The 142,489-nt window shown below is 41.3% G+C and overlaps 1 protein-coding gene, 1 non-coding gene and 1 pseudogene across 5 annotated transcripts; 2 read left to right on the forward strand and 1 right to left on the reverse strand.

Moving 5' to 3' along the window:
• Window positions 1-3,093: 3,093 nt before the first annotated feature.
• FKBP5 (FKBP prolyl isomerase 5) lies at window positions 3,094-119,241 on the reverse strand. 4 transcript variants are annotated; one of them, XM_030929658.1, is made up of 11 exons: window positions 119,054-119,241; window positions 71,153-71,276; window positions 65,429-65,573; window positions 52,463-52,605; window positions 51,432-51,546; window positions 28,271-28,427; window positions 22,104-22,194; window positions 18,107-18,190; window positions 9,803-9,988; window positions 6,498-6,737; window positions 3,094-5,439 (listed from the first exon to the last, which is right to left on the reverse strand). In XM_030929658.1, the coding sequence occupies exons 2-11, from the start codon at window positions 71,255-71,257 to the stop codon at window positions 5,332-5,334; spliced, it is 1,374 nt and encodes a 457-aa protein (XP_030785518.1). In that variant the 5' UTR covers window positions 71,258-71,276; window positions 119,054-119,241; the 3' UTR covers window positions 3,094-5,331. The 4 variants fall into 4 exon arrangements, 3 of the variants coding, with proteins under 3 accessions (XP_030785518.1, XP_030785519.1, XP_030785520.1); XM_030929659.1 differs by having other exon boundaries at window positions 119,090-119,214; XM_030929660.1 differs by lacking the exon at window positions 119,054-119,241 and adding an exon at window positions 118,344-118,457.
• On the forward strand, window positions 38,139-38,747 carry LOC115897052 (annotated as a pseudogene).
• LOC115897188 lies at window positions 81,004-81,125 on the forward strand. Its single transcript, XR_004057117.1, has one exon. It is a non-coding gene; the product is annotated as a small nucleolar RNA SNORA40 (small nucleolar RNA).
• Window positions 119,242-142,489: the final 23,248 nt, after the last annotated feature.

Consider the following 142,489-nt stretch of genomic DNA (forward strand, 5'->3'; position numbering starts at 1 on the left):
GGGAGGCAGAGGTTGCAGTGAGCCGAGATTGTGCCATTGCACTCCAGCCTGGGCAACAAGAGCAAAACTCCCTCTCAAAAACAAAAAAAAGAAAGGCTTAGCCACATGGTGTATTTGCAATGTGTCAACTAAGCCAAGATGGAAACACACATCCCAGAATTCCTTCCCTGCTTAGTCATGGGTTAGCAAGGACCAGTGACCTTGTGGAGATTTGAGAAGTGGAAATAATGTAGCAGCCACATTTTTTTCTTTCTAATTTTAGAGACAGGGTCTCACTCTGTTGCCCAGGCTGGAGTACAGTGGCATGATCATAGCTCACTGCAGCCTTGAACTCATGGCCTCAAGTATCCTCTCACCTCAGCCTCACAAGTAGCTGGGACTACAGGCATGCACCACCATGTGTAGCTAATTAAATATACATATATTTTGTAGTGATGGGGTCTTGCTGTGTTGCCTAGGCTGGGCTTGAACTCCTGGCCTCAAGCAATCCTCCTGCCTCAGCCTCTCAAAGTGCTGGAATTACAGGTGTGAGCCACGATCCCTGGCCCTTAAAGTGTATTTTAAAAAGATGCCTCTGCTTAACACGCTGGCGAGCTTCCCACCATAGCTTTGTTCCAAAGTAGACTATGAGGCCTGTGGCTCTGCTGCCATTTCAGTTCCACCGAATGTGTGGGAATTCTAAGGAAGTACCAACATCTCCTTCCATACACCAAGAGCATCACTCATCATACTAGAAAAAGACCTATTTTAAGATGGTACAAGGGCATCAGGTGACCTGGATGGCCATGGGCTGGCTGTATCACCATTCTGGGTCCTCCCCATTCTTGATTCTCCAAGGTTCCCTCATCTTTAGAAGACAAAGAATCCCTGCCTTATAAACTGTGCTTGAATTGTTCTAACTATAGGCTGCAGTTACCCAAACAAGATGCTGTCAAAAATCTTAGGAGTTGTATTTAACGATGTCTCTTTCTTGCCATATATTAAGGTCACACGTGGAGATTCTGGGCAATTACAGATAGTGCCTTCTCCTCCCACAGAAATCTCCACGTCAGACATGTAGTAGAGAAAAATCTGAAGGAAAGTACTGAAAGTCTACCAAAACTTTTCAAGCCATCAGAGCCCATCCTTTTATGCACTTTTGTCAGCCGTTGTCATTCAAATGCATAAGTAGCCAGCTGATGGAAAAAATATACAGCTGGGTTGGGAAAGTCTGAGTTTCAGGATTTTGACTAACTGGCTCCAATTCAATGAGTTTTGTCACCAGTATTGGAGATAGTCTCCAGTCTCAGAGAATACAGGGTTCAAATGTACCATACTAAAAGCGGAGTTCAGTATGCTGCTAAGGCCAAGTATAGACAAAGCCCTTCACTGGCAGTCCTCATGTTTGGAGGTTGTGCAGGCTGCCTCTGAATTACTGAGATCACAGATTTACAGCCAGGAATCTTCTCTGGCTCATCCTCAAGATCCCTAGGGTGATCATTATTTTCTTAGGAAAAAAAGCATGCAAATAAAGGGAATTTATTACTGTTGAGATAGGGTCTTGCTCTGTCACCCAGGCTGGAGTGCAGTGGCGTGCTCATGGCTCACAGCAGCCTCAACTTCCCAGGGCTCAAGTGATCCTCCCACCTCAGCCTGTAACTGGGCCTAAAGGTGCAAACCATCACGTCTAATTTTTGTACTTTTTGTAGAGACAGGGTCTTGCCATGTTGCCCAGGCTGGTCTCGAACTCCTGGGCTCAAGCTACCTGCCCACCTCAGCCTCCCAAAGTGCTAGGGTTATAAGCACAAACCACTGCACCCAGCTAGGAATTTATTTCATCACCAAATAATTTAATAGCCAGGAGGGAGAAATATAATTCAAATCCAGAGATGAAGCCAATAATTCAGAGGGAATAAAGGGTGCCTAGAACCTGCATCAACCTGTCTGTAGACCTCAGAGGTCCTAGTAAGTACCTTTCCAGCACTGTGCCACTTTCTTTTGCAGTGTGAAAATTAGGATTTGCAGTATATGTGACATCTCCTTACGCCTTGAGAGTCTGTGATGATGGGTATTGATGATACATGCTACTTAAGAAAATGTATGCTCAATACGGAACACCACCTGAGATATGCTTACTTATGTTTCATATATTTATTAAAGGGCACAATTAAATTTTATTTTGCAAATTGAACCTACCTTAAAATCAGCTTAAAAAGGTGAAATATCCACTGGCTAATGAAAAAACAGAACCCTTTTATTTTTCTGATTACTTGGTTCTCTTTAGCAATGATGCATTGTTCTGCCACTTTCACCCCAATGTTGGTTTCAGGTGCGCCTTAGAGCAAAGTGTAGGACGATACTGTCCATTGCCAATTTTCTTTTTCTTTTTTTTGAGACGGAGTCTTGCTCTGCCACCCAGGCTGGAGTGCAGTGGCCGGATCTCAGCTCACTGCAAGCTCCGCCTCCCGGGTTTACGCCATTCTCCTGCCTCAGCCTCCCGAGTAGCTGGGACTACAGGCGCCCGCCTCGTCGCCCGGCTAGTTTTTTGTATTTTTAAGTAGAGACAGGGTTTCACCGTATTAGCCAGGATGGTCTCGATCTCCTGACCTCGTGATCCGCCCGTCTCGGCCTCCCAAAGTGCTGGGATTACAGGCTTGAGCCACCGCGCCCGGCCGCCATTGCCAATTTTCTGATTTTTTTTTTTTTTTTTTTTTTTTTTTTTTTTTTTTTTGAGACCAAGTCTCACTCTGTCACCCAGGCCAGAGTGCAGTGGCACAATCTCAGCTGACTGCAAATTCCACCTCCCAGGTTCAAGTAATTCTCCTGCCTCAGCCTCCCAAGTAGCTGGGATTACAGGTGTGCACCGCCAGACCTGGCTAATTTTTGTATTTTTAGTAGAGATGGGGTTTTACCACTTTGGCCAGGCTGGTCTTGAACTCCTGACCTCAGGTGATGCACCTGCCTCAGCTTCCCAAAGTGCTGGGATTACAAGCATGAGCCACTGAGCCTGACCTCTCTGATGTCTAATTTCTTCAAGTTGGCCCCCACCATGGTTTTTTAACCAATATAGCTTTCCCTGAAAATCACTTAAGCAAAACCAAAAACAATGGGAGGTCACATTTGTTTTTTTGGATTTATTTAAAGAACACACAAAAAAGTGCATCTAAATGATTTAAAAAAAAAAAAGTCTTTAATTCGTCATATGCTGACTTGGCAATCCATATGCAGCCTAAAAGGTTGAAAGATGCCTGTGGACTTCTACACAAATTGTTTAAGATGACTGAATTTGGTACCAGAATACGTGAAGTGTCTTCTTGAGTGGTAATGGGCACCCTGTAGTTATTTGCTCAGAACCACTCACACACCATTTCTCTCCCCACACACACTCTTGCCAGTTCCCCCGGTGAACCATAATACACACGTGAGAGACAGCTGGCATCATCTGAGTCTTGGAATAGCTTTCTTGTTTGTTATCTGCAAAAAGCGAGGTGGCCTTTTTAGTATCAAATTTCAATCTTGGCCTTACTGGAACCATACTCTACAGAGCTTTCCAAACAGTTTAACGAGTAAGCAAAATCAGCGTTTGCGCTTCATATTTCATAGGTGAGACTAGGGCTTTTAAAAGAAATATTTCATAAAAAAGACAAAAGCCTAAATGAGAAATTAGAGGCATTTTAGTTATCATTAAAGAAAAAAACTCACAAATTGATTCCATTCATTCCATGGAGAAGAAAAGTATTATAAAAGGTAATAACTTGATTTTTAGGTTTTAAGGGGGTCCTAATCTAATAATAAAAGTCTTTTGATAAAACCACCATAAAAATAAAAACTAATTTAAAATATAACTGCCAGTGTTTTTTAGGATTTAAAAAAGTGAGATGTTCCAGGTTTAAGCAAATGGTTCCTTGGGTTGCCAAATGCATTCCCATGAGTGTTTCTTAGGCTGACGGAATAGAGAGCCATGCTCAATCTGTTTACCCGTAAGGACTGAAATTCAACTACATGTACACATTTATTTTAAGACTTGCCCTAGTTCAATGCTCAGCTCAAGTACTGGAGTTTGAGGCTGCTGGCTGGGTCCTGGCATGGGAAGCTGTCTTCAGCTCTTTCACAACTCACGCCAGAACAGAGAAGCTTGACAGGGCAAGAAAAGCGAGCAACTGCGTGTCAAACCTGCAGGTGAAACCCCTACCATAGAAGAGCAACTACTTATTTGTCAACCCTATAGATTTTGTTTCTTAAAAATTAAGCTTAGTACTAAAAAGTCAAAAATTTTTTGCATGATAGAGGAGTGTAAATAAAATTCCATAAACCAGTATACATATGCTTATGAGCCAATAATCTTAAAAAGACAAAAAAAGCTGCATGGATCCTAAATGGCTATGTAAATAGATCCACTCCAGGTCAAAAATATTGTAAGAACAAGTCTTAAATTCTTAATAGCAAGGATTAGAATGAAAGAAGCAGCTGAACAGTAGCAATGCTGGGAGGAAGTACTGTGCATTGAATATGATTTCCTAAAGGAATAGAGGAGGGAGAAAAAGCACAATTCTGACTGCTCTTTTCATATTTCAGTATCTCAGAACTTCATCGAAAATAGGAAAAGGTAATCCAGAAACTCATCTGCTCATTATCATTGCTGAAGGTGTTTTAGGAATGACAGAATTACTCCCCCAGGGAAGGCTGCGTGCGGTAGAAACCCACTCTCACAAGGAGGCTGGCTGAGGAGGGGGACTTTGGGAGGTGGCTAAGTCAGCAAGCAAGTGGCCTCTGAGGTTCTGGCTTTCACGTCTGTGACACTGCTGTGGAACTGGGGAGACATGAGACCCCTCTACTGTGGGTTCTGTTGGTTAAAAATGCAACAGATGACATTTATAGCACTTCAGTCATTTAAAAAAAACAAGCTCATCCTCCTTCCCCTACCCTACACCCAACTGTAGGAAAGAAGAAATTCATGACGCATTTTTTTAAAGGTTTCTGCAGTGCTATTAAAGTTCAAAAGTAAAACCTAACAGCCCCACATTGTTAGGATGATCTCAAGGGACCCTGAATTGGATACTGAAGGTTGATAGAAACTGAAATGAGCTGGACTTAAGCTGCTGGCTCACTCCCTCCACACCACAGTCATTTCTGTTTGTTCCACCTGGAGTGGTCCCATGCCACCCCTCAGTGAACCCTCCGGGCAGCAGCAGGGGGGCTGTTTTTGGGAAGCTACTGGTTTTGCCATTTGCTTCCAGAATCACATAGACTATAACAAACTTTACATTAAACACTGTTCAGTCCTGAGTTGGGGGAAAGCCCATTGAGGAGAGGGGCGGAGTTCATCGGGACTCTTCCCTCCTTGGCGTGGCGTCATACGTGGCCCTCAGGTTTCTCTTCTTCCACTGCTGGACTGTCTGTTCCTTTTTCATTAGTGACCCCTTCTGAAGTCTTCTTGCCCATCGCTTTATTGGCCTCTTCCTAAGGAAGAAATAAGCAATCAAGAAGGTCAGAGAAAAAAGAAGTGAAATAATTCCTGGCTCCTCCGGACTGTGTATCAGGTCCCAAACACAACGGTATTGCAACGATTTTCTCTAGGTTATCTAGCTGGGTAGGTCAGTGCTGTGCTACCAATAGTTACAGTGGGAGCTTCACCTTTCTTTGGTTGATACACAGGACAGCTGTGAGATAATGAAGCCTGGGCATTCCTGGAGACTGGGGACGGGACCAGAGTGCCAACTATGCTGTAGGGAGGCCACCCTCTCTCCAGACAGACCTCTCCTGCCACACTTGCCAGCCTGGCTGCCAACCCTCAAGATAACAGGTGTGGTGATAGTGGGGCTCCTATAACATCCCATTTCCTAGGAAAATCAGAAGTCTTAATGAGGAAGTATTACTTGAAAAAAAAAATTCCTGATGGGTTTACAATTTTTCAAAAATGACAAAAGGACCAGGCATGGTGGCTCATGTCTATAATCCCAGCACTTTTGGAGACCAAAGTAGGAGGATCCCTTGAAGCCAGGGGTTCGAGACCAGCCTGGGCAACAAAGTGAAACCCTATCTTTACAAAAAATAAAAAAAAAATTAGCCGGGTGTGGTGGTGTGCTTGTCCCAGCTACTCAGGAGGCTGAGGTGGGAGGATCACTTGAACCAGGGAAGTCAAGGCTGCAGTGAGCCATGATAGCACCACTGCACTCCAGTCTGGGTGACAGAGTGAGACTCTAACTTGGGGGTGGGGAGTTGGTGCAAAATTGCTGTTTTTACCATTGAAAGTAATGTTAAAATCCACAATTACTTTTGAACCAATCTCATACATCTGAAGGGAATTTACTTTTCTCATCTCTCACGACGTGTGCCTTTGGTGACTAGAACTGCCCTACTCAACCTTTGGATCCAAAGCATCCTCAGCCTCAGATCAGATTGGAAATTGTTTTTCCTACTCTTGAGCCTCTTGGGTTGTTTAACTGTTCCTGTCCCCTAAAATCAAAGGGGCACGGCAGGCTCTTGATCCACCTGCAGTCAGCGGGCTCTGCACACACCTTGGCATCCTGCTCTGCAAACTTCTTGAACATGTTGGCGTATATCCTGCGGTCCCGCTCGTTGTGCTCCTTGGCCTTTTTCTGGCACATGGAGATCTGCAGTCTTGCAGCCTTATTCTGGGGGTTTACTTCCAGCACTTTCTCAAAGTCACCCTTGGCTGACTCAAACTCGTTCATGAGCAGCTGGGCTTCACCCCTCCTATACAAGCCTTTCTCATTGGCACTGTCCAGTCCAAGGGCCTAGGAATAGATGGTTTATATTTTAGAAAGGATGAATTTTAATAAATTCAGCAAACAGCTTACCAAAGTTCTCTTGCCAAAGGAGATGGAAAAAGTGTATTTAAAAAATGGGGCTCAAGATAATTATATACTACTGATCAAAATTTACTACCCAAATTATTTTCTGCATTTAATGCAATTTCTAGAAAGATACCAAGGAGATTTGAGAGGGGGCTCTTGAGAAGTTCATTGGAACAAGTAAGTGCCCAAGAATGGCTGAAAAAAAAAATGGGAAAAAAAAAAAACTAAGAGGCACTTGTCCTACCAGAGAAAAAGACAAACTTGAAAACTACTGAAATTAAGACAGTGTGGTTACTAGTATGTGGACAAACAGCTCAGTGAAGCAGAATGAATCATTCAGAAACAGTCACATGTCTGCATATAAAAACGTTTGAAAATGACAAGGGTGGTAATGTGAATCAGTGGAGAGTTAACTTTAAAATAAATGGGGCCAGGACAGCAGCTATCTACGTAGAAAATAAGAGTTAAGGGTGAGTGCAGTAGCTCACGCCTGTAATCCCAGCACTTTGGGAGGCTGAAGCAGGTGGATCACCTGAGGTAAGGAGTTCAAGACCAGCCTGGCCAACATGGCGAAATCTTGTCTCTACTGAAAATACAAAAATTAGCCCGGCATGGTGGCACATGACTGTAATCCCAGCTATTTGGGAGGCCAAGACAGAATTGCTTGAACCAGGGAGGCGGAGGTTGGAGTGGGCCGAGATCATGCCACTGCACTCCAGCCTGGGTGACAGAGTAAGACTCTGTCTCCAAAAAAAAAAAAAAGTTAAATTCTAACCTCATATTGTAAGCATAAAAATAAATTCTAGATCAATCATATTTACATATAAAAAACCATAAAATGTTTCTATTGTTTTTTATTTTAAAATATTTAAAATCTAATTATTTTTTTGAGGCAGAGTCTCACTCTGTCACCCAGGCTGGAGGGCAGTGCCTCAATCGCAGCTCCCTGCAGCCTCTACCTCCTGGGCTCAGGCAATCCTCTCGCCTCAGCCTCCGAAAGTCCGGGGGGGTTACAGGTCACAGGTGTAAACCACTGTGCCTGGCCTCAGTTATTTGTATAATCTTGGTGTGGGGAAGTCTTTTCTAACTAGAAAGGAGAAGATAAATTTGACTACATAAACATTAAAACCTTCTTTAAAGAGAATGATATAATCAACAAAGTTAAAAGAAAATTGCTGGGGTGCAGTGACTCACACCTGTAATCCCAGCACTTTGGGAAGCTGAGGCGGCAAATCACCTGAGGTCAGGAGTTCGAGACCAGCCGGGCCAACATGATGAAACCCTGTCTCTACTAAAAATACAAACATTAGCCAGGCATGGTGGTGGGCACCTGTGGTCCCAGCTACTTGGGAGGCTGAGGCAGGAGAATCGCTTCAACTTGGGAGGTGGAGGTTGCAGTAAGCCAAGATTGCACCATTGCACTCCAGCCTGGGTAACAGAGAAAGACTCCATCTCCAAAAGAAAAAAAAAAAAGGAGAACAGGCTTCCTATTGCCAAAAATAGGGTTAACAGTGACACTATATGACTGCTTCTCTCAATAGAAAACAGACAAATAATGTAGTCAAGGCTGTGCTGGGTGTGGTACCTCACAACTTTAATCCCAGCTCTTTGGAAGACCCCCATCTCTACAAAAATAAACTTAAAAATTAGCAGGGTGTGGTGGCATGCACTTGTAGTCCCAGCTACTCAGGAGGCTGAGGTGGGAGGACAGCTTGGGCCTGAGAGTTTGAGGCTGTAGTGCATTATGTTCATGCCTATGAATAGCCACTGCACACCAGCCTGGGCAAAATAGCAACACCTTGTCTCTAAAACAGAAACAACACACACATACACACACACTCTCTCTCTCTCTCTCCACTGTGTATGAAAAAAATGAAAAAATATGTATAAAATTAATAACCGGTCTTGGGAGACAGGATGCGATAGGAAACACTGATCCACAAAATTCAAAAATAATCTCACAAAGAATGTACAAAATAGTTTGCCTTGTTTTTCTTATCCTTTTATGTCTACCTTTAAGATACATCCAATGATTAGTTTTTACTTTTACCCACAGTATAATATACACTGTTCACTCTGAGACCAGATACCTAAAATAGTATCAGCTGGTGTATAAATATATCAGAATGATACATAACAATACAGATGATAAACCATTGTAATTACTGTGTGTAAGCACTCAAAGGCCAAAGAGAGTATTAAGAAGACAAATGTAAAAATGAAAGGGCTGGGCCGGGCGCGGTGGCTCAAGCCTGTAATCCCAGCACTTTGGGAGGCCGAGACGGGCGGATCACGAGGTCAGGAGATCAAGACCATCCTGGCTAACATGGTGAAACCCCGTCTCTACTAAAAATACAAAAAACTAGCCGGGCGACCTGGCGGGCGCCTGTAGTCCCAGCTACTTGGGAGGCTGAGGCAGGAGAATGGTGTAAACCCGGGAGGCGGAGCTTGCAGTGAGCTGAGATCCGGCCACTGCACTCCAGCCTGGGCGACAGAGCAAGACTCCGTCTCAAAAAAAAAAAAAAAATGAAAGGGCTGCTGATGCTCTGTGGACCTTTCAAATTATTTATGTATATCAGTAAATAAATGATTATAATAAAAATTGACCTACAAATATGCTTTATATGAACAGCTGCAGTCTGTTAAAGTCCAGAAAAGCTTAAGTTAAATCTGCTCTTATTAAACTGAACCTGAGAAGTTATACATCTACTCTGATATACATACTACAGTTATAAGGAAGGTCATGGATAAAAATTATTTAATTTTAATCAAAACTTTTCTTCAGAATGCATTATGCAAACAGTCTAGGTATCATAAAAGTCTGCCTATAATAAAAATCTTGCTGAATTTCCCAATTCATACTGAGAAACAAATAATCCCAAACATTCAAATAAACAAAGCAAAATGAAAAATCCTTCAATCTTTGACTGAGAGGAAGCAAAAGACAGAGATGGAGAAAAGATCTGGACTATCTCAAGTCTATCTCACAGGAGACACGGTGTTACCTTGTCACAGCATTCGACAGCTTTGGTGTATTCTCTAAGCTTCAGGTAGCACATGGCCAGGTTCAGAAAGGCAGCAAGCAGAAATGATTCAGAAGCTTTTGATTCCTTTTCTGATAAACCATATTCCATCTCTAACCAGGATACTATCTTCCCATATTGAATCACCGCCTGCATGTATTTGCCTCCCTAGGAGAAAAAAGTGTCATTACTTGTACTCGGCTCTTGAGGGCGTACAAAAGACAAGCAAATCCTCAAAGTGAAGCAACCCCTCCAGCAAACCCTGGTACAGCTGGTTTCTTTCTTTCCTTCTGGAGGTGGCTCTCCAGGTACCTTTCCCACTCCCTTGGAGGCCTCCGTGGCCTGTGAGCTGGTTTGGGGCAGTGCCTGAGCAGTCTAGTGCTTCTCTCCAGCATTTCCATCCGTCCCTTTGGCGTAGTACAGCCAGAGTACTACGGTTGTACTACCCTTTGGTGTAGTACAGCAAGGCTTCTGGGCTACGTTCTTTGATGCCAATATTCTTTAGTCTTTTTTTTTTTTTGAGACAGTCTCGCACTGTCTCCAGGGCTGGAGTGCAATGGCATGATCTCAGCTCACTGCAACCTCCGCCTCCCGGGTTCAAGCGATTCTCCTGCTTCAGCCTCCTGAGTAGCTGGGACTACAGGTGGCCGCCACCACGCCCAGCTAAGTTTTTCATATTTTTAGTAGAGACAGGATTTCACTATGTTGGCCAGGCTGGTCTCGAACTCCTGACCTCATGATCCGCCTGCCTTGGCCTCCCAAAGTGCTGGCATTACAGGCATGAGCCACTGCTCCTGGCCTATTCTTTAGTCTTTCAAAAGGACTGTGAGCAGTTTCAGACCATGCCACTAAAAAAATGAAGAGGAAGTTACTTTTCTCTTCAGCACTTCACTGCAAATACTACATTCTGGCAAGTGCTAGTTCCAAACACAGCCAATCTTATTTGAACCAGTCTCTGTTGCAACTACTAAACTCTTGTCATTCGTAGTGCAAAAGTTGCTCTAGACAGTATGTAAATCAACAGGTGCAACTGTGTTTCAGTTAAACTACACTTAAAAAACAGGCAGAGACCAGATTTGGCCAGCAAACTGTAGTTTGCTGACCCCTGTTCTATAGGCAATGGGAATACAAATAGTTGGATAGTAGCATACAACATAAATCACAACTACAAAACAATATACATCAGAAAGGTCTTTCAGCTATGTGAGAAAAATCTTCCTCCTACTCATATTTTTGTTCTTACCTGATTAGAATTAGAATTCTAACAATTTTAACAATCACATCAATAAATTATATATACATATATATATGCATGCTCACATAAGAAACTCTGGGGGCTGGGCGCGGTGTCTCATACCTGTAATCCCAGCACTTTGGGAGGCCAAGGCGGGCGGATCACTTGAGGCCAGGAGTTCGAGACCACCCTGGCCAACATGGTGAAACCTCTTCTCTACTAAAAATACAAAAATGAGCCAGGTGTGGTGGCACATGCCTGTAATCCCAGCTACTTAGGAGGCTGAGGCACGAGAATCGCTTGAACCCTGGAGGCAGAGGTTGCAGTGAGCCGAGATCATGCCACTTGCACTCCAGCCTGGGTGACAGAGCGAGACTCCTTCTCAAAAACAAAACAAAACCAAACCCCTCTAGGGCTGAGACAATGTGTTCACTGAGATTTAAGATGAATGCAAGAACTGGGGGATCGCTGGTAAACACAAAAATAGAAACAAGAGTGCAAGTGGGGATTCTCCTTTGAGGAGGTGATAAGCTCAAAACTACAGAGGACACATCTTGCCAGATGGCAGAGGAGCAGCCAGACCTGTTAGGACATTAAATTCAATGCCTGACCAACAGTGATAAGACCATGTTACTAGGTTTTATCACCGTTAAAGCAGCATGTACATCTCACCGCCGAGTTGTCTCTCCCCACAAATACTCCAACCCTCCCCCAAGGACTCCTGAGTAAGAGAAACCATAGAGCAGGTGTAAGAGGATGCACCTGTGACACAGGACTCCAAGCGGGTGACATAAGAAATGAGCTCTGGGCTGGGCGCGGTGGCTCGCGCCTGTTATCCCAGCACTTTGGGAGGCCGAGGCAGGTGGATCACGAGGTCAGGAGATCGAGACCATCCTGGCTAACACGGTGAAACCCCATCTCCACTAAAAATACAAAAAAGTTAGCTAGGCGTGTTGGTAGGCGCCTGCAGTCCCAGCTACTCAGGAGGCTGAGGCAGGAGAATTGCTTGAACCTGGGAGGCGGAGGTTGCAGCAAGCCGAGATCGCACCGCTGCACTCCAGCCTGGGTGACACAGCAAGACTCTGTCTCAAAAAAAAAAAAAAAAAAAAAAAAAAGGAAACGAGTTCTGCCTGTAGAAAGGAAGCCCCAGTGTAGATTTTCTGGTGACGAAGATGGGGCAGACCTGTTCCAGCTGGAGGGCCTGGGTGTGAATGAGGGCCAGGCTACATCCCTCGAACATCCTTCTTCCCAAGTCACTCGCTTAGGAGAGGGGAGACTGGCACTAAAATTAAAGTCTGTCACCCTCTCTGCCTCAGAAATGTGTGATACAGGTTATTCATAAGAACATGAAACCAGGGCATTTTATTATAAATGCTGAAATTCTTGAGGAAATTAGATTTGCTATGGACTGAATTGTGTCCCCCATCCCAAATTCCTATGTTGAAGCCCTCACCCCCAATGTGACATTTGCAGATGGAGTGTTTGGGGAGGGAATTAGGTTAGATGTGGTCATGAGGGTGGGGCCTCATGATGGGATTAGAGCCTTTACAAGAAGAAACACGGTGCTTGCTGCCCTCTGCCCTCTCTCCACTCACGTTCACGTGGAAAGGCCATGTGAGGTCACAGCAAGAAGGGAGCTACAAGGAACCAGAGGAGAGGCCCTCCCCAGACACTGACCCTGCTAACACCTTGATCTTGGACTTACAGTCTCCAGAAGTAAATTCTTGTTGAAGCCACCCAGTGTAGGTATTTTGCTGTGGCAGCCCAAGCTGAGTAAGACAATACTTACATTTTGTCATAGCCTTAGGCCTACCCCCTCCTTTTTTGGATGCTACAAAAAAATAAGAATAAAGTCCTCACCAGTTTCAGGTTGAAATTTTCTTTCTGTCACTGCCTATTCTCTCGCTGGTCTTTGAGGACAGGCAGCATTCTCCTCTCCCTTTTGGAATATTCAGGGTTTAGCACCAAGAAGTCTTTAATAAAGGTTTGTTGAGTAAATATTGAAATCAAAGGAATGTAAGTATGGAAACAAAACTTTTTCTAAAGTGGTGTGGTGGCTCACGCCTATAGTCCCAGCACTTTGGGAAGCTGAGGCAGGAGGATCACTTGAGTCCAGGAGTTCGAAGCTGCAGTTAGCTATGCTTGTGCCACTGCACTCCAGCCTGGGTGATAGAGTAAGACCCTGTCTCTCTCTAGAAACAATACCAACAACAAAACCTTTTGCTATCATTGGGAGCAAAAACGTGTGGGTGGGAATGAAAGGTGCTGTTTCATTGAGATGAGATGGGAAGGACAGGCATTTCCCCTGTCATGCCTCATTTCTTCATCCTCTCTCCTCCTCCATCTGTAATGTACCTATTAACTTCTCTGATTATCTCCTAATATATTGTGTAGGGAAAGAAAAGAAGAGCCAGGGAGGAAAAAAAACCTAGATCTTATCATTTCAGTAAGTTCTGAATAATCAGAATGGTAGACGGCTATGGTAAAACAAAACACAAAAAAACAGGTATTAGACTTCTTAATAGTTCCTTTACATTTATAGGGCATTTAAATTTTTTGAAAGCTCTTGCATATATATCATGTACCTTTATTTAGACTTGAACTTCCAATGAGCGAAAAGTCGGTCTTGTACTCCCCGCTTCTGAGGCACTAAAGCAGTTCTCAACTAGGGGGTGATTTTCCCCCCCCCCCCCCCTCCCCCCCAGGTAACACCTGGCAGGTCTGGAGGCATTTTTAGTTGTCGTAACTGGGTAGGATGCTACTGGCATCTAATGGGCAGAGGCCAGGAATGCTGCTAAATATTCTACAACGCACAAGACAGCCCCATACAACCGAGAATTATCCCACTCCAAATGTTGACAGTACCGAGGTTGAAAAATTCTGCACTAAAAGAAGAGATAAAAGAGGGTGGACTCCTCTTAGGAATTTTTTAAAACCTCAAATTCTAGAGTCATAAATGGCTTGTTTCTAAATCACACTACTGGTATCTTGGAACAGCAAGGGTGGTGAAAATATAGCAAAGCCCGATTTATCTGAAGAGTTCAGAGGTTGAACCATTCTCAATTAGTTTTAGAAATGCTTTCTTTCCAGGAGAAGCACAAGGGGGCGCAAGAATCCTTAGCCTTCTTGCCACTCTGCTGCCAAGTCAGAAAAAAAAAAAAAACAAAAAACACCGACCAGGTGTGAGTTAATGCTCCTGTCCTGCAGAACACTGTCAGCTATGAGGGCAAAAATTGTGTCTGTTTAACTGGCTTGCACAATGCCTGGCTTAATATTATGCTGTTACCTGTACTTAATAATTATTTTCAGAACCAAATAAAGAGTTCTCTATTTTTCTTCTCTTTGGTAGTCAGAGGTTGAAATGAGGATTTTACATCTTCAATGGCAAAATGATTCCCACTTAAAAGCTGAGTACAATTCAACCCTACTCAGGAGAGAGACTTTACCCATTTAGGTATAAACCAAACCAACAGATCAATGGAAACAGAATTCCAATATGCAGATGGCAGGAAATAGACTTTTAGTTCAGCCCATCTCTGTTCTCACCTACACATCTGGACTCTGTGCAAATGCATACCATGCCAAGTCAGACACCCTGGAAAGACAGGGCCCGGGAGGGCAGTATGGCAGATGGAAACCTTCCCTGAAAGTTGGGAAGGGAATATGTACAGGAAACTATCTACTAACCATTTTGAAGTTTTACAGCTAAAGCTAGGACTACTGCTGGGATCTTTTACCTATAATTATAAAGGTGCCTCCAGGGAAGTTTTTAGTGGTACAAAATGTTCAGAGACATTCTGGGAGAAAAATCTTAGGTCAGTGGTTTTGAACCTTTCATTAATTTTTCCCCCATGGACTAATGTTTTGAAAGATTTTGCCTATCAAATTCCATGCTAAAAATAATTTGTTCCGTATGTGTGACTGCTGATCCAGATTTTTATCCAAAGATTGGTAATTTTAAGAAGGTTCATAATAGTATCACTCTTGCAGTTGTGATGCTAATAAGCAACAAAGTTAAGTAACTGTCCAGACACTTACTCATTGCTTTCTGCTACTGATTACTAATTCTGGCCATCTCTCTGTACATATTCAGAACACAGCTATATGACACATGGCTTCGTCACATTATTTCATTACCAATAATGTTCTCCAAAATTCTATATCATAGCAACCAATTAGAGCCTTTGAATAGCTGAGCTGTTTTACTACACTGAATCGATATGATTCTACTCAAAGGCCAAAAGCCTCAAGTCTTCCCAAACTGTTAATATTCTATTTAGAAATATTAAGAAATATGTAAAATACAGTTCAGGATTTTTACGGACTTCAGAAATATAGAAAATACCATTAAGGACCCATGATCTTAAGAAATTTTGTAGAAACATTTTTCACTCTAGTGTATTATATATTTGGATATACAAACAACCCATTTGGAATCTTACTTGAACAGTTTAGAAGTATCCAATATACCTCAATTAGAATTAAGAACAGGCCAGGTGCGGTGGCTCAAGCCTGTAATCCCAGCACTTTGGGAGGCCGAGGTGGGCAGATCATAAGGTCAGGAGATGGAGACCATCCTGGCCAACACGGTGAAACCCCATCTCTACTAAAAATACAAAAAATTAGCCGGGCATGGTGGCAGGCGCCTGTAGTCCCAGCTACTTGGGAGGCTGAGGCGGGAGAATGGTGTGAACCTGGGAGATGGAATTTGCAGCGAGCCGAGATCGCGCCACTGCACTCCAGCCTGGGGGACAGGGAAAGACTCCGTCTCAAAAAAAAAATAAAAAATTAAAAACAAAACAAAACAAAAAAAACCCCTTGTTCTTGAGAGTTTAGAAACTCACAGAAATTCAGGCTGGAAGGAAACTTGAGGAACATCTAACTCCCCTATTTTTCACTTGAAAATATAACCTCTTTGGACCTTAAACGACTTTAAAATAAAGTCCATTTTCCCCAATTCCGAGCTTATTCTATCATACCCCAATGCTTTCTGGTGATCCGTAAAAGAGTTTAGTACCCATAGTAAATAATGATAAAATAAGTATAAATATATAAATGTTATCTAAACCCATGATTTTAAATTTGTTTGAATATGACCTACAGTAAGAAATGTGCAATCCAGTACTTACTCATATACACGTAAAGTTTTATGCAACAAAACTGATCCTTATATTACAATACACTTCCACAAAACTGATTTCACGACCCAATATTGTCTTGGCTCAAATTCTGAAAACACATGGTGCCCTCTGGCTGTGTTAATTTTGGGTTGATTATATATTCTTACATAATTCTCTAGTTGTTTCATTTGGATTAACATTGCCACCCCTCCCTCCTGACAAGGTTGTAACTTAATAATAGCTTGGCTTATAGCAGATGCCCCATAAAGACTTGTTAAAGTACACTTATGCCTCACTGCTTTTTTTTTTTTTTTTTGAGAGGGAGTCTCGCTCTGTCGCCCAGGCTGGAGTGCAGTGGCCAGATCTCAGCTCACTGCAAGCTCCACCTCCCGGGTTTACGCCATTCTCCTGCCTCAGCCTCCCGAGTAGCTGGGACTACAGGCGCCCGCCACCTTGGCTGGCTAGTTTTTTTTTTTTTGTATTTTTTAGTAGAGATGGGGTTTCACCGGGTTAGCCAGGATGGTCTTGATCTCCTGACCTCGTGATCCGCCCGTCTCGGCCTCCCAAAGTGCTGGGATTACAGGCTTGAGCCACCGCGCCCGGCCATCCTCACTGCTTTATACTGCTGAAAAACACTGCATGTACTGCAGTGGCAGAAAACGAAAAAAACCTTGACAAAACTCCCATTCTCCCTCTAATTCTCATCACTAAGCCCTTTCTGCTTGACATGGAGAAGGCATATATTTGGGGTGGGGAAGCAATGGGTAGAACACTGATTAAAACAGAATGAAGTGCAGTTTCTTTTCTTCTTACATCTAGAGGTTTAAGATCTAAGTGAGAAAATATCACACTCCAGATGCTCCAAGAAGGGTTTCTGAGAAGCAATCTACGATGAGTATCATTCAGGAATATCTGGAGATTCCTCACAAAAGCCAAGTGTGCAGGAATCATCTTGGCCGTGAGAAGCAGTCAATACTCTCCTGGCAGTTCTTTTTGAAATCTGTATATGTTCTCTTTCCCTTTGTCATATGCTCTAGTGACTTCATCAAGACAGTATAAAGGAAGATGGGCTGGGTGCAGTGGCTCACGCCTGTAATCTCAGCACTTTGGGAAGCTGAGGCGGGAGGACTGCTTGAGGCTAGAAGTTTGAGACCAGCCTGGGAAAGAAAAGGAGACCCTCCCTGTCTCTCATACAAAAAAAAAAGGAAGAAAAATGATGAGAAACTTACCCCTATGAATTCCATTCTTTGTTAATAATTATTCTATTCATTCTTTTTTCATTCCCAAAACACTTGTTGAGTGCCAAGTATGTACCAAGCAAGATGCTTTAGGAGTGAGTGATACTGTGGTGGGTGGGGATGCCAGACTGGTCTGCCTGTGTGGAAGGTTACAATCTAGAGCAGAATGTGTAAAAGAGGAATGTGTACTTTTTTTTTTCCACATTATTCTTTTTTTTTTTTTTTGAGACGGAGTCTCACTCTGTCGCCCGGGCTGGAGTGCAGTGGCCGGATCTCAGCTCACTGCAAGCCCCGCCTCCCGGGTTCACGCCATTCTCCTGCCTCAGCCTCCCGAGTAGCTGGGACTACAGGCGCCCGCCACCTCGCCCGGCTAGTTTTTATTTTATTTTATTTTATTTTTTAGTAGAGACGGGGTTTCACAGTGTTAGCCAGGATGGTCTCGATCTCCTGACCTCGTGATCCGCCCGTCTCGGCCTCCCAAAGTGCTGGGATTACAGGCTTGAGCCACCGCGCCCGGCCCACATTATTCTTTTCTCACCATTTTTCATATTGAAAATGACAGATTTGTAAAAATTCCAGTTTATTCTTACCAAGCGGAGTGTTGATAAAATTCAGAGTAGGGAATATCAGCACAATTCACTGACACTTGAGTAAATTATTTGAGATGGAAAGGATTGTACAGGGACTCACACACCTTGAAGTATACGGTTCCCTTCTCTTTGACAATGGCAGCCTGCTCCAATTTTTCTTTGGTATCCATCTCCCACGATTCTTTGGCCTGTGTGTAAATTTGTGACAATTGTTAGATGAACAGAGAGAAAAGCATCAGTTTAGCCCTATTAGAACAAAGAGCAGCTAATTCTAGAAGATACTCCAAACTGAAAACACTCTGGCTGTTGAAATTGTGTGTCAGTGCCAATTTATTGCTAGGCCAGTGCTTCTTTACACTGTTTTAAGAACTCACTTTCCATTATGACCAAGCTGCAGCTTGAACAATGTTGTTCAAGAGGGAGGAGCCACAAAAACACAGCAAGGAACACACTCTGGTAAGCACTGCTACAAAGTGAATCTTTAGAAATATAAGGTGAAGGCACAAAGTTAAGGTCATGCCTTATCTCCTCCCTCTTGCAAGCCTCTCCACTAGGCTGTTTCTCTCAAGCCTCAGTTTTTCAACTCTAAAATGGGAACATGACTGTAGTCAAGTTGTAGTTTGTATATTCATACAGAATTTTCAAAATTCTGGGTCAGGTTGTCTCGTCACTCTAAAACAACCAGATATACTAATACTGCTAAATCGTATCAACATGCAGATGTATACTGGGGGACTTCAAGCAAAACATAACTGGGAGTTAAAGCTCATGCAAAAATATCACTTTAGAGCCATAAATAAATGATTTCATTATCACCTGCTAGCTTGTATTGTGTGTATTATTACTTCCACCATTATAGATACAAATCCAGAAATAACTGCACTTGCCATTTAAAAGCTGGATTTAGAAGGATCATAGAGTCAAGAGAACAATCTGGGAGCCTTTAGGAAAAGTGACAGTGGGTGTGGTCAGTGCTATTTACTGCATATAAATTATGAAGTTTAAATGGGTAACTAAAATTCTCTCTATTCAAAAGACAAGAAGTGTGTGTTCCTGGTGTCACAGCCCCTGTTATCCTCTACTTTTATTATTATTATTATTACTATTATTATTTTTTGAGATGGAGTTTCACTCTTGTTGCCCAGGCTGGACTGCAATGGCGTGATCTCAGGTCACCGCAACCTCCACCTCCCAGGTTCAAGTGATTCTCCTGCCTCAGCCTCCGGAGTAGCTGGGATTACAGGCATGTGCCACCATGCCCCACTAATCTTTTGTATTTTTAGTAGAGACGAGGTTTCTCTATGTTGGTCAGGCTGGTCTCAAACTCCCAACCTCAGGTGATCTGCCCACCTCAGCCTCCTAAAGTGCTGGGATTACAGGCGTGAGCCACCGTGCCAGCGACTATCCTCTACTTTTTAAAAGTGAATAATGAAAGGGTTACTCATCTTGCTGGTAACTCATATAATTCTGCTTCCTAATAATGTAGCTCAATTATTCAAAAACCTAGTTATGGTTCAATTCCAGGTTTTAGCACCCAAAAAAACAAAAACAAAGAACACTTAGTTAATAAGTCTCTTTGTATTCCTTAGGTTGGCTTCAGTCTTTATGGAATATAAGTATACTCTTCTATTTTTTTTTTCTGAGACACCATCTTGCTCTGTCGTCCAGGCTGCAGTGCAGTGCCACGATCATGGCTCACTGTAGCCTCGACTTCCCAGGCTCAAGCAATCAATCCTCCTGCCTCAGCCTCCCGAGTAGTTGAGACCACAGGCGTGTGTCACCATGTCCAGCAAGTTTTTTTTTTTTTGTAGAGACAGGGCCTTACTATGTTGCTCAGGCTGGTCTCAAACTCCTGGGCTCAAGCCATCCTCCTATCTTGGCCTCCTGAGTAGTTGGGACTACAGAAACGTGCTACCACACCTAGGAAAATTTTAAATTTTTTTGTAGAGAGGGGGTCTCACTATGTTGCCAAGCTGGTTTTGAACTCCTGGGCTCAAGTATTCCTGCCTCGGCCTCCCAAAGTGCTGGGATTATAGGTGTGAGCAACCATGCCTGGAATATAAGTATATTCTTTTTTTTTTTTTTTTTTTTTGGAGACAGAGTCTTGCTCTGTCTCCCAGGCTGGAGTACAGTGGCACGATCTCAGCTCACAGTAACCTCCACCTCCTGGGTTCAAGCGATTCGCCTGCCTCAGCGTCCCGAATAGTTGGGATTACAGGCACCTGCCACCACGTCCAGCTAATTTTTGTATTTTTAGCATAGATGCGGTTTCACCATGTTGGCCAGGCTAGTCTCGAACTCCTGACCTCAGGTGATCCACCCACCTCGGCCTCTCAAAGTGCTGGGCTTACAGGCGTGAGCCACAACACCTGGCCAGGCCTAGTCTATTCTTAACAAGGCAAAGGATTAAATCACATTGCCCCGAACAACATCACATACCTTCATGTGATTTCAAATATACCAAGCAGCAGTGCATGAATATACTCTTGGAGTGATGACAGAGCACAGGCTTGCTGTGGTGTCACTGGGAGAGTGCTCCTAAATAAGCAATGTCCACTGGGCCATGAGAGGGAAGGGGCAAGAGGCTGCTTTATCAAAATGGAAATAGTAAAGCCAGAGGTCTAAATAACCACATGCTAAAGATTATCTTCTCTCTCTTTAACAATAAAAAAAACACAATATGCAATGATGACAGCATTGGGGCACCAGTGCTGAGCTAGCAGGTTTTCAGAAGAGGTTACATGATAATCAGTGGTCATAACCAGAGCATATGTCTGTCTGGGGGAATATGAAATGGAAGGGGTATGATTAGGAATGTCATTGTTGGGGGTGAATCCCAAAGCAGGCCTCCCCTCACTTTCTTAACCCAAAGGTACAAGCCCACAGGACAATGATTTCCTTTCTGAATCTAACAAAATATAAGTGGTCATGTTTCCATTTATATTAATGTGCTTAATGTGGCCAGGCACAGTGGCTCACACCTGTAATCCCAGCACTTTCGGAGGCCAAGGCAGGAGGATGGCTTGAGCCCAGGAGTTTCAGACCAGCCTGGGCAACACAGTGAGACCCCATGTCTACAAAAAATAAACAAAATTAGCTGGGCGTGGTGGCATGTGCCTGTAGTCCCAGCTACTTGGGAGGCTGAGGTCAGAGGATTGCTTGAGCCCAGGAAGTCAAGGCTGGAGTGAGCTATGATTGTGCTCACTGTATTCCAGCCTGGGTGACAGAGTGAGACCCTGTCTTGAAAAAAAAAGGAAAAAAACAACAAAAAAATCCTTAATGTACAGAAAGTGGAGGTAGCACTGTGCAGGAATAAAAAAGGAACACAAATGCAGTCCTTGAGGAGCTCCACAAAGGGCAGGGCTTTGGAAATGCCAGGGGCATGTGGCCGAAGATGACAGCATACCTAGCTCAGGTATATGCTGTGTGTGTCCAGTTCAGCTGCTGCTGGGAGCCTCCAGAGTGAAGCTGAGATGGAAATATGTTCAAGGAGTCATACTGTTTCTGGAATCCAAGGCAATTGACAAATTCTCTCTCTTCTCTACTTGGAGAATATGAAAAAAAAAAGGCTTCGGGTTAGCTGGTTTCTTTCTTGTATCCCTGGTCACACAGCCTAGAGGCCTTCGAGGACTTGCAGTTGGGATAACAACTTGGAGCCACAGTGCAGGCCTCTTCGTGACTCCTGTGAAGGGTACAATCCGTTCAGCTCTGAAAAGCTGCACCCCACTCCCCCAAGGAGCCACTTGGCAGAACGTGAACCTTTCTGTCCTCAACCCAGGAAAAAAAAAGTACAAAAAGAACAAGTCTAGGAACAAATAAGGGAACAAGTCTTGGATTCTACCCAAAAAAGTTAAAAAAAAAAAAAAAAAAAAAAAAGCTGACACATAGGAACAAAATAAGAACACGGAGCTCCTTCGTTGTATATCAGCTGTGCTATGTCAGTTGTCCTATTCTTCAGCAGTAGTGTTGGAGGCAAGAGACAAACTTGATAATGAATAAACACCATCTATCTATACCACCTACTAAAATAAGATACTGATTTATAGGAAGTGGATGGAGAAGAAATCTACTATGATTTTAAGGAAGTTGGTATTTTCTCACCTTTTCGAAGCTCTTAAGTGTAACTTCATATATAAGCTCAGCATTAGGTTCAATACCAAATTTAGGCTTCCCTGCCTCTCCAAAACCATATCTGAAATGGAGAGTAAAAAATAAAACTTTAAAAGAATTGGTGTATTTCCAGGCACTTCCTTCAGTATTTTGAGGCATCAACAGAGCTATCATTTGCAAGCTACATGTGTCAGAGACCCTGAAGACAAACCAGATGTTGACCAGAAGATACAGTGTGAAGTATCTTCACTGCTACAGTTTTCTTAGAAACCAGGCTAGTTTAGTTTTCTTTTTTCCTTCACAATCACACGTAATGCAACACCTGTACTCCTTGGGGCAGCTTGATTCATGGGATTTTAAATGTCACTGCCTTTTTCTCTACTTGATTTTATATCTAGTGGTTTTTTTTGTTTTTTGTTTTTATAAAATGGCCATGATTTAGCTGCCAGGAATTTTCCCCTAAGTTTTATCAGCAGAAAGGACAGAGAAGACACAGTCTCTGTAATTGTTAGAGTGGTACTCGTTGGAAGGATGTTTTAATAAGCTTTTAACTTTAAAGTGCTGTCACCTTCTAGTAGTATCACCTCCAGTCATGTAAGTGAAGGGGAAAGGCTCACACATCAGGAGAGAAAAGTTTTCACACTATTTAAGTTTTGTAAAAGCACATGAAGAAACACAAATAATATAATGATACACTCAAAAATAGCTGCCCTAGCAAGTTCTGACACCTCGTCTAGAGACATATTCTTATGGCTTGTAGCTATTAGAGTGTAGGATTCTATACCTTTTAGCCAAAACTTACTGAAAAAAATAACTGAGGACATACAAATTTGCTTTTTTGGGATCATGTAAGATCTCCAGCAAATTAAATGTATTCCGGAAGCAGATATTTACTAGAATGGCAGCTGCGGCAGAGCTCTGTCTGGTTCCACTGTTTCCCAGCGTTTAGAACAAGGCCTAGCATATTAGTCAAGTGTTCACCGAAATATATTCTGTTCCCATTTGTTGCAAGTCAAGCTGTTCTTTAATATATGAAATGGTATTACAAAAAACTTAGTAAACTCAAGCTTTCAGGGTACAGGTTGAAAGATGTCAAAACCGAGTTATCTAATACCTCCAGTTTTCTCTGGGGCAAAGGGACTAGAGTGGGAACACTCAAATTTTGTTGCTTGCACCACTTTATTTACCCTTTGCCTGAATTTTCCAGGAATAAAAATGCTTACTCACTCACCTCCACTGTTACACAGAAAATGGAAGCTGGCGCCAGAAAGAGGAAGAGAGATGCGAGAGCTGCTAGGAATGAGGAGCTGGGCAAAGGGTATCTTCCGCAAAGACATAAAAAAGGACATAATTACCAATGACCAATTTTAAGAAGTGATGCCTAATTTTCTACTTTGAGATCTTAGATGTATATATCTACTATCTTGTTTCTGCCATCTGATAAATTAAAAAAAAATCCTTAACTACCCAGGTAGGTAGGTGAGTCCTTGCTAAGCACATGTTTACCGACAGCATGTTATATTTGGAATCTTGTGCTAAGCAGTTGCAAATGCAACAAATGATCTGGCATTTGCCTTAGACCAGTGGATCTCAACCAGGGTGATTTTAACTCCTCTTCCCTCCAGGAAACCTTTGGCAATGTCCAGAAATATTATGGGTTGTCACAACTATGGGGGTGCTACTGGTGCTGGATGGATATTCTATAATGCACAAGACAGCCCCCTATGACCAAGAATTAGCAAGCCCAAAGTGTCAACAGTGCTGAGGATGAGAAAATCTGCCTTAGAGGAAGGCGGGTGGGGAGTGTGGGGTTGAATGAAGAGAGGCACCAAGTGTCCTATTATTGATGGGATGAAAGAAGACTAAAGAAAAATATTATTTCTACACTCTCTCCCAGGTTAAAATGAAGCGATTCAGTCAAGATACATGTGGCGCACATGATCTTGCAGAGGTGAAAGCCCACGGCAAGATATTCTGGCAGCACCTATCCTGACTTCCATATTACACAGAAAGTTGTCAGCCTGGGTAAAGAAGGAACCAGGGCACTCAACTCATCTGACTGAAAAACAAAACACCACAAGAGGAATCCCAGGACCCAACCAAAAGATAATCTAAACTACAGTAACAAAAGGAATTCAGTGTTAATGCCCTTGAATTAAGTTTCCTCCAGAGATTAGAGATACAAATAATGACTTTTAATGACCATTAAGCCTTAATGTGCATATAAGAAGCACTTGGACTAGGAGCTCTTATCAATCGCTCCATTTTTACAGATAAAGAAACAGAGGCTCAGAGATAAGTGCTTCCTGAGAAGTCACACAAAGAGGCAGTGGTAGAGCCAGGGTTTAAATTCAGACCCTGTGTGTCCCCAGAAAATCAGTTTTTTTTGACTCATACTGCCTCATAACTAGACACTATGGCTCTCAGTAGCCTGTTTTTTTTTTTTTTTTTTTTTTTTTTTGAGACAAGAGTTTCACTCTGTCACCCCAGGCATCGTGCAGTGGTATGATCTCAGCTCACTGCAACCTCTGCCTCCTGGGTTCAAGTGATTCTCCTGCCTCAGCCTCCCAAGGAGCTGGGATTATAAGCATGCGCCCCCATGCCCAGCTAATTTTTGTGTTTTTAGTAGAGACGGGGTTTCACCATGTTGGCCAGGCTGGTCTTGAACCCCTGACCTCAAGTGATCCTCCTGCCTCGGCCTCCCAAAGTGCTGGGATTACAGGTGTGAGCCACCTCGCCCGACCAATAGCCTGTGTTTTTGTTTGGAGTTCATGCATGACAGAAACATAAGGAAAGGAAGGAAAAAAAGTTAAAACTATATACACTTTACCTAAAACAAAAAAGATTTATTAGTCTCAGTATTTAAAACAATACAAAGGGAAGCTATTGTCCCAATGAGGAGAAAGAAAAACGGATTGTCTGGAAATGTTTTATGAATTTCTTACTATGAAGACATTCTAGGCCAGGTGTGGTGGCTCACACCTGTAATCCTAAGCACTTTGGGAGGCTGAGGCTGGAGGACTGCTTGAGCCCAGGAGTTTGAGACCAGCCTGGACAACTTAGTAAGACCCTGTTTCTACAAAATGAAAAAAATTAGCCAGGCAGGGTGGAGCATGCCTGTAGTCTCAGCTACCTGGGAGCTTGAGGTGGGAGGATCCCTTGAGCCCAGGAGTTCGAGGCTACAGATTATGCCACTGTACTCCAGCCTAGGTGACAAGAGTGAGACCCTGTCTCGGGGGGTGGGGGAGGGAAAGAAAGAAAACATTCTTCCCAAGAGTCTATCAGAGTATCAGAGTCAAAGAGAAGGTCAGTCTTGGAAATTTTCTGGAGAATGAAATACAGATAAAACTAAGAGCTATTTGCAGATATTTTCTGCAACAGCCATACTTATAGCAACATTTAGCTGCAATGTTTTATGAAAGTGGGAACCTGAATAAAAGAAGTAAATTCACTACATGCACTGAAAACATGCATAGCATGTAGGGGTTTTCTATACACACACACACAGGGTATGCATAAAAGTACATATATATATACACACACACATATATAGCATGTAGGGGTTTTCTACATATATATGTAGTACTACGTAATGCATATGCAGCAGTCTCGTATTACAGAGAATGCACTTCACATAATTCTTCAACATACCAACCAACACCTTGAACAAAAATAATGTTCCTTTCTAAATATGCTAAACTATTTCCATAAAACACATGAAAAATTTTTATACCTAGAAATTTATGAAAACCTATTGACAACTTTTATGCCTGAAAAGATCTGAAAAATCGATCTTATGTTAAACAGGATTTCCTTTTTCTTGTGGTCCGAGGGTAAAATGGAAGAGAAGACAAGCTGTCACAACAGCAACAAAAGCTCACACACCGCAGGCTCACTTGTGCCCTACATGTGCAGGATTTCATTTAGCTCTCCATAACTTTATGAGGTGGATACTCTCATCCCCATTTACAGAGGGGAAACTGAGGCTTAGGAGGGTTAAGTGCCTTGGCCAAGTGCACAGAGCAGGGTCTAGCCACTAATGAGACAACAAACAGTTTAAATCTGAAAAGAACTGTTTGTGTTAAAAAATATAAAGACAATTTCTATTTTTCTTTGCCATTAAACTTGAGACATCTGTCCCCACAACTGCCTTGTCAGCCAGGCTAAAATGTAATGTATATAAACTGGTTCATATAACATTACATTGTCATAATACATACAGAATTTATCCTAAGGGAGCTTAAATTTTGAAAACATACATTACGCATAAATTCACCTCTCTGAGTTTAGAACTACTGTAATTTTGAAATGCTGATTAAAAATAATCAGATATAGCCTGGCGCAGTGGCTCACACCTGTAATCAATCCCAGCACTTTGGGAGGGTGAGGCAGGCGGATCACTTGAGTCCAGGAGTTGGAGACCAGCCTGGGCAACATGGCAAAACCCTGTCTCCACAAAAAATACAAAAAGTAGCTGGGTGTGGTGGTGCACACCTGTAGTCCCAGCTACTCCAGAGACTGAAGTGGGAGGATCATCTGAGCCCTGGAAGCTGAGGTTGCAGTGAGCCGTGATTGTGCCACTGCACTCCAGCCTGGGCGACAGAGTGAGATCCTGTTACAAAAAAAAAAAAAAAGTAATTAGAGATTATTTGGATATGGAAGAGATAGCTTTTTCTATGCTCTATCTGAATTTTAAGAAGTATCTCCTAGAAACAGAATTAGTTTTACCTAAGAATAAACTACAAATATAAAGTAAATGTTAATATAAATAAGACACATTGAAGTGGCGGCTATAGTTAGTGGAAAGAGGAACCAGGTAGAGAAAAAGAAGGCATTATACAAAGGGTGCCTCAGTGAGGGCTATAAAGAGTTCAAGGTAGAGCATTTTGGAAGGATTTTCAAGTGGTAGTTGCATGGCTAAAACATCACCTCAAAAATATGATTATGGGCTGGGTGTGGTAGCACTTTGGGAGTGCTGGCCTCCCAGCACTTTGGGAGGCCGAGGTGGGAAGATCACTTGAAGTCAGGTGTTCGAGACCAGCCTGGCCAACATAGTGAAACCCTGTCTCTACTAAAAATACAAAAATTAGACAGGCATGGTGGCGAGTGCCTGTAATCTTCAGCCTCAGCTACTCGGGAGGCTGAGGCAGGACAATTACTTGAACCCGGAGGTAGAGGTTGCAGTGAGCCAAGATCATGCCACTACACTCTAGCCTGGGTGGCAAAGCAAGACTCCATCTCAAAATATATATATATATATATATATGATTATGGATCAAGTGCTGGGGCAAAGGTAAACTGCCGTTGGATTACTACAGAGTCTACAAAATGACACCACCAAAGGCATAACATCACCTACTGGCAAGTGCAGGTCATCAAGATTCTCAGTAACTCAGAATCCCACTGTCTGAAATCCATGGAGCCAGGGGCAGGATACACTAGATAAGCAGATGCACTCTCATGCAGACAAAATCAAAACACCCTGGGTTCTCTCAGGGGTCTGTTTCTCAAGACAGAAGGGTTGGATTCATGGTATAATTTTAGATCTAAAAATAATACTAAACATGTTTTCATAAGAGAGACTGTCAGTGTCTGATGGTTCTAAGCTTGGAAGTGCTAATGGATATCCTTATGATGGGAAAAATCTAGGCAAAAAATGAGTCATCTCCGTTGTCTTTAGATCCAGGAAGAATGTGCTTTTTTTTTTTTTTTCCAGGGACTCTGTATAAGACCAAGTGACACAAGTTCAAGTGGTAGTAAATCATCCAAATGCTTCTTTGACTCCCAACCCCCATATTTTCCTGCCTCCTGCCTAATTTAGAGAAAAGGGAAGAGGGGGTGAGAGAACCACATATGAGAAGGGTCCATAACTGCCTGTCTTGGCAATAATGCAGACAAAACAAATCATCACAAAAGCAAAAAGTGCCTGTAAGTCCTATTCTGAACATATATCAATCAAGTAAACATGCTCACAAACCTCTATGATATTGTAAGGTCCATTAATTTATGTGATGACTAACTGCAGCCTGATTTAATTGTTTCCGTTGTTGGATTAACTTCACTGAAAATGCCAAAACACTGAATGAAAAATTTTGCAAGCATATTCCTGTCCTTTAGGTGACTTCCTAAACTGTGTTCCAAACTGGTATGCTGCTTACCTTGGTCCAAGATATAAAATACACTGTTCTTCCCGCTGCATTTTCTCCAGAGCTTTGTCAATTCCAATTGGAATGTCGTGGTCTTCTCCTTCACCCACAGTGAATGCCACATCTCTGCAGTCAAACATCCTTTCACCACAGCGGCCTTCCAGGTGGACTGAGGGCAAGGGGACAGAAGTCAACAGAGCTGCTTCTTAGGACTGGCTAATTCAGTGATGTGATAAATGAGTGGCCGACAATGTAGCAAATACCATTTCCCCTTTCTCATTTCATCGAGAGACACACACAGTATGTCTTGGTGAAGCTTAGTCTACCCAGTCTGAAAGTTTAGGAGCAACCATATTTCTGTTTTGGGTTAAACTTGTAATTACTGATATTTGTATCAATAAGACAGTTTAGCAGGTAACAAACCAGAAACATAGATTTATTCTAAGCCTACTATGTGACAGAAGTTTCCTCACCTATAATACAACGTCAAGACATGCTGGATTATTTAATAGTTATCAAATGCCACAAATTTAATATCAAATATATAATGGCTTAAACACCTATAACTGCATCTTGACTTCAGATGCCAAAAAACCAAACTAAATGGCTATTTCTCCAATGATATACAAAGGTTAAATGAATAAGATGCTCCTTCTTCTTTAAGAGTCCTAATCTCATTCACAAATATATCTGAATAAAAATGGTAAATCCAAAGATAGCAACATCAATAACTATCTTAGCTATATCCTTTACTGGAAATAATAAATGTAAAGTGTGAAAGAATCAATAGTCTACTATAACTTCACAAATCAAATTACTTAATAACCTCCCCTGAAATGTTAGGAAGCCAATTTTGGGAGGCCTAATTTCTTGTTCCACCCCAATTTACTAAGCTCATTACCAGGGTAATTTCATATTAAAATAAGAGGCTTTTTATCTTATTTTAAGACAAAATAGGAAAAATGCATACAGATATCTATTTTTTCTTGATCAGTTAAACTCTTTTTTGAGACAAGAGTCTTGCTCTGTCTCACCCAGGCTGGAGTGCAGTGGCACAATATTGGCTCACTGCAGCCTCCACCTCCTGGGTTCAAGCAATTCTCTTGTCTCAGCCTCTGAAGTAGCTGGGATTACAGGTGTGAGCCACCACACCCGGTTAATTTCGTATTTTTAGTAGAGACAGGGTTTCACCACGTTGCCCAGGCTGGTCTCGAACTCCTGACCTCAGGTGATCCACCCGCCTCAGCCTCCCAAAGTGATGGGATTTCAGGCATAAGCCACCATGTCTGGCCTAGACTCTTTATTTCTAGGAAAAACAATACTCTGAAACTTTACAACTACTTTTAATATTAAGGGTATTTATTCTTTCTATTTAAGTTTTTGATGTAATAAGAAAAATGGATGGCTGGTAATATAGCATAACAGTCACCAAGCAATATGATAATTTGGATTTCATAAGAAAATCCTGACTAGGCGCGGTGCCTCACACCTGTAATCCCAGCACTTTGGGAGGCCGAGGCGGGCAAATCACCTGAGGTCAGGAGTTTGAGACTAGCCTGGCCAACATGGCAAAACCCCATCTTTACTAAAAATATAAAAAATAGCCAGGTGTGGTGGCACGTGCCTGTAATCCCAGCTACTGGGGAGGCTGAGGCACGAGAATCACTTGAGCCTGGGAGGCGGAAGTTGCAGTGAGCCGAGATCATGCTACTGCACTCCAGCCTCCAGCCTCCAGCCTCCAGCCTGGGCAACACAGGGAAACTCTGTCTCAAAAAAAAAAAAAAAAAAAAAGAAAATCCTTTATTTCTACTTCTGTAATATAACAGCCTATATTCAAAATTAGAGATTTCCTAAAATGCTTCTAACACTGGCTGATCTACTTTAGATCAACGACTTGTAGAGAGACTAAAAATCACTCGTTCTGTTATACTCATTTCATGCCCAATAAGACAACTATTACCTCCCAAATAAAAATTCAAATCTAACTCATTCTACTTTTGAACTACATGATCTCAATGAAGCTCTAAAATTCTATAATTCTATGACCTGGTAATATCACTCTCAATATCAATATAGCCCAGAAACCAGCTTCAAATCGAATTCCTGCAGTTAATCATTTAATTGAATTACCTCTAGCCCAGGCCTGAGAAATGAGAAAAACTGAAAAATGAACAGGAATGGTGTAGACACTAGGTGCCAGAATGTCCGCAGGACATTTATGCTCTAAAGCTTTCTACCCTTTTCTTCTCTTTTTTCTTTTGATTTGCTAAATCTTCTCTGTATTGTTCCAAATGTGTGCTGCCGAAGTGAGTGCTCACTGTCCTTTTTTAACTCACCAGTATTAACACCATCTTGACGTGTTTCCCTTGCAGACACAGAATGGGGTCTAGGAAACTTGGGCCAAACTAGAAAGGGCCTAACTCTTGAGTCAGCTCCTCCAAACAAGGGCTAGAGCTGGAGTGTCTGGGTAGAGCTGGCATACAGCATTTTAGTTTATGTCCCACAGTCATGAATGCTGATAATTCCTTTTGTTATACTTACTTTTAGAATGCTCTAGATAAAATTAACTTGTGGCAAATTGAAAGTTCATTCTGGATTGGAAAACATTTAAAAAATAAATTCAACTTTAAAATTTTCAAATACAGTCATGCTTCACTTAAGGATGGGGATACATTCTGAGAGATGTGTCATCAGGTATTCTCATCGTTGTGGGAACATCTTAGAATATTCTTACACAAATCAAGATGTAGCAGCCTACTATAACCTAGGCTAAGTGGTGTAGCATATTGCTCCTAGGCTACAAATCGGTATAGCATGTTACTGTACTGAATATGGTAGGTAACTGTAACACGATGGTAAGTACTTGCGTATCTAAACATTGAGAAGATAGAGTAAAAATAAGGAATTATAATTTCATAGGACCACTGTCCGATGTGCAATCTGCTGTTAAACAAAATGTTATGCAGCATATGACTGTACATGCATACTAGAGAGGTTCTACAGGGAGTCTGAAGCTTAAGATATTTTTACTCAATTTGTTGAGGGTGGTGACACACCCCTATAAGTCCCAGCTACTCAGGAGGCTGAGGTGGGAGGACTGCTTGAACCTAGGAGTTCAAGGCTGCAGTGAGTTGTTATTGCGGCACTGCAGTCCAGCCTGGGTGACAGAGTGAGACCCTGTCTCCATTAAAAAAAAAAAAAAAAAAGATATTTTTACTGAAGTAAAAATTGATGTTTCTAAAGAGGTTATGAGTTCTAAATATTTAAAACTCTGCCCAAGAAATTTAGACTAATAACGTTTTTCATAAAAAAAAAAAAAAGATTTGCTGAGCAAAGTAAATTTCAGCTCATGTATTGTGGAATGTCTCAAGCATAGAGATTTATTGTCCTAGTAGCTCACAACTTAGTTAACAAACAGATTTTTTTCGTCTGAAGTTTATTGTTGGAAGTATCATCTTCCTCCCTTAAGGAGAGTACATTTAGTGGGGGAGGAAATTATCAGTACATTTGTTGTGGCTTTTGGTTGATCGAGTTTGAATGTTTTCAAAACAGGAAATCCAGAGACTCTGCAAGGATTCCTGCCTGTGCGTTAGTTTCCCAGGCTGTTTTTCAGCTTGATGTATGTACTTGATATTAAAATGATATAAGCAATCTCAGAAGTTCTCTTTAGATGTGATAACCCATCATTAGTGAGGGAAAAAGACTGGCTACTAATAAACATGTTGGGAAAGATAAATGAAGTAACCGTGCCAAAAAAAAAAAGTCAAACTGTAACAAAGGCATAATTAAGAAAGCAAAACATTCATTGTAGCTCGTCTTTCTCAGAGAGACAATAAATGACAGAACTAGTGTCTGATGCTGTAATAGGACAGTAAACATTTGTGGTAGCTCTTATAAATATTTTCTACTTTACATGTGGACTAATCTTTTTTTTTTTCCTGGTAAATCTAACCCTTCAAAATTGGACCCTGTAGTACTATAAAATCTTAAATGGATACACATCCAGACACATACACCCCAGTTTATATAAAAAAAACCAAAACCATCACTTTGTAATACTGACAATATTCGGAATGTCAGAGTAAAAGGAGGTATCACAGCCTCATGGTGAATACAGCCCATTGATTCTCTACATGTACAAGGGCATTGCTGGGTTAACTGGTTTCTAAACTTGGAACACTGATGTGACAAGTTCTACAAGACTGCTGACAAGAACTCACATACTACTTGGAGCCACCAAAGACTGCTGATTGCCACAGTAGGGGCCCCGCTTGCGGTAACAGATGCAGATGTGCCTAGTTCCTATAGCTCCATTTATTCTTTTTAATGTTATCTTTAAAATTGCTACCAAAAAAGCCAAAACAAAACAAAAACCATGGCAGCTCTGGCTGTGGAAGACCTGTGGTTGCTTTTTGACCTGGCATCTTTTAGTGCAAATACTAACTTAATAAATATTTAATAATAACCATCATGACTCACTGGGAGTGCAGCCTCTAGGGCTCAGGAGGTCTGTTGCTAATCCCAACCAGCATGATTTACGGGAAGTAAATCATCTATGACGTGCCCAAAGAGAATAAAAGTACATACAGGATGCTTCTACTTAGGGCTTTTTTGGTAGAGAAAGAAATAAACAAGTTAAAAAGAGACAACATTTTTTTCTTGACTTAAAGACTATGTAACTTAAAAGGGGAGGGAGGTCCTCCAAATCCCCACAAACTCAAACCAAACCAAATTACCCAAGCTTAGCTGCGCAATCGGAGTGTAACCACATCAAGCGAGCTGCAAAACATCACTTAAACTGGAGCTCTGACTTATTGTTCTCTTACTGCCCTAGAGCAATTTTGTTTTGAAGAGCACAGAACACCCTGTTCTGAATGTGGCTGGCACATGAACTCGATGTGCTGACAGCAATTTGTACTCCGATTAAAATAGGGGGGAAAAAAGGAAAGAGAGTGCACAGCAGTAACAAAAATGAAATGCAAGAACCCCTAAACCATGCAATTTGTATTTTAGGAAGCAAAACTGAGAAAGAGGCTCCATAACTTAAAAAACAAAAAAACAAAAAGCTGTAAATGCTCCAGCCTAAAGATATTAGCTCTGGTAAGTGTCTATTTTCCCTTTTCTAATTATAGTAGTTGGTGTCTGATAGCTTTGCACTCATTCTCAAAACAATTACTGGGTCATGGGGATCTGAATGGGAATATTGTAATGGCATTACTACTAGACAAGACTGGTTATGTGGCCAGAGAAAACCAGGTTGTGACAGGTTACTCCCACTGAGCAAAGGTTTTCTCTGTTGGTTAATTCATGCCAAGTGAGCTTCTCTCTGCCTGTGTCTCCTGCCTAATAGAGCATGGTATCCAAGAGAGTAGGATCTTAATAACCCCCTAAAAAAGCAAGCAGAGATGGCTTTCTAAAAGCAGGAGAACAAGAGAAACGCTTCCATCATGCATGGTGGTCAGATTTCCCCTAAACTGTCCCCCTTCCTCCTCTGCACTGTTTTGTATTACTTAGGATGAACACACACCACTGTAAGATTGCTTCCGGAACTGACGGACAGATGCTAGATGCTAACAGGCATGGAACTTGGCTCCTGGAACTGGGTAACATTTATGCAAATGATTTCTTTTCCTTAGTCTAAACAAGAAGTACACATCTGGCAACAAATTCTCCATGAACACCAGCCCTTACCAGTCGTCCATTCACACCACTATAGCACTTGCGTTAGACCTGGATTCCAGTTCCATTCTGGCACTTCGATTATGACTTTGGGCAAAGTAATTAAAGTGATTTGAACCTCAGTTTCTTCATTGATAGAATGTGCATAATATACTAGCTAAATGATAATTGTGGAGAGGATTAAATTAGATACTGAATTAGAGCTTTTAATCTAGCACCTGATATTCATTCATTCATTCATTCATTCATTCATTCATTCATTCATTCATATGTTAGGGTGTCTATCATGTGAAAACGCTGTTGTAAAGTGTGGATATACAAAGATGAACTAAATGAATGTTAGCTATAATTATTTTCCTCCACCTAGTGGTAAATTATACCAGATTAAACATGTTTGAGAGCTCTGTGTAAGAAAACATTTAATGGCTTAACACAGAAAGCTGTCAAAGTATGAATAAAATTCTTAGTAAGCAAAGGCAGTATCTTGTACTTCTTTTGTGCCTCACAGTACCCAGCACAGAGTTCAGGGCCAGCAAGTAAATATTTATTTAGTGACTAATCTTAAAATAGGGCATTAAGGACAGGGTGGTAATTTTCACTAATTTATACAAATTTTCCTTTTTGAATCTATTAGTATTCCTATTTTAATAAATTCTAGGAAGCTATACAAATTCCATATTGACATGGAACCTTTGTTTTTTAATACTATTCTAAAATAAATGACCAACTGGCTGGAATTTTTTTTTTTTTTTTGTAACAACAGCCCCAGCAGCAGCAACAAAAGACTGTTTTCTTTCTTTTTTTGAGACAGAGTCTTGTTCTGTTGCCCAGACTGGAGTGTAGTGGTGTGATCTTGCCTCACTACAACCTCAACTTACTGCAACCTCTGCCTCCTGAGTTCAAGGAATTCTCATTCAGACTCCCGAGTAGCTGGGACCACCATGCCCAGCTAATTTTTGTGTTTTTAGTAGAGACAGGGTTTCGCCATGTTGGCCAGGCTGGTCTTGAACTTCTGACCTCATGTGATCCTCCTGCCTCGGCCTCCCAAAGTGCTGGGATTACAGGTGTGAGCCACTGTGCCCGGCCTCTTTATTTTTTTGTTTTGAGTTGGGGGTCTCACTCTGTTGCCCAGCCTGGAGTGCAGTGGTGTGATCATGGCTCATTGCAGCCTCACACTTGTAGACTCAAGCTATTCTCTTTCCTCAGCCTCCCTAGTAGCTGGGACTATAGGCACACACCACCATGCCTGGCTATTTTGTTGTTGTTGTTGTTAAGAATGGGGTCTCACCATATTGCCAGGCTGGTCTCGTACTCCTGGCCTCAAGCAATCCTCCCACCTTGGCTTCCCGAAGTGTTGGGATTACAAGTGTGAGCCACCATGGCTGGCCAGAAAGACTTATTTTCTACTATGATTTTATTCTACCTGAAGACTTGAAGATACCTTTTTGGAAGAAAGAAATTATATAAATCCAAAATATTTGAAAGAATGAACACTGGCCACTTTAGACCAAGTACCGTTATTACATTATTTTGTGAAAACATATAATAAAGTGGTTCCAAGAATTTGCTCTCTATTCCTGGACTTATATCCCAGGACATTCATAAATACTTCAAAAGCATATGAAAAACAAAAACGTAAAGTCTCACAGCTCCATCAGATCTCAATATGGGCAGATGTAATCTTTCCTCTATTTTCAATTTTTGGTACATTTTTGGTGTTTCATTTATAAAGAACACGTAGCTAGACATTGTTGTTGTTCTCACTTTATAAGACCTTTTGCCTTTAATAGGTGACTTTATCCCATTCATATTTTTTGTAATCACTGACATGAGTGGTTTTATTCTTGTCTTAGGTTTTCTACACAATGTTTTTTCTTTTTTTTTTTTTTTTTTTTTGAGACAGAGTCTCGCTCTGTCACCCAGGCTGGAGTGCAGTGGCACGATCTCAGCTCACTACAACCTCTGCCTCCCAGGTTCACATCATTCTCCTGCCTCAGCCTCCCGAGTAGCTGGGACTACAGGCGCCCGCCACCACGCCCAGCTAATTTTTTGTATTTTTAGTAGAGACGGGGTTTCACCATGTTAGCCAGGATGGTCTCAATCTCCTGACCTCATGATCTGCCTGCCTTGGCCTCCCAAAGTGCTGGGATTATAGGCCTGAGCCACCACACCCGGCCAGTGTTTTCTCATTTTTTTAAAACAACTTTCGCTCAATTGATGAAGTTTTCCTTGTTCCTCTATTTCCCCACTCTACATGGAGTGGTTTGGAAATTCTACATGCTATTCTTACTAGTACTTTCCATTAAAGTCTGAACAAATCATTTAAAGATATATATATATATATATACACACACATATATTTATCAATGTTCAGAATCAATCAGCATAAAGCATTCAATAAAATCCAACATCCCTTCATTATAAAAAAAACCCTCAATAAACTAAGCATCAAAGGAACATACTTCAAAATAGTAAGAGCCGCCTATGACAATATCTTTTTTTTTTTTTTTTTTTTTTGAGACAAGGTCTTATTCCATTGCCCAGGCTGGAGTGCAGTGGTGCAACCATAACTCACCGAAGCCTCTATCACCCATGCTCAAGTGATCCTCCTGCATCAGCCTCCCAAGTAAGCTGGGACTACAGGGGCATGCCACTATGTGCGGCTAATTTTTTTTATTTTTTGTAGAGACAAGGTTTCACTATGCTGCCCAGGCTCGTCTTGAACTTCTAGGCTCATGCAATCCTCCTGCCTCGGTCCTCCAAAGTCCTGGGATTACAGGTGTGAACCACCGCACTGAGCTGTCAATATCATACCGAACGGGCAAAAGTTGGAAGCATTCCACCTAAGAACTGGAACAAAAAAAGGGTGTCCACTCTTACAACTCCTATTCGGCATGGTACTGAGCCACAGCAATTGGTATACGGCAAGTCCTAGCCTGAGCAATCAGGCAAGAGAAAGAAATAAAAGGCATCCAAATAGGAAACCAGACCCTCTACCTCTCACCATATATAAAAACAAACTCAAGACGGATTAAAGGCTTAAATGTAAGGCTTCAAACTATATAAATCCCAGAAGAAAACCTAGAAAATACTCTTCCGGACATTGCCTGGGCAAAGAATTTATGACTAAGTCCCCAAAATCAAATGCAACAAAAAAAACCTGACAGTTGGGACCTAATTAAACTAAAGAGCTTCAGCACAGCAAAATAAACTACCAACAAAGCACACGGACAAACTACAGAATGGGAGAAAACATTTGCATATTATGCATCTGACAAAGGACTAATATCCAGAATCTATAAAGAACTTAAATCAACAAGAAAAAAATAAATAGCCCCATTAAAAAGTAGGCAAAAGACACGAAGCAGCAGTCAACGAACATGGAAAAAATGCTCAACATCACTAATCATCAGAGAAATGCACATCAAAACCATAACGAGATACCATCTCACACCTGAGTCAGAATGACTATTATTAAAAAATCAAAAAATAACAGATGTTGGCAAGGTTGTGGAGAAAAGGGAATGCTTAAACACTGTTGATGAGAATGGAAATCTGTTCAACTCCTGTGGAAAGCAGTTTGGAAATTTCTCAAAGAACTAAAAATCAAACTACCATTTGACCCAGCAATCCATTACTGGGTATACAACCAAAGGAAAAGAAATCGTTCCATCAGAAAGAGAGCTGGCATTTGCACTGACATGTTTACTGCAGCATTGTGTGTGTGTGTGTGTGTTTGAGACCGAGTTTCACTCTGTTGCCCAGGCTGGAGTGCAGTGGCACGATCTTAGCTCACTACAACCTCCACCTCCCAGGTTCAAGCAATTCTCCTGCCTAAGCCTCCCAAGTAGCTGGGACTACAGGTGCCCGCCACCACGCCTGGCTAATTTTTGTATTTTTAGTAGAGGCAGGGTTTCACCATATTGGCCAGGCTGGTCTTAAACTCCTGACCTCAAATGATCCACCTACCTCGGCCTCCCAAAGTGCTAGGATTACAGGCATGAGCCACCGCATCCAGCTTGTTTTGTTTTGAGATAGGGTTTAGCTTTATTGTCCAGGTTAGAGTGCAGTGGTATAAATGTGACTCAAATGATCCTCCCACTACAGCCTCCTGAGTAGCCGGCACTACAGGCATGCACCACCATGCCTGGCTTTTTTTTTTTTTTTTCTGTAGAAATGGGGTCTTACTACGTTGCCCAGTTTGGTCTCAAACTCCTGGGCTCAAGTGATCTTTCCACCTTGGCCTCCCAAAGTGCTGGGATTACAGGCATGAGCCACCATGTCCAGCATAGCACTTACTCTTAAGTACAGTTATATTCTTAGTAGCAAAGACACAGAATCAACCTAGGTGTCCATCTACGGTGGATTGGATAAATAAAATGTGGGCTTCCTTCCACTATGGCCACCATTGGAGAGCAGCAGCCATGGCTCTGTGCTACCCTATGGCCGTGGGCTTCAATAAGGGCCACAAGGTGACAAGAACGTGAGGAAGCCCAGGCACAGCCGCCCTGGCAGGCACCTTACCAAATACACCAAGTTCGTGCAGGATATGATCTGAGAGGTGTGTGGCTTCACCCCATAGGAGCCGTGCACCATGGAGTTACTGAAGGTCTCCAAGGACAAATGGGCCCTCAAGTTCATCAAGACAAGGGTGGGGATGCACATCCACACCAAGAGGAAGCGGGAGGAACTGAGCAATGTCCTGGCCACCGTGACAAAAGCCACTGCCAAGAAGGACAGAGCACTCTGCCCTGCCCTCTCTCCAAAGTAAAGAATAGCTTGACAGACTTGAAAGAAAAAAAAAAAAAAAGAAAGAAAATGTGGTACATATACACCATGAAATACTATGCAGCCATAAAAAAGAATGAAAGGATGTCCCCTGCAGCAACACAGATGCAGCTGGAGGCCACTATCCTAACTGAATTAACACGAAACAGAAAACCAAATACTGCCTGTTCTCACTTATAAGTAGGAGCTAAACTCTGAGTACACACAGACATAAAGATGGAGACAAGAGACACTGGGGACTCCAAAAGCGAAAAAGGATGGAGGGGTAGGTACAAGGGCTATATTCTGTGTTCACTATCTGGATGATGGGTTCAATAGAAGCCCAAACCTCAGCATTATAGACAATATATCCATGTAACAAACTGGCACATGTCTCCCCTGAATCTTAAAAATAAAATAAAATAAAATAAAAGAATCAGCATAATCTCCCCTGGAACAAGAAATTAAGACAGCTGGTTGTGGTAGTACACTAGCTTGTAATCTCAACTACTTGGGAGGCTGCAGCAGGTGGATCGCTTAAGCCCTGGAGTTCAAGACCAGCTTGAGCAACATAGCAAGACCAAGTCTCTAGAAGGATAAAAAAAAGTTAGCTGGGTGTGCACCTGCAGTCCCAGCTACTCCGGTGGCTGAGGTGGGAGGACGGCTTGAGGGCAGGACGTTGAGCTGCAACGAGCCACAACTGTGCCACTGCATGCTAGCCTGGACGACAGAGCAAGACCTCATTTCCAAAAAAAAATTTTTTTTTTTTTTGAGACAGTCTTGCTCTGTCGCCCAGGCTGGAGCGCAGGGGCATGATCTCAGCTCACTGCGAGCTCTGCCTCCCGGGTTCACGCCATTCTCCTGCCTCAGCCTCCCAAGTAGCTGGGACTACAGGTGCCCCCACCACGCCCGGCTAATTTTTTGTATTTTTAGTAGAGATGGGATTTCGCCGTGTTAGCCAGGATGGTCTTGATCTCCTGACCTCATGACTCGCCTGCTTCAGCCTCCCAAAGTGTTAGGATTACAGGCGTGAGGCACTGCGCCTGGCCAAAAAATGTTTTAAAAAATAAAATAATCTTAGACAATTTTGCCTTCCCCTCTTCATTTCCTACCCTCACCACCTTTTGTTAAAATAACCCAGAATCCAGACTGTTATTGTTTTATTATTATTATTTTGAGACAGAGTCTCCCTCTGTCACCCAGGCAGTGGTATAATCTTGGCTCACTGCCACCTCTGTCTCCTGGGTTCAAGTGATTCTCCTGCCTCAGCCTCTTGAGTAGCTGAGATTACAGGCATGTGCCATCATACCTTGCTAAATTTTGTATTTTTAGTAGAGATGGGGTTTTGTCATATTGGCCAGGCTGGTCTCGAACTCCCAGCCTCAAGTGATGCACCCACCCCGCCCTCCCAAAGTGTGGGGATTACGGGTGTGGGCCACTGTGCCCAGTCCAGACTGTTTCATTATTAATATTACTTTTAACATTACAGCTCTACTGCTTCAGAGATCTTTCAGGACAAATGTATCTGATATGGGAATTACTTTTTTTTTCTCGCTACTGTTTCTTATGCCTTGAGTTGTTGCTTCTTATTTTTTTGTTTGTTTTGGTACATCTCACAGTATTTTTTTCAAAAATAAGAGTCTGCAAATTCCAAAAAGTTAATTTTGTTCTCGTACATAAATGATAGTTTGGCTGAGTATGGAATTCTAGGTTCAAAATACATATAGCTATAGACAATGATCAAAAGCATTGTCTTTGGTGTAATGAGTAAGATTCTTATTCCTTTGCACATAGCTTGTTCTTTCTTGGAAGAGTTCAGAATTTTCTTGTAAGCTACAGAATTCAGAAATTTCACCAGGATGTATCTGGGTGAAAAATCACTCCTTCCTCCTGGGTACCACTATCAACTGGCCCTTTCAATCTTAAGACTGTTTTTCTTTCATCGCCTATAGGAAATTTTCTATTAGATGTTTGATTAGATGCATATTACCTCTCCTGGATTTATTATCCATATCTTCTAATTTCTTTTTCACTATTCATCCCTCTTTTTTCCTGTGTTCTGAGAAACCCTTGGCTGTCTTTCAGATCACCAGATTTCAGGGACTGTCCATTTTGCTCTTCAACCCTTCCTCTGAGTTTCAGTTTTGATTAATCATGCTCTAATTTCCAGAAACTTTCTTGTCCTCCCTTTCCTTTTTCAGGGAAGTTGGCTTTTTTACTTGTGAATTTGATGTCCTGTTAACAATTTCTGAAGACAATAATTAGTATTTTTAAAGTTCTCTTCTTCTGTTAGTCCACTTTAGTGGTGCTTTTTTTTCATGAGATTTGCTGATGATTCTTTGTTGTCTGGCTGTATTATAAAGGAAGGATTTGGGATGATCAAATGACTATAGTTAGCTGGCACCATTTTTCTAAGCAATTAGATATGTTTCCATGGCAGGCCTTTCTGCAAAAGGATGGGCTGATTGAGGAGATCTACGGGTGAAGATTTCACAAATATTTATTAAGCATTTACTATGAGCTGGGCATGACGGCACAGGAAAGTTGACTTCAGGAGCAGAACACTTTAGCATTATTTACTATGAAAAGCTGTCTTTTCACTTTTTTCCCCTTTAAATTTGTTTTAAAAGCTCAAAAAAGGCCGGGCGTGGTGGCTCACGCCTGTAATCCCAGCACTTTGGGAGGCCAAGGCAGGTGGATCACAAGGTCAGGAGATCGAGTCCATCCTGGCAAACGTGGCAAAACCCTGTCTCTACTAAAAATACAAAAAAATTAGCCAGACGTGGTGGCAGGCATCTGTAGTCCCAGCTACTCGGGAGGCTGAGGCAGGAGAATGGCATGAACCCAGGAGGCGCAGCTTGCAGTGAGCTGAGATCGTGCCACTGCACTACAGCCTGAGTGACAGAGTGAGACTCTGTCTCAAAAAAAACAAAAAGGTTTCAAAAACTACATTCATTTTCCCTAGTCTAAGTCCTAACACTTGGAGTCTTTTGAGGCACATTTGATTTTATTATTTATTTTTAAATGTATTTTATTATTTTTCTATTTTATTTTAGAACCTGGTCTTACTGGTTTTAGCTTGGGAGAAAAAGTCACAGCCAGACCCTAGTCTAGTAGTTTTCAGTCCTTGCCTGCAAACTAATCTGGGAGTTAAAAAAAAAAAAAAAAAATACTTGTGCCTAGAGTTCCATCTTCTGAGATTTGAGATTCTTATTTAACTGGTCTAGGTGTCAGAATTTTTAAAAGCTCCCTAGGTAATTCTAAATTCAGGAAAAGTTGAGAACTACTGCACTGGAGGTTTACTGGCCCCGCTGTTCCATCTTGTTTTATAACAACCCTGATGACTGCTGCACAGCCTGCTTGGGCTGCCTCATACCAGCTAACTATGAGCTTGGAGTTCTGCCTAAGCCTGTTGAGAGGAACAGTATGTACCTCTGCATAAGTCCTCTTTACACCTGTCTTGGGTTGGATTTGATGAGACTAGTTTCCATTGGTCCAACTCCATCAACTTTACATATTCCAGAAATTCTCCATAATTTCTGATCCACTGTTACATTCCTCCCCTTTCCAGCACTATTATTGATTTCTTCTTCTTCTTTTGAAAATCTTTGCTCCCTCCATCTATCGTTTCAGTGAGATTTGGAGAGGGAAAGGAGGTATGCCAACAACTGGAACCTGTAGAACACTCTGTTGAAAATTTCACATTTAAAAATACTGCTGACTATCTGCATTCTTTGCATTCAAATGTGGCTGAAAGTACTGAGAGGCAAGAGAACCACATACAGCCAGCATTTTGATGGGCCTCTTCCAACCACTAAAGTTGACAAATCAGACGATGTGAGAGACTGGGGGATGGGGAAGAGTAATTGGTAACTATTTAGAACCTTATGTAAGTCAGATTTGATTTTCTAAGAACGCAAAGCTTAAAAGTAGCAATGTAGCCATGACTTGCAATTAAACTTAAGTATAAGGACTGAAGTATCAGTCATCATAATCATATCAATTAGAGTACTTTAGAACACAGTAACTTTTTAAATGAAAGGAAAACTTTGAATAAAAATTAAAAGATGGTCATCTTAACTGACATAAGAAAAAGTGGGACAGATTCTAGAAACTGATTTGCAACCATTAGGATCCTCATATAAAGAGTAAAAATCAAAATTTCTTTGAGAAAGAATAAATCCCATCAAACTAACCTAAGTTATCTCCTCCATACACAGACGAATCATGAAAAGGAAGTTTACAATTCAGAAAAGCCTTTTTGAGTCCATAATGTTATTCTTCCCCCAGAACCTAGAGAAATATAAGTTAGATAACATTACTATTAAGATATATGATTGGCCGGGCGCGGTGGCTCAAGCCTGTAATCCCAGCACTTTGGGAGGCCGAGACGGGCGGATCACAACGTCAGGAGATCGAGACCATCCTGGCTAACACGGTGAAACCCCGTCTCTACTAAAAAATACAAAAAAAAACCCAACCGGGCGAGGTGGCGGGCGCCTGTACTTCCAGCTACTCGGGAGGCTGAGGCAGGAAAATGGCATAAACCCGGGAGGCAGAGCTTGCAGTGAGCCAAGATCGCGCCACTGCACTCCAGCCTGGGCGACAGAGCCAGACTCCGTCTCGAGAAAAAAAAAAAAAAAGATATATGACTAATTTGAAGATGGTTATTAAAGGCAAATGAGGTCTCTAATAACCATGGTAGAGCCAAGAGGATTTGCTGATGGATGACATGTAGTAGATAAGAAAAAGAGGAGACAGCCAGGCACAGGGCTCACGCCTGTAATCCCAACACTTAGGGAGGCCAAGGTGGGTGGATCACCTGAGGTCAGGAGTTCAAGATCAGTCTGGCTAACATGGCAAAACCCCATCTTTGCTAAAAATACAAAAATTAGCTGGGCGTGGTGGTATGTGACTGCAGTCCTAGCTACTTAGGAGGATGAGGTGGGAGAATCACTTGAACCTGGGAGGCCACAGTTGCAGTGAGCTAAGATGTGCCATTGCACTCCAGCCTTGGCGACAGAAAAAGAAGAAGAGGAGTCAAGGATCTTTTTCCTTACATCAATTAAAAGGAAGCAAAACAAATTAGTGAAACACAATATATAGGGCAGAAAAAATTAAGTGTCCACTAAATGTCTGACACTTTTGTTCATAACTATTTGTATTAGTCCATTCTCATGCTGCCATGAAGAACTGCCCGAGACTGGGTCATTTATAAATAAAAGAGGTTTAATTGACTTAGTTTCACATGGCTGGGGAAGCCTCAGGAAACTTACAATCATGGCAGAGGGGGAAGCAAACATACCCTTCTTCACATGGTGGGAGGAGACAGAAGGGCCAGCAGGGTTTCCCTGCCAGACACTTGTAAAACCATCAGATCTCGTGAGAACTCACTCTATTATGAGAACAGCACGGGAGAAACTGCCCCCATGATTCAGTTACCTCCCACTGGGTCCTTCCCACAACACGTGGGGATCATAGGAACTACAATTCAAGATGAGATTTGGGTAGGCACATAGCCAAACCATATCACTGTCACACAACCTGTGGGAGTGAAAATTATTCCCATTTTACAGATTTAAAAAAAACTGGATGCTCCAGGTAGTTATGCAACTTGTCTAAAGTCATAAAAATATCAGGGAGCAATTCCAAGATTCAAAACTCAAGTCCATCACTTTCAAAGCCTATCTGTCCCCTCCTCCACACCACTTCATTGTCTCTTTACACAGAAATGGCAGAAATTTAGTAAATCACGTATCTATAACAACATATTGTAATGGGTGATCAGTGTCTATTGTTCTTGTTCACTCTACAGCTGACTTTAGTTCCAGGTTTTATTTTATTTATTTATTTGAGACGGAGTTTCACTCTGTCAGGCTGGAGTGCAGTGGTGCGATCTCCGCTCACTGCAACGTCCGCATCCCAGGATCAAGTGATTCTCCTGCCTCAGTCTCCCAAATAGCTGGGATTACAGGTGCCCACCACCACTCCAAGCTAATTTTTTGTATTTTTAGTAGAGATGGGGTTTTGCCATGTTGGTCAGACGGGTCTTGAATTCCTGACCTCAGGTGATCTGCCCGCTTCGGCCTCCCAAAGTGCTGGGATTACAGGCATGAGCCACCGCACCTGGCCTAGTTCCAGGTTTTATATCTGGTTTCACATCTAAGTGTATCTGGTGATGCTATAAAGAAAAGGCAAACCAGTAAAGACTGAGAAGATTTCAAAAAGAACAAGGTGATCTTGGTTTTGAACAGGGACCACCTTTAGGGTAATCTTTGTTCTCCTCCCCTAGATAGCTAACTTGTTTAAAGGAGGAAAAACCAGGACATTTTAACCTTGACAAATGAAAGTATATCACAATAAATTTCTATAAAATAGATTTGTTCCAGAAAACCAAGGAGGTCTTTTGAGTGAAAAAGTAAAATCAACCATTTACTCTAAAATTTCCCAGGAAAGTACATTCTATCAAGATGAAAGACAAAAGATTAGTCATTGCCCTTTCTTTTGTTCTTTCTTTTTTTCTTTTTTTAAACGGAGACAGAGCCTTGTTCTGTTGCCCAGGCTGGAGTACAAGTGGCATGATCACAACTCTCTGCAGCCTTGAACTCCTGGGCTCAAGAGATCCTCCTGCCTCAGCCTTCTGCGTAGCTGGGGCTAGAGGCATGTGCTATCACACGTGGCTAAATGTTAAATTTTTTGTAGAGACAAGGTCTCTATGTTGCTCAGGATGGTCTCAAATTCTTGAGGTCAAGCCATCCTCCTGCCTCAGCCTCCCAAATTGCTGGGATTACAGGTGTGAGCCACCATACCTGGCTCCCTTTGTTGACAGAAACAGAAAAAATAAAATGACATAAAACATAATAAAATACAGGAAGAAAACCCAGGATCTAATGATATAACTAATGAGACTGGAATAGGGTGGAAATAATGGGGAAATGGGAACAGGTTAATAGGGATGAGGGGGGAAATGACACTTTTGAGTATATTGTTTTTTGTATAGTTTAAAATCATGATAATGTTTCGAATCCAAAATATCCAAAATCCATTTGAATATTTGGATATTCAAATATCCAAAATAAAACAAATAATTAAAATTAACCAGAGCATGGCAGGAACCCAAAATGGAATATAAACAGTAACAAATGAACAATTTGTTACAACTGAATAACACAATCACATTGAAGGGGGTGGGGAAGAAAGAAGTTACCTCAGTTGGAAAGCAAGTGTTTTGAATATACTATAAGGCCAATGACAAAAGGTACTATACACAAATATTTTCTAAAGTCAGTTTGTCACAGGGGTCTCGGTTAGCAATTCTAAAACCACCTTACATATACACTAGGATGGAGCCATGAGTATGCTGTGGAGAATAAGAGCACTTTCTCACTTCTGGAGAATGGAGTTTCAAATGAGCAAAGGGCAAGTAAACTTGCGGTGCTGGATTGGAACTGGAACTGCAACTGCCAGTGAGTATTCATGGTTTTTCACATATATATACAGGCTGGCCAGGTGCGGTGGCTCATTCCTGTAATCCTAGCACTTTGGGAGGCCGAGGCAGGCAGACCACGAGGTCAGGAGTTCGAGACCAGCCTGGCCAACATGGTGAAACCCCATCTCTACTGAAAATACAAAAAATATCTGGGCGTGGTGGAGGGCACCTGTAATCCCAGCTACTCCGGAGACTGAGACAGGAGAATCACTTGAACCTGGGGGGCGGAAGTTGCAGTGAGCTGAGATTGCACCACTGCACTCCAGTCTGGGTGACAGAGTAAGACTCTGTCTCCAAAAAAAACAAAACAAAACAACAACAACCACTATACACACACACAGGCTGATGTAGAAATACATACAGATGTATATGTACGTATGTTGAGGTTCATATGTTCTCTATCTCTCTGTCTGCTAAGAGGGTCTAGGAATGATGACATCTCATAGCAGGAGCAAACCTAGCACTCAGACCTTAGTTTCTAAATGCCTTTCTCCAATAAAAGGAATCAGGGCTCTTTGGAGAAATGGTCAGTTCCAGGTGTGGGGCAGGAAAATTTTAAGATGAGCCATGAGTGTCTTGTGGTACCAGAAAGTAAGGAAGTGCTTTAAAAAAATGGGGATAATATTGAAAGGACACAAAAACAAGCTCAAAGGAGTTTCCAATGGCCAAATCTGGGACAATCGGATCAACAAAATAAATACGAATAGTAATGCATAATAACTTACAGAATAAGTATACACAGGTCCATAATGGTATCAATCAACTGAATAAATATACGGTAGGATTCAAATTAATGTAGTGAGAATAACAGCAATAGAGAATTTACCATTAGTCAAAAGGCACAGTAATAACTGTTGCATTCAAAAATCAACAAATGTCAAAATGAGTGTGTAAAGCTGTGATATAAAACAAGATAGTACTTCCCTCCTAATGCTTTTAAATTACAAAAGGAAAATAGTAACTTTGCAGTAGTGAAACATGGTTTCCCACCTTAACCCAGTGTTCTAAGGTAACATCACCAGTAATGAGACATCAGTATCATGTACCTCTTGATAATGATGAAAGGCACAACATCACTTCAGTGGTATTTTTAAAAAATGCATAACCTCAATCTAATTAAAAACATCCCAGAAACCCAAATTGAGGGATATTCTACAAAATGGTCAGTTGTATTCAAAATAGTAGAGTAGGCTGGGTGTGGTGGCTCACGCCTGTAATCCCAGCACTTCGGGAGGCTGAGGCAGTGGATCACCTGAGGTCAAGAGTTCGAGACCAGCCTGAACAACATGGTAAAACCATGTCTCTAAAAAAAATTAAAAATCGGCCGGGCGCGGTGGCTCAAGCCTGTAATCCCAGCACTTTGGGAGGCCGAGACGGGCGGATCATGAGGTCAGGAGATCGAGACCATCCTGGCTAATACGGTGAAACCCCGTCTCTACTAAAAAATACAAAAAACTAGCCGGGCGACGAGGCGGGCGCCTGTAGTCCCAGCTACTCGGGAGGCTGAGACAGGAGAATGGCGTAAACGCGGGAGGCGGAGCTGGCAGTGAGCTGAGAGCCGGCCACTGCACTCCAGCCTGGGCGGCAGAGCAAGACTCCGTCTCAAAAAAAATAAAAATAAAAAAAAATAAATAAATAAATAAATAAATAAAAAATAAAAAATCAGGCATGGTGGCGTGTGCCTATAGTTCCAGCTACGTGGGAGGCTGAGACAGGAGAATTACTTGAACCTAGGAGGTGGAGGTTGCAGTGAGCTGAGATTGCATCACTGCACTCCAGCCTGGGTGACAGAGCAAGACTCCATCTCAAAAAAAAAAAAAAAAGGAAATACAATCTTGATCTTGAGTTTGATCTTAGACCAGAAAACGACAGTAGTGTAGTAACTGGTGAAATTCAAATAAGATCTGGAAAACAGTTACTGGTACTACATCAATGTTAACTTCCTGATTTTGATAAATGTACTGTGATTAGGTAAGATGTTAACATTTACAGGAAGCTGTGTGAAGCATATAAGGGAACACTCTATACTAGTTTTGCAACTTTTCTGTAATTCTAAAATTACTTCAAAACAAAAAGTTAAAAAAAATTGACTCCCATCACAAGGATTACCAAAAGCAAGATTTGATTAATTTAGTCTGCTCTAAAGTTGTCTCCACAGTAGTAATGTTGTGGTATTGTCTATAATTGGGAAAAGTTTTTCCTCTTAGTTGACAAAACCCTCCAGTTTAAAAATATATATTATAAATTACTGAATCTAGGGAGTTCCTGTATCCATAGGAGTAAACCTCTACCTTTGTATATACATTTGAAATTTTTCATAATAAAAATTTAAAATACACATTATAGACAAGCTTAAGTGCTTACTAATAAAGTGAAGATGATTTTCTATCATTCCTACAACTTTTGTAAATGTTTAGAATTCTATGATGGAGTTTTAGGGCTAGTAGGACCTTAAAAATTAAGAAGTTCCACCTTGCCTCACTGCATAGGAAGGATGCTAACGCCTAGAGGTGAAGTCTACTTGGAGCCAGCCTGAGACCAGGGCTGAGGCTGGAACCCTATCTCCCAACTCCTAGTCTGAAGCTATTTCCCTGATATTCTACATTTAAAGCTCTTCATGTATTGTAAAACTTATCCCAAATGACAATTTGGGATAAGTAATATTTATAACTGCTTCCCAAAACAACAGAATTTTAACTGATTTTCCAGACTCGTAGAAGTGAAATATGGGCTGAAAATAGTATATACTTTAAATATAAGAAACTCAGCTATTCTTGTTTTCTGTTTAAATGAACTCTATTTTAGTTTCTTTTCTTTTTTTTTAAGAGTCAAGGTCTCACTATGGTGCCTAGGCTAGAGTGCACTGGCTATTCACTGGTGTAATCACAGCATGCTATAGCCTCGAACTCCTGGCCTCTAGTGATCCTCCCATCTCAGCCTCCCAAGTAGCTGGGACAACAGGTGTACACCATTACACCTGGCTTTTGAAATCTTTATTTTAAACAGAACTTTTATAATAATAGTTCATGTTCCCATCCTTGTTGAATGATTTGATTTTTGTTCTTAATGGAAGTATTTCTCTGTTTTCTCACAACTCTCTTTTGAAGGATTTCAGCTCACTAATGACACTTCTCAAGCACTTATCTATGCAGAAAGCCTTTATTGAACACCAAATGTGTGTCAGGCACTGCAGGTAATGCTGAAAACAAAAGCCATGAAGAAAGATTCTGGTCCTCAAGCACTCACAGTATACTGGGATAAATGGGCAAATACTATTACAATGTAAAGTGACAAGTAGTATACACAGTGGTATATATAATTTGCTCTGGGAGGAAAGAAGAGTTAGCTATCTCAGTCCTCAGAGATGCCCCTTCTCCCACTTAGCAAATGAAGAAACGGAAAAGCTTCAGGTTACTCAATAAACACCAAAGCAGGACTTGAACCTAGGTCTACTGATAGGGAATAGAATGAACATTATTATCGAATATTGATCTAAATGATGAACTATTTTTTTTATCTTGATGACAGCTGATAAGATGGATTTGAGTCCTAAAGAGGATTATAATCTACTGCTCTGTTTAGTAACTCTGTAACCCTGGGCAATTTATTTAACATCTCTGAATTAACTTTTTTTTTTTTTTTTTTTGAGACGGAGTCTGGCTCTGTCACCCAGGCTGGAGTGCAGTGGCCGGATCTCAGCTCACTGCAAGCTCCGCCTCCCGGGTTCATGCCATTCTCTTGCCTCAGCCTCCCGGCTAGCTGAGACTACTGGCACCCGCCACCGCACCAGGCTAGTTTTTTGTATTTTAGTAGAGACGGGGTTTCACCGTGTTAGCCAGGATGGTCTCGATCTTCTGACCTTGTGATCTGCCCGTCTCGGCCTCCCAAAGTGCTGGGATTACAGGCTTGAGCCACCGCGCCCGGCCTGAATTAACTTTTCTTATCTGGGGACAGGAAATTTTACCTCTTAAGGCTGTGAGAAATAAACGAACAAATATATCGGGCAACTAATATAGTTGTTGGCACACCAAAGAGTTCATAGATTGAGAATTTCTTGTGGATGGAATTACTTGTATTCATTTTTGAGTTGGTAGAGGCTGGCAGCATGCCTGGCACGTAGATGTTAAATTAATATTTACTAAATAAAATTATTAAATAAATGTTGAACCTGAAACTATTTTTTTTTTTTTTTTTTTTTTTTTTTTGAGACAGAGTCTCGCTGTCTCCCAGGCTGGAGTGCAGTGGCGCCATATCGGCTCACCGCAAGCTCGGCCTCCCAGGTTCACGCCATTCTCCTGCCTCAGCCTCCCGGGTAGCTGGGACTACAGGTGCCCTCCACCATGCCTGGCTAATTTTTCGTATTTTTAGTAGAGACGGGGTTTCCCCGTGTTAGGCAGGCTGGTCTCGATCTCCTGACCTCGTGATCCGCCCGCCTCGGCCTCCCAAAGTGCTGGGATTAGAGGCGTGAGACACCGCGCCCGGACTTTTTTTTTTTTTTTTTTTTTTCCCCACAGAATCTCGCTGTTGTCCAGGCCGGAGCGCAATGGCACAATCACGGCTCTCTGCTGTAGCGTTTATCTCCAGAGCTCAAGTGATTCTTCCACCTCAGCCTCCTAAGTAGCTGGGACTACAGGGACGTGTCACCACACTTGACTAATTCTCTTGATGCTTTTTAGTAGAGATGGGGCCTCATTATGTTGCCCTTGCTGGTGTCGCATTCCTAAGCTCAAGAGATCCTCCCGCCTCAGCCTCCCTAAGTGCTGGAATTACAGGCGTGAGCCACTGTGCCCGGCTAAGACTATCTTTGAGATATATTCAACACTTTTTTTTTTTTTTTCTGAGGCAGAGTCTCGCTCTGTCACCCAGGCTGGTCACCCAGGCTGGAGTGCAGTAGCACCATCTTGGCTCACAGCAAACCCCACCTCCCGGGTTCAAGTGCTTCTCGTGCCTCAGCCTCCCAAGGAGCTGGGATTACAGGCGTGCACCACCACGCCTGGCTAGTTTTTTTGTATTTTTAGTAGAGATGGGGTTTCGCCATGCTAGCCAGGCTGGTCTCAAACTCCTGAGCTCAGGCAATCCGCCCGCCTCGACCTCCTAAAGTGCTGGGATTACAGGCGTGAGTCACCACGCCCAGCCAATATGTTCATTTCCATAAACATATTTTTTTTTAAGTCTCCATTTCATCCACATAAATGGTCCAACTTTTAAGGACTAGTTCCCTCTTACTTTAATACTTACTTTCTACTGTTGCTCCTTCGTTTGGATTTGAATATCCCTCTCCTTTCCGTTTGGTTCTCCGGATAATGCCTCCATCTTCAAATAAGTCCTCTCCTTTGAAATCAAGGAGCTCAATCTAGAAAGAAAAAAGGAATTCAGCTGAGAAAAGACCAAATAAAGCCAATTTAACATATGTGAAGGCAAGGGCAACCAATTATTTCATTTTACAAAATAAAGCTGTTTTAAAATGTATACATTCATTTATGCATCTTAATTATTGGAAAAGTAGCAAAAAAAAAAAAAAAACCCCACTATACTTTTCCATACTTGGAAAGAATTTCACATAATGATAATGTCTAGGACTATATCCTAAGGGACTGCAGTGCAAAGATAGGAAATACTAGGAACACTACCCTGTGGGCAAAAAGCCAGAGCTACAAGGTGCTGGTGTAGAACATTTTGTTTGAGGCCACAACTTTCCCACCCTGGATTTATGGAGTTCCCTTCTCAAAATGTAAGAATAAATTTCATGAATGTGGCCTACGACTGATTAAAGGTGTATTTTACCTAGCTGGGGTGGTTCTTAAAAATCAAGTTTTGCCAAATATATGTAATTTCAACACAGGTTGAATAATGTTTTATCACCATCAAACACTTCTAGAGAAGTGAGATCTGTGACATAAACCTTTATAATATGAAAATACCCTGCAACTTGACATAGGCATATTTCAACATTTATTGCCAACATTTCCATCCTGCATTCTCTGGTCAATTTTGAGTATGTCACACTCACACCATGGAACAGAATCCTTATTTCTAAGTGTAGTGTCTTTTGTGTATTTGGATATGACCTTTTTGTGCTGGAAACACATTTCTCAAAAAGCACTGGCACGTGCACCCTTGGGTTTGTGGGAAACAATTCAAGAAGCCGTGCTCCAAAATAAGTAAGTTGGATCTGATTCTCTATGGCTCCTTTTCCCACTGCCTGTTGCTTCAAAGCCATTCCTATTGTAGAGCAGATGCTGACAAGGCAACATCACACACATACTTGCCTCAAAAAAGAGAGTTGCATTCGAGGGAATTTTAGGGAGACTGCCAGCCGAGCCATATGCATATTCTGGTTTGCAGAGTAAATGGCATATCTCTCCTTTCTTCATGGTAGCCACCCCAATGTCCCATGCCTTTATAACTTGGCCTAAGAGAAAGGAAAAGGTAGTTGAAAGCTATAAGCCCTATTTAAAAATATTTAACTTTCATAAAACAAAAGTTCAAATTTCCAGTTTTTCATACTACATACTCAGCTAGAAAGTATGGGCTACAAGATGACAGAGTGCTACATACAAATAAATAAATTATTATTTTTTTCAAGGCTATCATAAAAGATTCCCTGTTGATCGGCCCAGCACTTTGGGAGGCTGAGGTGGGAGGATCGCTTGAGTCCAGGAGTTTGAGACCAGCCTGGGCAACACAGCAAGATCTCATCTCTTAAAAACAAAAACAAAACAAAACAAAAAACCCAAGGAACACAGCTGGGTATAGTGGTGCACACCTATAGTCCCAGCTACTCCGGAGGCTGTGGTGGGAAGACTGCTTGAGCCCGGGAGCCCAGGAGGTTGAGGCTTCAGTGAGTTATGCCACTGCACTCTAGCCTGGGTGAGAGTGAGACCTGTCTCAAAAAGGATTCCCTGCTGAAAGGGATGAAAGTAGTATAAATTCCTAAACTACTCAAAAATTAAGTCTGAAAACTGGTGGTAACATTATCCATGAAATATGGCTGTGTTCCAATTGTTGCTTAATTTATCATTTCAACTATAATAAGCACACATTTTCTAGGCAAAGATAGAACAAAAACAGTATTGAAAAATAGAGTTTGTCCTAAGGAAGCTTATAATTTAGTTGGGTAGACAAAAAAAAAAAAACAACAAAACAAGAAGTAACCAGAACAGTATAAATTGCATAAAACGGTCTATGAAACACATTTCTTCACAAAATTTAGAATCAGAAAAAGGTTTCTTTAAACAAAAACATATGTGACTTTTTGTCAAACCACAACTACAGAACTTAAAATGTTTTATTTTTTGCCTACTTCCAGGAAACTAAGTTAAATTTACTGCTCAATTGTAGGACTATATTAGGCTATATAATTGTAATCTCAATGTTTACAGTTCCTATGATGTGCATCATTATCTTACTGTAAGCAGTATCAAGTCCTTTGGGAAACAATAGAAAATTCAGGCAATTTAAAAGGCTAATTACATTTTGGTGGGGCATGGTGGCTCACGCCTGTAATCCTGGCACTTTAGGAGACCAAGGTGGGTAGATCACTTGAGGCCAGGAGTTCAAGACCAGCCTGGTCAACATGGTGAAACCCCGTCTCTACTAAAAATACAAAAATTAGCCAGGCATGGTGGTGTGTGCCTGTAATCCCAACTACTTGGGAGGCTGAGGGAGGAGAATCACTTGAACCTGGAAGGCGGAGGTTGCAGTGAGTAGCGATCATGCCACTGCACTCCAGCCTGGGCAACACAGCAAGACTCTGACTCAAAAAAAAAAAAAAAAGGCTAAATTACAAATGAGGTACTTTGTTAATCAAAAACATTAAGTATCTGGGGATTGGGCACGTTGGCTCACGCCTGTAATCCCAGCACTTTGGGAGGCCAAGGTGGGCAGATCTCTTGAGCTCAAGAGTTTGAGACCAGCCCAGGCAACATGGTGAAACCCCATCTCCACAAAAAAAAATATTGAAAAAATGAGCCAGGCGTGGTGGTGCCTGCCAGCTACTCAGGAGGCTGAAGAGGGAGGACTGCTTGAGCCCAGGAGGTCGAGGTTTCAGTGAGCTGAGATCATGCCACTGCACTCCAGCCTGGGCAGCAGAGTGGAGACCCTGTCCTGTCTCAAAACACAAAAACAAAAATGTAAGTATTCAAAGTGGGATCAGATAAGAGATGAACCCCAGAGGAAGTGAATTTGAAGTGAGCTGGTGGTAGGATATTAGGACAAGGGAAATCCTACATAACAGTATGTAAGCAGGGATGGATAAACCATTTGGCATTCACGATTTTAGCTTAATCTTCATTAAATATTACAACTTTTCCAAATGTCAGCTACATTTATTTCAGTTAAAAATATATGTTAAGTGGCCAGGAACAGTGGCTCATACCTGTAATCTCAGCATTTTGGGAGGCCAAGTGGGAGCATCCACTTGAGCCCAAGAGTTTTAAGACGGGCCAGGGCAACACAGTGAAACTCCATCTCTACAAAAATTTAGAAAATTAGTGCAGCATGGTGGCACATGCTTGTAGTTCCAGATACTTTGGAGGTTAAGACAGGAGAATAGCTAGAGCCCAGGAGTAAGAAGCTACAGTGAGCAATGATGTGTCACTGCACTCCAGCCTAGGTGACAGAGCAAGACCCTGTCTCTTAAAAAAAAAAAAAAAAAAAAAAAAAGTTATTCAAGTAATACATGCCTATTATTAAAACACCCATGAAAGAGATGGAAAGTGAAAGCGGAAAGGCCATCCATTTGTTCCTTATAAGTCACTGTTTTGTTTCTTTGGTATCCTACTGTGTGCTGTACCTTTTTAAAAAAAATTTAAAACACAAATGACAGTGAACTAGACATTCAGTTCTGAACTACTTTTTCATTTAATATATATCTTCATCCTCTTTCTCCAACAGTAGAAAGGAGGATGTACATTTTAGAGGTCAAAAATGCAGCATACTCTAACCTCAGACTACCTGGATTTGAATACCCAGTTTGCCTTTTACTATCTGTGTAAACTTGTGCAAGTTACTTAATCTCTGTGCTGCAGTCTCCTCACCTGCAAAATGTAGATAATAACAGTACTTGCCATATATTTTCAGTTGTTTTAAGAATTATTAGACAAAACACATCAAATGCATGGCATGGTGCCTGGCACATAATATGTATTTGATAAAGGAAAAACATTATCGGGTGTATAATACAACAATCTCCTATTGATGCATATATTACCAACAGTAATCTAATGAGACTACTTGTCCATTTATGTTTGCCTACTTTGCATAAATATATTTGGAGGGTAAATTCCTGGAAGTGCAAAGGTGATATGCATTTTAAATTTGATAGTTATTGCCCAACTGTCTTTATAAAACGGCTACTTTTTTTTTTTTTAAGAGACAGGGTCTTGCTCTGTCACACAGACTGGAGTGCAGTGGTATGAGTATTGCTTACTGCATCCTCAACCTCCCAGGCTCAAGCAGTCCTCCCACCTTAGCCCCCCAAGTAGCTGGGACCTCAGACATGTGCTACCACATTGGGTTCATTTTCTTCTTCTTCTTTTTTTTTTGTAGACAAGAGTCTCACCATGTTGCCCAGGCTGGTCTTGAACTCCTGGGCTCAAGATAACCTCCTGCCTTAGCTTCCCTAGTAGCTAGGACTACAGGTGAATACCACCATGATTTTAAATTTTTCTGTAGATACGGAGTCTTGCTACATTGCCCAGGTTGGTCTTGAACTCCTAGTCTCAAGTGATACTCCTGCTTCAGCTTTCCAAAGTGCTGGGATTACAGGTGTGAGCCATTGCATCGGCCCAGTTTTTTTCATTTTTAAGAGACAGGGTCTTGCTATGTTGCTCAGGCTGGATTCGAACTCCTGGCTCAAGGGATCCTCCCACCTCAGCATCTGAGTGGCTGAGACTATAGGCACTTGGCTTCAACTGATTCTTTTTTTTTTTTTTTTTTTTTTTTTTTTTTGAGACGGAGTCTCGCTTTGTCGCCCAGGCTGGAGTGCAGTGGCCAGATCTCAGCTCACTGCAAGCTCTGCCTCCCGGGTTGACGCCATTCTCCTGCCTCAGCCTCCCGAGTAGCTGGGACTACAGGCGCCCGCCACCTCGCCCGGCTAGTTTTTTGTAGTTTTTTAGTAGAGACGGGGTTTCACCGTGTTAGCCAGGATGGTCTCGATCTCCTGACCTCGTGATCCGCCCGTCTCGGCCTCCCAAAGTGCTGGGATTACAGGCTTGAGCCACCACGCCCGGCCCAACTGATTCTTAACAAGAGTTTGAGAAAGAAAAAGTAGCCTCCCCAACATCTGGAAACTGCTTGAACACTTACAGCTAGACCTCGGTGTTGTTCGAAGCTGGCCTAGGGATCACAGGGAGGCCATATTATTCTCCTGTGGGACATAAACAATCTCGCAAAATATCAACATGAGACAAGGTCACTCTGAGACTGTGTCCAAGTGAGACAAAACAAAAATACTTCAAAATTTTGTCTGGCTGGGCGTGATGGCTCACACCTGTAATCCCAGCACTTTGGGAGGCTGAGGCGAGTGGATCACCTGAGGTCAGGAGTTCGAGACCAGCCTGGCCAACATGGTGAAACCCTGTCTCTACTAAAAATGTAAAAATTAGCAGGGCGTGGTGGCACATGCCTGTAATCCCAGCTACTTGGGAGGCTGAGGCAGGAGAATTGCTTGAACCTAGGAGGTGGAGGTTGCAGTGAGCTGAGATCACGCCACTGCACTCCAGTCCCATTTCAAAAAAGAAAACAATTTTTTTTTTTTTTTTTGTCTAAGCCCAGAGGAGAAAAACAAGGTCACTGTGCATTTTACAAAATACCAAACATCCCCCTCTCCTGGCTAACATGAGTGACTGCTGCTTCTCTACCAGTTCTAGCTTTGGTCTCACTCTAGTTGGCCCATTTCCTAATAAGATTTATTAAGATACCCAAACATAAATCAACCCACATCCTAACAGCATCCGAGAAAGCTCTGCTTTCTTAAAACTCCCCAAAATCACCTAATACAAGCCCAAGTCCTATAAAATATTCCTTCTAACACTCTTACTGAAATACTCCACAGTTTGCATGGTGTGTATCCTCCCTCGCAAGTAATGAACCAACGTGTTCAACTATAGGTATATTCCTAGTGGTCTGCGGCTGCAGGGCACTAACAAGGCCCACTCAACTGATGGAAGCAGTGTGTGGGACCACACCGCAGAACAGGAAACCAGTTGTATCACTCAGTATATTTGCAAACAGAATGGAGAGCATCAATTAGTCTGGAGTAGGTTAAGCAAGCTTCTACACCACATTTCCTTAAATTCCTAGAGGTAAAATTACTGCACCAAAAGCATAAATACTTTCCTTTTTTTGAGATAGGGTCTCACTTTGTTGTCCAGGCTGGAGTGCAGTGGCACAATCTTTGCTCATTGCAACCTCTGCCTCCTGGATTCAAGCGATTCTCGTGCTTCAGCCTCCCAAGTAGCTGGGATTATAGGCACGTGCCACTATGCTTAGGTAATTTTTGTATTTTTAGTAGAGACGGGGTTTCACCATGTTGGTCAGGCTGGTCTCAAACTCCTGACCTCAAGTGGTCTGCCCACCTCGGCCTCCCAAAGTGCTGGGATTACAGGTGTGAGCCACCATGCCCAACCCCCAAAGCATAAACATTTTAAAGATTCTGCATCTTTAGGATCTCAGTCATAGGTAAAATACACCAAGAACAGGCCGGGCGCGGTGGCTCATGCCTGTAATCCCAGCACTTTGGGAGTCCAAGGCAGGCAGATCACAAGGTCAGGGGATCGAGACCATTCTGGCTAACAGGGTGAAACCCCGTCTCTACTAAAAATATAAAATATTAGCCGGGCGTGGTAGCAGGGGCTTGTAGTCCCAGCTACTCGGGAGGCTGAGGCAGGAGAATGGCATGAACCCGGGAGGCAGAGCTTGCAGTGAGCCGAGATTGCGCCACTGCACTCTAGCCTGGACAACAGAGCAAGACTCCGTCTCAAAAAAAAAAAAGAAAAAAAGAAAAAAAACACCAAGAATATATAACGTCAATTTATTCTTACACTTGATCTAGACTTCAATTTTACTAGCTTATACACAATTTATCAATTTCAGGAGTCTTATTCCATTTGTAATAAAATATAAAATGAGAATATATATATACACACAAATGTGTAATATAGCTATTACTAAATTTAAATGCTTTTTATATGTATGTAACTATAGGCAGGTGAAAAAGTTTAAAAGTATATAAAGCCTAGTATAAAAACAATTTATTATACTTTTTCTTCCTTCTGTAATGTAATACTTCTGGCTTAAAAAAATTATATAACATATTTTAAGATACAACATTTTAATCACTTAACACTCTCATTTATAATAAAGACTATAGTGACCACTTCAGAACATTCTGATTACATAATGTTTCCTCCTTGAGTTAAAAAAAAATGCTTAATTGTGGGGGGGAAAAAAAAAGAATTTACCACCTTAGTTATTTTTTAAAGTGCACAGTTCACTATTTTTAAGTATATTCACATTGTTATGCAACCAATCTCCAGAACTCTTTCGTCTTGCAAAACTAAAATTTTATACCCATTAAACATTTCCTCCTTCCCGAACCTTTGGCAACTTCTATTCTTTCTGTTTTTATGAATTTGACTACTCTAGATAGATAACTCATATAAGTGGAATCAGACAGTATTTGTCTGTCACTGGATTACTTCACTTAGTATAACGTCCTCAAGGTTCATCCATGTTGTAGCATCTGCCAGATTTTTTCTTTAAAACTTAAATATTCCACTGTACGTTTTTATTACATTTTGTTTATCTATTCATCTATGATGGACACTTGAGTTGCTTCCACCTTTTGGTTGCTGTTAACAATGCTGCTACAAACATGAGTGTACAAATATCTCTTCAAGACTCTGCTTTCAATTCTGTTGGTTATATGCCCACAAGTAGAATTGCTAGATCAACATGGTAACCCTATTTTCAATTGTCTGAGGAACTTCCATACTGTTTTCCACAGCAGTTGCACTGTTTTACATTCCCACCAACAATGCATGAGGGTTCCAATTTCTCTACATCCTCATCAACACTTGTTGTTTTCTGTTTTTTTAATAGTACCCATTCTAACCGGTATGAGGGTGATATTTCACTGTGGTTTTGACTTGAATTTCCCTAATGATTAGTGATGTTGAACATCTTTGCATATGCTTGTTGTCCATTTTTATATCTTCTTTGAAGAAATTTCAAGTCCTCTGCCCAGTTTTTAAAAATTTTTTAGACATAGGGTATCACTATGTTGCCCAGACTGGTCTTGAAAACCTGGCCTCTAAGTAATCCTCCCACCTAGGTCTCCCAAAATGCTGGGATTACAGGTATGGCCACTGCAACTGGTCCTTTACATATTTTTTAATTGGGCTATTTTGTTGTTTTTGTTGAGTTATAGGAGTTGTTTGTGTATTCTGGGTATTAACCCCTTATCAGACATAAGATTTGCAAATATTTTTCTCCCATTCCATAGGCTGCCTTTCATTCTGTTACTGTTTGATGCACAAAAGTTTTAAATTTTGATGTATTCCAATTTAATTTATGATGTCCAGTAATTTATGTTTAATTGTTTTACTTTTGTTGCCTGTACTTTTGATATCATGCCAAGAAACCACTGCAAAATCCAGTGTCATGAAGCCTTTCCTCCATATTCTTCATTTATTTATTTATTTTTTTGAGATGTTTCATTCTTGCTGCCTAGGCTGGAGTGCAATGGTGTGATCTTGGCTCACTGCAACCTCTGCTTCCCGGGTTCAAGCAATTCTCCTGCCTCGGTTTCCCAAGTAGCTGGGACAACAGGCATGCACCACCATGCCCAGCTTTTTTTTTTTTTTTTTTTTAGTAGAGACGGGTTTCACCATGTTGGTCAGGGCTGGTCTTGAACTTGAACTCCTAAACCTCAGGTGATCCGCCTGCCTTGGCCTCCCAAAGTGCTGGCATTACAGGTGTGAGCCACTGTGCCCGGCCTTCCTCCATATTCTTATGGGAGTTTTATAGGTTTAGATCTTGCGTTTAGGTCTTTGATCCATTTTGAGTTAATTTTTGCAGATGGTGTAAGATAAGGACCCAATTTCATTCTTTTACATCTGGATATCTAGCTTTTCCAACACCATTTGTTGAAAAGACTGTCCTTTCTCCCAATGAATGGTCTTGGCACCCTTGTTGAAAAATCACTACCTTTTAAATGTACATTTACATTTGAATATGAGCATACTGAACACACTATAGGATGAAAGCTACACCATATCATACAGAAAAAAATTACTTTTTCATATGGGAGTAGTAAAGGAGAACAAGAAAGGTAAATATTTTAACTGTAAAAGATTTCCTTTCAAAATATAAAAGTTGACAAACACTTAAGGTTAATCACTTACTACGCTTCAGGTAATTAAAAGAGCATCTTATTCATTCCTGCTTCACCTTCCTTGAGGGATTCCTAGGACTCAGTACCAATTTCTGATCTGTATTTTAACTACTTGCGTATTCTACTAATTAGTACCAATTTCTGATGTCTATTTTAACTACTTGCATATTCTACTAATTTTTATGTTAAAAATAAGAAAAACCTCATATAATAGATAATACAGACATCCTTTCTTCTTTTTACACTAAACAAAGCAAATTATTTTTCCTGTATACTTTTTCCTCATATATTTTAGGTTTTTTTGTTTTTGTTTTTAGTTTTTTGAGACGGAGTCTCACTCTGTCGCCCAGGCTGGAGTGCAGTGGCACAATCTTGGCTTACTGTAACTTCTACCTCCTGGGCTCAAGTGATTCTCCTGCCTCAGCCTCCCCAGTAGTCTGGGATTACAGGCATATGCCACCACACCAGCTAATTTTTGTATTTGTAGTAGAGACAGGGTTTCACTACGTTGGCCAGGCTGGTCTTGAACCTCGAACCTCAGGTGATCTGCCCGCCTCGGCCTCCCAAAGTGCTGGGATTACAGGCATGAGCCACTAGTTTTATTTTAAAATAGCTACAAAAGGGCTCTAATAATCATCCCTACCCCCTACCAATAGTAATGAATCATGAATTAAACAAATTAATTTATGTACTTTGTTTTGTTTGAGTCAGCGTCTCGCTCTGTCACCCAGGCTGGAGTGAAGGCGTGTGATCACAGCTCACTGCAGCCTTGACCTCCTGGGCTCCAATGATCTTCCCATCTCAGCCTCCTGAGTAAGCTGGCGCCACCACGCCTGGCTAATTTTTGTATTTTTTGTAGAGATGGGGTTTCACCACGTTGTCAAGGCTGGTCTTGAACCCTTGGGTTCAACTGATCCTCCTGTCTTGGCCTCCCAAACCGCTGAGATTACAGTAATTTATGTTTAAGACTCTTTTAAGTGTTCATATCTTATATTACATTGTATTTTTGTCATTTCTCTAATTACTAAGAAAACTAATCACAGGATAACCTCTCCCCACCTGCAAGGTTTATAATTTAAAAAAAAAAAAAAAAAGGGAAAAGGGAAAGAAAACAGATATGGTGGCATTATCTGTCCTGGGACAGTCTTAAGGATCAACTCTGCCAGACTAAATTGTTACACTTGAAGGCAGGGGTCATGTTTTAATTACTCTTTGCAAAGAACTATAGCACCACAATATTGTACTCAAAAAAAGAACAAAGGCATGATGTAATATCGAATTTAAATGGAGTGAGAAATTTGCTCAGCTTTTCACAGCCTAAATCAGCTCCTCCCTGATATCCACTCAGCAGTGGAAACTGGAAGCATTCCTCCTCCATCGCAAAGTACCAGGAAAAATCAAAGTAAGTACTTTCTTAAAGTTTGCTGTCTTTCTGGCTCACACTTTTGGGGACAATTAGAAAAATTAAATATTTTAGCCTAAAAGCTTTCCTTACAAATCTCCTGAATGCTCCTAAACTGAATGTAAAAAAAAGTAAACAGATATTAAGAACATATTGGCTGAGGGCAGTGACTCATGCTTGTAATCCCAGCACTCTGGGAGGCTGAGGCAGGAGGATCGCTGAAGCCTAGAAGTTCAATGCTGTAGTGAGTTATGATGCATTCCAGCTCCGATAACAGAGCAAGTCTCTGGAGACAAAGAGAGAGAGAAGGAGGAAGGAGGAAGGACGAAGAGAGAGAGAGAGCGAGCCAACACAAGCGCTAGCACTTTTGATAAACCTTACTATGACATATCATTACTGGTAAGAAATGTCTTCTGTGGCCGGGCACAGTGGCTCACACCTGTAATCCCAGCACTTTGGGAGTCCAAGGTGGGCAGATCATGAGGTCAGGAGATAGAGACCATCCTGGCCAACGTGGTGAAACCCCGTCTACTAAAAATACAAAAATTAGCCAGGCATGGTGGTGTACACCTGTAATCCCAACTACTCAGGAGACTGAGGCAGGAGAATCACTTGAACCCGGGAGACAGAGGTTGCAGTGAGCCAAGATCACACCACTGCATTTCAGCCTGAGTGAGAGCGAGACTCCGTCTCAAAAAAAAGAGAAATTTCTACTGTATATCAGGCACTCGATAAATACTGCTAACCAGGACCTACTTCATTTCTATACCTGGTTTGGGCCATGTTTTAAACCTTAAGATCTAACATAAGAAAGACTATCTGGATTTGAATCCTGGTTCTGCCACTTACTGTATAGCCTTGGGCAATTTACCAAGCTTTTCTGTACCTTAGTCTGCAATATAGTAAACAAAAAATCACATCAAACCAAAAATGGTTAATAACAGTAGGTAACCAAACCATAAAAGAAAAAAATTGATAAAACTGACTTCATCAGAAGTAAAAACGTCTGCTTCCCCAAAGACCAATTAAGAAAATAAAAAGGCAAGATAGACTGGGAGATCATATTTGCCAAAGTGCTTGCCCTTTTAAGTACAACTCAATAAGACAAACAACCGATGTTTTAAAATGGGCAGAAGATCTGAACAGACACTTTACAAAAGAAAACATACAAATGCCCACTAAGTACAAGAAGAGAGACCCTCAATCATCACTAGTCATCAGAGAAATGCAAACAAAACCCAAGGTGAGATACTACTTCATACTTACTAGAATGGCTAAAGTTAAAAAGATCGACAATACCACATGTTAGCAAGGATATGAAAAACTGAATAGCCCCAAATTGCAAACCACCAAATGTCCTGTTTTTGAATGGGTGAACAAACTGTGGCATTCCCAAATTGTGGAATACTTCTCAGGAATTCAACATGCAAGAATCCCAAAGTCATTATGTTAAGTGAAAGAAGTCAAATACCAAAGATAATACAAGATTCTGTTTATACGAAATTCTAGAAGAGGCAAAATTATAGGAACAGAAACCAAGTTAGTGACTGCCTGGGGCTCAGAGTCCAGGAAGGAAAATGACTGCAAAAGGACATAAAAATACTTTTTAAGGTAAAGAAATTGTTTTATATTTTGATTGGTGGTAGTTACAGAACTATTATCAAAATTCATCAAACTATATACTTAAAAGGGTAAACTTTATTATATGTAAATAATACCTCAATAAAAAAAAAACCATTCAAAGTAGCTTTGACACAAATGTTAATATGATTGTCACCTAAATTATACTAATTGTACAAAGAACCAAAAAAATAGTAAGATTGAGGCCGGGTGCGGTGGCTCATGCCTGTAATCCCAGCACTTTGGGAGGCCGAGGTGGGTGGATCACGAGGTCAGGAGATCGAGACCATCCTGGCTAACAAATGCCCACTAAGCACAAGAAGAGAGACCCTTCTAACATGGTGTTAGCCAGGATGGTCTTGGTCTCCTGACCTCATGATCCACCCACCTCGGCCTCCCGAAGTGCTGGGATTACAGGCGTGAGCCACCACACCCGGACAAAAGTAGTTATTTAATAATTAATTTTAGAATAACCCCATGTTAATGTAAGTAATTTAATTTTGTACAAGGTATTTTTATATTTTGTATTTTCCAAAACAAAAAAAAAATTGGTGAGACAAGTGTCATTGTTTTAGAATGCTATACATGTAGAAATATGTTTGACTTGTAACACAAGACAACCAGATTCTCATATCTATTTCTGCATTCATCTGCTGCAATTTTGGCTGAAGCACATGAAAAAAAAAAAATCCAAACCCACAAAGATAGTTGAAAAGGATAGGAGCCCTTTAATAACCTTTTAGATAATTGTGAATATAATTATCTGATACTACATCAAAACTGTACAAGTTGTAAGTTTCATAAAAGTCAATTACAATGTGGAAACTGAAAGTGTATCAGTGAACTTTTCATACTGTTAAAATCTGTTGTCTAACTTTGAATGAATTGTTTATTCACACATGATCTTGTAACATCTTGCATTGGTCACTGAGAAAATATTGGTTCTTAGTTATACAGATCTTCCAAATGTGGACACATTTCATTGTATATTTAAAACCACATTCATTAATACCCACCGATCTCATCAGAAGTCTTCGGAAGCTGTCAAGCACACAGTGGTAAATACGAGTTCTCCTAAACTATAATTTTTACTTGAAAACTTAATGGCAAAAAACATTGTCAGTTGTTTTTCCTTGAAGTGACAGATTCACTCCATTCATTCTCAGAAAAACACCTGCCAAATACTGAATCAAGTCTGCATAAGCAGATTTGCCCTTTCAAGTAAAAATGGTATTTCATGAAATAAATGCAGTTAGTTCAGATCTCACTAAAACAAGAGGACAAGTACTTTTCCTTGAGACAACCATCATATTTTGGGGTACAGAAGTGCTCTATATGTGCGTCCCTTTCTGTCACAGAATATCAAAGGGATGTGAAACTCAAGGATTGGGTTTTAATAAAGCTAATAATTTTTACTTCTTTATCAGGACATTCTTACGTGAAACTAGTTTTTCCTCTTACGTAAATAGTGAAGGAGTGGCAGTGGAAAATACCATGACTACTGGAAGAGCTGGTTACCACTGCCTTGATTTGTGTTAAGGAACCAGCAGTTTTTTACCACTGCAGCTTTTGTACCATCAGTGCAGATGTCAATACAGTAAAAAGTCAAATAATATCTTAGTATTGTTATGAAAATAAATGACATTTGGGACCCCCTAAAAGGATCTCAGGGAGCCCTAGGGATTCTCAGACCATTCTTTGAGTACTACTATTCTAAAATATCTTTACTTTTAGAAAGGATAGAATCCTCTGCTCCTATATATTGCAAATATAATAAAGCTAAGTAAAACACAACTCAAAAAAATGCCCTCTTACTTTTGCCAAGACTAAAGACAAATGGTTCACTTCTATCATGACTGGAATCAAACTTCTTTCCATTTGACAATTTTCCTTTGTAATGGACATAAACTTTGTCTCCAATCATCGGCGTTTCCTCACCATTCCCCACTCTTTTGACAATCTAGAAAAGACAAACATTAAGAAAAAGGAGGTGAAACTTTTTACTTGTAATCAGAGAATAAAAAGGTCACACAGTCCATCCCGAGACATCCAGGCAGATATGCAAATATACTATTATCTATTCTTTCTAATGCCTTCCTTCATTCCTCACAATAACTCACTGTTAGAAAACTGTACTTTACCAACCTACTCTTATGTTATAGCTACTTTTATTGGTAATCATACTATTTATTCCTCAAAAAAAAAAAAGGCATTTGAAAATAAATTAGTAAAAATCATACTTAATACTTGAAAAAAGTAGTTCTCAACCTTTTTTCCTCAGGACCCCGTAACACCTTAAAAATTGAGGACTCCAAAGAGCTTTTGTTTATATGACATATCTATAGATATTTAGTAAAAAAGTTTTTTTTTTTTTTTTTTTGAGACAGAGTCTAGCTCGTCACCCAGGCTGGCGTGCTATGGCATGATCTTGGCTCACTGCAAGCTCTGCCTCCTGGGTTCACGCCATTCTCCTGACTCAGCCTCCCGAGTAGCTGGGACTACAAGCGCCCGCCACCACACCCAGCTAATTCAAAGAATTAACCAATAAATCCTGTTCATTGGTTTAATGCCCTGTTTTGACACTAAACTCTCATAACACAGACTTGTGAGCTAGTCCATGTACGCACTGACTTAGACCAGAAAGAATGGTGGACTTTTAAAAATATTCAAAAAGAAGCTTAAGTAAAACTTCAAAGATGTAGTTTTATTTCCCTCCTTTGCTAAAAACATTAGCTTCTGAATAGATTCTGCTTGTTTATTTTCAGAAAGCCCAATTTCCTGGTAAAATAGGTTACATTTCCTATTATTTGACACACAGTCTATCTGTTAAAAAAAATGAGTATCACTGCACAGTTTGATATGATACTGAATAACTTGTTTTCTAGTAAAGTATTTAGCTATTGTAAAATCCAGTGTATTTATTTTGCTCTTGGCAGAGCAAGCTGCTAATGTAGTTGGTCAGTTCTGGGAAAAGAAAATCAAATCCAGGTGTGTGATGGTGTAATTTGTCAATCATTTATGCCAAATTAATCATTTTTGGTAGATAACAGACGATGGTAGCTAACATCTGATGAACATCTTTTTGGGGAAGGAGTTTGCTTTGAGTTTTATTTAAATAATTCAATGATTTGCTCCTAAATTCTTTTTTGACAAGTATACCCTCCGCCTAACATAAATATCACATAAACACTGTGAACCTAAATTCCACAGCTTTCTTAACTCAAAAGCCCAAACAACTTTATTTTATTTTTTGAGATAGGGTCTTGCTCTTTTGCCCAGGCTAGAGTGCATGCAATGGTACAATCATAGCTCGCTGCAGCCTCTATCACCCAGCACAAGTGATCATTCCACCTCAGCCTCCTGAGTAGCAGAGACTGCAGGCACATGCCACCATACCTGGCTAACTTTTTCATTTTTAGTAGAGATGAAATCTTGCTATGTTGCCCAGGCTGGTTTGGAACTCCTGAGTTCAAGTGATTCTCCTGCCTCAGACTCCTAAAGTGCTGGGATTACAGGTATAAGCTACCACACCCAGCCCCAAACATTCTTTAAAGGCAAAGAAAAATTACTGACCTTCTAGGACTTCAAAAGAAAAAAACAGTTTTCAAAACATCAAAAGACATTACACAATATTCTACAAGTGCTCATGTTCATGGACTGCATGTGGTATTTGGGAGGCTATGCTCAACTGTCAGCCTCGTGTGGAAGGAATCTGCATTTCTAGGACTATAAACAGTAACTGGGCATTTGGGATGAATGGCTATCAGAGAGTCAGAGAGCCATCCACACCAGCAAGTGGTACTACGGTATCACTTCAGGCTTCCCTAGCAAGATGAATTTGTGCCTAAATCTAGAGTTGCCTTAAGGACACAATCAAGGTTCTATTCATTTTTAAAATATAAATTCAATTTTTATCTTCCTCGGATAGTTACTGAATTTCCAAACCAGCACTGTTTTTTTTTTTTAAATACGTAATAGTTAATAAGATAGATTACTATAGGACAGGCACTATACTAAGTGCTTCACCTAATCCTAATAACTCTATGAAACTGATGGCATTATTATTCTAACTTTAAAAACAAGAATTTAATCACAGAGAGGTTAACTAAATTGCCCTAGCTCGCACAGTTACTAGATCTATTTAAATCTGAACCAAAAGCCTCATGGTGAAATCTGAGGCTCTAGACAATGATACATGATATAATTTAAAGGGCTTCAAATCTCCAACATTTCTTTATAAGCCTAAAAATCTTGCAATTAGATTTACTCCCTAGAACAAAACAGGGTCTGAGGCAAGTTGGGGATCATGTTCTCTGGGTGTGGGCACCCTGAAAAGATGAAAGGGGAAGTCTTAAACAGAGGCAGGGAGATGCTGAGGACAGCCGCGAAGTCTCCACTGTGTCTAGAAGCTTCCTGGAATTTAGGATGAGCAACTATAGCTACAAGGTTGAGAAGTCCTCTAAAAGAAGACAATAGGATGTAAATCTATAGCATAAAGCTCTTATTCTATAGCTGCAAGTCTCCAAAATTTGACTTGGTACATAATGGCAATTCACATATATTCAAAAGAGAGCCAGGCACAGAAGAAAGGCTTTCACATAAGCAAGGTTAGACAAAACAAAAATTCTTATTTGCTACTGCTGGCACAGGAGATATTAAAACTCAGCATCCTGGTAATATTTACAATGTATCAGATAATCTTTTCAGGAAAAACAAAACTTAACTATACAAAACCTGTATGTGTTAACAATGTTGTAGGAGAAATAACTACTTAATGGGACTAAAGCCACTTAAGCTTTCTCAGACTCAGTTTATTCACTTATAAGATGGAAGAATCAAGAGATGCTCTAATTGTCTCACCACATTGTTGTAAGAAACAAACGAACAAAAAAATGCATGTGAAAATGATTAACTATAGAGTAAAGAAACACACGCAGTCATGCATCGCTTAAGGACAGGGGTATGTTCTGAGAAATGTGTCCTTAGGTGATCTCATCCTTGTGTGAACATCGCAGAGTGTACTTACACAAACTTTGATGGCCTGGCCTACTAGTACACACCCACATTAGTTTGGTTTGGCCTATTGCTTCCAGGCTACAAACCTGTACACTGTGTTACTGCACTGAATACCGCAGGCAATTGTAAAACAGTGGTATCTGTGTATCTAAACATATCTCAACACAGAAAAAGGTACAGTAATAAAAGGTATAAAAGAAAAAAAAGTGTACACCTATACAGAACACTTACCATGAATGGAACTTGCAGGACTGGAAGTTGTTCTGGATGAGTCAGCAAGTGAGTAGTGAGTGAACATGAAGGCCTAGGATATTACCATACACTACCATAGACTTTACAAACACTGGATACCTAGACTACATTTATTTAAAAATTTTTTTCTTTCTTTAATAATAAATCAATCTTAGCTTACTGTAACATTTTAACTGTGTAAACTTTATGACTTTTTTTAGCTTTGACTCTAATGACACTTAGAACACAAACACACTATACAGCTGTACACAAATATTTTGTTTCTTTATATCCTTATTCTATAAGCATTTTTCTATTTTTAAAATTTTTTTATTCTTTTATTTAAAATTTTTTTTTTGTTTAAAACAAAGACACAAACACATACATAAACCTAGGCCTGCAGAGGGTCAGGATCATCAATACCACTGTCTTCCACCTCTACATCTTGTCCCACTGGAAGGTCTTCAGGAGAATAACATGCATGGAGCTGTTGTCTCCTATGACAACAATGCCTTCTTCTTGAATACCTCCTGAAGGACCTGCCCAAGGCTGTTTTTTGTTTGTTCATTTGTGTTTGAGACAGGATCTCACTCTCTCACCTAGGCTAGAATGCGGTGGTATGATCATAGTTCACTGCAGCTTGGAACTCCCAGGCTTACGTGATCCTCCTGCCTCAGTCTCCTGAGTAGTAGAGAGTACAGGTACATGCCACTAGGCCTGGCTAATTTTTTAATTTTTTTTTTCTACAGATAGGGATCTTACTATGTTGCCCAGGCTGGTCTTGAACTCCTGGCCTCAAGTGATCCTCTTGCCTTGGCTTCTCAGGGTGCTGGGATTACAGGCATGAGCCACCGCACTCAGTCAAGGGTGTTTTACAGTTAACTTTTTAAAAAAATAAGTAGAAGCACACTCTAAAATAATGATAGAAAGTATAGTAAACACATAAACCAGTAATATAAACATTTATTATCAAGTATTATGTACTACACATAACTGCATGTGACTGCAGTGCAGTAGGTTTGTTTATACCCACATCACCACAAACACGTAATATACTATATTACCATGTTACAACAGCTATGACACCACTAGGCCATAGGAACTTTTCAGCCCCATTACAATTTTATGGGACCACCGCTGAAGGTGCGGTCCATCACTGACAGAAATGTCATTATATGGTGAATGACTGTATAGTGCTTTAATAAGTAGGAAAGCTAATTCAAAAGTAAGACATATACTCTGAGGAAATCTCAAAAGATATCTTCACTGTACATAGGAACAATATTTACATATAAAAATAAACCCCTTTGGGCTGGGCATGGTGGCTCACGCCTATAATCCCAACATTTTGGGAGGCCAAGGCAGGTGGATCACCTGAGGTCAGGAGTTCAAGATCAGCCTGGCCAACATGGTGAAACCCTGTCTCTACAAAAATACAAAAATTAGCCAGGCATGGTGGCAGGTGCCTGTAATCCCAGTTACTCGGGAGGCTGAGGCAGGAGAATTGCTTGAACTCAGGAGGCGGAGGTTGAAGTGAGCTGAGATCGCAACATTGCACTCCAGCCTGGGCAACAGAGGGAGACTCTTGTCTCAAAATAAAGTAAAATAAAATAAACCCCTTTGAATTTTTCAAGTTAGCTTTTCTTTCCTTAAAAAGTCTTAAAATTGTCATTAGCTAGCTTTAGTGTACTAAAAGGATACATTAAAATAGTAACCTATTTGTATGTTCTGAGAATAGGGAAACATAGCCCTTTAGAGTGAGATATAACTTGGACCTGAACCCCAGGTAAATCTGCATTACTAAGATATATGATGTTGGGCACGTTAATTTACCTAGCCCAGTCTCAATTTCAACATCTATAATCTGGGATTAGAAATTAAAATATCTAGCTGGGAGCAGTGACTCATGCCTATAATCTCAGCTACTCAGAAGGCTGAGGTGGGAGGATCGCTTGAGGCCAGGATTTCAAGACTTGCCTGAGCAACATAATGAGATACCCTCTCTCAAAAATTTAATTAATTAATTTAAAAAGAAAATCCCAGCTACTCAGGAAGCTGAGATGGGAAGATCACTTGAACCCAGGAGTTCAAGACCAGCCTGGGCAATGTAACGAGACTCAACTCTTAAAAAAAACCTTGAAGTTATGAAGACAAAACGAGAATCTAGCTCTACTGTTTAGCACTTAGTAACCCTCAATAAACATTACCCACCCCAGTCCCCCTCAGAAAGAGTATAAACAATCTTTCCAGGCAGCAGATTTCCTTGTATGTCATTCAGCTTTGTGGCCTCACCTTTAATACTCCCCTGTCTTTTTTGGAGGTAATATCCTCTCCCTGCTCAGCAACAGTGGCTGTGGGGCTTTCTCCACTGTTCTTGGCACCTTCATCAGTAGTCATTGTCTTTTAAGTAGAGAACCTGGTAAGAAGAAAAATATTTTAGCTAGGAAAAATATCACTTCTTTATGAATCTTGAATGTCCCTGGGAACTGAACTCTACCTAACCTAAGATTTACTTAGGGCCAATAAGCTTAGATACTGAAAACGAAAACAAAGGCATTTGCTATGAGCATGTATTGATGTCATCGGGCATGTAAATAAAACATCATCCAATTCTTTAATTTCCCATCTAGCTCTGGTCTCAAAACAGAGAACAGTACAAGTCAGGTTGGGTAGTGATTACATTCCTCATCATAACATGGTGAGAAGCAGTTCCTTCACAACTTTGAAAACATCCTTTTTCTATAGCCATATTCTTGACAGAGGATTAAGACCTTATCAGTTCTTAATAAAAGAAGTGACAATATATCAATCACAGTGAGACACAGAGCAGGCTTAGAATCTGACAGACCCAAGTCTGGGTCCTAGCTCCAGCTCTTGACATTTCCAATTTCCTTAATCTTGCTGAGCCTTCGTTTCTCATCTGCAAAATGGACACAGTACACTATTCATAGAGTTACAGTGAGGCAGCAGTGAGATAACATTTGTTTAAAGATTAGCACAGATTGGTAACTTAAACATGTTTAACCATTTATCATCATGATTGGGCCTTCTGTAGGGTCATTTTTCATCTCCTGCCCAAAATACCTACAGAATGTTCTTCCATGTGGCATTCAAGGCCCTTCACAATCTGGCCCTAATCTATCTTTCAGTTCTAGCTGCCACTATTTTCTTTTACTTTCTTTCATGCAGCTCATGCTCTAGCCAAACTAGGCCAATTCCACTTCTACAACAAGCCCAGGGCTTTCCCATAGTCATTCTTCTGGTCACTCCCTTTCTTGTTTCCAAAACATCCACCTCCCTTAAATGCTACTTCTATCATACCAACCTTGACCCTCTATTTGTAGACCATTTTGCCCTTTTATGTACTTCCTTAGCTCTTCTATCGGTTTGTCGTCTGTAAGAGATTTATAAGTCTATGCGCCTGTTAGGTTTAAAAGATCCTTCAGAGCAAGGTCCATGTTTTGTTCATATTTAGATTCCCTAGAATGCCTCTACCTTTAAGAATGGTAAGACGCGGCCGGGCGCGGTGGCTCAAGCCTGTAATCCCAGCACTTTGGGAGGCCGAGACGGGCGGATCACGAGGTCAGGAGATCAAGACCATCCTGGCTAATACGGTGAAACCCTGTCTCTACTTAAAAATACAAAAAACTAGCCGGGCGACGAGGCGGGCGCCTGTAGTCCCAGCTACTCGGGAGGCTGAGGCAGGAGAATGGCGTAAACCCGGGAGGCGGAGCTTGCAGTTAGCTGAGATCCGGCCACTGCACTCCAGCCTGGGTGGCAGAGCAAGACTCCGTCTCAAAAAAAAAAAAAAAAAAAAAAAAAAAAAAAAAAAAAAAAAGAATGGTAAGACAAAAAGTGCAAGGAATCTGTAATGGAATTTGGGGGGTTCTTCCTCTGCTCCTTACAAGCTGTTTGATGTTGGCTACCTTAACTTCTCTAAGACTTTTTTCCTTACCTGTGATTAGAATACAAATAACTGTTTTCACAGATAATCTTCTGGATGAAGTGGTATAATGTGTATTTTTAAGGTATACTATTCAAATGTTAGTTCTTATTGTTATTGTTGGTCACCTGTCAGACATTTTTTTCATGCAAGGCAAGCCAATGTAACCAACAGGCTAATCACAGGCTAAACAAAACACACCTAGCCACTGCCATGATGAATTCCAACTGCTCCCTGCTTGGTCAGGGAAAATCAAGAAGGAATCACTCCTACAGCTATTACACATTAGGCTGATAACAAACTTAAGGTACCCTAAAGTCATCTCCTGAGCCTTCTTGTCTACAGAGTCAGTCTTTCTGCACTTGTGGAAAATGTCTTATTGATACAATTGTAACTAGACAACGAAAACATACATTGTAGTGTTTTAACTCATTTCCAAATGACAACTATTGATTTCAGTTCAACAAAGACACAAATCCAATTGTTGTGCCCAAAATCTTCAAAGAGAACACCAAAAACCAGGGGCTAAGTCCCTCTGCTTTAGTTTCTAGTACAGTTTATACCAAACATAAAAGATCCAAATGTTTGGCTCAGGATAAGGGAAAGGCCAGAACAAATCGTTCTCAAACAAACAACAAAAATTATGTACCTAGCTCTACATGAGGCTGGCTAAATAATCAGGAAAATCAGAAGAACGGCATTGGTTCCCAGCTTCTAGAAACTCACTGCTTATAACATGCTTCTGTGATGCACAGAAACTTGTAAAAGGCACCTCGATAACAGAGGGAAAAGATCTCTTAAATATTTGGAGGGTCCTGGACTGTATGCCTGGGAAAATATATGCACACAAAAAAATTTCCTGGGGATTCAGAGATGCTGACATCCATCAATAGATCTCTGGGTAAACCTGGGTGTAAAGCACTGAACAAATTAAAACCACCAGGTGAGAGGTTGTTGGCAAAGTACCCCACAGATAACTAATTATTAAAAAAGAAAAAGGACCTTTCAAATAAAATGATCTGACTGATACCACTTTAATAAGTGATCTGCATCATAACCAAACTCTGCATCACAAATAATGAAAAAAACTGCTATTACTCTGTCTCCTAATATGATGTAGTGATGTGATATAGATGTGCTATCTATCATCTATGTGGTATCCCTATCAAAAATGTTTAACCGGAAACTAATCAAGAAGAAAAGACAAAAACAGATTGTGGAGCATTCTATAAGACCATTGGCCTAGACTCTTGAAAAATGTTAATGACATAAAGAACCAAAAAGGTGGGCCGGGCGCGGTGGCTCAAGCCTGTAATCCCAGCACTTTGGGAGGCCGAGATGGGTGGATCGCGAGGTCAGGAGATCGAGACCATCCTGGCTAACACGGCGAAACCCCGTCTCTACTAAAAAATACAAAAAACTAGCCGGGCGAGTTGGCGGGTGCCTGTAGTCCCAGCTACTTGGGAGGCTGAGGCAGGAGAATGGCGTAAACCCGGGAGGCGGAGCTTGCAGTGAGCTGAGATCCGGCCACTGCACTCCAGCCTGGGCGACAGAGCGAGACTCCATCTCAAAAAAAAAAAAAAAAAAAAAAAAAAAAAAAAAAAAAAGAACCAAAAAGGTGGTGTGCGCCTGTAGTCCCAACTACTCAGGTGGCTGAGGTGGAAGGATATTGATTGAGCTCAGGAGTTTGAGGCTGCAGTGAACGGTGATCATGTCACTGTACTCCAGCCTGGGCCGAAGGGTAGGACCCCATCTCTTAAAAGATAAAAAAAGAGACGAGAGAGAGAGAGAGAGAGAGAGAGAGACAGAGAGAGACAGAGAGAGATGAGAGGTCTGTTCCAGATTGAAGGAGACTATAGAGATATGACAACCAAGAGTAATCAGTGATCCTTGGCTGGATCCTGGATTAAGGGACAAAATATATAAAGAACTTGGAAAAGGAGACTGTGTATTAGCTTATTATTACTATATGTTAGCCTTCTGGAGTGTGATATAATATTATGGTTTTATGTGGAGTAATATCCTTGTTCATAGGAGACACATGCTGTAGTATTTAAGGGTGAGGTGTCATGATATCCGCAACTTGCTTTCAAATCATTCAGAGTGCTAGAGAGATCGCACATGCACAAATGTCACCAAAAAAATCAAAACAAAGCACTGAGCAAACATAACTACAACACATCCAAAGACAATGCTTTCTTTTGAATGTTCATCATTTGGAGTTCAGCTAAACTTTTTAATGAAAATACTGTCAATGAAGAAATGTTTTCAGGCTGGGCAGTGGCTTATGCCTGTAATCTCAACACTTTGGGAAGCTGAGGCGGGTGGGATCACTTGAGGCCAGGAGTTTGAGACCAGTCTGGCCAACATGATGAAACCCCGTTTCTACTAAAAATACAAAAATTAGCCAGGTGTGGTGGCACACGCCTGTAATCCCAGCTACTTGGGTGGCTGAGGCACAAGAATTGCTTGAACCTGGGAGGCAGAAGTTGCAGTGAGCTGAGGTCATGCCACTGCACTCTAGCCTGGACAACAGAGCAAGACTCTGTCTCAAAAAAAAGACAGAGAAAAAAAAGAAACATTTTCTTTTGGTTCTCACACCTTGCTATTTTGAAAACAATGGCTTGTTTAAATCCAAGTAAATAGGCAACCTGTATAAGCTGATTTACTAGCTTTCTAAATCCCATTTGATAAAGGAATTAGCTCTTCATTTTTTGGCTCCAGCACTTCAAGGGATGCAAGTCATCTCAGTAATCTCAGAGGATGGCTCTTGTCAGTGGTACTGAGTCCATATGAAGAGAAGTACTATGAATAATTAAAACACAAAGATAAAAACAACAAGAAAACAAACTTTTGAACTTTCAAAAGCAGATAAAGCTGGAAGAATAAAGAAATAAACTGAATTTTCCAAGTATTTCCCCTTAATTCCAGCTAAGCCATTAGGAGTATAGGTTTTTGTAAGCTAACAAAACAAATGAAACTTTTTCCTTGATTGAATGTTATATAAAAAAGACAGTAAGGACAGACAATTCCTAAAAACTGTAATGACACTGAGACCGTTTCACCGTTTTTCTGAGAGACTTTTCTTCTTTCCCTCACCCTAGGTTTATTCTGGATTTAATATCACTATGTAGCTATGGATATTAATCTATGATAAAGCTTATTGTGCTGAACTGTCGAAAGGCAAAAAATTGCTACCCAGTACATCAGAAAGGGAACACACAGTTCGTTCTGTTATGGACATGGCAGATAAGCATACACTCTCCAAAGTGCTAGTCAGCAAACACCTGAGACATAACAGAAAAATGAGAACACACTTAATATTTTATCAACAGTGTACTGAAAACTTCAGTTAACATAACTAAACTATCAGGTCCCCCAAATGAGAAGTCATTTTAAAGCCATATCCACCAATTCCCTATGTGTATTACGTAAATTACTGTATTGTTCTCTTTGTTAAAATATCAGTGTCTTGCCTCAGATTATGCTACTAACAGGAGAGTTTTCAGAAAGATATTTCTTTGGTAAACTTATTTTTCTTCTCAGTACAAGTAATTACTGAAGAAAACAAAGCTAACAGACCACACTTTCCCTGACTCTGAATGCTGAGTTGGATAAATTACTGTTTTTAAGTAAACAGAAAGCAAAGGATTATATTAAACAAACAAAAAAGCCAGAAAATATTAGACTATCCAGATGTTACCATTACATACTAAAGGATGAACCTGAATACAGTATTATTCCCCTTAATATGATTTTACCCTATTTGGCCTCAAAAAAGTCGAACGACAGGATTAAGTCATCAACTTCCTCTCCCCAGGAAGATGCTGGGATGAAAAGAAAGTTTTTAAAATTTGCAAAACTCTGAGGTGGAAAACAAGTGTTCCTAACTGAACCAGAACTTTGGGGGAATTTCTGAACACTACACAGCAGATGAGGTCAGACCGAAGGAGAGAGCAAAGAAGAGAAAGTTGCCTCCCAAACACCAACTGTTAAGAGCAGCTCTTCTCAGGAGAGGCTGGAGAAGCTCTAGGTCTGGGGTCAGCCCCAGAAAGCAGGAGTGAGCTAGGGGGACGCACTGGAGAGCGGTATCTGGGGGGAAAAGCAGAACCTGTGTTTGGATCAGTTAGGCCAGGTAGGTTTCTTTCCCTCCAGAGTGCACACTGTGGCTCCCATCTTTTCTTCTCTGGAAGACGTAATAATCCTTATTTTTGGAGTTCAGATCCATTGCAAGGATATGTCAAGGTACTTGTCTTCTTTCCTTAATTCCTGCAGGGGCCGTGATATTCTGGCCCTTAACTGCTAAAGACAAGTCTTTGCGGAATCTCCAGAAAAATTTTCTAGCATTATTTCTTTTCCTTTGATGTCTCTGTCCTCTATGTCTAGAAGTATTATTAGATAGACTTTGGACATTTTGGTTTTATCCTTCAGCTTTCTTAAGTATTTTTCTAAACCTGGGCTAAACAATAGAATCACCTGAGGAACTTAAAAAAGCTACTGATGCCTGGACTCCAGCCCACAGAGTCTGGATTTAATTTGTCTGTGGTGGGGCCAGGGTAATGGTGTTTTCAAAAAGCATGTTAGATGATCCTAATGTGCAGCCAGATATGGTTGAGAACCACTGGACATTTCTCCCGTTTTTCATCTTTGTCTCTGGTTTTATACCCTAAGAGAAAATATTTGATGGAATTTTTATTTCTTACTGTCTCTTAAGAGACAGGGTCTTGCTCTGTTGCCCAGGCTGGAGTGCAGTGGTACCATCATAGCTCACTGCAGCCTTGAATTCCTGGGCTCAAGCAATCCTCCCCCTCAGCCACCCTAGTAGTTCAGACTACAGACATGTGCCACCACACCTAATTTTTTTTTTTTCAGAAGAGACAGGGTCTCGCTATGTTGCCCAGGCTGGTCTCGAAGTGATCCTGGGCTCAAATGATCCTCCTACTTCATCTTCTCAAAGTGCTAGGATTATAACAGTGAGCCACCATGCTGGGCCTGATGGAATTTTTACATCACCATTTGGTCATCAACTATGTTCAATATATCATGTAGTATGCTCAAGGGATTTTTACAAGAATTTAGTGGCCAGGTGAGGTGGCTCAATCCTGTAATCCTAGCACTTTGGGAGGCCGAAGCGGCCGGATGACTTGATGTCAGGAGTTCGAGACCAGCCTGGCCAACATGGAAAAACCCCCATCTCTACTGAAAATATAAAAATTGGCTGGTCATGGTGGTAGGTACCTGTAATTCCAGCTACTCGGGAGGCTGAGACAGGAGAATCACTTGAACCCCAGAGACGGAGGTTGCAGTGAGCCAAGATCGCAACATTGCACTCCAGCCTGGAAGAGAAGAGTGAAACTCCATCTCAAAAAAAAAAAAAAGGCCAGGCTGGGATCATGCCAGTAATCCCAGCACTTTGGGAGGCTGAGGCAGACGGATCACGAGGTCAGGAGATCGAGACCATCCTGGCTACATGGTGAAACCTCGTCTCTACTAAAAATACAAAATATTAGCCAGGCATGGTGGCGAGCACCTGTATAGTCCCAGCTACTTGGGAAGCTGAGGCAGGAGAATGGCGTGAACCCAGGAGGCAGAGCTTGCAGTGAGCCAAGTTTATGCCACTGCACTCCAGCCTGGGCAACAGAGCAAGACTCTGTCTCAAAAAAAAAAAAAAAAAAATTGCGTAATAATGTTTTTTATTTTACATTTTCTTATCGGATTGCTCACTTTCTTAGCACTTAGTCTTTATTTTGTAGATGCAATTACCTCTGAAATCTTTCTGAAGATACTACTGAGAAAATGGAGCATTTCTTAGAAGTATTTGGCTAAAAGGGTTTTTTTTTTTTTTTTTTTTAAGGAAAAAAATGCCTCGACCTTCTGGGAGGTGGCATTTTGTGTATCCTCTAGCATCTCCCAAGAACACTAGGCAGTGGGGATTCTCTGAAGTTGGAGAAGGTAAGAAGTGAAAATAAGAGAAAGATAGCATATTGTGAACATGAAAGTTAAAAGTAGAAGAGAGATGTATAAAGAGGCAGAAGTCACAGGTAAGAAGTTTGATACTTATACTATGGTTATAAAGGGGAAACATAAAATGCTTTGGGTGAAAGGGAAGTAGAGAGCAAAGGCTTGAGAAAAGAACCAGACAGGCTTAAATGCATATAGGGAAAAGAATCAAGGGGAGATGAAAAAGTCATGATGCAAGAACAGGAAGAATGCAGGCATGGATCTGTTCATCAGCTAAACACAGATCACTTAGTTCCAGCCAAATTTTAACTGTATGGCTAAATTAAAGTATTTCAAAGTTTTTCCTTAAGAGGATGGTCACAGGAATGTTAGAGTAAAATTTGGCATGTGCATACTTATAAAAATATAGTTTTTAAAAACGATGAGATAAATCTATACAGTAGAGCATCATTTAGCTAAGAGTCTAAACAAAAACATCCAAACAACTGAATTGGGAAAATATTTTGTAAATGTTCATCCATTATAAAAGAATGTCAGGCGCAGTGGCTCACACCTGTAATCCCAGCACTTTGGGAGGTCAAGGCTTGAGCCCAGGAGTTCAAGACCAGCTTGGGCAACACAGTGAGACCCGATCTCTGCTAAAAATAAAAAATACACGCCTGTGGTCCCGGCTACTGGAGAGGCTGAGGCAGGAGTATCAGGCCATGGTTGCACCACTGCGCTCCAGCCTGGGCAACAGAGCAAGATATTGTCAAAAAAAAGGAAAAAAGAATAGCATTGTAGTAAATGAAGTGTATTATTATGGTGCATAGTGCCCAGTGATGATCTGGTTATCTGGACCATTACAAAAAAAAAAGTCAGCTGATGATGCCACAATGGGCTAATACATGTAACACAAACAGTGTAATTTTTTTTTTTTTTTTAATCTTTTGAGACAGAGTCTTGCTCTGTTGCCCAGGCTGGAGTGCAGTGGCCTGATCTTCGCTCACTGCAATCTCCACCTCCTGGGTTCAAATGATATTCCTGCCTCAGCCTCCTGAGTAGCTGAGATTACAGGTGTGAGCCACCAATGCCCAGCTAATTTTTGTATTTTTAGTAGAGATGGGGTTTCGCCATGTTAGCTAGGCTGGTCTTGAACTCCTTGAGCTCAAGTGATCCGCCTGCCTCAGTCTCCCAAAGTGCTGGGATCACAGACATGAGCCACCGCACCTGGCACAAACAGTGTAATTTATAGCAATTATTTGCAGCCACCAACCATGGTTCCCAGTTGTTTGTAGATTTTGGTGGGTGTGATCATTTTAGAGCACTGGATTACAATTATGCAAATATTATTCATTACATGCCAAAATGTCTTTTTCATTGTTTCCCTTTAAGACAGCTAACCTTGGAAAATATCACTAATATGGAGCAGGTGGGGTCTTACCCATTCCACATAAACAATCTTCTAATAATCACATGAAAAGGCAGATGGATTTTCAAGATGTACTGTTAAGTGAATGGTGAGTTGCAGAATGATTTGTAACATGATCCTGTTTCCAAGGGGGAAAAAGTATATATGTGTTTGTATATTTGCTTATTTATACAAGAAGTTTGGAAAGATAACTTACCCAACTACTAAAACAGTGTTACCTCTGGAGAATGAGATTTGGGAGGATAAGAAGGAATTTTCACTTCTTAGATTTTATTTTTATATTATTTAAATAGTTTAAACATGTATTACTTTCATGATCTTTTTAAACTTAGGGAAAAAAAGATGAAACATTTCATGGTTCCACTCATCAGGACTTTGTATTCTTTCTCTTCAATTTAATTCAAACATTTTAGAGTGCTTTTTATGGAGAGCAAGAGAACTCTGGCTGGGGTGTGTTGAGCAAGGGATGCTTGTGCGATGTCCAGAAGGTTATCAGAGATAAGGCCTGAGCTCAGGAGAGAAGTGTGGGTGACATGTCGAGGAGTCATCAGATTCTACACAATAATTAAGATAAAAAGTACTGTTGCAATTATGTACTTACTAAGCAAATAAAACCGTGGCTTTCAAACTTTTAATGTCCAAGTCTCACTTCCGATTAGGTTGAGCATTCCTAACTGGAAAAATCCAAAATCCAAGATGCTCCAAACTCTGAAACTTTTTGAATTCTAACGTGATGCCACAAGTGGAAAACTCCACACCTAACACTTCTGCTTTCTAATGGTTCAAGGTACGCACATTTTATTTCATGCACAAAATTATTAAAAATATTGTATATTGCACTGTTTTTAACTTGTGGACAAAGACTTATGGATAAATGCAAAAAATAAATCCTTTTGCAACCTAGAACTCATTGTTCAGTATGAGTTTTGATACACATAAGAAGGAATATTATGATACCTGAGACAGTTAACTGATGGGAGTATTGATAGCCATCAAGGTTGGTTCCAGGCCAAGCACAGTGGCTCAAGCCTGCAATCTCCACACTGAGGTGGGAGCATTGCTTGAAACCAGGAGTTCAAGACCAGCCTGGGCAAGAAAGTAACAAACACATCTTCACAAAAATTTAAAAATTAGCTGGGTACTGGGGCATGTGCCTGTAGCTGCAGCTACTCAGGAAGGGGAGGCTGACGCAAAAGGACTGAGCTCAGGAGTTGGAGGCTGCACTGAGCTTTGATGGCACCACTGTACTCCAGCGTGGGTAACAAAGACAGACCTGTCTCTTAAAAAAAAAAAAAAAAAGACTGATTCTAGGACTGTAAAATAGATAAACAGCATGGGATATAAGGGAAATCCTCAGCAGTATTAATTTTGCATTACAATTTCATGTTGACGATACATACGATGGCTTTTTGTTTTAATGGCTTTTATCTTGAGAACATGATGTCTAGAGTTAAAGGTACTGGCATATTCCACACATCTGTACTATTCCTGAGTGTGATCACTTAGGAACGAATATGATTTGAGCTCATTCATGTTAAGAGAGGGTGTCAAATTGAGAACCAGGCAGAACCACACCTACAGTGAAAGTAAACTGGTTGAAGAAATTAGATCCCAAAGATTCTTGGCGAATTTTGAAGTGTTCATCAGTATATCCTTATTAAAAGGAGATGACAGAAGCCAAAGTAAAAGAATTATGGGCTGACAGACAACTGGATTAAAATAAGCATCAGTTTCATTAAAAAGGGCTAACTTGAAGATAAATCTTTTGATTGCAGCTCTTTAGTGGATCTAAAGTGGCCTTGATGGACAGTGGAAGAAATCATAACATGGAATTCCTTGAATAAAAATGTATTGACTTTAAAAAAATAGCAAATTAAAAATAAAAAAATAAAAATATTGTATAACATTACCTTCAGGTGGTGTGTATAAGTACATATGAACATAAATAAATTTCATGTTTACACCTGGGTTCCATCCCCAAGATACTGTATCTCATGTATACACGTATGTACATATGGTCAATTGACAATGTCACAATGGGCTAATACATGTGATACAGTGTGGTTTGTCATAGTTATTTGCAGCAAACAACCACAGTTCCTTATTGTTTGTAGATTCTGGTGGGTACAATCATTTTAGAACACTGGATTAAAATTATGCAAATATTATGCATTACATGCCAAAATATCTTTTTTCTCTTAGAGAAATATGCAAATATTTCAAAATTTGAAAAAATCCAAGATCCAAAACACTTCTGGTCCCAAGCATTTTGGATAAATGATACTTGACAACCTGCAGTACTTTTGGCAGCATAACTGAATAATTAAAACTCAAATCGTCACTAAAGAAGTCAGCAAGACAACTATGATGGATTTTAAAAGATCTACAGCACTTAGAAAGTGTCTGAAGTTACTGCACTATTCTTCTCATTGTCTTTTAATACCACACCATACTATTGTTCAAATAAAACTATTTACTGCTCTTTTACCCCCTGAAGCAACCTGAATCCTTCTCTGGTACTTTCCTTCTTGACTTTATGCATTGCTTTTTTTTTGAGATGGAGTCTTGCTCTTGTTGCCCAGGCTGGAGTGCAATGGCACGATCTCAGCTTATTGCAACCTCCGCCTCCTGGGTTCAAGCGTTTCTCCCGCCTCAGTCTCCCAAGTAGCTGGAATTACAGGCATGTGCCACCATGCCAGCTAATTTTATGCCTCTTATCTCTCATAAGCTGTATCCAGCTTTGCACCAAGACAAGAGACCCCTTAGCTCAAAGGTACATCCGATAGGCATCACTGTTAAAGTCAGGGCAGCAGCTGGGTCCAGTGCCACGTGCTGTACCTCCAGCAACTTTGGAGGCTGAGGTGGGAGGATCGCCTGAGGCCAGGAATTGGAGTCTAGCCTGAGCAACATAGTGAAACCCTGACTCTTAAAAAAAAGTAGTTGTGAGTCAGGCTCAGTGGCTCACGACTGTAATCCCAGCACTTTGGGAGGCCGAGGCGGGCAGATCACTTGAGGCCAGGAGTTCAAGACCAGCCTGGCCAACATAGTGAGACTCCATCTCTAAAAAGAAACAGAAATTTAAAATAATAATAATAAATTAATTGAAAGCTGAAGGATAAGTAGAAGCCATTCAGCTATTTATTCAACAAATATCTACTGAACACCTACTATGTGCCAGGCACTGTTGTAGTGGAGATACAGCATTAAACAACAGGAAACAATTTCTGTCTCCATAGAACTTACATTTTGATAAGGGTGAAGACAGTAGGAATGAGCCCCTATTATTTGTCTAGGTTTTTTACAGAAAGTCATATTTCTACCTGTGCCACAGGGTAGAGTACCTTGACGTGATTCACTAGGGCTGAAGAGTTTGGTCCAAGTCTCCTGATGTTTTCTAGGAACCAGCCAACAAGGTAACATATGAGAAAAGTCTATAAACACTATACATATAGAGAATGTGTCCTATTCATTCTGTACTCCCACCACCTAGTATAAGTAAATGACACAGGAGCAGTACTCAATAAATGATGAGATGAATCACAATTTTCAAAATCACAGTCAATGTAAAGAAGGCAAAATATTAGACACTATAGAGTCAGTGCTGAAATGCCATTACAAGCTGAGTACATTCCTTCTCTAAATTTAATCTGAAAAATCTAATCTGGAGAATTACACTGTACCTGAGTGTTCAACTATAAAAGTAAAAATAAAATTCTGTTCTAATCAGGAGTACTGATTAAGAACACCCAAGCATAATTAAAATCTATCTCTGAAGTGCATTATAAGAATATGTCTGTGCATACACAACACACAGAGAATTATCTTATTAACTGGATTAGTGTGGTTTAAATATGGACAATCAAGAACAGAGGACCACACCTAGCTGCCAATATTTGAGTATACATTTACTAGCAACTGGAGGAAGAGATGTTTCAGACTTGAGACGCAGAGGGAAAAAAACCCAAGACAAAAGTTTTACGTAATACTGCATCCTCTTATAGTGCTATCTCATTAAAACACTATTATAGAAATTGTTTCCCAAAGTCCATTATATGCCTAAGAGAAAAATTGTACAAGAATAACATTTTGAGTCTGTGTAGAAAGAATAAAAAACCTTGGCCATCTTAAATCCCCACCATGAAAATATGGAAGGAAGAAAGGGCCAGTAAACTCAGATCTACCATTAACTAGCTGTGGAATCTTTGGCCCTCACTCAGTTTTTCTATCTATACCTTTCGGGGGGTTAGACTAGAATCATATCTAAGGTTTATTCCAACTCTATTATTTTGTATTTATTCATTAAAAAGTAACTTATAAATATATGTTTTACTTCTGGGGAAAATGAGGTTTGCTATGTGGAAGGAAAAACAATTTCCAAGGGATAGAAAGTTATTTTAACAATACAGAGTTCACTTTCCATTGCAATCCTCTGGCACAGTATGAATTCTGAGTTTTACCCACTTACATATGGTATTAGTTATCTAAAGATGCCATACAAATTAACACAAACAGTCCGGGCAAAGTGGCTCATGCCTGTAATCCCAGCACTTTGGGAGGCCGAGGCAGGTGGATCACTTGAGGTCAGGAGTTCGAGATTTGAGACCAGCCTGGCCAACATAGTGAAACCCCATCTCTACCAAAAATACAAAAATTAGCCGGGCATGGTGGCGCGTGCCTGTAATCCCAGCTACTCGGGAGGCTGAGGCAGGAGAATCACTTGAACCTGGGAGAGGGAGGTTGCAGTAAGGTGAGATCATGCCACTGCACTCCAGCCTGGGGAAACACAGCAAGACTCCGTCTCAAAAAAAAAAAATAAAGAAAGAAAAATAAAGAAATTAACACAAACTTAGTGGCTGAAATAACACCAATTTATCATCTTAAAATTCTGGAGATCAGAAGTCCAGAATGGGTCTCACTGGGCTAAAATCAAGGTGTTGGCAGGGCTGCATTCCTTCTGGAGGCTCTGGGAAAGAACTCATCTCCTGGCTTTTTCACATTCTAGAGGCTGCCCACATTTCTTGGCTGGTGGCCCCCTTCCTCCATCTTCAGCCAGGAATACTGCATTTCTTTGATCATTCTTCTGTAGCCATCTCTCTCTCTCTCTCTGACTATAGTTGGGAAAGTTCCTCCACTTTTAAGAACCCATGTGATTAAGTTGAGCCCATCTGGGTAACCCAGGATGATCTCCCCATTTCAAAGCCTTTAACCTTATTCACGTCTGCACAGTCCTTTCTGCCCTATAAGGTAACATATTTACAAGTTCCATTTTTGAGGAGCCATTATTCTCTCTACCACCAATACCTAATCATCCAATCAAGATCATAAGAATTTATCTCAAGCTTGGAAGTCCATTGACTTCCTCCATTTTGTACTTAGGGGGTCTCACTACATTCTTTCTTTTCTTTTTCTTTATTAATCATCCAGTTGGACAACAATATTCTAATCTAAAACAAAATTTAACATTTTATATCATTCTGAAAATGCATTCAGAAATTCAGAAAACAAAGTAAAACATCTGGTTTCTCAATTTTGTAATAAAGTTATAAGGCCAGGCGCAATGGCTCACACCTGTAATCCCAGCACTTTGGGAGGCTGAGGCAGGCAGACCACGGGGTCAGGAGTTCGAGACCAGCCTGGCCAACACGGTGAAACCCCGTTTCTAACAAAAAAAAAAAATACAAAAATTGGCCAGGCGTGGTGGCTCATGCCTGTAATCCCAGCACTTTGGGAGGCTGAGGCAGGTGGATCACGAGGTCAGGAGATCGAGACCATCCTGGCTAACATGGTGAAACCCCGTCTCTACTAAAAATACAAAAAAAAAAAAAAAAAAAAAAAAATTTGCCAGGCGTGGTGGCGGGCTCCTGTAATGCCAGCTACTCAGGAGGCTGAGGCAGGAGAATGGCGTGAACCCAGGAGGCGGAGCTTGCAGTGAGCCGAGACCACGCCACTGCACTCCAGCCTGGGCTTCAGAGCGAGACTCCATCTCAAAAAAAAAAAAAAAAAAAAAAAAATTAGCTGGGCGTGGTGGCATGTACCTGTAGTCCCAGCTCCTCAAGAGGCTGAGGTGGAAGAATCGCTTGAACCCTGGAAGCGGAGGTTGCACTGAGCTGAGATCACGCCACTGTACTCCAGCTTGGGCGACAGAGTGAGAGTCCGTCTCAAAAAAAATAATAATAGGCAAATCTGCTATATATAATGCATGAGTTACCTCAAACCCAATCACTGAAAAATTATTTTAAAAATTAGTCTCAATCCCTCATGTGATTCTGAAATTTGAGCAGCATGCTATAAACGTTGAAGAACACATGAAGTATTTTTTTTTTTTTACAGATTTTGAGACACAATTAAGCTATGATAAATTACACGTTTAAAGTATACAATTCGATAAATTCTGACATATGTACATATATCCACGAAGTCATCATGACAATTAAGATGATGAACATACCTATTACTCACAAATATTTCCCGCATAAGTCATCCATTTGCAACTCAGGTCTCCAGGTAATCTGATCTGCTTTTTGAGTAGATTTTATAGAATTCCATATAACGTGCCATTTTTTTCTGCCTTCATTTCCTTACTATAATTATATTGAGAATAAAATAAGTTGTATCAATTGTTCATTCCCTTTTATTGTTGAATAGTATTTCATCATATGAACATACCACAAATGTCTCTGTTGATGCACATTTGAATAGATTCAATTCTTGCCTATTACAAATAAACCTGCCACGTATTTGTAAACAAATCTTTATGTGGTCATATGTATTCATTCCTCTTGGATAAATGCCTAGGAGCAAAATAGTTGGGTCACTTGGTAGTGTCAGTTTTAAGTCCTTAAGAAAATGTCAAACTGTTTTCCAAAGTGGTTGTACCATTTTACATTCCCACCACAAGTGCATGAGTTTCAGCTGCTCCACATCCTCACCAACACTTGTTACTGTCAGGCTTTTAAACTGAAGACACTGTAATGTCTTCTCTAAATTTAATCTGAAAAATCTTATCTGGAGATTAGACACTATAATGTCTTCAGTTTAAAAGCCTGAAGCCTAAAAGTGTTGGTAAGGATGTAATGGTATATTCTTATAGTTTTAGTCTGCATTTCACTAATGACTAATGATGTTGATCATCTTTTATGTGCTTATTTGCCATTCATGTATCTTTTCTGACAAAACATCTGTTCAAATCTTTTGCTTATTTTTTTTACTAGGTTGTTTGCTTTATTGAGTGTTTTTTCTTTTCTTTTCTTTTCTTTTTTTTTTTTTTTTGTTGGAGACAGAGTCTCACTCTGACAACCAGGCTGGAGTGCAGGGGCGCAATCTGTTGACTGTTCACTGCAACCTCTGCCTCCTGAGTTGAAGCGATTCTCGTGACTCAACCTCCCAAGTAGGTGGGATTACAGGTGCCTGCCACCATACCTGGCTGATTTTTGTATTTTTAGTAGAGATGGGGTTTTGCCATATTGGCCAGGCTGGTCTTGAACTCTTGGCCTCAAGTGATCTACCCGCCTTGGCCTCCCAAAGTGTTGGGATTACAGGCAGGAGACACTGCGACTGGCCTTATTGTTGAGTTTTGAGAATTCCTTACATATTCTAAATACAAGTCTTTTATCAGAATATCTTCCATAAATATTTCCTCCCAGTCTGGGGCTTGTCCTTTTATTCCCTTAAACATGGCTTTCAAAGAGATATTCTTAATATTAATGAAGTCCAATTTATCATTTTTTTCTTTTATAAATCATGCTTTTGGTGTTATACCTAAGAAATCTTTACCAAACCTAAAGTCACAAAGATTTTCTTCCAGAGATTTTATAAATTTGGGCTTTACATTTGAGTCTATGATCAATTTTGAGTTAACTTTTATGTATGATGTAAGGTATGAATCAAGATTCACTTTTTTTTTTTTTTTTGAGACGGAGTCTCGCTATGTCGCCCAGGCTGGAGTGCAGTGGCCGGATCTCAGCTCACTGCAAGCTCCGCCTCCCGGGTTTACGCCATTCTCCTGCCTCAGCCTCCCGAGTAGCTGGGACTACAGGCGCCCGCCACCACACCCGGCTAGTTTTTTTTTTTTTTTTTTTTGTATTTTTTAGTAGAGACGGGGTTTCACTGTGTTAGCCAGGATGGTCTCGATCTCCTGACCTCGTGATCCGCCCGTCTCGGCCTCCCAAAGTGCTGGGATTACAGGCTTGAGCCACCACGCCCGGCAAGATTCACTTTTTTATATATGAAGACCAAATTGTTCCAAAACCTTTGTTTTTGAAAGGACAATACTCTTTCCATTTAATTGCCTTGGAAGCTTCTTCATAAATCAATTGACCATATTTTTTTTTCTGGACTTTTCTATTCTGTTCCATGGATCTGTTTATCTTTACACCAGTTACCACAAATACCATGTTTTAATCACTGCAACTATAAGTTTTGGAAATCAGTGTTAAATCTTCCATCTCTGTTGTCCTTTATCAAAGTAGTTTTGGCAATTCTAGGTCTTTGCATTTCCATATGAATTTTAAAACCAGCCATCACTTTCTACACTTTCTATTATCTATGAGTAAAACTGATGACAAAAAGGGACTGATGACAAAAAAATTAAAAAATGATCGAAGTCACTTTAAATGCATTGACGCTGTTTTTTTGGTTTTTTTTTTTGTTGTTGTTGTTTTTTTGAGACCAAGTTTTGCTCTTGTTGCTCAGGCTGGAGTGCAATGAAGCAATCTCAGCTCACCCCAACCTCTGCCTCCCAGGTTCAAGTGATTCTCCTGCCTCAGCCTCCCAAGTAGCTGGGATTATAGGCATGCACCACCACGCCTGGCTGATTTTGTATTTTTAGTAGAGACGGGGTTTCTCCATGTTGGTCAGACTGGTCTCAAACTCCCGACCTCAGGTGATCCGCCCGCCTTGGCCTTCTAAAGCGCTGGGATTACAGGCGTGAGCCACCGCACCTGGCCAACACTGACACTATTTTGTGAACAAAAATACGATCTATCTTAGTAAATGTCCTGTGTGCAATTGAAAGGAATGTGTATTCTGCTTGTATTGGGTAGAATACTATGTAAATGTCAATTAGGTTAGTTGATAATGTAGTTCACATCTTCTAAATTATTTTTTGTCTACTTGTTCTATCAATTATTGAGAGAGGCGAGGTATTGAAATCTCCAACTATAATTTTAGATCTATTTGTCCTTTCAGTTCTGTCAGTTTCTGATTCATGTATCTTGAAGCTCTGTTATTAGGTGCATATTTACAACTATTAATTTCACTTGAAAGCAGCCAATCATGAAAGGCCATACATTATACGATCCCATTTATACGAAAGGTTCAGAATAGGCAAATTCACGGAGACAGAAAGTAGACTGGTGGTTGCTTAAGGTTAGGGGAAACAGGAGGAAATGGGGAGTGGGAGATTTCTTTTCAGGGTTATAAATGTTCCCAAGTGGGACAGCAGTAATAGTTGCACAAATCTGGAAATATGCTGGAAACCACTGAATTATATACTTTATTTTTGATTTACCTTATTCTATTTTATGTATGTATTTATTTATAGAGATATGGTGTCTCGCAACGTTGAGCAGGCCGGTCTTGAACTCCTGGTCCCAAATGATCCTCCCATCTCAGCCTCCCAATGTACTGGGATTACAGGCAGGAGCCACCACACCAGGCCTGAACTGTACACTTTAAAGGGGAGAATATTATGGTATGTGAACTTTATCTCAATTAAGCTGTTAAAAAATTATTCTACTGAATGGATGACCATAATTCATGAATGATATACATTGCTTCCAACTTATTAATACTCTGTAACACTGCTATGAACATTTTTGTGCCTAAGCTTTTATCATATGTAACTGAAAGTATGGCTTCTTGGCTGGGCACGGTGACTCATGCCTGATCCCAGGCACTTTGGGAGGCTTCTGAAGCAGGCAGATCGCCTGAGGTCACGAGTTCAAGACTAGCCCGACCAACATGGTGAAACCCCGTCTCTACTAAAAATACAAAAATTAGCCGGGTGTGGTGGCAGATGCCTGTAATTCCAGCTACTCAGGAGGCTAAGGCAGGAGAATCTCTTGAAACCGGGTGGCAGTTGCAGTGAGCAGAGATCGAGCCATTGCACTCCAGCCTGGGCGACAAGAGCAAAACTCCATCTCAAAAAAAAAAAAAAAGTATGGCTTCTTGAACACAGTCTGCTTGAGTGAGAATGTTAGCTTGACAACACGGCAGCAGTATGGTGCTGTGCAAGTCACTCACCTTCTCTGTGCCATGGTTTCCCTGTCTAAAACACAAGGCTATCATTTACCAACGTCTCTTGGGATTGTGAGGACTAAAGTAATGCACATAAAGGGCTTTCTACAGTGTCTGTTACATGGTAAACTTTCAACATTAGTAGCAGTAGATGTTGTAATTATCATTTAGTTTGTGTTACTTTCTCTTTTTTTTTTAATTTTTTTTTTTTTTTTTTTTTCTTTAGAGCGACAAGGTCTTGCTATGTTGCCCAGGCTGATCTCAAATTCTTGGGCTCAAGTGATCCTCCTGCCTCAGTCTCCCAAGTTGCTGAGATTTACATGGAAAAGCCACTGTGGCTGGCTAGTTTGTATTATTTTAAGAAGATTTCCAGAAGTGGTATGACCTCGTCAAAAACCATGAGCATTTACACGTCTGATTTTTTTTTTTTTTTTTTTTTTTGAGACAGAGTTTCGCTCTGTTGCTCAGGCTGGAGTACAGTGGCACAGTCATGGCTCACTACAGCCTCAACCTCCTAGGCTCAAATGATCCTCCCACCTCAGCCTTCTGAGTAGCTGGGATTAGAGACATGCAGAACCACACCCGGTTAATTTTTTATTTTATTTTTTTTTGTAGAGACAAGGTTGCACTATGTTGCCCAGGCTGTTCCTGAACTCCTGGGCTCAAGCAATCCTCCCACCTCAGCCTCCCAAAGTGCTGGGATTACAGGTGTGAGCCATCACACCTGGCTGTGTCCAAATATATTTCAACAAACTATATCTCAAATTGGGTATACTAATATTTGGTGCCACTAGTAAGTATATATAAATGTATAAGAGAACAAGGATTACCTAGCTATCATAATTACAGTAAATTTGTTTTGTTAATAGGAATCTCATTTCAATTGTGCATTCATTTTTGCTACTTTTGGCCCTTAGTTGTTTAAAAGCCAATAGTTTTCTAATTATCCTGTGAATCCTACACACCATGAATACCTACTGAATATGAAATGTCTGTAAGACCCTCTTCTAGAGGCTACACAGAAAACTGAAATAAGTTAGCCCAAGGATTTTTTGTGAAGGCAAAGAAACATTTTAATTCCAAATAATTATGATTAGGTAGAAGAGAGCTACAAAGTGTTTCTGAGGGTCCAAAGGAGGCAGAAGATGGCAGTGTCTGAGCTAGCCCTCAAAGGATTGGCATACTTTCAACCAGCAAGGGTGTGGCAAGAGTCAAATCAAGGCTGGTAAAAGAACACAGCACGCTTCAAGCCTAAGCAGCTTAAGTACAAAGTGGCTCGGGGCAGAAGTGATGAGAGAGCAAGAGCACAAAGAGGACCCTCTAAAACAGAGCCAGTCACCATGTGAGCTGAGGGGGAGGGCTTCTCACAGGGCAAACTGTACAGAAAGACACGAAGACACACAGCATCATGACCCATCCAGGGAGCTGCATGTGATCCCATTTGGCTAAAGTGAAGGGTACATGTGGGAAAGAAGCAGATGATGCTAAATAAAGAGGCAGAGGCCTGACTGTGAAGGACCTTGTGTGCCAAAATAAAGTACGTGAACATTATCCCAAAGGCAACAGGGAACTGAGGCATTTTTAAGAAAAGAAGTGACAAGCAGACTAGCTTTAAGAAAAAATTACTCTGGAACTCCAATAGTTTCCCATCTTACACAGGATAAAACCCAAAGTCCTTCTTATGCTTAATACCCTATATATGCTGATCATTGGCTATCTCTGAAATTATTTCTCCTTATCCCCTCACTCACTGCTCTGGCTACAGTGGCCTTCCTGCTGCCTCCTCCCATGTGCCCTTTCCTCAGGGCCTTTGCACTTGCTCTCCCCTCTACCTGGAACTCTTTCCTGGAGAGCAGCAGAGCTCGCTCCCTTACTCCCTTCAGGTCTGCCTTCATGTTCAAACCTTTTCTCATCAGAGTTGCTTTTACTGTTACCAGAAATAAAAGAGCAAAAATCGACTATAATCAGCCCCACTATATCTTCTTCCAGTGTATTTATAGTATTTGTATACTGCCTGTTTCTCCTTACTAGAATATAAGCTCTATGATGGATCCCTTCAATAAAAATGTGACATTGAGATTGTTATTACTGTCACGTCCAGACAGCAAATCTAAGGGACGAGCTAAGTAAATCTATCCATGGATATACTGCTAGTGAACAGTGGAACCAGGGAGAATGACTCCGGAGCTTGCACTCTAACTATTTTACATACTGACTCCCCCCGTAGTGTCACAGGTCCCTGACTCTGATTCTAAAGCATTTCCTGTTAACAGGCTCCATGCTGACAAGCACTAAACCAGCAAAAAGTCTGAATTCATAGTATGTCCTTCTAAAAAGATGGTGATTCTTATAATTCGTATTTGCCAGGTTTTAAGTGCCAGGAATATTTTTTAAATAATCAATTAAAATGTACAAAGTATCTTGACTTTTACCTATCCAAAAATTAGCCATTTTTTTTTTAGACCCACAGATATTCAAACAAGATGAAAATATTTTATGAACTAAAAGGAACACAGCATATGACACCAAAAACTACTTTCCCAAGACCCTTTTTCAGATACCACATTCAATTTCAGGAATAAAACTCAACATCTTTAAAATAATCATCAAAATTTTCTGACATGCCACTCCAGGAGGAAGAACAATGTGGTATCTATAGGAAAACATCCAACAAATACAATATCATATGCACAGTAAAGAATGAAAAGGGCCGGGCGCGGTGGCTCAAGCCTGTAATCCCAGCACTTTGGGAGGCCGAGACGGGCGGATCACGAGGTCAGGAGATCGAGACCATCCTGCCTAACACGGTGAAACCCCATCTCTACTAAAAAATACAAAAAACTAGCCGGGCGAGGTGGCGGGCGCCTGTAGTCCCAGCTACTCGGAGGCTGAGGCAGGAGAATGGCATAAACCCGGGAGGCGGAGCTTGCAGTGAGCTGAGAACCGGCCACTGCACTCCAGCCCGGGCGACAGAGGGAGACTCCGTCTCAAAAAAAAAAAAAAAAAAGAATGAAAGGTAGGCCACAGTAACGTTTCTCTTTATTCTTTCCCCACTCCCGAAATTATTAAATTTCCTCTCTGCCTGGGCATTCTTTCATCCCATCTCCCATTACTATCAGTATCCTCTCCTTAAAATGTAGTTCTCAATCAACAGCTGTTCCCATCAACCACTTCATACCAGAACTCATCCACTCTTACTTTCAACTACTACCTCTATCAGTATAACTCCCAAATCCTAATAGAGGTAGTAGCTGAAATTAAAAGTGCCATAATTTCTCCCTCTTTCCTTCTCCAATCTTTGATTTCTCTCACTTCAGGACCCTTTTATTTCCTGACGTTTTTAAGGAAAAATAACTTTTTCAAAATTGGTCCCTTCTCCATTTACTTCATAATCTGTATTATCTGGCCATTCTCCTAGGTTTGCAACTTCAATATAATTTTTCTCCACTTAATCAATAGGACCTGCCAACTATTCATTGTGTTTCTTATCTTACTTTCGGCTCCATAGCCATCACCACATTTTGCGTTTTCTTCCCTTCCTTCGTGAATAGTTCTCCAGAGGACCTGCCTACCTCCAGACGGCTCACTCACTCCCACTCATTCTGTATACACTGCTAGTGAAGCCTTTCTGACAGCACGCCCACCATATTACTCTCTAATTCCCAGACCTTAAATAGTGCCCCAGCACAACAAATCTAAACTCAAACCAGCACTCAGGATCTTCCGCTCCTTTAGAACGTCACTAGTAAATGTTCATCCTTTTTTTTTTTTTTTTTATAGAGGAGTCTTGCTCTGTCACCAAGCTGGAGTGCAGCGGTGCGATCTCAGCTTACTGCAACCTCCACCTCCCAGGTTCAAGCAATTCTCCTGTCTCAGCCTCCCAAGTAGCTGGGACTACAGGAGCTAGCCACCATGCCCAGCTACTTTTTTTTGTATTTTTAGTAGAGATGGGGTTTCACCATGCTTGCCAGAATGGTCTCAATCTCTTGACTTCATGATCCGCCCCCGCTCAGCCTCCCAAAGTGCTGGGATTATAAGCATGAGCCACCGCACCCGGCTGTAAATGTTTATCTTAAACATTCTAAAAAGATAAAAACCTAGAAACCCAACATTCTGATCTTCCACATCTGAATCTGTACAAAGCACACTATGGGTCTATAGAGGTCATAGTACAACATCTTCTACCTAACTTCCACAGATCACATCAGGCAATGGAACTATAGATAGTCCCCAACTTATGGCTTGGGTTACGAGTTTCAACTTTATGATGGTGAGAAGGCGATACACATTCAGTAGAAACAGTACTCCAAGCACCCATACGACTATTCTGCTTTTCACTTTCAGTTTTCAATAAATTATGTGAGACATTCAACACATTATGAAATAGGCATTCTATTAGATGGTTTTGCCCAACTGTAGGCTAATTTAAGTGTTCTGAGCACGTGTAAGGTAGGCTATGATGTTCAGTAGGTTAGGTACATTAAATGCATTTTCAACTTGTGATATTTTCTATTTACAATGAGTTTATCAGGAGGTAAAACCATCATAAGCCAAGGAACATATATATTACCTAATCTATCATCTTCTGAACATCTCAAGTTACCATGACAAGGATTCATTTTCAGAAGTTTAATCCTTCTAATCCACAAAATTAAAGTGTGTACAGTTATCAGAAAAATAACACTTCATATCTTTAGTAAGAGTACAAATTAGTAGAATATTTTTAAGGGCAAATTTCCCAATGTCTACTGAAAGTTTATGTGCAAATATCCTTTAGCCCAGCAATACCACTTCCAGGAAATAACCCGCAGATATTCTCACAGAAGCAAGCAAAAATACATGCAGAAACACTACTATTATAGTTAAAAAAAAAAGCGGGGGGAGGGAGTGGATTTCCTTAATAGACTTCTATTATACATCTCTACAATGGAATATTATACAATTAAAAATAAAGACAGTTACAAATGAATTGATATGGAAAGTTTAAGAATGCCATGAAGGGGAAAAAAAGCTATTTATAGAACAGAATATAAATATTCTATTTGTGTAAAGAAAATGTATATGAAGGCTGGGCGTGGTGGCTCACGCCTGTAATCCCAACACTTTGGGAGGCTGAAGCAGATGGATCACGAGGTGAAGAGATCAAGACCATCCTGGCCAACATAGTGAAACCCCGTCTCTACTACAAATACAAAAATTAGCTGGGCATGGTGGCGGGCGCCTATAATGTCAGCTACTCGGGAGGCTGAGGCAGGAGAGTCCCTTGAACTCGGGAGGCGGAGGTTGCAGTAAGCCAAGATCGCACCACTGCACTCCAGCCTGGGAGACAGAGCGAGACTCTGTCTCAAAGAAAAAGGAAAAGAAAAAAGAAAAGAAAATGTATATGAAGAGAAAATACCTAGAAAAAAATATAGTAAGCCATTAATAGTAGCTAATTCTGGAGAATGGGGCTCAGGGGAAGAAACAATAAATTTTCACTTGTTTTATGTGTGTGTGCATACATACATGCATGCCTTTTAAAAAAATAATCAGTTTATTAAATTCACATTAATAAAGAAAACTGAGTACAGCAAAGGCTCGTAACCTTAGATGAATATAATTGAACTTGATTATCCATAGTACAATAAATATGAGCTACTAAAAGTACTTAATGAAAAACTCATCCATTCATTCAACTATTTATGGAACACTTACTATGCGTCAAGCATTGTGCCTGACACAATGGTGAACAAGAAAGACCTAGTCCCTGCTCCCAAGGAACTTACAGAAAGGCCTTTTGGACTCCATTTTTCCTGTCTCCCCTGTAAGAACCATTCTGACTTACAAGTGTGTGCTCTCATTATGCCTATTATGCTTATGGCTCCCATAAGACAAATATTAATTAATAGAATCATTATATCAACAAAAAAGAATCCTTAAAATGATTAACCCATTTCCTCCATAATTAATTTTTAAAGTTATTAGAAGCATAATCTGTGGAAAGAACAACTCAACAAGCACTCTTTCAAATAAACAAGAAGTAACCTAGTTGGCTGGGCGCAGTGGCTCATGCCTATAATCCCAACACTTTGGGAGGCCGAGGCAGGTGGATCACCTGAGGTCAAGAATTCGAGATCAGCCTGGCCAACATGGTGAAACCCCATCTCTACTAAAAACACAAAAATCAGTCAGGCATGGTGGCGGGCGCCTGTAATTCCAGCTACTCAGGAAGCTGAGGCAGGCTGAGAATCACTTGAACTCAGGAGGCAGATGTTGCAGTGAGCTGAGATCCCGCCACCGCACTCCAGCCTGGGTGACAGAGTGAGACTCTGTTTTGAAAAGAAAGTAACCTAAATGTTAAATGAAGTTTAAGGGAAGAACATTCAAAAATTAGCTAAGAACATTCAAAAAGGGAAAAAAACTATAGGATATTTTTATTTTATTTTCTTCACTAATTTAATTTTTCTACAATGAGCATGTACCACAGTAAGAAAGTAACAGTTATTATTCAAAAAGAATCCCCTATGGCAACAACAGATCAGCTACTGCATAAAATCCAATTCTTCTTCCCACTATACCCGGCCCTTTATGGTCTGGCCTTGCTGAGATTCCTTGTGTCAGCCCAGAGCCCACTCCCCTTTATGCGAAACAGCATCCCGGGACTTTCCTCCGGGAAGCCCTGCTCCTCACCTCTTAGGCTAGGCCCAGTGCCCATTTTTTGTCAGTCAGTGCTTTCTATCCCTTTGGTTACCACAACAGTTCAGGGGTAAACACACGACCCTAACAGACCAAAACCAAAATCAATCTTGAAAAGAGACTAATTTTAATGAAACTATTAAATTGATTATAAGTAAGTGACATGCAATACACCTAAAAATCCTTTTAAAAACCTTTGTAATAAATGGAATTTTCACTTAATGTGGCCCCTAAATATTTTGTGTGACTATAATTTCAAATCATAAAACTGGAACAGAATAGTTGTAAGTCACTTCTTTTGTTAAAATGCACAACAATAAAACAACAATATATAATGACATAATTTCCATTTCTAAGAAGCTATTAGAGCTTCATGATTGTCTTAAAGAATTGGAATGTTAAATTCCTGTCAATCACATCCTGTTAAAATACTAAGTATAGAAACAGTAAGAAAATGCAGCTCAACCAGGCATATACATTAGTCACATTTCCTCTGACAATTTTTTTTATAACTTCAAAACTAAAGACTCCTGTAGGAAGGATTTTATAAGGAACCTAAAATGCGACAATACCTAAGAAAACATTTGAGATGCAATTAACTTTCCAAAAAAAGTGTAATCAATTAATCATTTTCTTCTCAACTCTAAGAAAGCTATAGAATATATTAATAAATCACAGGAAAACAAAGTTAAATTCAGTGTATGAAAACAGAAGTTAACCATTAGAACTCCTTAAGACTGAAATAGGCTATCCTGTAAAACAGGGACCTCCTCTTCCTTGGAACTAAGCTAAAACTAAAACTCTGGAATTCTCTGGAAATAAGACATCCTTGAGGAATTCAATTGATGTGCCAGCTGTTTTGTTTCTTGAAAGAATATAGCTGAATACATACAATAATCTGTTGCCTTTTTTTCTAGCATTGCACAATGTTCCTGGCCTACAATGCACATACTGTATCTATTATCATATTTAAGCATCTGACAGCATTATTATAAGAATCCTTAATATTCATCTCTAATTAAATACATACATAAATTTTTCAGTTTTCAAAAGAGCATGGCTTTCAGTAAAGTATCATATATATTTTTTCCACAGTCTAAATACAATACATTTCCTGAACTTTTAGCTTTCAGTTTCCTGTTCGTCAGTGGCTACAGCTCTAGAGGCAATACATAAACACACCCCAGCCATGGTATTTCCACTTTTGACAACAGTGGACATGAACTTAATATGACCAATATAATTACACTGCATAGAATGGTACCTGATGGCTAAGAGAGCAACAGAAGAAATTAAATAATTTTCAAAACTGGAAATATAAATTATGTTCCATATGTAAGAATTCACATAACAAACCTCTTCTAACTTACGGCTCAGAAAAAGTTTCTCTCTTCTGAAAAACTGAAAAAACTTTCTTTATTGGACAATAACTATAAAACCCACCCTGTTTCCTTTTTTCTCTTGCTTGCCAGGAAGCTCAGAGCTAAATTTAATGTTCAAACACAGAAACTATCTTGCCTCAGATTACTGGTGTAAAGATTTCTTCCCATTCCCTTCATTCTGCTCATTATTTCTCAAGTAATTTATGCTCATTTTCTGTCTTTGTTTTTAATGGTCTTTGCCTGTTTTGCTTTAAACACAAACTATCGGCCGGGCGCGGTGGCTCAAGCCTGTAATCCCAGTACTTTGGGAGGACGAGACGGGCGGATCACGAGGTCAGGAGATCGAGACCATCCTGGCTAACACAGTGAAACCCCCTCTCTACTAAAAAATACAAAAATCTAGCTGGGCGAGGTGGCGGGCGCCTGTAGTCTCAGCTACTCGGGAGGCTGAGGCAGGAGAATGGCGTAAACCCGGGAGGCGGAGCTTGCAGTGAGCTGAGATCCGGCCACTGCACTCCAGCCCGGGCAACAGAGCGAGACTCCGTCTCAAAAATAAATAAATAAATAAATAAATAAATAAATAAAATCACAAACTATCAAATCTTTTTCAATGAATAGGTTAATATAAATTATAAATTAAGCAAAACTTAATGACCTTAGTTTGTATCTTCACATCACTGCATAACTTGTTAATGCAATTTATAAAAAATGGAGGTTCTAAAAGGTATCTTTGCTGTTTTAAAGTTAATTATTTCACGATTCATGATTCACTTTTAGAAAAGCCAATGATAATTTTTTAAATAAAAGAATGATAGAATGAAACAAGGATCAAAACTTAAACTACTAAATTAGAGACACTGAATTAGGAGGATTCAAAATTTTTTAATGTTTTAAATTTACTGACAAAATTGGTCTGGCAAAGCTAGATAACTATCATAAAAAATTAACTTACATAAAGTGTATTAAATTATCAGCAGGCACAGTGGCTCATGCCTCTGATCCTAACACTTTGGGAGGCCGAGGCGGGTGGATCACCTGAGGTTAGGAGTTCGAAACCAGCCTGGCCAATATGGTGAAACCCCGTCTCTACTAAAAATCAAAAAAAAAATTAGCCGAATGTAGTGGCGGGCACCTGTAATCCCAGCTACTTGGAGGCACAAGAATCGCTTGAACCTTGGGAGGTGGAGGTTGCAGTGAGAAAAGATCGTGCCACTGCACTCCAGCCTGGGCAACAAAGCGAGACTCCGTCTAAAAAACGAAAAAGAAAAGAAAAGAAAAACTCATATACTGCTATCTGTGTCATTAGCTGCAGAGTAGACAATAGGTATAAAAAATATTGAAACAGTCTAGGAATCTAAGAAAAAGGGGAAAACTCAGTCACATATTTAAAAAATATAAACGCACACATACACATGAAAATATTTCATGTATGGTAATACCAAAGTTTGTTAACTGGAGATAAAAGCAAGGTATTAATGAAATTAATAAGCCAGCTGCAGTGGTTCGCCTGTAATCCCAGCACTTTCCCAGGCCAAAGTGAGACGATCCACTGAGCCCAGGAGTTTGAGACCAGCCTGGGCAAAATGGTAAAACCAAACTCTGTCTCCACAAAAAACAGAAAAGTTAGTTGGGCATGGTGGTGTGCACCTGTAGTCCCATCTACTTGGGTGGCTGAGGTGGAAGGATTGCTTGAGCCTGGGAGGCAGAGGATGCAGTGAGCTGAGATAGCATCACTGCACTTCAGCCTGGGTAACACAGTGCAACCCTGTCTCAAAAAAAAAATAAATAAATAAACAAAACAGTTAGGTTAAAAGAAACTACAATCCAAAAAGACAAATCTGGCCAAAATCTTAAAAAATATATCATGAATTGGGAGGCCGAGACGGGCGGATCACGAGGTCAGGAGATCAAGACCATCCTGGCTAACATGGTGAAACCCCGTCTCTACTAAAAAAATACAAAAAAAACTAGCCGGGCGAGGTGGTGGGCGCCTGTAGTCCCAGCTACTCGGGAGGCTGAGGCAGGAGAATGGCGTAAACTCGGGAGGCGGAGCTTGCAGTGAGCTGAGATCCGGCCACTGCACTCCAGCCCGGGGGACAGAGCGAGACTCCGTCTCAAAAAAAAAAAAAAAAAAAAAAAATTAATATATATATATCATGAATTGGCCGGGCGCGGTGGCTCAAGCCTGTAATCCCAGCACTTTGCGAGGCTGAGACGGGCGGATCACGAGGTCAGGAGACCGAGACCATCCCGGTTAACACGGTGAAACCCTGTCTCTACTAAAATATACAAAAAACTAGCCGGGCGAGGTGGCGGACACCTGTAGTCCCAGCTACTGGTGAGGCTGAGGCAGGAGAATGGCGTAAACCGAGGAGGCGGAGCTTGCAGTGAGCTGAGATCCGGCCACTGCACTCCAGCCTGGGCGACAGAGCGAGACTCCGTCTCAAAAAAAAAAAAAAAAAAAAAAAAAGAAAAAGAAGGAAAAAAAAAAAATATATATATATATAATGAATTAAAGAATCTAGAATACAGTCATATTAAAAATGGAAAAGTGAAATGAACATACTTTATAATGGAAAAGACAGCCTATAAAGCACCTACCATTATATTGAAGGTCCCTACTTTTAGGAGACACAAATAAAATAATAATAAAGGGAAGGAACAAGGTAGCCAAATCGTATCTATAAAATGAAAGTGAAAATGTCAATTATCCCTCTCTCTCTCAAGTTACCAGAATTGCAGGATAAATACCTAAAGTTAAATTACAAAAAACTTCATATTCTAAGAATGAAGTTAACAGCAAAATGTATTACTACGTAAATTAGTAGCACACCCATAAATATAGTTTAACAAATTTTTTTCAAACAGCAATAAAATAATTCAACATAAGAAAACATTTAAAAAATAGAAACAGAAGTTCCAACACATTATATGAAGGGGCTAAGAGAAACCTACACACACAAGCTCAGCCCTCAAAAGAACCCTAAAATCTAATTCTGAAGCACTTATCTTTTTCTTTTTCTTTTTCTTTTTCGCTCTGTCACCCAGGCTGGAGTGCAGGGGCACGATCTCGGCTCGCTGCAAGCTCCGCCTACCGGGTTCACGCCGTTCTCCTGCCTCAGCCTCCGAGTAGCTGGGACTACAGGCGCCCGCCACCATGCCCGGCTAATTTTTTGTATTTTTAGTAGAGGCTGGGTTTCACTGTGTTAGCCAGGATGGTTGTGATCTCCTGACCTCGTGATCCGCCCGCCTCAGCCTCCCAAAGTGCTGGGATTACAAGTGTGAGCCACTGCGCCCGGTCACTATCTTCTCTCTTAATAGAATAATTAGAAGATAAAATTTGTTGGCCGGGCGCAGTGGCTCAAGCCTGTAATCCCAGCACTTTGGGAGGCCGAGACGGGCGAATCACAAGGTCAGGAGATCGAGACCATCCTGGCTAACACGGTGAAACCCGGTCTCTACTAAAAAATACAAAAAACTAGCCGGGCGAGGTGGCGGGCGCCTGTAGTCCCAGCTACTCGGGAGGCTGAGGCAGGAGAATGGCATAAACCCGGGAGGCAGAGCTTGCAGTGAGCTGAGATCCGGCCACTGCACTCCAGCCTGGGCGACAGAGCGAGACTCCGTCTCAAAAAAAAAAAAAAAAAAAAAAAAAAAAGAAGATAAAATTTGTTATAAAGGGTAATCATCCAAATACAAAACAAGTTACAGATCAGAAAAGGGGGAAAAAATCCCCTTTTACCTTCAGAAAAATGAAGACAAGAAAAAGAAACCAAACCATGAGAAATATAAATAAATAATCTAATACAAGGTATTGAGGACATGGAAAAAAGTTTTGTATAGGCATTTGTGAATTATACAATTCAACTTCACAGTGTTTAAAAATAAGGAAGAAAAATCAATATTTCAGTAAAAAGCAATCTAGTCCAGAAGCTTGTTTTTTTCTTTCTTTTTTTTTAGAAATAATGTGGCAGATTGCAGAGGTTTAGGACATCTTTATGTAACCCAGGCCAATTTTTACTTCTTTAATCATGGGAAAGAATACAGAACATGAAAAGTTTACCATTTGTAAAATGATTTCTTGATTATGCTTATAGCAACTGAAAAGTATTTGTCGCGGGGCACGGTGGCTCACGCCTCTAATCCCAGCACTTTGGGAGGCCAAGATGGGTGGATCAGGAGGTCAGGAGATCGAGACCATCTGACCAACACGGTGAAACCCCGTCTGTACTGGAAAAAAATACAAAAAATTAGCTGGCGTAGTGGCATCTGTAGTCCTTGCTACTGGGGGGCTGAGGCAGGAGAATGGCATGAACCCGAGAGGCGGAGCTTGCAGTAAGCCAAGATGGTGCCACTACACTTCAGCCTGGGCAATATGCAAATGTTCAAAATGCAGAGAGGGCAAATGTATTTAAACATATGCTTCGAGGGAAGAAAAGGAAGTGATATGATAGTGAATTGGTGATTGGGAATTAATATATATGAGAAAAAATTACCAGCCCTGTAAAAGGGAAGACAATATTTATGGAGCAACTGGTATGGCCAGACACTAAGCTTAGGGCTTTATATATACATTCTATCACATTACATATAGGTAGAAAAACAATGTAGAAGAAAATGCTTGAATACATAACATATCATTATGTGTTGTGTGTGGCATATATTAAAATCTGAGAGATTGGCTGGGTGCAGTGGTTCCTGCCTGTAATCCCAGCATTTTGGGAGGCCAGGGCAGGCAGATCACTTGAGGCCAGGAGTTTGAGACCAGCCTGAGCAACAGAGTGAGACTCCATCTCTATAGAAAATTTAAAAATTAGCCAGGTGCAGTGGTGTGCACCTTTAGTCCCAACTACTTGGGAGGCTGAGGTGGGAAAAACGCTTGAGCCTGGGAAGGAACTTTGATTGTGCCACTGCACTCCAGACTGGGCAACAGAACAAGACCCTGTCTCAAAAAAAAAAAAGAAAAAGAAACAAAAGTCCACTCTTTTGAGAATACTATTTATGTTTATAATACTATTATATTTATAATTTACAACTCCAAAAATGAAAGCAAGAAACCCTCTTCTTTTCAAAGCGGATTTTTGAGTCTTGGTTTTAAGCATTAAGAATAGTGACGCTCATCTGAGAAATACAATCATGGGCTTATTAATAAGGTTGAATTATTATCATATAGTTTCTGGTAGTAAAATTTTTTGTCTTGGTGCTTAATAGTAGTAACAAAAATTTATTTATTGTACTAGTATAATTCCCACCCAGATGGCTGAGAATTACACTGAGATGATAGTAAAAAATAGCCTTCGTCTAGCCCTGAAAGGGGCAGCCCTGCTCATTCATTAGCTGTGGATCTTGAGCATGTGTCTCTACTTCCTCTGAATCTCAGTTTCCTCATCTGTAAAACAAGATAGCTAGACTAGAGGATGGTTCCCTTCCTTCTTCCCCTTCTCCCTCTCTTTAGTCCTTTCCACTTCATGGCTTGATGATTTAGGATCTAGACTGGGGTTTTGAGGACAGAGAGGAAACACTAGCAGAAACCCACTAAACTTTGAAGAAAAGAAGTAAGGATTATGTAAACAACTAGAATACGGAGAAAAAGAGAAAAGGCAAACACATTTACAAAAATAAATGAACAAATAAAGAGGCATAATGGCTCAATCTAGAAGATTATGAGCTTTACTATCAAAATTAGCTTGAATAGAAGTTTCAGTTATTTTGAAATCAAGAAAGGTAGAGATGCTGCAGATACAGACTTGGAAATTATCTGTAACACATAAGAGTTGACAAATAACCCAAGAATCTTTCCAAGTTCCCTCAGTACATATGGAAGAGATGTCACACTTCTTGGCTTAATCATTCATAACTCTGCTCCGACGTATTCATCCACTATTTTCCCACAAGCTATCCCTCTGGCCAATTTGGCTTCATCATTTCAAACAAACCCTTCACTGTTACTCAATGTTCTATCTGAAATGCATTCTCCCTTCTCTCAACTTATTAATAATAATTTATCAAGCCCTAACAATGTTTGCGGAACTATTCTAAGTGTTTTACGTGTATTAACTCATTTAATTCTCTCAACAATCCTAGGAGAGAGATCACATCACTTGCTTAAGATGACACAGTAACAGAACTAGGATTCAAACACAAGCAGTCTGGCTCCAAGGAGACTGTCAACTTGCTAATTAGTCCTTCAAAGCTGAGATCAAGCTCTGTCACCTTCCTGAAGTTCTCATTTGCTGAGCAATTATTCCTGCCTCTTGAACCCTTAAGTAAACCACTCCTTTGCCACTTACCATTGGATCTAGGTTGTTAATTATCTTTTGTGCGTATGTTCTGTCTTTTCTGAGAGCAGGATCATGTCCTGTTCATTTTGTTAACCCTATTTAGAACCTACCAGAACTTAATCAATATCTGCAACAGAGCAGTACCTATTAATGAAACTACAATAGTATTTAATATTTACTGAAGACATACTAGGAGCTGAGCTAAGCGCTTTACACGTATTGTCTCATTTAATCCTCACAACAACCTTGAGATAAGTGCTCTTTTTGTCCCTCTCGCATGTTATAGTTGAGGAAACTGAGACTTAAGAGAAAATAAGTATTTTATCCCATATCACAAAGTGGTAGTGATAAGATTCACTGAAGTCTTATAGGAGTCTATACCATACTGTAGGCTGGGTGCGGTGGCTCACGCCTGTAATCCCAGCACTTTGGGAGGCCGAGGCAGGTGGATCACAAAGTCAGGAGTTCGAGACCAGCCTGACCAACATGGTGAAACCCCATCTCTACTAAAAATACAAAAATTAGCTGGGCATGGTGGCACGTGCCTATAATCCCAGCTACTCCGGAGGCTGAGGCAAAAGAACTGCTTGAACCTGGGAGGCAGAGGTTGCAGTGAGCCAAGATCACGCCACTGCACTCCAGCCTGCGTGACAGAGAAACACTCCATCTCAAAAAAAAAGAAAAAAAAGAGTCTATACCGTACTCTTAATCCCCAGCCTACCACATAACACCTCAAGGGAAGAAAGCATCAATCCTAACAATTCAATTCAACTTGCACTTAGCAGCAGCAATACTTCAGCATTACTGAATACTGTGGATTTAGAATTAGAAGTTCAGCTCTGCCTTCAAGAAACTCACAGTCCATTATGACTTCAGGATCAAACTTTTATCATGACAAAAGTCATCATCATCAAAACTTAGGACTTTAACTTATATTTTAGGGGCAAAATCAAAGCAATCCTTGGAATTCTCTTTTACACCATTCCTTCTACCCTCAGGCTTGCCCACCCCCTCTAACCCTAGGACTCATCTCTTTAGCTGCTGTATAACAGAGTAGAAGGGGCCTATTAATCCTAACAACTATTGGGACACCTGAATTTAAATCAGTAATAGCTTAGACTCAAGGGTCTATCTGATAAATTCCAGTCATAATGAAATTTGAGTAATAAAGGACAGCTGGAAAAAAGCAGCAGCAAGAAGAGAAAAGAGGGATTTGACATCATACTGTAAAGCAAATAGAAAAAGAAAAGGCAAGAAAAGCAAGAAAGTGGATACCAATATTAATAGAAGGTGAAAGTAAGGGTCCAGGATAAATTCAGTGGAGAAACATAGATACATCTAAATCCACTTTATAAATGCTGACTCCTTTATTTCTTTTCCTAACTGCTAATGGAAACAAAAAAATATGTATGTGAAACAGCCCCTGAAAAATCATTAACTAGGAACATATTATAAATTAGGAGTTTTTTTCCTGAGAAACCACTCATCTTAGAATTTCAGAACTGCAGAGGGTCCTTAAGACACTACCTAAAATCCAACCCACTCATTTTATAAATAAAGGCTCGGAATGGTTAAGTAATTTTAACACACCCAAGATCACACAGCAATTTAGTGGCAACAGTCCTGAATCTCATTCCAGTGTCTATCCTACCATACCAGGCTTCCCAGGGATGTTTTTCTCCTTTTTCCACCCTTAATAATCATTAAATTAATTTCTGCATAAGCATTTCCAAATCCCTATATTATCTGTAGTTCCGGCAGAAGAAAATAATCAGATGTTCTGAATTATCCAGGGTAATACAGTATTTCATTCTCTTATCCCCAAAGTCAGTAATTACTTAAACTGGGTCTTGGTTCGTACCAGGAAGAAATTTTAACATTTCCCCAAAGGGCAGAAATAAGAAAGAAATCTCCATAAACTGACCAAAAACAAGTCGAAACTACTGACCATCTGGAAAGGAATCAGGCCCAAGACCCCTGGAAGCTAGACAGCTGCTAGTGGGAAGAACAAAGGAGATCACTTAAAATCTCATTTCTATTTTATCTCCTCCCAACTAAGCTCAAGCTCCTTTCTTTCTGACAAACCAATTCCAGAAGCCTGCAAAGAGAAGGCAGAGTAATGAAATAGAGTGTCATGTCATTTTCAGCAAAGGTGGATTTTTTTTTTTTTTTTTTTTTTTAAAGATGGAGTCTCACTCTGTCGCCCAGGCTGGAGTGCAATGGTGCAATCTCAGTTCACTACTAGCTCTGCTTCCCGGGTTCACACCATTCTTCTGCCTCAACCTCCCAAGTAGCTGGGACTATAGGTGCCTGCCAACACGGCCGGCTAATTTTTTTGTATTTTTAGTAGAGACAAAGTTTCACCGTGTTAGCCAGGATGGTCTCGATCTCCTGACCTCGTGATCCGCCCGCCTCGGCCTCCCAAAGTGCTGGGATTACAGGTGTTAGCCACCGCACCCAGCCCAGAAAAGGTGGATTTTTAAAGGGCATTATCTTGGTCAGGAAATATGAGACATGGGATAAGAAGAGAGTCTTCAAGTAAAACCAAAGACCTGCACTTTCTCCCATAAAAACATTAGAAAGTCCTGAAAATGTGTTATATATACTCGGTTCAGCATTTCCCCTACTACAAAGCACTTGCAGATATTCTGGGCTGGGAGGAAGTCATCCTGGGCCACAATCTGTGGTCTAAGAAAGTCTGCTGCTCAAACTCCTTGAAAAATCATGGGCATTGCCAGTCACCACTACTCACCAGGTTATCTGAGCTGAGTGATTTGGCAATCTTACATATCACCTTGGTTTAAATATAATTATTACCTACTCCTTAAAAATGATGTGTCTGCCTAAAGGCTGACTGAAGCCTTTTTTTTTTTTTTTTTGTAATTTGATTTTTTAAAACAGAGGCTCTCTCTGTCATCCAGACTAGAGTCCAGTGGCACGATCATGGCTCACTGCAGCCTCAACCTTCTGGGTTCAAGTGACCCTCCCACGTCAACCTCTCGAGTAGCTGGGACTACAGGCATGTGCCCCCACACTGAGGCCTTCTCTGGAAGGGAAGAAAACGTCCTATTTTACATCGGGGGCATATCTTAATTTTGATATGTATGAAGTTCATTATAGATTCAGGATAACATCCTGCTTTAACCAAATTAGGACAAGTGTAGTGAAAATCAAAAGGACAAAAAGATAAAGAGATATAAAGTTAGAAACAAAAGAATTTAGTGACTCACTGAGTTTAAGAAGGAAAAGTCAAAATGACCAATAAGAATAATGGAGTCATTAACAGCTAAAGAGGGAAGTCGGGAAGATAAGTGTTTTGGCTTGAGGGAGTGGGGAGGGGTCATGTTGGCATACAGCTGCTACAGAGATGGTATTTAAATGCATTTCATTTCAAGACATAGGTGAATATTTAGACCTCAAGGTTAGACAGTGATGTAGGTTTGGGGCCTAAAAAAGGGGTGGTAGTTAAAGCACTGCAATGATTAAGGTTTTAGAGAAAGAAAAGGCAACAGAAGAACATTTAGACAACTGCATTCCTAAGATATTACACTAACCTAACTTTCCAGATAAACAATACCTTATTCTACAGATACAGAGTACTTAAACTAATTTATTCTAATGAAAAGTATAAAAATTAATCTTTCTTTTTCTTTTCCAGGCTATGAATTGACAAAAAGAAGCTAAAGACAAAAACAGTTTCATAATTACCATTTGTCCAAAGTCAATCTCTGAGCTAAAACACAATGTTTTCTATGTTTCTTTACTTATAACAAAATTTTGGGCAAAAACTCAGAAAAAACGGGTACACCAATACTACCACTGTTTTATGATCTCTGTGAGAATTTAACAGTGTAAAATAGCACATGGCTGGACACAGTGGCTCACGCTTGTAATCCCAACACTCTGGGAGGCCAAGGCAAGAGGACAGCTTGAGCCCAGGATTTTAAGACCAGCCTGGGCAACACAGTGAGACTCTGGCTCTACAAAAAAACTTAAAAATTAGCTGGTCATGGTGATGCATGCCTGCAGTCCCAGCTACTGTGGAGGCTGAGGTGGGAGGACTGTTTGTGCTTAGGAGGTCAAGGCTGCAGTGTGCTATGATTTTACCACTGCACTTCAACCTGAGCAACAAGTAGGACTCCATCTCAAAAAAATATATAAAATAGGCCAGGCGCGGTGGCTCAAGCCTGTAATCCCAGCACTTTGGGAGACCAAGACAGGCAGATCACGAGGTCAGGAGATCGAGACCACCCTGGTTAACACGGTGAAACCCCGTCTCTACTAAAAAAAATACAAAAAACTAGCCGGGTGAGGTGGCGGGCGCCTGTAGTCCCAGCTACTCAGGAGGCTGAGGCAGGAGAATGGCGTAAACTCGGGAGGCGGAGCTTGCAGTGAGCTGAGATCCGGCCACTGCACTCCAGCCTGGGCAACACAGTGAGACTCCGTCTCAAAAATATATATAATATATATAACATATATATAACATATAACATATATAACATATATAATATATAACATATATAACATAACATATATAACATATAACATATAACTAATATATATAATATATAACATATAACTAATATATAATATATAAATCTATATTATATATATTGTATAATATATAACATATATATAATATATAGTATAATATATAACATATATAATATATATAATATATAATATATTATATATTTTATATATAATATATTATATATATAATAAAATAACCAAAATGTCAGTAATTAATGAATCTGGGGAATGGGTACATGGAGGTTCATTAAAGAATCTGGAGTGGGGTATATGGAACTTCATTAGACAATTCTCTACAGTTCTGTGTATGTGTGCAACTTTCATAATAAAAAGTCTAAAAAGGTCTACTTACAGATACTTTTTAAATCCTATCTTCAGGTAAGGCTGACCATTCTAAACAAAATTCTGGCAGATACTTTTCAAATAATGTTTTCTTCATTCTTGATAGATCAATTAAACACCATAATGAAATGGACCATAAAAGGGGAAAAGGCCTAGTCTGTCATTTCAGAGAAACATGAACATGTTTATTACATGGAAGAAGTTAGTCCTTTTATCCATGTTGATTGATATCAGACATCTGTCATTCTTCAAAGAATTATGTTTTTGTTGAAAAAATATAGATTAAACAAGTAAAGAAAATGTGGTATACATACACAATGGAATACTACTCAGCCATTAAAAAGGAATGAAATCATGTCTTTTACAACAGTGTTGATACAGCAGCTGGAGGCCATTATTCTAAGTGAACTAACTCAGGAATGGAAAACCAAACACTGCATGTTCTCAGCTATATGAGTGAGGAGATACACTATGAGTACAGTTGGCATACAGAGTGATATAATGGACTCTGGAAACTCAGAAGAGGGCAGGCGAAAGGGATAAAAAACCACATATTGGGTAAAATGTATATTACTCAGGTAACAGATGCATTAAAATCTCAGAATTCACCATGATATAATTCATCCATGTAACCAAAAACCACTTGTACTCCAAAAGCTATTGAAATAAAAAATATATTAAATTTAAAAACTTACAAATAAAAATATATAGGGCATACAACTTTATTATTTTCATGAGTAAAGGCAAAATAAATGTTTATCTTGAATATCAATGATTAATTTGTTGAAGCATCTGGTTAGCCCACCAGTTACTTCAAACATCTTCTACTCTACTATATAACCAAATAAACAACTTTCTGATGTAGATGGAAAAAAAAAAAAAGATTAAAAAAACTGAAACAGGCCAGGCATGGTGGCTCATACCTGCAGTCCTAACACTTCGGGAGGCCAAGGCGGGAGGATCACTTGAGGCCAGGAGTTCAAGACCAGCCTGAGCAACCAGCAAAACTCCGTCTCTACAATTTTTCTTTAGCCAGACATGGTGGTGCATACCTACAGTACCAGCCACTCAGGAGGCTGAGGCAGGAGAATCATTTGAGCCCAGGAGTTCCAGACTGCAGTAAACTATAATCACACTATTGTACTCTAGACTGGGCAACAGAATTAGACCCTGTTTCAAAAGAAAAAAAAGAAAAAAGAGAGAACCAATATCCATTAATTATGCCTAATACTAAATTGTAATGAACACATACTAAAAATTATATAAAATAATAAGTAGAACGGGAAAGTTGAATTTTTTTAGTCATTATTGTTTAAGCTATGATTTAAATTGATTTAATCTAAATCAAATCATACTATTGAGGCTGTGGGAACATTAAAACTAGTAGACGGTGACAGATTCACCACTTAGATTTACCACTTACCAATGATCAAGAATAGTTTAGTTTACAAACACCAATGTCTTTCCTGCCTATGAAAAATAGCACCACCCAAAAACAACAACCAGATTTGTATGCCTCCTCTTCTTTGGTTAAGTTCTAGGATAGTAAAAACTGTTCATGTCTGTGCAACAGCTAGCACACTGTAGGTGTACAACTCTTTTAACAGAAACAGTCCCAACTTCCAATTCCCAGAAAGCTATTGCTGGGTTTGTCGCATTCCCTAGGTGACACGTGTAGGATAACAAAACAAAGCAGGTTTTCCTTGCAGGCAGTTCTACCTTGAATCATTTTGAGGATCCTGTTTCTTCTAACAGAAACATGTCATGAGTCTTTAGTGAAAAGCAGTATACATATACATGAAGACAAAAGACAGTCAACGATTCTTTTTCTCATCATTATTAAACCACTAGTTAATTCCTAAGTGAGTTATTTCATGTTTTTTAGATAACAAGATCATTCTCATTTTCAACAAATTTTTTTAGCTTTCTTTCCTTTATTAAAGTAAAATTTACGTACTATAAAATCTTGTTTGAATCAGTATGTTTGAGTAAATGTATATAACAATTGGCAAAACTGGATAAAGGTATATGGAAGTTCTTTATACTAGTCTTGCAACTTTTCTGTAAGTTAAAAATTATGTGAAAACAAAGTTACCAAAAAAGTATATAATTGAATTACCATCACCAAAGTCAAGCTACAGAATATATCCATCATGCCAGAAAGTTTCCTTGTGCTCCTTTCCAGTCAACCACAACCCCTACCCAGAGGCAACCGCTGTCCTGATTTCTATCACCATACCTTAGTTTTGCCTGTTCTTGTATTTTTCATAAATGGCATCATAAACACTTACACATACTCAACTGTGCCTGGCTTCTTTTTGCTATGAACAGTATTTCTGAGATTCATCTATGTTGCTATGTGAATCACTAGTTTATTCCTACTGTGAAAAAAGCTGCTATGACCCAGTCTTTTTGTGGACATACACTTATTCCTCTTGGTACAATAAAATTTCACTGAAAAAAAGTTTTGCATATAAATATGCCTGGGAAATGAGGCAGTATAGATACTGCTACATACACATAAAACATACAGCAACTATATATACTGCTACATATAATGTAAAAAAGATATTTGATATTTATACATATGTGTAACATATGTGTAATACACACATATACATAAGCTTGAATAATTCTGATCATGCCACTGTACTCCAGTCTGGGCGACAGAGTGAGACTCCGTCTCAAAGAAAAAGAATTTATAAAGTTCATAGTGAAAGTAAATCTAAGATGGGAAAGATGAGCATCTCAATTTTTCTAAGTTTATGTTTTAACCTAACAATAATTCAAAAGAGAAACAAGTATCTCTCCCTGTAAATTGCCCTGTTACTTTTCAATGAAACACCTTTTCTCTTGTAGCAAACATCTCCTCCAAGCTAGAATTTCAACACAGTGTTACCATCCGCTAGGTAATAATTTTTATGCTAACAACAAAACCCAAAATATGTGTTCAGATTACAAGACTGTTTTTATTGTCTTGCTTTTTTAAAAAAGTTAAACATGGAAAAACTTAATTGGTTAATATCTAACATGGGTAAAGAACATTCCATGCTCATTCAGAATATATTCTGATGCAGACTCAATCTCTAGGATGTTTTCTCCATTCCAAAAAGTAACCTATCGCAGCACTATGTCCGTGCCTGGGACATCTTGACTTTCAAATTCACTGTGCAATTTTCAGCTAACAATGGAGGAAGTTCTTTAGTTTTCAGAGATAGGAACACTGAGAAACAAGTACAAATCTAACTTTTGAAAAGATCAATCTGAAATTTGCAACCCTGCTTTTGACAATGAAAGGACCATTTTCTGGGGACTACTAATTTAAAACATCTTTGAATTGCCAAGATTAAAACAGAATGCTACAAATGATTCTAGAAATTTACCACTGCCCATTTAGGATGTGCAACTACAAAACGGAAAAAACCACCCTCTTCCAGTCTGATTTTTCTTCATCTCTTATTCTTCTTTCCCAAAAATGAACAATTTCAAAAAGATACAATTCAAACATACTACATTTTTAAGCCAGGCATGGTGGCTTGAGCCTGGGATCCCAGGACTGTGGGAGGCTGAGAAGAGAGGATCACTTGAGCCCAGGAGTTTGTGTCAAGGCTGCAATTAGCCACCACACTTCAGCCTGGGTGCCAGAGCAAGACACAATCTCTTCTTAAAAAAAAAAAAAAAAAAAAAAAAAAGGCTATATATGTGTGTGTGTGTGTATATATACACACACACATATATCCCAATTTCTTTTTTAAAAAGTTTAAAACCATACATAAGCCAATCTCTTTACAAGTATGTATGTGTATATATATATCTCTCTCCCAATCTCTTTCTTAAAGTATAAAAATATATATCCCAAGTTCTTTAAAAAAAAAAAGTGTGTGTGTGTGTATATATATATATACACATATATACCCCCCCCCCCCCCAAAGTGCTGGGATCACAGACACAAGCTACCACACCTGGAGAACTTTGTATTTTTTGTAGAAACGGGGTCTTACTATGTTGCCCAGGCTGGTCTTTAACTCCTGGGCTCAAGTAACCCTCCCGCCTTGGCTGCCCCAAGTGTTGAGGTGCTGAGATTACAGGTGTGAGACATCATGCGTGGTATATATACATATATATAACTTTTTTTTTTATTGAGATTGAGTCTCACTGTGTTGCCCAGGCTGGAGTGTAGAGGCGCAATCTCAGCTCATTCCAACCTCCACCTCCCAGGTTCAAGTAATTCACCTGCCTCAGCCTCTTGAGTAGCTGGGACTAAGAGCATGCACTGCCATGACTGGCAAATTTTTTTTTTTTTTTTTTTTTTTTAGTAGAGATGGGGTTTTGCCATGTTGGCCAGGCTGGTCTCCAACTCCTGACCTCCTGGCCTGGCCTACATTTTTAATCTTAAAAAACATTATCAGAATTTCGCCATTCCTAGGCTGGGTGTGGTGGGTCACACCTGTAATCCCAGTACTTTGGGAGGTCAAGGCGGGCGGATCACCTGAGATCAGGAGTTCAAGACCAGCCTGGCCCTGGCCAACATGGCAAAACCTCATCTCTACCAAAAATACAAAAAGTAGCTGGGCATGGTGGCACACACCTGTAATCCCCGCTACTCAGGAGACTGAGGCAGGAAGAATCACTTGAACTGATGGAGGTTGCAGTGAGCTGAGACTGTGCCACTTGCATGCCAGCCTGAGCAACAGAGCAAGACCCTGTCTCAAAAAATAATAATAATAAAATAAAGAATTTGGACATTTCTTAGCTTTCACAGATGTGTGACTGTTTACTTAACCCATTATTTCACTTTGAAAATACACCATTTTCATTTTTCCAGTAATTGTACTTTTTTTTTTTTTTTTTAAAGGCAGGGTCTCATTCTGTCGCCCAGGCTGGAGTACAATGGCTTGATCACGGCTCACTGCAGCCTCAACCTCCCAGGCTCAAGTGATGCTCCCACCTCACCCTCCTAAGTAGCTGGGACTTCAGGTGCACTCCACCACACCTGGCTAATTTTTGTATTTTTGTAGAGAGGGGGTTTCACCACGTTTCCCAGGCTGGTCTTGAGCTCCTGGGCTCAAGCAATCCACCCGCCTTGGCCTCCCAAAGTGCTGGCATTACAGGCGTGAGTCACTGCACTTCGCCACCTAGAAATTTTCTAAGAAGAAAAACAGCCTTGATTAAGCCTTGATTTTGATCACAAAAATGAAAGCAACTCCAAACAACTACAATCACAATTTTCAGTATCTTTTGCCTGATTGCTTTGGAGAACTAAAATAAAATTTTATTCTTATTTTTTAAATGTTTTGATTCCAGACCAAGGGTAAAAAACAAATACAACAAATATATAGACCCCACACTCCCTCTGGTGGACCTTCACTCTCATTAACCAAATGTTTTCCAAAAGGCTGTAAGTAGGCCTAGCACTGTGTCTCACACCTATAATTCCAGCACTTTGGGAGGCCAAGGCAGGATCACTTGAGCTCAGGAGTTGGACACCAGCCTGTGCAACATAGTGAGACCTTGTCTCCACTAAAAATGGTTTTAAAAATTAGCCGGGCGTGGTGGTGTGTGCCTGTAACCCCAGCTACTTGGGACGAGGTTCGGCAGGAGGATCTTCTGAGCCTGGGAAGTCTGCAGTGAGCCATGATCACACCACAGCACTCCAGCCTGGGCAATAAAGCAAGACCCCGACTCAAAAAAAAAAAAAAAAAAAGACTAGAAGTAAATACTAAATTAAGCATAAAATGTGGGTTCTCAAACTGCTATAAGAAGTACAAATTATTTTGAGTAGTGGAATTTTAGTGTTCTAAATATTGTTTAAATATCCTTATTAATCTGTTAGTAACCTGGTAGTACATATGGCCCTACTGTAAATTATTTTAACCAGTTTCATTTGGCAGTACTGTCTTTTACATAGTAAATAAACATCTCATTTGCAAATTAAATCACACTTAAGTGGTTATTGTTTTAAATCAAGAGTTCTGTGACATACATACCACCATCCACCCAGTCGCTACTGAATGTAGATTTAATTTTCTTCATACTTTTGGGGACATGATGTCAGAATTTTAAAATGCACTAAAATGTACTGCAGAAAAATTTAGAAATATAAAATACGGAAAAAAACAAAATCTATTAATCAGCTAGGTTATAAAGTTCAAATAGTTTCATTATTATAAAATGCAGATATTTAATTGTTAAACACGAATTACAAAATTTAGTGTGTCAAATATGTATAACATAGATTATTCTTTAGGAATTATGAAAACTTATTTTAATTAACGGTCTTTAGAGGAATTCTTCATGCCAGGTACAGCAAGCATATTACCGTTAAATAAAGCAATACTAGGCAAGGCGCGGTGGCTCACGCCTGTAACACCAGCACTTTGGGAGGCCAAGGCGGGTGGATCACCTAAAGTCAGGAGTTCAAGACCAGCCTGGCCAACATGGCAAAACCCCGTCTCTACTAAAAGTACAAAAATTAGCTGGACGTGGTGGCAGGGGCCTATAGTGCCAGCTTACTCAGAAGGCTGAGGCAGGAAAATCGCTTGAACCCTGGAGGCAGAGGTTGCAATGAGCCGAGACTGCACCCTTGCACTCCAACCCGGGCAACAAAAGCGAAACTCCATCTCAAAAAAAAAAAAAGGGAATACTAATGTGTATAATAGTGCCATTTGATCTATCCTCAAAGTTAGCTGTTTTAATATAAGTCCTTGTTTTCTGTAGCTTTATTCACTTAAAAATACTTACTATCACCTCCAAACACAAAAGGAGTTAAACCTGAGGGTAAATGGCTTTAAAAACATTCCCAATGTTTATTGTGTGGATTTGAGAATTCAACTTATGCTTAATTTTGAAACTGAAATTGTGGTTGATAATTTTATGATATCATCTATTACAAGTTAAAGTAGACAACAGTCAGTAATTAAAATATCTAAAAACTGAATTTTAAAATGGTCTTTTAATTAAACTTAAAGTTAATAAAACTTTAACTTTTACAGTTAAAATACTAAAATATACTTATATGTCAATAAATATGAAATACAACTTTATTGTATGTGGTATATATACATACATCATAGAATAAGGATAAACAACTAATTATGAATAGTATTTAATATATTCAAGTACACTAAAGAGCAATTACATAAATGATCAAAAATAATGGAAGCTACAGTCTTATCCAGCTCCTTACAACTATTTACATAGAATAAGCCTTCCAAACGTGAGGATGAATCATTGTTCAACCTATCTATCCACACTAAGGATCAAAAAGCCAACTTAGCTTTTAACAGCAGTAACTTCTTCTACAGGTATACAAACAGGATGTTCTTTCTTCTCTGGACTAATTCATCCTAAGCAGAGAAGCCTTTAGGAAACTAAACTGAACCCAAAATACGCATTATTTTCCAAGAATAAACAGAAAACTAAAGATTTAATTAGATGCCTAATGCAGTATTTTAAGTTTTTCATGTTGAACTGATTAAAATTATGTTTTAAAAAAGAAATTCACCCAAAATTCCCATAACTAAAAGAATTAAAGATTCAGAAACATACAAAGACCTCATAGCTTGTTTTGGAGAAATAAAACAATAAAGACCATCTTTTTTTTTTAATCTACAATAGTCACAATTAATGATTAAAGAGTTGATGGTTCAGTGGCGAACTCTTATCAGTCATCAGCTAACTTTAATTACCTAGGCAAACAAGTAAAATGACCATTCAATGAATAATAAGCTAGCATAATTAAATCAAGATTAGCAACTTTGTTCTTAACTTAAACTTAATCTCTGAAGTATAAATCATACCTAATACAGATATCAACCAAGACACATTAGGAGAAAAAAACTTGGTAACTAAATCAAGTGTTTCTCACTAATAATGAGTATTAATAACCCTCGTTTTAAAAATGTTATTTGTACAGAATCTCTAAATTGGTCAGGGCCATAATCGTAGATTGTCAGGCAGAGGTCAGTTGGGGGAGAGATAAACAGAAAATGGTGAAGTGAAAGTATGACAATAAAAATTTCCCACCAGAATAAGAATTTTTTCAAGTCGATTCTTGGCTCTTGATTCAAACACCAAGAGAAGCAGCTCCCTTTAGAGAATTACTTTACAATTCTTTCAAGTAAAAACCCTTATGGGGGAGGTGGATAAAATCTCAGACTATTAAAAATACTTAACCAAAACATGCTTTAACTTTTTCCTTGTCCACAATCTAACAAAATGAGAAGACAATGAAAATAAACACTCCTGTCTACCCTCAGGGAGGCAAAGAAAGCTCCCATTCAGTAGTAAGCCTTATTCCACTGGAAAACATACTCCTGAAAAGTAAATCCAAAACCACGAGCTCAAACTGCTTCATGCAGAATTTACTGAACGGCGGCCAAACGCTGAACACACTGTCCTGAACCACACTGAAGGGTATCTAGAGTTCTGCATCTCCGCTTACAACTTCAACCTTACTACGCTTTCGCCACCACTGCAGAACCCGATTTTAGTGACTACGATGTTCCTGCCGGCTCGTTGATCGAAGAAAGCCACTCTGTACCCTGACGCTCGAAGTGTCTTTTTGGCAATACCGGTTTTTGACTCTTATACTGTGACCTGTACACCTTTTTGGACGATCAGTAAGGCGGAAGGCGTTTTCACGTCCCAGAACTGAAGAGCATAAGGACCCCCGGCACAGCGTTCAGCCGCCTCGCTATGGCCTGGGAGTGACGCGGATCACCTGTTAGACGGCGCTGCGCGGACTCCTCCACAAGCGGCCGACTGCGGCGATGCGGTTCCCCAACGCTTGTCCCGAGGCGGCAGGTGAAGGCGGGGACCCCCCATCCACACCCGGAGTGCGGCCACCCCGCCACCCTCCCCTCCACGGCCCCGCCAGGTGGGCGAATCCGCCCCGCGCCCGCGGCGTCCCGGCGCTCGCCTCGCCCTGGGGTACGGTTGTCCCGGCGCCCGGACCCGAAAGCGAAGTTTGGCTCCCGCCTGCAGCGGTGCCGGCTTAGGGTCCCGCCGCCTGTCCCGGACGAGCCGGGGGCCAGAGACCGGAGGCGGCGCGGGACCTGTCATCCCGGGCGGGAAACAAAAGCCCAGTGAGGACGGGCGGGCGCGACCCGCCTCGCCTCTGCCGGGAGAGGCCGGCGGGGGCGGGGAGTGGCGCCCGTGGCCACTCGGCTCTGCGCCTCCCGCGGGGAGCACCGGCCCCGCAGCCCCCGGGGCGCGGCGAGGGGCGCCGCAGTGGGGCTGGGGCCTCCCGAGCGCTCCCCTCGAGGCTTCCGGACCCCGCTCCCCCGCGACACGCGGCTCCTGGACTGCGAAGCCGCGTGGGGGTGGGAGCTGAGGCAGAGAGTGCGGCCGCGGCGGGACCTGAAAGGAGGGCGTTCGGCTCCCGGGGCGCCGCGGCCGGCCGCCCCATCTCCGCGGCCATGGCGCCGGTACCTGTCGCCGCGGGGTCTCGCCGACTCCGTCACTCACCGCCTCGCCCGCGCTCCGCTAACCCTTCAGCCCGCCCAGCAGGCCGCCCGCGCGCCGGACACCGCCGCCCGAGACTGGCAGCGCCCGCGAGCCGGCCCGAATCCCCGGGGCAGCGCCCGGCGCCGTCCCGCCCCCGCCGGCCGCAGGACCCGCCTTCCATAGGGCCCCGGGGCTGTCAGTCCGCCCCCAAAAGGCGCGCGGGCTGTCGATCCGCCTGTCCGGATTGGTGGCCGCTCGCCGTCCATGCAAATGAGGCCCCGCCCCCATTCATTGGCTTCTCCGCCTCTCCACGCCAGCCCACGTGTCTGGCCCTTGCCCTTTGTGGGGGCCATAGAGAAGGGATGGTGGAAACTGACACCCCCTCACAACATCTCTTACCTCCCGAGAAATTAATGCCTAAGCAAGCTAGTTGACTTCCCATCTGTATCGTCTCTCTGAAGGCATTGCCCCTCCTATCTGTCCACCGGGCCTACCCAGAGGCTGGAGAGGGGCAGGCCAGGCTGTTTGTTAGGTCAGCTGGCCGGGTTAGCCCTAGGAAGCAACCCCATGAAGTCTAAGATGCTCAGTCGGGACTGGGGAAATCCCACCTCGAGAACCAATTTAGCAGATATCACCTCCCTCTGGACACCCAGTAACTGTAAAGACCATACTTTCTCTTGGCTTGTTACCTTTCAAGCAGGAGATCCCAGGAGATTAAAACACGAAGAGGCCTTATGGCTGAGTTCGGCCGGGTGGGGTGGCTCACATCTGTAATCTCAGCACTTTGGAAGGCAGAGGTGGGCGCATCACGAGGTCAAGACATGGAGACCATCCTGGCCACATGGTGAAACCCGTCTCTACTAAAAATACAAAAATTAGCTGGGCATGGTGGCGCGCGCTGTCCCAGCTACCCAGGAGGCTGAGGCAGGAGAATCGCTTGAACCTGGGAGGCAGAGGTTGCAGTGAGTTGAGATCACGCCACTGCACTCCAGTGACAGAGCAAGACTCCGTGTCAAAACAAAAACAAAAACAAAATGGCTGAGTTCTTCCGCCAACTCCAAAGGGTAAACTACTGAGCAAAAGCAGGTTCAGGATGAACCTACCTTCCTCCAATCAGATGGCTACCTCTGAGTCGCTCCCATAGAGATGAAGAAGCTGCACCTGGGCCTTAGGGAGTCTCTTAACTCAACTCCCTCATTTTTGAGGAAACAGAAACCTGATGTCCCATAGCTAGTTACCCGTGGGACCTAATAGTTACCTATGGAAACCTAATGTCCCATAGTCAGATTAGAACTCATGTCTCCTGACTCCAAACCTGCTTTCTTTGCACTATATTGCATTCAAATATTTGTGAAGAGCCTCGTCTACAAATCAAATCAACATGTTGCCTTCAAGAGATGCTGTCTGGGGGCTGGGCGCAGAGGCTCACACACCTGTAATCTCAGCACTTTGGGAGGCTGAGGTGGGCAGATCACCTGAGGTCGGGAGTTCGAGACCAGCCTGACCAACATGGAGAAACCCCGTCTCTACTAAAAATAATAATAAAAAAAAAATTAGCTGGACGTGGTGGTGCATGCCTGTAATCCCAGCCACTCAGGAGGCTGAGGCAAGAGAATCGCTTGAACAGAGGTTGCAGTGAGCCGAGATCGTGCCATTGCACTTCAGCCTGGGCAACAAGAGTGAGACTCCATCTCAAAAAAAAGATTAAAAAAAAAAGAGAGAGATGATGTCTGCAGAAAAGACAAATAAAGGCAAGACTGAAACCACCTCGAGGGCAGGGGTTCTGTCTCAGTCATTTGTCTATTCTCAATGCCTAGAAGCTTCCCTGTTTACCAGTTGCCAGGGAGAGTCACTGAAAGAACTTATTCATTCATTAACACAAAAAGACAAAGTTGATCAAAATTCCTCTGTATACTAATACCAATTGATTAAGCATCTACTATGCTTAATAACAGCACATATTAGCCTGGGCACAGTGGTTCACACCTGTAATCCTAGCACTTTGGGAGACTGAGGTGGGCAGATCACCTGAGGTTGGGAGTTTGAGACCAGCCTGACCAACATGGAGAAACCCCATCTCTACTAAAAATACAAAATTAGCCCAGTGTGGTGGCACATGCCTGTAATCCCAGTTACTTGGGAGGCTGAGGCAAGAGAATCGCTTGAACCTGGGAGGCGGAGGTTGTAGTGAGCTGAGATGGCACCATTGCACTGCAGTGTGGGCAACAAGAGCAAAACTCTGTCTCAAAAAAATAAAATAAAAACAAAACAAAAATAAAATAAAATAACAGCACATATTAAGCTCTATGCTATCAGGGTATATATGTCCCAACCCTCAAGGGCTTCAGTCTAGGAGACAGTGACATACACGTAACATGTCAGTTCTCCTCTTCATGTTACAGGGGTTGTGACAGATGTCTGCATAGAGCACAGTGGAAGGCGCCAAGGAAAGAGGAATCAGCTCTTCCTACGAAAGGCAGGGAAGGCTTCATTGAAGAGGTCACCTGACAGTAGAGCCGAATCTTAGAAGATGAAGTAGGTGTTTGCCAGACAGAGGAGTGTGGACAAGGAGGAAAGGGACTCCCAGGCAGGAGGGGACAGCATGAGCAAAAAGCATGCAGACCTGGAAAAGCCTAATAATTGAGGGAACAGTGAGGAGCAGTGTGGGCAAATCTGCAGAGGGCTGTGTGGACGTGTCACATGTCTGGGACCAGGCTCTTCCAGGAGGAAGACAGAAAGGCAGGGGAGGCTGCCAGACTGTGTTGTAATACACCGCAGCAACAACAACAGGCCCTGTAGATACAGCTACAGGGTTCTTTTTTTTTCTAGGCCAGAGTCTGTGGAGAACAGTCAGTTCCACAGTTCCGATGGCAGCCTTGCTAGCCCCACCCACTCTCCCAGAAAACCACTCCGGTCACTGCACTTGCCTTCCTTGGCATTTGGAAACACGTGTGCTTGCATTTTCCCAAAACATTGCTGCCCTTCAGAATTCAAAGATGACATGGGCTATGGCTGCAGATACCTGGGTGTGGGGTGAGCAGCCCTTTCCTAAGGCACAGTATGGTTCTTTGCAGGGTCTGTCACTAAAGGCAGCTCCATGGGTATGTGACCTGTGTAGAATACAGGGCCCTGTACTTAGAAGAGCCCTGTGCTGGGTTTAATGCTCTACTGCCGCTGTCTTGAAATTCTTAGTACTTTCTTAATAAAGGGCCCTGCACTCTCATTTTTCACTGGGCCCTGCAAATTATGTGGCCAGTCCTGCCTGTCACTGGTAGTGACCCTGGGCATGCTTGTGGAACTGCTCAAACCACATCTCATTTTAAAAGCACTTGGCATTCACTAGACTCATTCACATGCATTTTATCATTTGATTCTCTTTTTCTGTTTCTTTTAGAGACGAGGGCTCACTCTATTGCCCACGCTGGTCTCAAACCCCTGGGCTCAAGAGATCCTCCCACCTTGGCCTCCTAAACTGTCAAGATTACAGGTGTGAGCCACCTTGCCCGGACTTATCATTTGATTTTCACAATGGGGTAGGCCGGTGTTACTCTTTATTCTCATTTATTACTTGAGAAAATTGACGTTTGGCAACTTTCTCCAGGTGGCACAGCTAGGAAGGAGCAGAGCTTGTACCTGAACTCAGCCCAGGCAAGCCCTGCTCCGCCTACTACCGAGCTACCTTCATCTTGGTTTCAGAATCCTTTTAAAGGCAGCTTTGTACATTAAGGTTTTTAAGAGTCAGAATATGCCGGGCGTGGTAGTTCATATCCCAGCACTTTGGGAGGCCGAGGTGGGCGGATCACCTGAGGTCGGGAGTTCGAGACCAGCCTGGCCAACATGGTGAAACCCCGTCTCTACTAAAAATACAAAAATTAGCCGGGCATAGTGGCGTGTGCCTATAGTCCCAGCTACTCGGGAGGCTGAGGCATGAGAATTGCCTGAACTCAGGCGGTAGAAGTTGCAGTGAGCCAAGATTGTGGCACTGCACTCCAGCCTGGGTAACAGAGTAAGACTCTGTCTCAAAAAAAAAAAAGAGAGACTACATGGTAGAGTAGATATCTGTCATTTCACGGCTGCCTATCGCCTTTTGAATAGTTCAGTTTTGAACAATTTTCAGCCATTATGTGTTCAAATACGGTTTCTGTCCTTTTTCTTCTTTCTTTCTGGGGCTCCAATTGAAACACATTCAACCTTCTTACTTCATCCCTTTCTTCTGTATTTTCTGTCTTTTATCCTTCTATGCTTCGTCCTAATAAGTTTCTTCTATTTTCAGCTCACTTAGTCTCTTTTCAGGAAAAAAAACAAAAAAAAAAACTCTTCTTAAACCCCAACTATTGAGCTCCATTTGGTTATTCTATTATTTAAGTCTAGAATTTCTATTTGGTTCTTTCTCTCTTTCTTCTTCCTTCCTTCCTTCCTTCCTTCCTTCCTTCCTTCCTTCCTTCCTTCCTTCCTTCCTTCTTCCTTCTTTTCTTTTTCTTTTCTTTTCTTCTTTTCTTTCTTTGACAGTCTCGCTCTGTCGCCCAGGCTGGAGTGCAGTGGCACAATCTCTGCTCACTGCAACCTCCGCTTCCCAGGTTCAAGCAATTCTCCTGCCTCGGCCTCCCGAGTAGCTGGGATTACAAGGCACATGCCACCACGCCCAGCTAGTTTTCATATTTTTAGTAGAAACAGGGTTTCGGCATGTTGGCCAGGCTGATCTTGAACTCCTGACCTCAGGTGATCCACCCGCCTCGACCTCCCAAAGTGCTGGAATTACAGGTGTGAGCCACTGTGCCTGGCCTCTAGGTGGTTCTTTTTCAAATCTGCTATGCCACTTCATGTATCTCCCAGTGCCCTGCTATACTTTTCAGGCTTATCTTTTCCATCCTTAAACATAGTATTGTTGTTTTATGGTCTATAACTGATAATTCCAATCTGGAGTTCCTGTGAGTCTGCTTCCACTATCAGATATTGTTTTTGCTTTTTACCAAAAAAAAAAAAAAAGAGAGAGAGACAGAGTCTCTCTATGTTGCCCAGGCTGGTCTCGAACTCCAGGGCCCAAAGCATCTTACTCTCTTGGCCTCCCAGAGTGTTGGGATTACAGGCGTGAGCCACTGCAACCAACCAGTTTCTATTTTTGTTTTCATTTTCAAGACAGGGTCTCACTCTGTCACGTAGGCTGGAGTGCAATGGTGTGATCATGGCTCACTGCAGTCCTGACCACCTAGGCTCAAGTGATTATCCCACTTCAGCCCCCAAGTAACTGGGACTACAGGTGTGTGCCAACATGTCTGGTTAATTTTTTTTATTTGTAGACACAGGGTCTCACTATTTGCAGAAACCAGGCTGGTCTCCAACTCCTGGCTTCAAGTGATCCTCTTGCCTCGGCCTTCCAAAGTGCTGGAATTATAAGTGTGAGCCACCACTCCTTGCCCCATTATCAGTTTTTACTGATTCATTCTCATGTCACCATATACCTGGTTATGTTTTGGACATTGTACTTTTAAAAATCATTTTAAGTAACAATAATAATATCTTCCTCTGGGAAAGATTTCCATTTGCTTCTACCAGGCATCTAGGGGCACTGGCAGTCTAGGATCATCTTAACTCAATTTCAGGGCTCCAGATTTTCTGAGTCACCTGATGACTCAAAGCTGGACTACGTTTATGGAAGGGTTTTTGTTTTGTTTTCTTTTGTGTGTGTGTGTTTTTTACAGTTCTCCTTTACTCAATTGTGCAGTTCTTTGGGGTCCCAGTCTAAGATTGGTAGATTTTTAAGTTATGTATTGCTTCATAGCAAACTACTCCAAAATTTAGTGGCTTAAAACAGATGTCCAGCCAACTTTTTTTTTTTTAAGGACCAGATAGTATATAGTTTAGACTTGCAAGCAATACAGTCTTTGTCACAACAACTCAACTCTGTCATTATAGCAAAAAGCAGTCATATATAATAGATAAACAAACGGCATGTCTGTGTCCCAACAAAACTTTATTTACAAAAACAGGCAGCCGTCTTCAACCTGATGAAGGGCATCTGTGAGAAACCTAGAGCCAATATCATACTTAACAGTGAGAGAATGGATGCTTTCCCCAGGAAATAAAACAAGGATAAGAGAAGAATGTCTATTCCAACCACTTCTACTTATTTTTGTTTTGTTTTTTTGAGACAGAGTCTCGCTCTGTCACCCAGGCTGGAGTGCAGTGGCTTGATCTCAGCTCACTGCAACCTCTGCCACCTGGGTTCAAGGGATTCTCATGCCTCAGCCTCCCAAGTAACTGGAATTACAGGTGCACACCACAACACCTGGCTAATTTTTTGTATTTTTTAGTAGAGACTGGGTTTCACCATGTTGGCCAGGCTGGTCTCAAACTCCTGACCTCAAGTGATCCACCTGCCTTGGCCTCCCAAAGTGCTGGGATTACAGGCCTGAGCCACCATATGCAACCATTCCAAACACTTCTATTTAACATTATACTGGAGGTTCTATCCAGGACAATTAGGCAAGAAATACAAATTAAAGGAATCCAAGTAGAAAGGAAGACATAAAACTATCTCTTCATGGACACACAATCTTGTATAAGGAAAATCTTAAGGAATCTACTAAAAAACTATTAGAATTAACAAACAAATTCAGCAAGGTTGCAGGATACAAGAAAAATTAATAAAAATCAATTGTATTTCTACATACTTGCAATGAGCAATCCAAAAATGAAATTAAAAAAACAATTTCATTTAAGACAGCATCAAAAAGAATAAAATACATTTTATTGGAGTACATTTAATGAAAGAAGTGTAAACTTAGAAAACAACAAACATTGTTGAAAGAAATTAAAGATGGTCTTTAGGCCAGGTGTGGTGGCTCACACCTGTAATCCCAGCACTTTGGGAGGCTGAGGCAGGTGGATCAGGAGGTCAGGAGATCGAGACCATCTTGGCTAACATGGTGAAACCCTGTCTCTACTAAAAATACAAAAATGTAGCGGGTGTGGTGGCGGGCACCTGTAGTCCCAGCTACTCGGGAGGCTGAGGCAGGAGAGTGGCATGAACCCAGGAGGCGGAACTTGCAGTGAACTGAGATTATGCCACTGCACTCCAGCCTGGGTGACAGAGCGAGACTCATCTCAAAAAAAAAAAAAAAAGACAATTTTTAGTGGAATGTATGCAGAGCTTTTTAAAAAAAGAAATTAAAGACCATCTAAATAATTGGAAAAACTGGCCAGGCATGGTGTCTCCTGCCTATAATCCCAGCACTTTGGGAGACAGGTGGGAGGAGTGCTTAAGTCCAGGAGTTCAAGACCAGCCTGAACAACATGACAAGACCCTGGCTCTACAAAAACTTAGCCCAGCATGGTGGCATGCACCTGTAGTCCCAGCTATTCGGGAGGCTGAGGTTTCTTAGGGCTGGGGGTGTAAAAGAGGGGAGGATGGGAAGGTGATAGGTAAAGGATACAGAATTTCTTTTTGAGAAATTATTATAAAGTTGACCATGGTAATGGTTGCACATATGTGAACATACTAAAAACCACTGTGCTGTACACTTTAAGTGGGTGAACTGTATGGTATGTGAATTATATCTCAAAAAAGCTGTTAATAAAAATAAAAGAACAAATAGCCAGCCATGGGTCATAGTTTGCTTACTCCTGGCTTAAAACAACTGTCATATTTACTCACTGTTATTTGTCTGTTCTCACATTGCTATAAAGAAATACTTGAGACTGGGTAATTTATAAAGAAAACAGGCAGCTGGGTGCGTTGGCTCACGCCTATAATCTCAGCACTTTGGGAAGACAAGGTGGGTGAATCACCTGATGTCAGGAGTTCAAGACCAGCCTGACCAACATGGTGAAATCCCATCTCTACTGAAAATACAAAAATTAGCCGGGTGTGGTGGCGCATGCCTGTAATCCTAGCTACTCAGGAGGCTGAGACAGGAGAATCGCTTGAACCTGGGAGGCGGAGGTTGCAGTGAATGGAGGTCGCGCCATTGCACTCCAGCCTGGGCAACAAGAGCGAAACTCCAAAAAAAAAAAAAAAAAATAGTAATAATAAGGCCGGGCACGGTGGCTCACGCCTGTATTCCCAACTTTGGGAGGCTGAGGCGGAGGATCACCTGAGGTCAGGGGTTCGAGACCAGCCTGGCCAATATGGTGAAACCCTGTTTCTACTAAAAATGCAAAAATTAGCTGGGCTTGGTGGCAGAAGCCTGTAATCCCAGTTACTCGGGTGGCTGAGGCAGGAGAATCGCTTGAACCTGGGAGGCAGAGGTTGCAGTGAGCCAAGATTGTGCCACTGCATTCCAGCCTGGGAGACAGAGCAAGACTCCATCTCAAAAAATAATAAATAAATAAATAAATAATAAAAGAAGTTTAATTGGCTCGTGACTCTGCAGGCTATACAGGAAGCATAACGATTTCTGCTTCTGCTTCCAATCATGGCAGAAGGCAAAAGGGGATCGAGGCCTCTCACATGGCAGGAGCAAGAGAGGGAGCAGGGAAGTGCCACACATTTTTAAACAACCAGATCTCACGAGAACTCACTCACTATCACAAGAACAGCACCAAGGGGATAGTGCTAAACCACGCATAAGAAATCCACCCCTATGATCCAATCACCTCCCACTATGCCCCACCTGTAAACATTGGGGGTTACAATTCAACATGAGATTTAGTGGGGACACAAATCCAAACCACATCATTTGCTCATCATTCTGCAATTTGAACAGAATTCAGCAGGGACAGCTGGTCTCTAGTCTATGTGGCAAGGGTTGGGGCAGCTTGAACAGGACTGAATGATCCACTTTGAAACTGGTCTTACTCACATGGAAGGCATGGAAATTGTCAGGCCTTCTTAAGGTTTATGCCTGTAACTGACACAGCATCACTTCTACCACATTCTCTTGGTTAAAACAGGTTATAGCCCAGTCCAGTTTCAATGGGAGGAAACTAACAATGGTGTGAATATTCAGATACATGGTTCTCTGGGGACCACTAAGGTTACTCTCTATCACAGTCCATCTTTTGTTTCCTAATGATTCACTTGCTCTTACATGTACAATACACTCACCGCCCCTTAAATCCCCCCAAGGTCTCACCCCATTAATGTGCTAGTATTGAGCTTGACGTCCATACTTTCCTCATCTAAGTCAAGGCCAGGTACGAATGAGTCTTCAATTTCAATTGATGCTGCTCTCGGTCTGAAGACCTTTGAACTTCAAGTTATCCACTCCCCACACACAATGGTGAGGCAGGGAAGGTAAAATCATAATTGACACTCACTAAAAAGGAGGAAATGGCCGGGCATGGTGGCTCACACCTGTAATCTTATCACTTTGGGAGGCCAATGTGGGTGGATCACCTGAGGTCAGGAGTTCAAGACCAGCCTGGCCAACATGGTGAAACCCCGTCTCTACCCAAAAAAATACAAAAATTAGCCAGGAGTGTTGGCGCATGCCTGTAATCCCAGCTACTCGGGAGGCTGAGGCAGGAGAATCTATTGAACCCAGGAGGCAGAGACTGTAGTGAGCTGAAATTGCGCCACTGCACTCCAGTCTGGGCGGACGGAGTGAGACTCTGTCTTAAAAAAAAAAAAAAAAAATGGCCGGGCGCAGTGGCTCAAGCCTGTAATCCCAACACTTTGGGAAGCCAACACGGGCGGATCACGAGGTCAGGAGATCGAGACCATCCTGGCTAACACGGTGAAACTCCGTCTCTACTAAAAAATACAAAAAACTAGCCAGGCGAGGTGGCAGGCACCTGTAGTCCCAGCTACTCAGGAGGCTGAGGCAAGAGAATGGCGTAAACCTAGGAGGTGGAGCTTGCAGTGAGCTGAGATCCGGCCACTGCACTCCAGCCCAGGCAACAGAGCGAGACTCCGTCTCAGAAAAAAAAAAAAAAAAAAAAATGCAACTACCCCGAAGAACAGGGACCTAACTAAGGAATTGTGTGTCCAGCTTGATTTCAGAATTGCTACGGACCCGTGGCTACTATGTGCCTGCCATTTCCTCCTTTTTGTTTTATTTATTTCTGAGACAGAGTCTCGCAGTGGCACAATCTTGGCTCACTGCAATCTTTGCCTCCTGGGTTCAAGCGATTCTCCTGCCTCCGCCTCCCGAGTAGCTGGGACTACAGGCATGTGCCACCACGCTTTGCTAATTTTTGTATGAAGCTGCCTTCTTAAGGCTTAAGCCAGAAGTGGCACAACATCACTACCGCTATATGCTATTAATTAAAGCAGGTCATAGGGCAGCCCAGAATCAAGGGATACACAGGATATGAATACCCATAGCCACGGCTCAGTCTATCACAAGAGTGATTTGTCAGGGTATCCAACCTTGGTAGGCCCCAAACTACAAATTCATACCCTTAATCCCAAGAAGCTTTCAGAAGTACGGCTCAGCCTCTCCAATGGCTCCTTCAGATTGGCAAATGCACTTGAGCAAAAGCAGGCCCAAGTGCTGGGCTCACCTCTCTGGTAGAGTTGCCACATTCAATAGGTAAAAAAGGCCGGGCGCGGTGGCTCATGCCTGTAATCCCAGCACTTTGGGAGGCCGAGGTGGGCGGCTTACCTGAGGTCAGTAGTTCAAGACCAGCCTAACCAATATGGCGAAACCCCGTCTCTACCAAAAATACAAAAAAATTAGCCAGGTATGGTGATGCGCACCTGTAATCCCAGCTACTCAGGAGGCTGAGGCAAGAGAATCACTTAAACCCAAGAGGCGGAGGTTGCAGTGAGCTAAGATTGAGCACTGCACTCCAGCCTGGGCAATAGACCAAGACTCCATCTAAAAAATAAATTAAAAAATAAATAAATAAAAATTTAAAAATAGGATGTCTAGTTAAATTTTAATTTCAGATAAGCAACAAACACTTTTTTTAATGTTAAGTGTATCCCAAATATTGCAGGAACATAATTTGCATATGAAAAAAGTATTCGGTGTTTATCTGAAATTTGAATTTAATTGGGACACACACTGAAAAGTTATCTATTAACTGAAATTCAGATAAGAATTTAACTGGGTGGCCAGGGGCGGTGGCTCAAGCCTGTAATCCCAGCACTTTGGGAGGCCGAGACGGGCAGATCATGAGGTCAGGAGATCGAGACCATCCTGGCTAATACGGTGAAACCCCATCTCTACTAAAAAATACAAAAAACTAGCCGGGTGAGGTGGCAGGCGCCTGTAGTCCCAGCTACTTGGGAGGCTGAGACAGGAGAATGGCGTAAGCCCGGGAGGCGGAGCTTGCAGTGAGCTGAGAACCGGCCACTGCACTCCAGCCCGGGCGACAGAGCGAGACTCGAGACTCTGTCTCAAAAAAAAAACAAACAAACAAAAAAAAGAATTTAACTGGGACTGCTAGGTTTTTGTTTGTTTGCTTGCTTTTTTTTTTTTTTTTTTTTTTTTTTTTTTTTTTTTGAGACGGAGTCTCGCTCTGTCGCCCGGGCTGGAGTGCAGTGGCCGGATCTCCGCTCACTGCAAACTCCGCCTCCCGGGTTCACGCCATTCTCCTGCCTCAGCCTCCCGAGTAGCTGGGACTACAGGCGCCCGCCACCTCGCCCGGCTAGTTTTTTGTATTTTTTTAGTAGAGACGGGGTTTCACCGTGTTAGCCAGGATGGTCTCGATCTCCTGGCCTCGTGATCCGCCCGTCTCGGCCTCCCAAAGTGCTGGGATTACAGGCTTGAGCCACCGCGCCCGGCCTGTTTGCTTGCTTTTTGAGACAGGGTCTCACTCTGTTGCAAGGCTGGAGTGCAGTGGTACAATCTCAGCTCACATGCAGAACCTCCCATGCTCAGGCAATCCTCCCACCTCAGCCTCCTGAGTACCTGGGACTACAGATGTGCACCACCATGCCCTACTAATTTTGCTTATTTTTTGTAGAGACAGGGTCTCACTATGTTGCTCAGGCTGATCTCGAACTCCTGGGCTCAAGCACACCTCCCACCTCACCTTCCCAAAGTGTTGGGATTATAGGCGTGAGCCACCACACCTGGCCAGGAACGCTGTATTTTTTTTTTTAAGGCGGAGTCTCACTCTGTCACCCAGGCTAGAGTGCAATGGCATGATCTCGGCTCACTGCAACCTCTGCCTCCCAGGCTCAAGCGATTCTCATGCCTCAGCCTCTCGAGTAGCTGGGATTACAAGCGTGTGCCACCAAACCCAGCTAATTTTTGTATTTTTAGTAGAGATGGGGTTTCACCTTGTTGGCCTGGCTGGTCTGGAACTCCAGACCTCAAGTGATCCACCCATCCTGGCCTCCTAAACTGCTGGGATTACAGGCGTGAGGCACTGTATCCAGCCAGGAATGTTGTATTTTTATCTGGCAACCCTAACCTAACTCTTACATTTTCCTCTATCTTGGTCCAATAATTTTTCACTATCTCATTAGGTTTTTGATGCATTTAAGATTTAAATCGTAATTCCTGAGTGATTAAATAAATAATCTCTACAACAAACCCCTGTGACATGAGTTTACCTATGCAATAAACCTTCACATGTACCCCAAACCTACAATAAAATTAAAAAAAAAAAAAGAAAAGAAAAGACAGTCTTTCGACAAATGGTGCTAGAACAACTGGATAATGGCATGTAAAACATAAACTTTGATTTACATCTCACACCGTATAGAAAAAAATAATAAAAATGGATCCTGGACCAGAAAAATTAACTAAAAATGGATCCTGGACCTAAATGCAAAACCAAAAACATTTCTAGAACACATAGAAAATCTCTGTGACTTTGCGTTAAACAAAGATTTATTTGATATGAAACTAAAGGAATTATACATTAACAAATTGTATTTTATCAAAAAAAAAGTTTTTTTCAAAGTTAAATTCAGGCTGGGCGCCGTGACTCATGCTTGTAATTTCAGCACTTTGGGAGGTCAAGGCGGGCAGATCACCTGAGGTCAGGATTCAAGACCAGCCTGGCCAACATGATGAAACCTCATCTCTATTAAAAATACAAAAATTAACTGGGTGTGATGGCAGGCACCTGTAATCCCAGTTACTTGGGAAGCTGAGGCAGGAGAATTGCTTGAGCCTAGGAGGTGGAGGTTGCAATGAGCCGAGATCATGCCACTGCACTCCAGCCTGGGCAACAAGAGCGAGACTGTATCTCCAAAAAAAAAAAAAAAAAAAGATTAGCCAGGTGTGGTACTGGGCACCTGTAATCCCAGCTACTTGGGAGGCTGAGGCACGACAATCACTTGAACCTGGGAGGCAGAGGTTGTAGTGAGCCGAGATCAAGCCACTGTCTAGCCTGGGTGACAGAACAAGACTCCGTCTCAAAGAAAATAAAAAATAAAAGTTAAATCCCAACACATGGAAATGATACTCAAGGTGATTGATACCCTAAATACCCTGATTTGATCATTACACATTCCATGCATGTAACAAAATATCACATGCACGCCATAAATATGTACTAATATTATTTATCAATTTTATAAAAGATTTAAAGATATTTGTCTAGCATATGTAGTTGTCTTTGGAGTATTGGTCCAATTCTAATTGGCCTTTCTGTACTGGGGAAATTCCTCTATTATGGGTTTTGCCTCTCAAACTAGAAGTCAGAACTCAGATTCCAGCCTCCCTTGCAGCTAGAACAATGACATGTGACCCAGTTCTACCAATCACACACCCAAGAAAGACTTCAATTCTGAACTGCACAGAAGGAGGCTTGGTGGTCACAATGGCAACAGAAGTGGTTTCGCAGGGTTGTAAGGTCAAGTTCCTGAAGTCAAATTTGGCATTGGTGCTGGAGGCAGGAGTGGCTGTGCTAACATTAAATTCTCAGCATCAGTGTTCAGCAATGGTGGTAGCAATCATTTTCTCTGCGATGTGATTTTAGGCATTATACCTGGAAGCTTAGCCTGGAATCTGTCTCTCTCCTCCCTCCCAATGATTCTGTGAGTTACCTAACAACCTGAAATAAGTCCCCTTTCTGCTCATTCTAGTCAGATAGGACTCTGTTGTTTGTAACTAAGATCCACTAATGATACACCTGATCTCTGGGCTCTGATCTTTCACTAAATAGTTGTGCAAACTTGAGAAATTTCTCTCCCCTCCATGCTGCAGTTTCTACTTCTATAGAGAAGTGGGATCAGGTATCTAGAAAGGAGCTCCAGGCCTACAGAGTCACAGACAAGTAATTGAGAGCCCAGAGAAGCCTGTTGCCCACTGTAGTTTCCAGGATGACCACTGCCAGATCTGAAGCTGCTTCTTTCTGTTCTTCCTAAGGTGCTGAACTCCAATGCAGCACCTTACTGCCTTCACTTGGTTGTACCAGTGACACCTCAACAGGAAAGAATGGTTTTCCAACTTTATTGCTCAAAAAACTAGGAATATATCTGGGTGGCTGGATTTAGCTCCTGAGACAATTTCCCAGTTGCAGAAGCTGCTTTGAGACACCAAGATCACTGGGAGCCTCAGGAGAAGGCCTAATAGCTTGTCAACATGTTTTGTGGGATTTATAGATACCATATATCACTTATAGGCCTTTGTTTATAAATTGTATATTTTTGTAGACTGAGGTACAAAAATACTTACTGTTTGCAATCCCAATGACAATATGATTTTTTTTGCCTTGACAAACTGATTCTAAAATTCATTTGGAAAAATGTGCATGTAAAGATTGCTATGAAAATTCCGAAAAAGAATTATAGCCTCACCAGAGAGGAAAACGTAGTACAAAACTGTCACTAAAACAATTTGATTCTGCCATGTGAAATGCAAATATATATATATATGTGTGTGTGTGTGTGTGTGTGTGTGTGTGTGTATATATATATATTTAGACAGTGTCTCACTCTGTCACCCAGGCTGGAGTGCAATGGCGCGATCTCGGCTCACTGCAACCTTCGCCTACCAGGTTCAAGCAATTCTCCTGCCTTAGCCTCCTGAGTAGCTGGGATTACAGGCACACACCAATGCACCCAGCTAATTTTTGTATTTTTAGTAGAGACAGAGTTTCTGTTGGTCAGGCTGGTCTCAAACTCCTGACCTCATGATCCGCCTGCTTCGGCTTCCCAAAGTGCTGCGATTACAGGCGTGAGCCACTGTGCCTGGCCTGCAAATTTATTTTAATCAAATCATACAAATGAAATAATATAAAACATAGAAATAGTTCTAACTACCTATGGACATTTCAGAGCAGTGAGGAAACATTTAAGTATTCAACAACAATGGTGGAAAAACTGATTAGCTACCTGGGGGTGAGGAGGGTGAGGGGAACTAGGTCCTTACCTCATTTCTTACAACAAAAATGCTCCAGATGAATCAAAGATCTGAAGGTAAAAGATGAAACTATAAAGATAATATAAGAGAAAACACTGGCTGGATGCAGTGGCTCACGCCTGTAATCCCAACACTTTGGGAGGCCCAGACACATGGATCACTTGAGGCCAGGAGTTAGACACCAGCCTTGCCAATGTGGCAAAACCCCGTCTCTACAAAAAATACAAAAATTATCCAGGTGTGGTGGCATGCACCTGTAATCCCAGCTACTCAGTAGGTTGAGGCAGGAGAATCACTTGAACCTGGGAGGCGGAGGTTGTAGTGAGCCAAGATCGTGCCATTGCACTCTAGCCTGGGCAACAAGAGCGAAACTCTGTCTCAAAAAAAAAGAAAAAGAAAAAAAGAAATACATAAGAGGATACTGAACCTCACTCATAATGAAAATTATGCAATTTAGTATAATGATATGCCATTTGTATCTACTTGATTTAAAAGTTTGATAATATACAATATAGGTAAGGATGTGGGAAGAAATAGGGCAAAGCCATTTTCGTTTGTGGGAGTGAAGATTGTATAACCTCTTTGGCAGATAATTTAGCAATGCTTATCAAATTTTAAAACCCACATACTCAATGACCTAATATTCCACTTCCAGGAATTCATTCTATAGCTGTACTCCTACATGTTGGCCAAACTATATATACAACGATGTTCTCTGCGGTATTTGTAACAGCAAGAAACTAAAGATAATTTGATCATCAGTAGCAGGAGATTGTTTTACTAAATTATGGCTTTGCCATTCAACATATGCAACAATTTAAAAGAATATGATATGTATCTATGTACTTACGTAAAAAGATCTATAAAATATATTAGGTGAAAAAGCAAAGCATAGAACAGAATATAATGGATACTCCCACTTCTACTTTTTAAAAATGTTATATGTATAGTTAAATGTAACTAAAGTTCCATAAAGTTCCAGTGGAACTTTATGGAAAGATATGCAAGAAACTCTTAATGGTGGTTATGCCTAAGGGGATGGGACTGGGAATCTAGGGTAGGAAAAAGGACTAGTTTTTATTATATTTCTCTTTAGATTGTTTTAAGTGTATTACCAGATACTTGAACTACTTTCATAATTCAGATCACTGGTAAGTATGAAAAGACTTTTGACCTAACTTGTTTTTTTAACTTTTATTTTAGGTTCAGGGGCACATGTGCAGGTTTGTAATACAGGTGAACTCATGTTAAGGGAGTTTGTTATACAGATTATTTTGTTACCCAGGTACTAAGTTAGTACCCAATGGTTATTTTTTCTGATCCTCTCCCTTCTCTCTCCTCCCACCCTCCACCCTCAAGTAAGCCCCAGTATCTGTTGTTCCCTTCTTTGTGTCCATGTGTTCTCATCATTTAGCTACCACTTACAAGTGAGAACATGCAGTATTTGGTTTTCTGTTCTTTTTTTTTTTTTTTTTTTTTTTTTTTGAGGCGGAGTCTTGCTCTGTCGCCCGGACTGCAGTGCAGTGGCCAGATCTCAGCTCACTGCAAGCTCTGCCTCCCGGGTTTACGCCATTCTCCTGCCTCAGCCTCCTGAGTAGCTGGGACTACAGGCGCCCGCCACCTCGCCCGGCTAGTTTTTTTGTATTTTTAGTAGAGACGGGGTTTCACCGTGTTAGCCAGGATGGTCTCGATCTCCTGACCTCGTGATCCGCCCGTCTCGGCCTCCCAAAGTGCTGGGATTACAGGCTTGAGCCACCGCGCCCGGCCCGGTTTTCTGTTCTTGCATTAGTTTGCTAAGGATAATGGCCTCCAGCTCCATGTTCTGGCAAAGGACATGATCTCATGACTTCTGACCTAACTTGTGATAAGAGAAATGTAAACCAAGACTATATTATACCTGTCAGAAGGATACATCATTTTCTCCCTAGAAGATTGCTACAGTTGGTCAAGGTGTGGGAAAATATTATTGGTAAGAGCAAAGATTGATGAAACTTCTTCAGAGGGAAATTTGGCAATAACTAACAGTCTTTGACCTAATAATTCCACTTCTAGGAATTTTTCCTGCAGAAATATTCCCACATATGCCAAGGAAGTAGGTAGGTATAAAGATCTAGTTCCTTGCAGCATCATTTGTGCTGAGTATAAAGAACTTAAGGCCTGCCAACTGGTTAAATAAATAATGGTACATTCGTACAACGGAATTCTTTTTCTTGAGACGGAGTCTCCCTCTGTCGCCCAGGCTGGAGTGCAGTGGTGTGATCTTGGCTCACTGCAACCTCCACCTCCCAGGTTCAAGAGATTCTCCTGTCTCAGCCTCCTGAGTAGCTGGGACAGGTGTGCACCACCACGCCTGGCTAATTTTTGTATATGTAGTAGAGGTGGGGTTTCACCATGTTGGCCAGGCTGGTCTCAAACTCCTGACCTCAGATGATCCACCCACCTTGGCCTCCCAAAGTGCTAGGATTACAGGCATGAGCCATCACACCTGGCCTTGTACAATGGAATTCTATATAGCGCTTTTTTTTAATGAGGCAAATCTATGTATACTTATAACAGAGATTGTTAGTTGTGCCCCAATATCCATCCTCCTCTTCCCCTCTGATTTTTAAGCTGGGTACATGGCTATTTGAAATAAAGAATAAATTTTCCAGCCTCCTTTGCTGGTAGGTGGGCCCCTGTGTTCTTGTTAACGTTTTTTTGTTTGTTTGTTTTGTTTTGTTTTTTCTAGATAGATGTAGATGTAATGGCAGGAGCTCAGACAGCCATATTGGAACATGAGGTAGAAGCCCCATGTTGAAGATGGCATAAAAACGATAGAAGGATCCTAGGTCCCTGATAATTATGGAATCCTAGTATTGCCTGGTCACTTACCTTTGGACTTCATTAGAGAGACAAATCAATGTCTAATTTTGCAAGGCACTGATGTTTTTAATTTTCTTTCACCAGCAGCCAAATCTAATCTTAACTGATACATATTATATTTGTCTGTTTTCACGCTGCTGATAAAGACATACCTGAAACTGGGCAAGTTACTAAAGAAAGAGGTTTAATTGGACTTACAGTTCCGCATAGCTGGCGAGGCTTCACAATCATGACGGAAGGCAAGGAGGAGCAAATCACATCTAACGTGGATGTCAGCAGGCGAAGAGAGCTTGTGCAGGAAAACTCCCCCTTAAAGAACCATCGGATCTCATGAGACTTACTCACTATTATAAGAACAGCATGGGAAAGACCTGCCCCCATGATTCAATTACCTCCCGCCGGGTCCAAACCATATCACATATAATGACGTGGAATGATCTCTAAGATAAATTGTTAAATGCAAAAGCAAGGTGCAAGCAATGCATACAGTATGATATTATTTTTGGAAAAAAGTGCAGAAAGATGTAACTATGTTTGCATATGGGCAGCATTTTCCAGAAGTATATACTGTTAGAATTTTTCACCATGTGCAAATATAACTTATTCAAAAGTGAACTTTAAAAAATCGGTTTTAAACTAATTAAAAAATGATTTGTATTTCTAAACCATAACAATTTGATTTTTTAGAAATCAACATAGTTTGATGAAACTATGGTTGTTTTTTCTTTTCTTTCTCGTTTTATATATTTGTAGGACTTTAAGATATTTACATGCAAAAGAGAACAGTCCCAGACAATAAAAATAACTTAGGCTTTAAATATTTCTGATGTGATGTTATGCAAACGCTTTCATTCCCAGGACCCCAAAGGTCAATATGCTGAACATACATTTTAAACTTGCAAGTCCATTCAGCAATATATATTGAGCATCTGTGATCTCTAAGGCACGGCTTTTAGATAAACAAAACAGACAAGATATGTTTGTTCATGGAGCTTATGTTCTCACGGAACAAACAGGGTAATGTGATAAAAAGTGTGGAGAATTCTATTAGAGAGGGTAGTGAGGGAAGACCTCTGAGGAGGTAACATCTGTGCTAAGGCCCAAATGATGAGAATTCCAGGAAATGATCCTAGCACATGCAGAAGCAGAAGGATGCTCAGAGCAGTTGCAGAAGACCAAGGGGCAGGAAGAGTAGCTTCAGAAAAGGTAGCAGGGCAGCATCTGTGTGCTTCAGTGTGAGATACTCCGCACCTAACCAGAAGTGCAAAACATAGGGCTGGGTGCAGTGCTTCATGCCTGTAATCTCAGCTCTTTGGGAGGCTGAGGTAGGAGGATTGCTTGAGCCCAGGAGTTCGAGACCAGCCTGGGCAACTTAGGAAACCGGGTCTCTACGAAACATAAAACAATTAACTGGGCATGGTGATGTGTGCCTGTAGTTCCAGCTACTCAGGAGGCTGAGGGGGAGGATCACCTGAGCCCAGGGAGATTGAGGCTATAGTGAGTCATGATTGCACAACTACACTCCAACCTGGGCAATAGAGTGAGAGCTTGTCTCAAAAAAAAAAGAAAAAAAAAAGTGTGAAAAATAAAAAGCCAATGATACCAAGAGCTGGCCAAAATGTGGAACAGTTGGAACTCTCATACTTGGCTGGTAAGAACATACAGTCACTTTGGAACACAGTTTAGCAGTTTATTTTGAAGTGAAGCATACGCACATTTGCCATACGACTCAGCAATTCTGCTCCCAAGACAAATAAAAACATGTGTCCACAAAAGGAGTTGTACAAGAGTGTTCACAGCAACTTTTTCATAACAGCCTGAAACAACAAACAACCATAATGTCCATCAACAGGAGAATGAATAAATAAACTGTAGTATAACCATCTAGTGGAATACAATACAGCCATAAAAAGGAACAAATTACTTAATATGTGCAAAAACATGAACAAATCTCAAAAACATTATGTTGAGCAAAAGAAGCCAGATACAAAAGAGTACATACTGTATGACTCCATTTATGTAAAATTCTAGGAAATAGAAATCTAATCCATACTGATAGAAAGCAGACTGGACCAGGTAGGGATGGACCCTTGCTTGGCAGGTAGGGATTGATTGCAAAAAGAAACAAAGACAGCCGGTGCAGTGTCTCATGCCCGTAATCCCATCACTTTGGGAGGCTGAGGTAGGCAGATGGCTTGAGTCCAGGAAATCAAGACCAGCTTGGGCAACATGGTGAAACTCTGTTTCTACAAAAAGATAAAAAAAAAAAGCCAGGTGTGGTGGCTTGCACCTGTAGTCCCAGCTACTTGGGAGGCTGAAGTGAGATGATCACTTGAGTCTGGGAAGTGGAGGCTTCCCTGAGCTGCGATCTCACCACTGCATTCCAGCCTGGGCAACAGAGTAAGTCCCTGTCTCAAAAGAAGAAAAAGAAGGCCGGGAGCTGTGGGTCATGCCTGTAGTCCCAACAGTTTGGGAGGCCAAGGTGAGTGCATCACCTGAGGTCAGGAGTTCAAGATCAGCCTGGCCAACATGGTGAAACCCTGTCTCTACTAAAAATACAAAAATTAGCAGGGGGTGGTGGCATGCCTGTAATCCCAGCTACTCAGGATCCGAGGCAGAAGAATTGCTTGAACCTGGGAGGTGGAGGCTACAGTGAGCAGAGGCCGTGCCACTGTGCTCCAGCCTGGGCAACAGAGCAAGACTCCATTTCAAAAAAAAGGAAAGGAAGGGAGAGGAAAGGAGAGGAAGGGAGGGGAGGGGAGGGGAGGGGAGGGGAAGGGAGGGGAGGGGAGGGGAGGAAAGGAAAAGAAAGAAAGATAAGAAAAAGAAACGGGGAAACTTTTAGAGTGGAGGAACTAATCTATATTATCATAGACAATTACATAGGTAAACATTTGTCAAAACTCATCAAACTATATACTTAAATGGGTGCATTTTATTGTATGTAAATTATGCCCCCGTAAAGTTGATTTAAAACACACAGTGTGTGTGTGTACTTACTAGTCTGGTACATTATGTTTCTACTTCTGTCTGTTTTTTTGTTTTTTGTTTTTTGAGACAGTCTCGCTCTATCGCCCAGGCTAGAGTGCAGTGGTGCAATCACAGTTCACTGTAACCTTGAACTCCTGGCTCATGATCCTCCTACTTAAGCCTCCCAAGTTGCTGGGCCTACAGGTGCATACAATCACACTGGGCTAATTAAAAAAAAAAAAATGTAGAAACAGCATGTCCCTATATTGCCTAGGCTGGCCTCAAACTTCTGGGCTCAAGCAATCATCCCACTTCAGCCTCCCAAAGTGCTGGGATTATAGGCATGAGCCACCACACGGGACCTCTCTGTATTTTCTAGAAAATAGCTTGCAAATAATTGTTTGTTACCCGCTCTCTATTTTCCCTTTATCCCCTGCACCAAAGTGAATTAAGCCCGTCACCTGGAATTTCTAACTATTAAGGCCAACTCCATCATCTCAGCCCTTGCCACAGAAATGTTTGTTTGTTTCCATTTTACAGGGGAATCTTAGAGAAGGCTTTTGTAGAATGGGAGGTGTCAGGAGAAAGCCCCAGAAGTGAGTAAGGAGGGTAAGTATGGTAAGGTGGTAGTTATCCTGCAGGGAGATACACTCGGAAGTTCAAAGAGAAGCATGGAGGCCCTCATGGTTTGCTAAGGAACAGCTCGTAGGGCCTAGCACTAGGAAAGGGCCCAGGCTCCATTTTGTAAGCCAATCCCCTCACTACCTGCCCCTTCACAGCAAGGAGCCAGATTTGTCTACCATCCCAGCCTAGTTCCCAGAGATCTGAGGGGTGCCATTGCATAGCTAGATGCTGCTTTCACCCTGGCATGCAGGGTGGTAAGCTGGCTCCCCTCAGGGAGATGCTGAGGCACCAGTGCCTCGTCTTCTGAGACTCACTTCTGACGGCAGGAACTGGGCCGACCCTTGAACTGAAGCTGGCTGTGTGGCCTGGTCACTCCCCAAAACTATTTAGTAAACTCTCATCACAGTTTTGCTGTCCTGTCCAGGTCCTGTGGGCACAAAGCAAAACTAAGTTTATCCCAAAGCCAGGTGTGGTGGTGGGTGCCTGTAGTCCCAGCTACTCGGGAGGCTGAGGTGGGAGGATCACTTGAGCCCAGGAGGTTAAGGCTGCAGTGAGCCATGATCACCCTACTGCACTCCAGCTCAGGCGACAATGCAAGATCTGGTTCCTGCCCCGCCCCCCTCCGCCCCCCAAAAAAAAGAGGAAGAAGAAGAAGAAAGAAAGAAAAAATCTTATAACAAGAAGCCAGTATCAGTAGAGTGGGCATAAGTGGGCAGGGGCAAAAAGAGGGGAGTGACTCCTTGGGGCATGTGGTGAGTGAGAAGGATGTGGCTCAGGTCAACGGGAGCCACACTTGTTGAGGTAACCCTAGGACTAGAATGCGGCAGCAGCCAATGCCAAATCCTGTGGCCTAGAAGAGGGACAGCCCAATGGAATTTTGCCTCATTATGAAGACAGTTGGATCCAGTGACAATATTAGCTAATGTCTACTAAGCCCTTAATGAAGCTGGTGGTCTAGATGGTCTAAGGTGCCTTAACTAATTTAGTCTCCAACAACAACCTTATGAGGCAGATACTACCACCCTTTGACAGTTAAGGAAATGGAGGCACAGAGGTTTTAAAAGACCTGCCCTTCTAGCAAGCGGCAGAGCTGTGACGTATACTCTAAGCCACAACACCTCTCAGAAGTCAGTGTAGGAGGCTGAAGCAGCTTAGCTGGAGGGTGGGGACCCAGGGATCAGCAAACGCTTCTGCCCTGGGGATTCTCATGTGAGCTTTTTCCCAGACTTAAGTGCTCAATTTGCATAAAGGGTAGCAGAGAATGTAAAAAGCAACCACTTGTCCAAAACTGTGCAGCCACCCAGGAGGGCTGTGACCTGCCTCTCTGGACTCACACCCTCACATCCTCTCTCCCCTGCCTCCCTGCCCTGCCTATCCAACTACTAAGCCTTGGGGTCCAAATATTTTCTTGACTTCCTGCCCTTCTCCCTTCCCTCTGACTGTCAAAGTCTGTCAAGACTCAGCCCAAATCTCACCTCTTCCAGAAATCCCTCACAGACATCCCTGATTAGAACAATCTGTCCCCAGTCCATCCACTGAGACATGAGGCTCTTTCAACTGAGGCCTGGGGTCACTTCTCAGTGGGTCTGTCTCCCTGGGGGCATAAAACCACAGGGCTTGCTTAGTAAGGGGTTGACACCATCCATGGTTAAGCAGGTCCTTAGGGGGTTATGAGGACATCTCTCTTCACTGACTTGAAAAATCTTAGGCAGCCGGGCATGGTGGCTCACACCTGTAATCCCAGCATTTTGGG

This window comes from Rhinopithecus roxellana, chromosome 4 (genome assembly GCF_007565055.1).
Source record: "Rhinopithecus roxellana isolate Shanxi Qingling chromosome 4, ASM756505v1, whole genome shotgun sequence".
Lineage (NCBI taxonomy): Eukaryota > Metazoa > Chordata > Mammalia > Primates > Cercopithecidae > Rhinopithecus > Rhinopithecus roxellana.

Excerpts from the sequence above, each read along its gene's own strand:
- FKBP5 (XM_030929658.1), bottom strand. The coding sequence starts at position 71,257 with ATGACTACTGATGAAGGTGCCAAGAACAGTGGAGAAAGCCCCACAGCC. Across the intron at positions 51,547-52,462 it reads ATGCAACTCTCTTTTTTGAG|ATTGAGCTCCTTGATTTCAA; the intron begins GCAAGTATGTGT and ends TTTTCTTTCTAG. Across the intron at positions 22,195-28,270 it reads ATTTTATATCTTGGACCAAG|ATATGGTTTTGGAGAGGCAG; the intron begins GTAAGCAGCATA and ends TCTCCATTTCAG.